Raw genomic sequence first — 121,896 nt, 5'->3', positions numbered from 1 at the left:
ATTCCATACTGTTGCACTGTTTACGCTATCTTAGAGCAACATTGAGTCGTCGCGACGGTTCCTTATCTATTCTTCTCTGGTTTTCGTAGTCGTATGTGTTTATGGCGGTCACATTTTCCTCTGTGTATAGGTTCTCCTTGTGAAGCAACTCGTCTAATGGTGCAGCGAGGGGGCGGCGGAATGCGGAGGGAGCCAGTACAATGAGGGCAAGCGAACAGCTGGGTACGGCGGAGCAGCACGATTAGCAGACCGGACTACAAGCGGCAGCTACACTACTGGCCATTAAAATTGCTACACCACGAAGATGACGTGCTACAGACGCAAAATTTAACCGACAGGAAAAACGTGCTGTGATATGCAAATGATTACCTTTTCAGAGCATTCACACAAGGTTGGCGCCGGTGGCGACACCTACAACGTGCTGACATGAGGAAAGTTTCTAACCGATTTCTCATACACAAACAGCAGTTGACCGGCGTTGCCTGGTGAAACGTTGTTGTGATGCCTCGTGTAAGGAGGAGAAATGCGAACCACCACGTTTCCGACTTTGATAAAGGTCGAATTGTAGCCTATCGCGACTGCGGTTTATCGTATCGCGACATTGCTGCTCGCGTTGGTCGAGATCCAATGACTGTTAGCAGAATATGGAATCGGTGGGTTCAGGAGGGCATTACGGAACGCCGTGCTGGATCCCAACGGCCTCACTAACAGTAGAGATGACAGGCATCTTATCCGCATGGCTGTAACGGATCGTGCAGCCACGTCTCGATCCCTGAGTCAACAGATGGGGACGTTTGCAAGACAACAACCATCTGCACGAACAGTTCGACGACGTTTGCAGCAGCATGGACTATCAGCTCGGAGACCATGGCTGCGGTTACCCTTGACGCTGCATCACAGGCAGGAGCGCTTGCGATGGTGTACTCAACGACGAACCTGGGTGCACGAATGGCAAAACATTTTTTCCGATTAATCCAGGTTCTGTTTACAGCATCATGATGGTCGCATCCGTGTTTGGCGACATCGAGGTGAACGCACATTGGAAGTGTGTATTCGTCATCGCCATACTGGCGTATCACCCGGCGTGATGGTATGGGGTGCCATTGGTTACACGTCTCGGTCACCTCTTGTTCGCGTTGACGGCACTTTGAACAGTGGACATTACATTTCAGATGTGTTACGAGCCGTGGCTCTACCCTTCATCCGATCCCTTCGAAACCCTACATTTTTGCAGGATAATGCACGACCGCATGTTGCAGGCCCTGTACGGGCCTTTCTGAATACAGGAAATGTTCGACTGCTGCCCCGGCCAGCACATTCTCCAGATCTCTCACCAATTGAAAACGTCTGGTCAATGGTGGCCGAGCAACTAGCTCGTCACAAGACGCCAGTCACTACTCTTGATGAACTGTAGTATAGTGTTGAAGCTGAGTGGGCAGCTGTACCTGTACACGCCATCTAAGCTCCGTTTGACTCAGTGCTCAGTGGTATCAAGGCCCTTATTACGGCCAGAGGTGGTTGTTCTGGGTACCGATTTTTCAGGATCTATGCACCCAAATTGCATGAAAATGTAGTCACATCTCAATTCTAGTATAATATATTTGTCCAATGAATACACGTTTATCATCTGCATTTCTTCTTGGTGTAGCAATTTTAATGGTCAGTAGTGTATATTTCTCGGATGCTTGTTTTAGTCACGGCCTTAGCGTTTCTCGCCTGCTGCAATTTGTGAGGAGACGGCGTCCTGTTGTTGTATGAATTTCATTCGTCTTGATGTCCGTTGGCTTGTGATTCAGACGACTGGATATTTAATGTTATTTAATATTCGGCTTACCTTTGTCTTTTCCTCCTTCCATGCACAGTGGTCGTACTACGACAACTTCTGACTTTGCCTGGTGTTGGTGGCTTGATGAAGAGCTGAATTTAATGTGGTTATGACTGAGACCCCCTCTTTTTACGAGATTTAAAGATAACTTGCAACTCTTGGTATGTTGTTTTAGAGGCTTCATTCATAATTGTTAAACCGCTTCTTTGTCCCTGACTTATTTAGTGCCTTTGGTCAACAGTACTAACTTGCCTCAGCTCGCGACCGACTTCTCTACGCTTCACGGGCGCAGAGCCCTGTTGATGTTACACGCCGCCTTGTTGTCCGTTAACTTGTCTCGCGGCGCGGGGGACTGGCCTAACCGCAGTAATTCAGGCCATCTGTTGGAACGAGCAACTTAAGTCCTTATTCTAATCTGTACCTTTCCCTCACTACATCTTGCTTATTAGATTTAAGTAACTGTACTGTACCAACTTTCTCTCAACCATTAGGGATTCATAGTTTATTTGAAAATGGCTCTGAGCACTATGGGACTCAACTGCTGTGGTCATAAGTCCCCTAGAACTTAGAACTACTTAAACCTAACTAACCTAAAGACATCACTCACATCCATGTCCGAGGCAGGATTCGAACCTGCGACCGTAACGGTTGTGCGGTTCCAGACTGTAGCGCCTTTAAACGCTCGGCCACTTCGGCCGGCTAGTTTATTTGAAGATGTTTCTTTAAATGGCTTCAGCTTGACCTGCCATTGTACTGCTTTCATCTTGTATCCTCTAGAGGCACTTAGTGTTTTTTTTTTTAAGTTGAAAAAAAAAACCGAGCGGGGTGGCGCAGTGGTTAGCACACTGGACTCGCATTCGGGAGGACGACGGTTCAATCCCGCGTCCAGCCATCCTGATTTAGGTTTTCCGTGATTTCCCTAAATCGCTCCAGGCAAATGCCGGGATGGTTCCTCTGAAAGGGCACGGCCGACTTCCTTCCCTGTCCTTCCCTAATCCGATGAGACCGATGCCCTCGCTGTTTGGTCTCTTTCCCCAAAACCAACCAACCAACCAAGTTGAAAAAAAGGGAAGGAAATATTCTGTTTTAGCAGTATATTTGCGTCTTTTCTTGGTATAAGGAACTGTTAATGTTACAATGATATTATAACTTGTGGACTTTTATGAAGTTCTGATTGTACTATAAATTGTGACAGATTCTGCCTTCAGCAACACTGCTAGATCAAATGCAGACTGAATGTGGGAATACATCTACATCTACATCTACATTGATACTCCGCAAGCCACCCAACGGTGTGTGGCGGAGGGCACTTTACGTGCCACTGTCATTACCTCCCTTTCCTGTTCCAGTCGCGTATGGTTCGCGGGAAGAACGACTGTCTGAAAGCCTCCGTGCGCGCTCTAATCTCTCTAATTTTACATTCGTGATCTCCTCGGGAAGTATAAGTAGGGGGAAGCAATATATTCGATACCTCATCCAGAAACGCACCCTCTCGAAACCTGGCGAGCAAGCTACACCGCGATGCAGAGCGCCTCTCTTGCAGAGTCTGCCACTTGAGTTTATTAAACATCTCCGTAACGCTATCACGGTTACCAAATAACCCAGTGACGAAACGCGCCGCTCGTCTTTGGATCTTCTCTATCTCCTCCGTCAACCCGACCTGGTACGGATCCCACACTGATGAGCAATACTCAAGTATAGGTCGAACGAGTGTTTTGTAAGCCACCTCCTTTGTTGATGGACTACATTTTCTAAGCACTCTCCCAATGAATCTCAACCTGGTACCCGCCTTACCAACAATTAGTTTTATATGATCATTCCACTTCAAATCGTTCCGTACGCATACTCCCAGATATTTTACAGAAGTAACTGCTACCAGTGTTTGTTCCGCTATCATATAATCATACAATAAAGGATCCTTCTTTCTATGTATTCGCAATACATTACATTTGTCTATGTTAAGGGTCAGTTGCCACTCCCTGCACCAAGTGCCTATCCGCTGCAGATCTTCCTGTATTTCGCTACAATTTTCTAATGCAGCAACTTCTCTGTATACTACAGCATCATCCGCGAAAAGCCGCATGGAACTTCCGACACTATCTACTAAGTCATTTATATATATTGTGAAAAGCAATGGTCCCATAACACTCCCCTGTGGCACGCCAGAGGTTACTTTAACGTCTGTAGACGTCTCTCCATTGATAACAACATGCTGTGTTCTGTTTGCTAAAAACTCTTCAATCCAGCCACACAGCTGGTCTGATATTCCGTAGGCTCTTACTTTGTTTATCAGGCGACAGTGCGGAACTGTATCGAACGCCTTCCGGAAGTCAAGAAAAATAGCATCTACCTGGGAGCCTGTATCTAATATTTTCTGGGTCTCATGAACAAATAAGGCGAGTTGGGTCTCACACGATCGCTGTTTCCGGAATCCATGTTGATTCCTACATAGTAGATTCTGGGTTTCCAGAAATGACATGATACGCGAGCAAAAAACATGTTCTAAAATTCTACAAGAGATCGACGTAAGAGATATAGGTCTATAGTTTTGCGCATCTGCTCGACGACCCTTCTTGAAGACTGGGACTATCTGTGCTCTTTTCCAATCATTTGGAACCCTCCGTTCCTCTAGAGACTTGCGGTACACGGCTGTTAGAAGGGGGGCAAGTTCTTTCGCGTACTCTGCGTAGAATCGAATTGGTATCCCGTCAGGTCCAGTGGACTTTCCTCTATTGAGTGATTCCAGTTGCTTTTCTATTCCTTGGACACTTATTTCGATGTCAGCCATTTTTTCGTTTGTGCGAGGATTTAGAGAAAGAACTGCAGTGCGGTCTTCCTCTGTGAAACAGCTTTGGAAATAGGCCCTGAGGCCTCATTTTTACCACTTTCGTAATGTTTCTTTATCGTGGTTATAGCTCTGTTATACATTTTGACATATTTGCCCTTAGGCTGTTGTTTCTTATGAGAGAGTATGATTATTACTGTGTTAATATTATTTCTTATTTGCATAAATGCAATCAAACGTCTAATAACATTACTACTCTGGGTTGCCCCCACACGTTTCCTTATCCCTTCCATCCTGTGTAAAGTGGTTATCAAAGGTTAGTGTTGCTATCTCTATGGATGTAAAATGAAGTTTAGAGTTCAACATCCTGTTGAAAATAAGGTTATTATACTTTCTCCATTTCCCACCTTAAGACGCACAAACCAAAAACGACTCTGCATTTACATTGCTGTACTAGTTTTGAACCCAGAGTACCTAATAAACGAATTCAGTGTCTTAGACTCCTTTACTTTGAATGATCTAGGTAACTGACTTCTTTCTTACATGAGTTGCTAACTTCAGTCTTAAAATGCGTACTTATTGAATACATATTAATGTGAAGCACTGTTGAGCGGAATCATTAAAAACATGAAGTAGTTTCTGTAGAACAAATATCCTTCAGCATTTAAATTGTTGGTGTTATTTACACTCGCTTAGTAATACACTGAATTTGTACTTACATCACTGGAACTTCATTGTCCATTGTCATAGATCAAAAGCTATAAATTAATGTCTGATTAGAACCTTTAATCTGATTTGTTAATTCTTCTAGTAGTTTTTATGAATGACAGAGCTCATAGAACATATAGATATACTTTTATTTAGTCACATAGTCGTATCATTATAATTTTGAATTCATCACTTTCTAACAATACATTGAATTATTGATAGGATAAATTCTATAGCAGTTCTTAGTGAAGAAAGCTTAACCATTATACTCTATTATTGAAAATGACTAGATCTAGTAGCTTTTCCATCCGCCGACAGCAATACTTAGGGATCTGTCAACATGGGGTTGCAATTGGTATAAAATATGGACCTTTAAACCATTATTCAGCATTTTTTTCCAATAGAGCAATTAGCAATACAGTGATGTATGAAGTAAGACATGTTGCTGTAATTATCGTTTGGCTATAGGCACGAGTCTGATTATCCTAGTTGCAACTGTTTGCTGCGTGTGCCACAAATACCTCGTTTATTAGGAGCGCGGGAAAAACTTTGTTGTCTGACACAACCAATATTTATAATCTCGGCACATGATTTTTTGTTTTAAATTTTGTTTCGAGAGATTGGCCATCCTAGTTACGATTATTCGCCGTAGTTTTACTCTCGCAGCTGTCGTGATCCAGACAACAATCATAAACGACGACGAAGAATGGGTAGCGCTTCTGCAGCTGAGTGCGGGGAATGGCGGCACTCCATTCAAATCTCTGTGTAGTGTCTTCGTCGCTGTTGCCACCCTTCCTTGGGAAGTTGCATGACGAGGGTGCATATTCCTTAACGGCTAACAGGAAGTGAAATGCTTTAAGTATATTGATGAGATTTTCCTCTTTAATCAATAGACGACAAATAGAGATTTGAGTAACGTATTTGCATTAGTAGTAAATGTTTTTATTAAAGGAAAGGAGGTTCTCCGAACATATATACATATAGGCATTTAACAACATCAGTTATTCGAGACGGATTTAGTGATTTAAATAAGAAGAAAAAAAGGATGTAATATTTACATGGATGCATACATACGTTTGGCAAAACTAAGTCCTTGCGTACATCATTTTTTCGTTGTTCTGCTTTGAACGCATATTAAAATACGGATGAGTACCTCCCATACCGGACGCACATTTGAAAATATTGTTGCCATTAGCACTGATGTGTAATAATTAAAAGGAAATACTTGGGGCGTCAATCAGATAAAGGACATAACAGCACATTCCACTCATCCGTTGTTTCCAATGGCACCCAAAGGTTTGGCATGCTAGAGACTAACACTGTAAGTGTTGCCTACACTACAAACAGTTTACATATCTAACACAAACTAAAATGACAAACACTTTGATTGCGCTGAACCATAGCGAGCAGTTGACGTGTTTGCAGGAGAATTTGAAGATCGTTCTTATTTAATGCCTCGGTTTGGTGGCATCTGTTGTTGATAATACACGTAATTCTTGCGGATATTCAGTTATTCTTGAGCACATATTGGAAGAGGAATAACACAGCAGATATAGCTGACAGCTGCTAGTAAAAACTCAGAGGTGTTCAACGGATCCGTTTACTAACAACTACCGAATCGACAGAATTCCGCGATAAAGTAACAGTGTCCTGAAATTGCCCTTATGAAAGGCGGTAAGATATATAGGAACCACAAGTCGCACTAAATTTCAAGAGGTATTAACTATGGAACAATCGTGGAGGTAATGTAATTTCAATACATACCCATTGCAGAAAACTGTAACATCTTACTACGTTTGTCTACTTATAATTGCAAGCAACTGTACAAAATAAACGCCTTTGTTCCAAAATGTGCCACCTGTGGCTAATATTTCTTTTAATGACTTTGCTAGGAACTTGTTAGCCGAGAAATGATAGTTTGCGAAAATCGAAATCAGCACGATTTCTCAAGAGTACTCTAGTAACCATTTCTTGCTAAAACAATGTGCAACATTTTGCTTCGAGCATTATTTGAACAGTTTCCAAATATACCAGTAACATATTTTTTTCCGGGCGGGAAGGAGCGCCGGTCCCCGGCACGAATCCGCCCGGCGGACTTGTGTCGAGGTCCGGTGAGCCGGCCAGTCTGTGGATGGTTTTTAGACGGTTTTCCATCTGCCTCGGCAAATGCAGGCTGGTTCCCCTTATTCCGCCTCAACTACACTACGTCGGCGATTGCTGCGCAAACAAGTTCTCTACGTACGCCTACACCACCATTACTATGCCACGCAAACATAGGGGCTATACTCGTCTGGTGTGAGACGTTCCCTGGGGGGGTTCCACCGGGGGCCGAACGGCACGATAACCCTGGGTTCGGTGCGGGGCGGCGGAGGGGTGAAGTGGACTGCGGTAGTCGTCGTGGGGTTGCGGACCACTGCGGCTGCGGCGGGGACGGAGCCCCTCAGTCGTTTCTATGTCCGCGGTTAACATAACATAACATAACATCTTTCTACTAAAGCTACTAACAGGTTTGTCTCAAGAACGTACTCTGCAGTGGCTTCCGAGACATTTAAGTAGATTTAGATGAGAGATACGTAACGAAGGTGCATGAAGAGATACATTAAAAGCAATGAAAACTAAAAAATTAACAAAGAGAATAGATGACTGTTACTGACGTGTATAGGTAAAGTTTTGGATGAAGATGAACTAGTCAGGAATGCGTTGAGGCGCCATGCATCTTCTTTTATTTGTTGTTTTCGTTCTCCGCCAGAGCTTCTCACGATGACTTTTTGTAAGAAGACTTGATTTCGAAGGAAATGCACAGTAACTATTTGAAGCATGTGAATCACAGTATTTCCATTCACAGTCATCGGGAATGTTACGTCACAAAAGCAAAAGAAGAAAAACGAAGGTTACAACATATTTATGATCCGGCTAGGTTGCATGTATCTCTAATGTTATGACTGGTTCCGGTTCCACCGAACCATCTTTAGATCTCTAGAGGTAATAAAAATTAAAAAAAAAAACATAGCGTGACATGAGATACACAGTATTTCTATTAGACCATATGTAAAACCTGATGCATTAAAATGTACCTCGTGTAATAGCTGCTTTGGCCGAGTTGGGTCTTTTTATGATTAGTTATTTTATTTTTCTTAACAATGAGCATCTGAACCTATTTCGATGAAACTTAAACAGCCATAACGTTAGGGATATAATAGCTCTACAGGGTGAAGGTTGTAGGGGACATAAAAACAAATATTTTTCCCTAATGTCATTTTTTCCTATGAGGAGTATTTAAACTGGTAGAGGAAGATTTTTCTGGTCGCAAATTAATCAAACCAACAAACACTTCTCCATTTTTTTATGACCAAGAGACAACACATTAACACAACCCAATTTCAGTTACATTAGATTTTCAAAAATGCCATCATTGACTCGTAAACAAAGGTTACACCGTTCGATCATGTTCTGTCTTACACGCTGAGAAACCCCAGGAGTATCCTGAATCGTTCCTGCTGCTGCTACTATCCGGGCAACCAGATCCTCTTCTGATGCAACAGGAGTTGCGTAAACAGGGTTGCGCATCTAGCCCCACACAAAAAAAAAGTCTAGAGGGGACACATCTGGGGATCGAGCAGACCATGGTACAGGACCACCTCTACCAATCCACGTTTCTGGGAACCGTCGGTCCAGGAATCGACGCACAAGACGACCGAAATTTGCCGGTACCCCGTCATGTTGCAACCACATGCGTTATCTTGTAGGGAGCGGGACGTCTTCCAGCAATTCTGGCAATGCTCTGGCGAGAAAATTGTAATAGTGCCTGCCATTTAATTGTCTAGGTAGCAGATACGGTCCAATTGAACAGTCCCCAACAACACCGACCCACACATTAACGAAAAACCGTACTGATTGAAGGATCCCGCTGCACATGCTGCAAGACAGCTTCCTCAAATTGCAGCGTTCTTACCGTGCGACTGCGTCCCTGTCCAGGTAATCTGCTAAATGACCCGGTCTCACGCAGACGTCGGTACACAGGAGCATAGGTCGTATGATGCGGGATACGGCGATTAGGATATTGTTGTTGATAAACTCGCTGTGGAGCTCGCCCGCTGTGGTGCGCTACGTAGTACGCACCAACAATATCAGTGTCCTCACTGCAGGTGTATCGCTCCATTAGTAAACAGAGACAATGCACTACTACACTGATGGACAGCAGTTGCCTACAACTGAAGAGCGTAATACGCCCTCTAACAACTGAAGATCGTAATACGGCGTCTAACAACTGACGAGTGTAATACGGCCTCCACCGGTTTAAATAAACCTCATAGGAAAAAATGACACTAGGGAAATATATTTGTTTTGATGTCCCCTAAACCCTCCCAGAGTTTGTCGGTTTAAATACTTTTCACCCTGTAGACGAACAATAACATGTGTTTTAAAATCATTGATTGTGGACTTGTCCCAAAAAAGTCAATATGCCAGTTTTGCGATAAAAAGGAGTGGGACGTAAGACAAAAGCGAATGAAGTACGAAATCGGCGATTGGTCAGAGTTTGTCGTAGAGAAGAGTTCAAAATTAAACTTATTATTGGCTGATATCGTGAACTGTCTCTCACATTCGATACAGGGACAGGTACGCATCACGAAGGAGTTCATGACTTCCCCGCAAGTTCCTTCTGTATCTGTGCAAGTGGCTTGTTTCTGGTCTCTATGACGAAGAAGAAGATCCAGGTGGCAGCCACAAAACAGATGCCCGCGTACACCCAGAAGGTGATGGCAGTGCCGAAAGCGTCCACCAGGTTGGTGAACGTCTTGGAGACGATGAAGCAGAGGATCCAGTTGGCGCCGCCGCAGATGGAGCTGGCGATGCCCTTGATCTCGCCGGGGAAGAGCTCGCCGATCATGGCCCAGGGCAGCGGGCCGGTGCCCAGCGAGTAGGTGAGCAGGTAGGCGCACATGGCGAGCAGCGGCAGCCAGCCGACGCCGGCCACGGCCGAGGCGTTGTGCTGCTTGAGGTGGAAGTAGACGCCCAGCACCACCATGCACGCGCCCATGCCCGACAGCGACAGCACCAGCCACACCCGGCGGCCCGCGCGCTCCACCAGCAGGGTCGACAGCAACGTCGACGCCACCTGAAACGTCAAACAAAATTCTGACACACCGCTCCCTGGTAGCCCATTAACCAACAAGAGCGATACATGCTCTACTGGACATTAAAACTGCAACATCATTGAGCCGTGGTAAAAATTGTTGTTTTGAAGAGCGCGCCGCAGCGCATTGTGTGAAGCAGTCGCCCTCAGTTTCTGGCGGTGGCGCCGCTGTGGCAATCGCAGCTTTGGTGTCTCCCTCTGGAGGGAAAAGGGAAAGGTTGCTTTTTCACGTGAATTTAAGGGGCGCTATGAGCTCGCCAGTCTCCCCCATCTGCTCCTACTCCTCGAACATATCCGCATCCTCTGCACCTCCTGCCGCCTTGATCCCCCTCACCCCCTGGTTGCTCCTGTCCTCTCCCATCCCCGCCCCCTGCCACGTCTTCACTGTTGAGTCCCCCCTACCCTCCATCTCTACACCCTTCATCTACTTTCCCAAGGTGGCACCCCCTCCCAGATGATGCCCTCTCTCCCTCCATTTATCCCTCCTATCAACTCTGATCCTCACTCCCCCTCCTTTCCTCTGTCCTTTCCCCGGGCTCCCTCTCCCCCCCCCCCTTTCCGTCCTCTTTTTTCCCCACCTCCTCTCTCTCTGCCCCTTCTCTCCCCTGAGTCCTTTTGCATTTCCCTCCTCTGCCTCTTCTCATTCCCTCTTGCGTCTGCCCTGCCCCTCTCCCCCTTTATGAGTCCTCTCCTTCCTTGGTCCCCCCCATTTTCGTTTTTCCCTTCCTCCCTCCTTGTTCTTCCCTCTCCTCCAGGTCCCCCCCCCCCCCATCTGCCTTTGGCTCGGGAGTGTCGTCTTTGTGCCGCCATTTTTGTGTAGTGTTTTACAGTGAGTGTTCTGTGTTGTGTTTTTTTTGGGAAGTGTTGCGAACAGCCATCATACTGTCGCTGGGTGTGCTTTTTATCTCTTGCGAACAGAAACCCACCATGTTTTTTAATTGTGTGTGTACTATGTTACTTGTCTGATTCCTGTGTCTTTTATTAACATTGCCAACCCCTTTTGCTTTCTGTTTTAACTTTCCGCATTTTTGCGCCATTTTACACTTTAAGTCACCGTTTTATCGCCTGTCTTTCTTGTTTCTTTTCTTCTTCCATTTAAAAAAAAAGTCTGTAGGCTGTAGAGCAGCGTACTAAGCTGCTGCCAGCCCGTCCCCTTCGGGGGAATTGAAAATCAATAAAGAAAAAAAAAACTCGCCAGTCGGTCAGTCTGGGTCAGTCTCTCGTCCCCAGCTTGCTAGTCTGTCTCTCGTCCGCATTTGTTAGGCAGTTAGTGTCTGCCGTTTGGAGTGCTAGTATGTCTGTCGTTCGGATCAAACTTTAAAGCCGGCAGAATGAGAGTCTTTCCACTCCGCCAGTAAGAGAACTCAGCGAGTGGTCGCCCGGTCGGGGCTTGGTTCCTGCATCTGAGTCTGCGCGTTAGGCCACCAGTCTGCTCGGGCAATGGTCATTGGCGGTTGGATCGATCGGTTGGTCGGTCGCGCACTGAGACACGACTTGTCCGTCTGGAGCGTCGGCGCATGTGAGGTCGCCACGTCAGTCCAGTGGGCCGCGGCGTATAGCGAGGGGTAGTGACTTCGCGGTCGACACGAAAGCAACAGGAGTCAACCCACGACATCAGTCTGGCCGGAGCGAGCTGCGACGCCGTGAGACGGGAGATCGGCGCGCCTTCCTGCGTCCATTGAAGCGGTTGGCAGCGGACGGTTCGGGAGAACGATTTTGGGGTGCTGCGCCAGGTCTTCTCGAGAAATCGCAGTTTATTAGAAGCTAACTGATTGGTGATATGTTGTTTGATTTACTCTTGTTGAATTCTACTTGTTTTTTTTTGGTGAGGTCACCAGCCGTACGTTAGTAGCTGCCTCTGTCATGTTTGTCGGATTTGGTGTGTTAACGAATTTATTGCTTAGAGTGTAACGGCCTAATACCTGAAATATGTTTTGATCTTTGGAACCTTTGATATTATTGCCTATTATCTTGAGAGGCGGTATCTCTGTATTGTAGAGCATCTTAACTATTGTTTCGCCAACCTTGTAGAATTTTATACAAGATTGCATTTCATGGGATTTTATTTAAATGATCATTTTAGTATATAACGTTGCCACCCTTTTACCGTAAGACTTTTCTTAGAAGTTAAAATCAAGTTGCACCTTCGATGGCAAGGTTAATTTGGTTATTGTTAGTGGGGGGGGGGGGGGGGGCATAGTTTGTGTGCTTGTGTGAATTGTTAAAACTCTTAGTTTAGAGTTATCTGGTTTGTTGCAGATTTGCACCAGTGTAGTCTTTCAGAGGCTGTTGTGAACGGTCGTAACTACGGCCGTGTCAAAAGGGAGCAGCGAGGTTCTCTGCCCGAAAGCTCATACAGTCAAAACTTGTTTCTTTCTGCCTCTGAATGAATTGTAACTTTGATATTTAGAGGGTGCTTTCTGATAATAATTTTAAATCAGTTTCTTTTAAAAAAATTCTTTTAGGCTCTATTAAAGTGAATAAAATTCCCATTTGTTAAAAAGAATTTGATTATGATTTCATCAGTTACTCCCTGGCAACTACTTCCATGCTTACATAGTGTGATTAAATGTGTTAATGTTCTTGATGAATCGTTAGTAAATAAAATAAATTCTTAATAATATTCTTTCAAAATAAATCGCGGTTCAATCATTTAGGCGCATGTAGAAAATGTCTGACATCTCCAAGACTTTCATCAGAAATACAATGTCTAATTACTGGCAGCCAAAAGGAACGCGTTAAATTATAGACTGAATGCTAGACTCAAGTCAAGCAGACAGAGTATTTGTGTGAGCCATCTTACAATGAATCTTCTTAATATTTGGGATCTGTTAGAGACTGGGGCTCATAATTTTATGAGAATCTCGAGCTAGCATATCAACATCCGCAGGACACAGCATTTAGTCTAGGCACAGGTGATGGCGACAACATATACCTCCTGGATCAGTGTTCTGCCTAACACAACCACAGCCAAAATTGATAATGTGCCCGGTGTCCAGAAAATCGATCATAGTGGTGCATGTACGCCTGTACATCTATATCTGCATCCACATCTTCATGGATACTCTGCAAACCACATTTAAGTGTCTGGCAGAGGGTTTATCGAACCACCTTCATAATTCTCCATTATACCTGTCTACTATAGCGCGCAGTAAGAATTAACACCTATATCTTTCCGTACGAGCTCTGATTTCCCTTATTTTATCTTGGTGATCGTTCCTCCCTACGTAAGTCGGTGTCAACAAAATATTTTCGCTTCGGAAGAGAAAGTTGGTGATTGGAATTTCGTGAGAAGATTCCATCGCAGCTAAAAACGCCTTTCTTTTAATGATGTCCATCCCAAATCCTGTATCATTTCTGTGACACTCTCTCCCATATTTCGCGATAATACAAAACGTGCTGCCTTTCTTTGAACTTTTTCGATGTACTCAGTCGGTTCTATCTGGTAAGAATCCCACACCGCGCAACAGTATTCTAAGAGTGGACGGACAAGCGTAGTGTAGGCAATCTCCTTAGTAGGTCTGTTACATTTTCTAAGTGTCCTGCCAATAAAACGCAGTATTTGGTTATCCTTCCCCACAACATTTTCTGTGTGTTCCTTCCAATTTAAATCGTTCGTAACTGTAATACCTGGGTATTTAGTTGAATTTACGGCTTTTAGAGTAGACTGATTTATCGTGTAACCGATATTTAACGCGTTCTTTTTAGCACTCATGTGGATGACTTCACACTTTTCGTTATTTAAGGTCAACTGCCACTTTTCGCACCATTCCGATAGTTCTTCTAAATCGTTTTGCAGTTTGTTTTGAACATCTGATGACTTTATTATAAACGACAGCGTCATCTGAAACAACCGAAGACGGCTGCTCATATTGTCTCCCAAATCGTTTATATAGATAAGGAACAGCAAAGGGCCTATAACACTACCTTGGGGAACGCCAGAAATCACTACTGTTTTACTAGATGACTTTCCGTCAATTACAACGAACTGTGACCTCTCTGACAGGAAATGACAGACTCCGTCCACAGACCCTGCCAGCCCCATCGGCACCGACCGACCGCCGCATCATCTTCTCCAAATGGCGCATCAGATGCTGTATAGAGAAGCCCAGGATCAGCATACTGCTCTCCCGGCCATTGCTCGTTTCCCTTACCTGGAGCCACTACTATTCAGTCAGGCAGCTCCTTAGCTGGGAACACGGGACTGAGTGCACCACATTCCAGTCGTCCCACCAAGGAAAAATCCCTGGCAGTATCGGAAATCGAACCCATGTCCTCTTCATGACAACCAGTCGTAGTGATCACTCAGCTACTGAGGCACACATGTGTATGCAACTGGCCATTATAATTGCAATTCCGTCAGGGCTGCATGCAACAGATGTGAAACTACGATAAAGCATAACACATGCTTGGACACGCAAGTGATCAGTTTTTTCCATGCAACCGTACAAAGCAGGTAGAAGGTACACTGTCTACGTTTTGTATTTTAGGCAGTGGGTTTCTCATTCAGAAAACACATTTCAGTGTTGTTTGTTTGTGCCAAGATCGTGTTGTGCCTTGTGCAAGAAAGAGGAACGTCTAGCAACATGTGTCAGAATTTCACAGCGGCAGAATCGTAGCCTATCGAGAGGCAACTTACAGTTCAGTAATACTGCTGCTCGCTATGGTCGTGAGCCGACGACTGTCATGGGACTATGGAATCAATGGTTACAGAAGGTCCCATGTGTAACGCCGAGCACGATCTTAATGGCCGCAAGAGTCTAGCTCTCGAGAGGACAGACATATTATGCGTTTAGCCACGCATAATCGTACATCCATATCATTTACGAGCAAGGAACAGGACAATGCGACGTTTGGAGCACTTTGCACTGTCAGTACGGTAACCACTGATGCTGTTTCTCAGCAGAGAAAGTGCGCTGATAGTGATGCGCCGGCGACAATAGGCGAAATAGAAGCGGCGCCACATCGTCTTCTCTGATGGGTTACAGTTTCTCATACAGAATTACGAGAGACGTATCAGTCTGTGCAGGCTCTGATGAGAACCAACGCTACCATAGTGCATGCACCACCCGTGCCTGGTGCGATGGCTTGAGTGTCATTATGTACAAAATACAGTTAGCACTGATTAGCTTAGTTGGTAAACTGGACAGCAACCATTATATTTCTGAGATGTTAAGACCGACTACTGTTCTCTATATTCGAGGTCTGTAGGACGTTTTCAACAGGACAAAGCAAGAGCACCAAACGCCCGTACTGTGCCGAACTTCTTGGACACGAAGTGTGTTCAGCTGTCGTCCTGGGCAACACATTCTTCAGATCTCTGATCCACTGGAAACATACGATCATGGCTCGCCGAGGAACTTATACGCCAATATTCGTATGCCGCTATGACAGACATACATGAACCATGGCACAGAGCTCAAGCAGCACAGAATGACTTACCCACATCTGTCATCCAAACCCTGTTCCAATAGATACCTATCCGGGTTAGAGTCACTGTTGCTGCAACAGGTAGAAACTCTGTATATTAGATTTTGCATCGAGTATACCATGAAATCGCCCGAACATTTAATCACGTATTTCTCCTACTATACTGGATGTGCACATAGAGTAAAATTTCGTTATTTTCAAACTTTCCTGGTGTTGAAATCTCAACTGCCAGCATTGTAGACCTATTTCTGTGGATACACAAGGCGTTTCAAAAAGATTCATTCTATCTCAGAAGGGTATATGAAGAGTGATGGAAACTAGGGGTGAATTTTAAGTTACGCACTGGAACTAAACTTTTATATTGCCTCCTGTCATAAACTGCCAGCTCGTGTGATTGCCGGTAGTAGTCTCACTGGTGCAGCTAATTGCTATGCAAGGCGCGTCGAGTCAAGATGGCGACAACATGGCAACAAAAGGAGTTTGTGTTCTCCCTTTCAACGATTACGATTCAGTTATACGTTTACGGTGTAATTGCGTTCAAGAGTACACCACTACTCCTTCTACAGCTCAAAGCATTCTACGATGGTATCAGCAGTTTTAAGACACTGGTTGATTATATAAGGAGCTCAAAGCATTCTACGATGGTACTAGCACTTTTAAGACACTGGTTGATTATATAAAGATTAGTCGACAGCATCATTTACTTCACGGTTACTGCTCCTTTACTCGGCATGACAATAATGCTTCTACAGCATCAATTGGTATAGCTCTGTCATTTGATCTACAAATTTCTGAACTTTGACCAACTAGTGATACATGTCAGTTTATGTCAATGCTCCTTGATTTAATCATAGGAGTTCAACCTTTCAGTCCTGTACAAATTCCCTTACTTAATTGAACTATTCTTCTTGTATTAACAGTAACTGTAACATGAGCACATCATAAACTTTGGAATCTAATCATACACAAGCATTGCAAGGTCTGTTTTTCATAATCTAGAGAAAGTGTAATTCGTCAACGTGATTCAAATAAAACACAGAGCAAGAACAGTAAGTAGCCATGATCAGATCCTGTGGAACAGGAACTAAATCTGCAATGTAATGTACCATTTATTCCATAAAAGCGTAATTTGTCTAATAAAATTTTATATTTCTATAATCGAATATTCCTGATAAGTGTCAGTATATCCCAATTGATAATATGTTGCAAATTTGTTGACATTGTCAGCCAGGATATACGCGATCTGTTGTAAATTTTTTATTTCTGTTAGGGATTGAAAAACCATAAAGTCAAGATGGCAACGGTTTCGGCTAACAATCAAGGCATCTTCAGATCATGAAACATTCTTGATTAGTGTTGGTACAAAATGATATAAACACCGATTATGTTAGTTACTAAACTGTAACGGCATAATGCATTTCTTTTATGACCATCGTTAATTTACAATAGCCAGGAACGATGAAAAAATATTTTAAATTTTCAGTTATACGTGTTGTCATTTTGAGAGAGGTTTTGACGATGTGTGAAGCTATAATCGCACCAACGCTAGATTGTTAGCCGAAACTAGTAAATAGTCCAAACAAAGTACATTTCATGTGCGATCTTGACTTCATGTTTTTTTAGTCCCTAATATAAATTAAAAAAATAATACTTTGTCATTTGAACATTTGATTATTTGCTCATTGAAACTACAAATAGCTGCCTCAGTAGAGCGACCCTTTTGAGCCTCTGACAACGGCTGAGACCGAAAGAGACATGCTTCAAATGTCGTATTTTACTTATATATGAGGTGGGACTCACACGAAGTGGATCAAGAACCTCTGTACTGGCAGATGGAAATCCTCGACAGCTGGAAGCCAAGCATCTGTTTCTCTTTAATATCAGTGTGTGGGCTGCATATGTGCGTCGAACAGTTTACCATGTAGAGTAATATGTGCTGATTGTCAACGTTTTCTGTGCGGCGTATTATCCGCACTCTTGGAGACTATATTGCAGGAAGACAACGGATACAGTTTTTGCACCATGACTAATCCCCCAAATCCCTAAGTAAACTGTAATGTGGTGAGAAAGTGATAACAAAAAAAGTGTCTTAGCTCGGAAAAGTGAATCCACTGAATATATAATTTCTTGAATTGCAAATAATGAATTATTATTATTCTCGTGTCAGAAACATAGATAAAACACAGTTTATACTATTGTTGACAGATCAACACGGTTTATATAATCTTTGGCTAAAATTGGGCCACTTCCAGTGGATTTTCCGTTGCTTAGTGAAGGTCATTTTCTGTGCAGCGGCTGGACACAGTCAACATTGAAGCACATATTCAACAGTCTGTTTTTCCCCACAGGCACAGTGGGTTTTGTTTTCTTCAATGTATCCTCATTTTGTCATGTTAACCCGTGATCTGCCCACTCCCGATCTCAGCCCATCCAAGGACTTCCAGACTGGCCATTTCTGATCATGACTAGGGAATCAAGATTCTGAAAATCTTTTACAACCAGGAGGATGGGATGTCTCAGCCCTACGTTGTGGCAGCCTGGCTTCTTCTTCAGTGGTTGTTAGTTTCTCTGATGTACTGAGGAAACTTTTCCCTGGCCTCATTCGTTGTGGGTAGGGTTGCTTGCTGTTATTTCTCTTCCGAGGTGGTGCATTTCCTGCAAGGTGGTAGAGCCATTCGACTGGAGCTGACTTCAAGCAGCCTGTTACACACTACTGGCCATTAAAATTGCTACACCAAGAAGATGACGTGCTACGGACGTGAAATTTAACCGAAAGGAAGAAGATGCTGTGATATGCAAATGATTAGCTTTTCGGAGGATTCACACAAGGTTGAGGCCGGTGGCGACACCTACAACGTGCTGACATCAGGAAAGACTCCAACCGATTTCTCATACACAAACAGCAGTTGACCGGCGTTGCCTGGTGAAACGTTGTTGTGATGCCTCGTGTAAGGAGGAGAAATGCGTACCATCACGTTTCCGACTTTGATAAAGGTCGGATTGTCGACTATCGCGATTGCGGTTTATCGTATCGCGACATTGCTGCTCGGGTTGGTCGACATCAAATGACTGTTAGCAGAATATGGAATCGGTGGGTTCAGGAGGGTAATACGGAACGCCGTGCTGAATCCCAACGGCCTCGTATCACTAGCAGTCGAGATGACAGGGATCTTATCCGTATGGGTGAAGCGGATCGTGCAGACAGGTCTCGATCGCTGGGTCAACAGATGGGGACGTTTGCAAGACAACAACCATCTGCACGAACAGTTCGACGACGTTTGCAGCAGCATGGACGATCAGCTCGGAGACCATGGCTGCGGTTACCCTTGACGCTGCATCACAGACAGGAGCGCCTGCGACGGTGCACTCAACGACGGACCTGGGTGCACGAATAGAAAAATGTCATTTTTTCGGATGAATCCAGGTTCTGTTTACAGCATCATGATGGTCGCATCCGTGTTTGGTGACATCGCGATGAACGCACATTGGAAGCGTGTATTCGTCATCGCCATACAGGCATATCACCCAGCGTGATGGTATGGGGTGCCATTGGTTACACGTCTCGGTCACCTCTTGTTTGCAATGACGGCACTTTGAACAGCAATCGTAAAATGCGTTTTAGACAGGTACGTGCCGAGTAAAACTGTGAGGGACGGGAAAAACCCACCGTGGTACAACAACAAAGTTAGGAAACTACTGCGAAAGCAAAGAGAGCTCCACTCCAAGTTTAAACGAAGCCAAAACCTCTCAGACAAACAGAAGCTAAACGATGTCAAAGTTAGCGTAAGGAGGGCTATGCGTGAAGCGTTCATTGAATTCGAAAGTAAAATTCTATGTACCGACTTGACAGAAAATCCTAGGAAGTTCTGGTCTTACGTTAAATCAGTAAGTGGCTCGAAACAGCATATCCACACACTACGGGATGATGATGGCATTGAAACAGAGGATGACACGCGTAAAGCTGAAATACTAAACACCTTTTTCCAAAGCTGTTTCACAGAGGAAGACCGCACTGCAGTTCCTTCTCTAAATCCTCGCACAAACGAAAAAATGGCTGACATCGAAATAAGTGTCCAAGGAATAGAAAAGCAACTGGAATCACTCAATAGAGGAAAGTCCACTGGACCTGACGGGATACCAATTCGATTCTACACAGAGTACGCGAAAGAACTTGCCCCCCTTCTAACAGCCGTGTACCGCAAGTCTCTAGAGGAACGGAGGGTTCCAAATGATTGGAAAAGAGCACAGATAGTCCCAGTCTTCAAGAAGGGTCGTCGAGCAGATGCGCAAAACTATAGACCTATATCTCTTACGTCGATCTCTTGTAGAATTTTAGAACATGTTTTTTGCTCGCGTATCATGTCATTTCTGGAAACCCAGAATCTACTATGTAGGAATCAACATGGATTCCGGAAACAGCGATCGTGTGAGACCCAACTCGCCTTATTTGTTCATGAGACCCAGAAAATATTAGATACAGGCTCCCAGGTAGATGCTATTTTTCTTGACTTCCGGAAGGCGTTCGATACAGTTCCGCACTGTCGCCTGATAAACAAAGTAAGAGCCTACGGAATATCAGACCAGCTGTGTGGCTGGATTGAAGAGTTTTTAGCAAACAGAACACAGCATGTTGTTATCAATGGAGAGACGTCTACAGACGTTAAAGTAACCTCTGGCGTGCCACAGGGGAGTGTTATGGGACCATTGCTTTTCACAATATATATAAATGACTTAGTAGATAGTGTCGGAAGTTCCATGCGGCTTTTCGCGGATGATGCTGTAGTATACAGAGAAGTTGCTGCATTAGAAAATTGTAGCGAAATACAGGAAGATCTGCAGCGGATAGGCACTTGGTGCAGGGAGTGGCAACTGACCCTTAACATAGACAAATGTAATGTATTGCGAATACATAGAAAGAAGGATCCTTTATTGTATGATTATATGATAGCGGAACAAACACTGGTAGCAGTTACTTCTGTAAAATATCTGGGAGTATGCGTACGGAACGATTTGAAGTGGAATGATCATATAAAATTAATTGTTGGTAAGGCGGGTACCAGGTTGAGATTCATTGGGAGAGTGCTTAGAAAATGTAGTCCATCAACAAAGGAGGTGGCTTACAAAACACTCGTTCGACCTATACTTGAGTATTGCTCATCAGTGTGGGATCCGTACCAGGTCGGGTTGACGGAGGAGATAGAAAAGATCCAAAGAAGAGCGGCGCGTTTCGTCACCGGGTTATTTGGTAACCGTGATAGCGTTACGGAGATGTTTAATAAACTCGAGTGGCAGACTCTGCAAGAGAGGCGCTCTGCATCGCGGTGTAGCTTGCTCGCCAGGTTTCGAGAGGGTGCGTTTCTGGATGAGGTATCGAATATATTGCTTCCCCCTATTTATACCTCCCGAGGAGATCACGAATGTAAAATTAGAGAGATTAGAGCGCGCACGGAGGCTTTCAGACAGTCGTTCTTCCCGCGAACCATACGTGACTGGAACAGGAACGGGAGGTAATGACAGTGCCACGTAAAGTGCCCTCCGCCACACACCGTTGGGTGGCTTGCGGAGTATCAATGTAGATGTAGATGTAGATGTAGTGGATGTTACATTTCAGATGTGTTACGACCTGTGGCTCTACCCTTCATTGGATCCCTGCGAAACCCTACATTTCAGCAGGATAATGCACGACCGAATGTTGCAGGTCCTGTACAGGCCTTTCTGGATAGAGAAAATGTTCGACTGCTGCCCTGGCCAGCGCATTCTCCAGATCTCTCACCAATTGAAAACGTCTGGTCAATGGTGGCCGAGCAACTGACTGATCACAATACGCCAGTCACTACTCTTGATGAACTGTGGTATCGTGTTCAAGCTGCATGGGCAGATGTACCTGTACACGCCATCCAAGCTCTGTTTGACTCAATGCCCAGGCGTATCAAGGTCGTTATCACGGCCAGAGGTGGCTGTTTTTGGTACTGATTTCTCAGGATCTATGCAGCCAAATTGCGTGAAAATGTAATCACATGTCAGTTCTAGTATAATATATTTGTCCAATGAATACCCGTTTATCATCTGCATTTCTTCTTGGTGTAGCAATTTTAATGGCCAGTAGTGTAATTCTGCACGTGTCGTTTAGGGCATTATCAACCTGTTTGGCACGTTCTGACTTATACCAAACAGGAAGGCATACTCTGCAGCGGAGTAGCACATTGCCATTCCTGAAATGTATTGAAAGGTTGCTATCCAATGGTCCACCTACTTACCTGAGCGTGTCTGACGCCAAGCGGCCAGCCCGGATTAGATTCGCGGGCGGGTCGGAAATTTTCTCCGCTCAGGGGCCGGCTGTTGTGTTACCCTCATCATCATATCATCATCATTGGCACTCAAGCCGACCGATGTGGGGTCTAATAAAAAGCAACTCGGCGGCCGAGTTTCACCAGGTGGTGACTTCCGGCCATCAGTGCCACACGACCATTTCATTTCACTACGCTGTGGGTCAAAACCTCACTAGTCGTTTGAAGAGATTATCAAGCGTCGCTTAATTAGACTGATTACAACATACAAAGAGACATGTAAGCAGCCATTCCAGTCGCGATTGGAACTAAAAGAAACCCTAAAGGGTGGAGCCATTCTAAGTACGTTCTGTCACGCACAGGAAAGTAATTTGCAGAGTCTTTATGTGTTGTATGTAGATTCAGGTCCAGATGGTTCGCAAGTGAAGTGAAGGACGAGGCGCGGGAGCGCTCACCTGGACGACGCCGACAACAATGGCGCAGTCGCTGGGGTCCATGGAGGTGCCGGCGGCCACAAAGATGGGCACGGAGAAGAAGATGATGATGTTGACGCCGGACAGCTGCTGCCCCAGCTGCAGGCCCACGCCGATTGCCAGGCCTCGCACCGCCGCGCGAGACGTGAACATGTCCCGCAGAGAGCCAGTGCGCTCCTTAGTCTCCGTCACAGACTGTAGCAAAAAAACAAAAGTAAAACAGAAAAGTCAGAGTGGTTCATATTAACACTGTGTGGCGCTTTTTCCACCTTCTGAGAACCCATAGTCCCTTAGGCCGGTGTTACTCTACCAAATTTCTTTGTCCAATGTCTTTGTCAAATATCTTTGTCAAAGAAATATGATGGTGAAACAGGGAACTTTGTCAAATGTCGTCAAATATTTGACCAAATCTAGGGCCTCGCTGTACATTTGATCAAAGAAGTCGCTTGTCTTCTGTTCACTGCAATGTGACATGTTACCACATGGAGCGCTAGCATCGCTACAGCTTTCTGTCATGCATAGTGTTTTTATAAACATTGCTGGTAAATACAATTGGTGTGTACCGACAACTACAGAATTAATAGAGATGTATAAAGCTGATGAGGCGCTTTACAACGTGAAGCACCCTGAATACAAAAATAGATTAAGAAGATTGGAGACCTAACCTAAGCTAACCTAACCTAACTCTCTCCTGTAGCAAGGAATCGGTGTGTTACAGTGAGCCTGTCTTCTGCAGATGTAGCAGTTCTTAAGTGAATATTGTGCTTTGTGATATGAGGATACACTTCACTGAGCACATACAGAAATATATGCTCTTCCATTCTTAAGTAATTGATGTACGACTTGACGTCTTCCACTATAAGCTCATGTAACAAGTTTTGTTGAATGCTCTTATTGTGTCGTCGTAAAACCCACGACTTCACCCAGGTACGCCCCCTTTCTTTTTCCCTGCTTCTCTTCTGCACGTGCACACAGTGCAGTTGTGGTACATGCAACTGCTGCGGTTAATAGCACGTTGTTGCTGTCAGCCATCTTGAACTTTGACGAAAAATACACTCCTGGAAGTTGAAATAAGAACACCGTGAATTCATTGTCCCAGGAAGGGGAAACCTTATTGACACATTCCTGGGGTCAGATACATCACATGATCACACTGACAGAACCACAGGCACATAGACACAGGCAACATACCATGCACAATGTCGGCACTAGTACAGTGTATATCCACCTTTCGCAGCAATGCAAGCTGCTATTCTCCCATGGAGACGATCGTAGAGATGCTGGATGTAGTCCTGTGGAACGGCTTGCCATGCCATTTCCACCTGGCGCCTCAGTTGGACCAGCGTTCGTGCTGGACGTGCAGACCGCGTGAGACGACGCTTCATCCAGTCCCAAACATGCTCAATGGGGGACAGATCCGGAGATCTTGCTGGCCAGGGTAGTTGACTTACACCTTCTAGAGCACGCTGGGTGGCACGGGATACATGCGGACGTGCATTGTCCTGTTGGAACAGCAAGTTCCCTTGCCGGTCTAGGAATGGTAGAACGATGGGTTCGATGACGGTTTGGATGTACCGTGCACTATTCAGTGTCCCCTCGACGATCACCAGTGGTGTACGGCCAGTGTAGGAGATCGCTCCCCACACCATGATGCCGGGTGTTGGCCCTGTGTGCCTCGGTCGTATGCAGTCCTGATTGTGGCGCTCACCTGCACGGCGCCAAACACGCATACGACCATCATTGGCACCAAGGCAGAAGCGACTCTCATCGCTGAAGACGACACGTCTCCATTCGTCCCTCCATTCACGCCTGTCGCGACACCACTGGAGGCGGGCTGCACGATGTTGGGGCGTGAGCGGAAGACGGCCTAACGGTGTGCGGGACCGTAGCCCAGCTTCATGGAGACGGTTGCGAATGGTCCTCGCCGATACCCCAGGAGCAACAGTGTCCCTAATTTGCTGGGAAGTGGCGGTGCGGTCCCCTACGGCACTGCGTAGGATCCTACGGTCTTGGCGTGCATCCGTGCGTCGCTGCGGTCCGGTCCCAGGTCGACGGGCACGTGCACCTTCCGCCGACCACTGGCGACAACATCGATGTACTGTGGAGACCTCACGCCCCACGTGTTGAGCAATTCGGCGGTACGTCCACCCGGCCTCCCGCATGCCCACTATACGCCCTCGCTCAAAGTCCGTCAACTGCACATACGGTTCACGTCCACGCTGTCGCGGCATGCTACCAGTGTTAAAGACTGCGATGGAGCTCCGTATGCCACGGCAAACTGGCTGACACTGACGGCGGCGGTGCACAAATGCTGCGCAGCTAGCGCCATTCGACGGCCAACACCGCGGTTCCTGGTGTGTCCGCTGTGCCGTGCGTGTGATCATTGCTTGTACAGCCCTCTCGCAGTGTCCGGAGCAAGTATGGTGGGTCTGACACACCGGTGTCAATGTGTTCTTTTTTCCATTTCCAGGAGTGTATAATGACAGCGTTACCTCAAAGATCTTTGTCAAATATTATTGACCGAATATTTGATTACATCTTTGATCAAATCTTTGACAAAGAAATTTGATAGTGTAATACCGGCCTTACTGCCAATAGTCTGATAAATAACAATGCTCAAATGTACAGTTCCACCTCTAAAGCAGTTCCCAACGATATTTCAGTTTCGCCTCAAACACTCCATCACGAACTGCAGCCACTATTCCCTGCAAATCTTTTTTTATGTTAGTTCCATGAAATTCTCTACCATTACACATACAGGATGGAGCTAAACTTCTGAAATTCATCACACTCATCCTCTAAGGGTTTTTGTATAAAGAACTCGTTGTCCACGGTGCCTTGGTACAGATTAATAACGTAATTAGAGTGTTTTCGATTGCTACCCCATTTACCTTCTTTTTGTGAAACTGATTTCACAACACGATACCTAGATCAGTGGTAATCAACCTGGTCCCTACCACCCGCTAGTGGACGTTCCAGACTTGATAGTGGGCGGTGAGCAGTTGGGAGTCAAAGATATTTTCATTACATTCTCATGAAATTTGACGTAAACAGTTTGGTAAGCTATTATTATATGTTTCAACTTGTTGGAACTCTGATTTATGAATTTTATAACGTCAAGTTACTTTCCTACATTGTAAATTACCACTACTGTAGAAATGGTGGTCGGTTGGAAAATTTTGTTACCATCATAGGTACAAAAGCACGAGGTAGAAAAAGTTGACTACCCATGACCTAGAGTAAAGCAACAATAATGGTTCAAATGGCTCAGAGCACTATAGGACTTAATTGCTGAAGTCATCAGTCCCCTATAACTTAGAACTACTTAAACCTAACTAACCTAAGGACATCACACACATCCATGTCCGAGGCAGTATTCGAACCTGCGACCGTAGCGGTCGCGCGGTTCCAGGCTGTAGCGCCTAGAACCGCTCGGCCACTCCGGCCGGCTAAAGCAACAAACTTCAGGTGAAGTACGTACACAATTTGTTCTGTCAGTGCACAGTACAGTGCCTAACTAACGCGTACCTCTTCCCCTGCAAGTACTGTTGTGAATGTTGAGCGTCGTAATCACTGTTAACGTACAACCAACATCTCATTCCGCCTTTCTCCCGTATCGGCACAGGGTAGGTTCAAATGGTCCAAATGGCTCTGAGCACTATGGGACTCAACGTCTGAGGTCATTAGTCCCCTAGAACTTAGAACTAGTTAAACCTAACTAACCTAAGGACATCACAAACATCCATACCCGAGGCAGGATTCGAACCTGCGACCGTAGCGGTCTTGCGGTTCCAGACTGCAGCGCCTTTAAAACCGCACGGCCACTTCGGCCGGCGCTCAGGGTCGGCATGATTGTTTACGGATTTGGCGTGGTTAACTTAACGGGTGGTAAGATGCCCTTCCTGTCTCCACCCCCCTGCACCGTGGACGCAATATTTGTACTCCAGCAATTTACGTGTAGTGTCATTCGTGTGGAAGTAAGCGAAAGTTTTCCTAAATGTTTGCGAATCATATAACTGTGTCTGAGCTTGAGTACAGAATGATATTCACCTAGTGGGATGTGGAAAACCACCTAAATACAACATTCAAAGTGGCTGGCACAACGACCCTCGTCGTCAGGGCGGATTCGATCCGGTACAGGTGCATCTCCCCGTTCCCGTATGTGAATCGTAAACTGTGCATTACTATTGTCAAAAGCAAAATCCGTGAATGAGTGGAATAAGTTTCCTACCAAATAAGACACATAGCTCATACCAACAACATTCGCACTGTAGTGTAGATATTTTCAGTCCAGTTCAAATATCCTGGCAAAGGGGGGTAAGAAATCGAACGAAGTGCAAATGTTCTGTAACGAGCCACCACAGACCACGGTTCCCTTGTAGCAAAACATTCATACAATGTCCCTGAGCAACCTTCATTATTTATGAACTTTGATTGTATTCAATTACCTCTATAAAATTTATCTGGTTGTTGTTGTTGTTGTTGTTGTGGTCTTCAGTCCTGAGACTGGTTTGATGCAGCTCTCCGTTCTACTCTATCCTGTGCAAGCTTCTTCATCTCCCAGTATCTACTGCAACCTACATCCTTCTGAATCTGCTTACTGTATTCATCTCATGGTCTCCATCTAAGATTTTTACCCTCCACGCTGCCATCCAATATTAAATTGGTGATCCCATGATGCCTCAGAACATATCCTACCAACCGATCCCTTCTTCTAGTCAAATTTTGCCACAAACTACTCTTCTCCCCAATCCTCTTCAATAGCTCCCCATTAGTTATGTGATCTACCCGTCTAATCTTCAGCATTCTTCTGTAGCACCACATTTCGAAAGCTTCTATTCTCTTCTTGTCCAAACTATTTATCGTCCATGTTTCACATCCATACATGGCTACACTCCAAACAAATACTTTCAGAAACGACTTCCTGACACTTAAATCTATACTCGATATTAACAAATTTATCTTCTTCGGAAACGCTTTCCTTGCCATTGCCAGTCTACATTTTATATCCTCTCTACTTCGACCATCATCAGTTATTTTGCTCCCCAAATAGCAACCCTTCTTTACTACTTTAAGTGTCTCATTTCCTAATCTAATTCCCTCATCATCACCCGAGTTAACTCGACTATATTCCATTAGCCTCTTTTTTGCTTTTGTTGATGTTCATCTTATATCCTCCTTTCAAGACATTGCTCTTCCAACTTCTTTGCTGTCTCTGACAGAATTACAATGTCATCGGCGAACCTTAAAGTTTTTATTTCTTCTCCATGGATTTTAATTCCTACTCCGAATATTTCTTTTGTTTCCCTTACTGCTTGCTCAATATACAGATTGAATAACATCGGGGAGAGGCTACAACACTGTCACACTCCCTTCCCAACCACTGCTTCCCTTTCATGTCATTCGACTCTTATAACTGCCATCATATTTCTTTACAAATTGTAAATAGCCTTTCGCTCCCTGTATTTTACCCCTGCCACCTTCAGAATCTGAAAGAGAGTATTCCAGTCAACATTGTCAAAAGCTTTCTCAAAGTCTACAAATGCTAGTAACGTAGGTTTGCCTTTCCTTAATCTATCTTCTAAGATAAGACTTAGGGTCAGTATTGCCTCACGTGTTCCAATATTTCTACGGAATCCAAACTGATCTTCCCCGAGGTCGGCATCTACTAGTTTTTCCATAAGTCTGTAAAGAATTCGCGTTAGTGTGATGCAGCCGTGACTTATTTAACTGATAGTTCGGTAATTTTCACATCTGTCAACACCTGCTTTCTTTGGAATTGGAATTATTATATTATTCTTGAAGTCTGAAGGTATTTCGCCTGTCTCATACATCTTGCTCACCAGATGATAGAGTTTTGTAAGGGCTGGCTCTCCCAAGGCTGTCAGTAGTTCTTATAAAATGTTGTCTATTCCCGGGGCCTTGTTTCGACTTAGGTCTTTCAGTGCTCTGTCAAACTCATCACGCAGTATCATATCTCCCATTTCATCTTCATCTACATCCTCTTCCATTTCCATAATATTGTCCTCAAGTACTACGCCCTTGTATAGACCTTCTATATACTCCTTCCACCTTTCTGCTTTCGCTTCTTTGCTTAGAACTGGGTTTCCATCAAAGCTCTTGATATTCATGCAAGTGGGTCTCCTTTCTCCAAAGGTCTCTTTAATTTTCCTGTAGGCAGTATCTATCTTTCCCCTAGTGAGATAAGCCTCTACATCCTTACATTTGTCCTCTAGCCATCCCTGCTTAGCCATTTTGCACTTCCTGTCGATCTCATTTTTGAGAAGTTTGTATTCCTTTTTGCCAGCTTCATTTACTGCGTTTTTATATTTTCTCCTTTCATCAATTAAATTCAATATTTCTTCTGTTACCCAAGGGTTTCTACTAGCCCTCGTCTTTTTACCTATTTGATCCTCTGCTGCCTTCACTATTTCATCCCTCAAAGCTACCCATTCTTCTTCTACTGTATTTCTTTCCCCCATTCCTGTCAATTGTTCCCTTATGCTCTTCCTGAAACTCTGTGCAACCTCTGCTTTAGTCAGTTTATCCAGGTCCCATCTCCTTAAATTCCCACCTTTTTGCAGTTTCTTCAGTTTTAATCTGCATTTCATAACCAATAGATTGTGGTCAAAGTCCACATCTGCCCCTGGAAATGTCTTACAATTTAAAACCTGGTTCCTAAATCTATGTCTTACCATTATATAATCTATCTGAAACCTCTTAGTGTCTCCAGGCTTCTTCCATGTATACAACATTCTTTTATGATTTTTGAACCAAGTGTTAGCTATGATTAAGTTGTGCTCTGTGCAAAATTCTACCAGGCGGCTTCCTCTTTCATTTCCTACTCCCAATCCATATTCACCTACTACGTTTCCTCCTCTCCCTTTTCCTACTACCGAATTCCAGTCACCCAAAACTATTTAATCTTCGTCAACCTTCACTATCCGAATCATTTCTTTAACCTTATAACGTCATCCTACATTTCATCAATTTCTGCGTCATCTGCAGAGCTAGTTGGCATATAAACTTGTACTACTGTAGTAGGCGTGGGCTTCGTGTCTATCTTGGCCACAATAATGCGTTCACTATGCAGTTTGTAGTAGCTTACCCGCACTCCTATTTTTTTATTCATTATTCAACCTACTCCTGCATTACCCCTATTTGACTTTGTATTTATAGCCCTGTATTCGCCTAACCAAAAGTCTTGTTGCTCCTACCACCGAACGTCACTAATCCTACTATATCTAACTTTAACCTATCCATTTCCCTTTTTAAATTTTCTAACCTACCTGCCTGATTTAGGGATCTGACATTCCACCTTCTGATCCGTAGAACACCAGTTTTCTTCCTCCCTGATAACGACGTCCTCCTGAGTAGTCCCCGCCAGGTGATCCGAATGGCGGACTATTTTACCTCCGGAATATTTTACCCAAGAGTACGCCATCATCATTTAAACATACAGTAAAGCTGCAAGCCCTCGGGAAAAATTACGGCTGTAGTTTCCCCTTTATTTCAACCGTTCGCAGTATCAGCACAGCAAGGCCATTTTGGGTAGTGTTACCTGGTAAGGGACCCATATCAAATGTTCAAATGCGCCGGCCGCGGTGGCCGTGCGGTTCTAGGCGCTTCAGTCCGGAACCACGTGACTGCTTCGGTCGCAGGTTCGAATCCTGCCTCGGGCATGGATGTGTGTGATTTCCTTAGGTTAGTTAGGTTTAAGTAGTTCTAAGTTCTAGGGGACTGATGACCTAAGATGTTAAGTCCCATAGTGCTCAGAGCCATTTTTTTTGTTCAAATGCATGCTGAATTCCTAAGGGTCCAAACTGCTGAGGTCATCGGTCCCAAGACTTACACATTACTTGAACTAACTTATGCTAACAACAACACACACACCCATGTCCGAGGGAGGACTCGAACCTCCGGCGGAATGGGCCGCGCAAATCCGTGACATGACGCATCAAACCGCGCGGCCACGCCCTGCGGCGGGCCCATATAGAGGGGTAATAGTCATGGGGCAAACGAGTATTTTCCGAGCTACCTCCTTCGTAGTGGAGTAGCCATCCTGGTGTAGTCCTGTTTCATTCTGTACTGAGTAGTCGCACTGTTGGAAAACTGTAGCGAAATGTAGGAAGACCTGCAAATGATTGACGTTTGGTGCAGGAACCGGCAGTTCAGCCTAAACGTAAAGGAAAGCAAAAAATAGCGCATAAATGGATGGAAATAACTGTGTTTATTACACAAGTATCGATCACATTTCCGTGAGCGTGTGTTGGTATTTAAAGTGGAGCGATCAGATAAAACAAATCTTAGGAAAGGAAGATGCCAGAGGCCGGCCGAAGTGGCCGTGCGGTTCTAGGCGCTGCAGTCTGGAACCGCGAGATCGCTACGGTCGCAGGTTCGAATCCTCCCTCGGGCATGGATGTGTGTGATGTCCTTAAGTTAGTTAGGTTTAACTAGTTCTAAGTTCTAGGGGACTAATGACCTCAGAAGTTAAGTCCCATAGTGCTCAGATCCATTTGAACCATTTTTTTTAAGATGCCAGACACTGAGTCACTAGAACAGTCATCAGGAAAAATTTCTCAAATTTTATTTTTGTTGGTGTCCACATCTTCAATGGGTTTTGAGAATGAAAACGTGCACCAGCATTTTATGAGAATTTGATATGAAGCATGAAGTTAAAATACACTATGTGATCAGAAATATTCGGACACCTGGCTGGAAATGACATACAAGCTCGTGGCGCCCTACATCTGTAATGCTGGAATTCATGTTGGCCCACTCTTAGCCTTGATGACAGTTTCCACTCTCGCAGGCACACATTCTCTCAGGTGCTGGAAGGTTTCTTGGGGAATAGCAGCCCATTCTTCACGGAGCGCTGCACTGAGGAGTAGTATTGATGTTGGTCGGTGAGGCCTGGCACGAACTCGGCGTTTCAAATCATCCCAAAGGTGTTCTACAGGATTCAGGTCAGGACTCTGTGCAGGCCAGTCCATTACAGAGATGTTATTTTCGTGTAACCACTCCGTAACAGGCCGTGCATTATAAACAGGCGCTCGATCGTGTTGAAAGATGCAGTCGCCATCCCCTCATTGCTCTTCAACAGATGGAAACAAGAATGTGTTTAAAACATCAATCAAGGCCCGTCCTGTGATAGCGCCACGCAAAACAACAACGGGTGTAAGCCCCCTCCATGAAAAACACAACCACGCGAAAACACCAGCGCCTCCGAATTTTACTGTTGGCACTATACACGCTGGCAGATGACATTCACTAGGGATTCGTCATACGCACACCCTGCCATCGGATCGCCACATTGTGTACCGTAATTCGTCACTCTACACAACGTTTCTCCACTGTTCAATCGTCCAATTTTTCTGCTCCTTACACCAAGCGAGGCATCGTTTGACATTCACCGGCGTGATGTGCGGCTTACGAGGAGCTGCTCGACTATGAAATCCAAGTTTTCTCACCTATAGCCTAACTGTCACAGTACTTGCAGTGGATCCTGATGCAGTTTGGAATTCCTGTGTAATGGTCTGGATAGATGTTCTCCTATTACACATTACGACCCTCTTCAACTGTAGCCAGTCTGTGCCAGTCAATAGACGAGGTAGGCGTCTACACTTTTGTGCTGTACGCGTCCTTCACGTTTCAACTTCACTATCGCATCGGAAACAGTGTACCAATGCATGTTTAGGTGTGTGGAAATCTCGCTCACACACAAGTGGCACCCAATCACCTGACCACGTTCGAAGTCAGTGAGTTCCGTGGAGCGCCCCATTCTGCTCTCACACGATGTCTAATGACTAGTGAGGTCGCTGATATGGAGTACCTGGCAGTAGATGGCAGCACAATTCACCTAATATGAAAAATGTATGTTTTTGGGTGTTTCTGGGTACTTTTGATCACATGGTGTATGTACTTGAAAATGACCCGCAGTTGAAACTAGCCAACTGAACAGATAATAAAGAGAAAACAGCCTACTTGGACCATGTTTTCATTCTTTGAATCCTCAGGAGGTCTAGTCCTCCAACGAAAGAGGTAGCATACGAAACGCTCACTTGTCGCGTACTTGAGTATTACAATTTGGTATGGAGCCCTCATCAAATAATGATGTTGGAGCTAATAGCGAATATTCAAAGAAGAGCAGCGGATTTTATTTACCACATGGAATTACGTTTTATTGGAGACATATTGAATCTCAGTTTTATCTTCTACAGCTATAGAAGCTGGAATAATGGATTAAAATTTGTGCTAAGGTTAGAACTTGAACCCAATTCTGATTCTTATTAGCCAATTGTATCATACACTACATAATACTGCCATTTTAGCCGGCCGCTGTGGCTGAGTGGTTCTAGACGCTTCAGTCAGGAACCGCGCTGCTGCTGCGGTCACAGGTTCGAATCCTGCCTCGGGCATGGATGTGTGTGGTGTCCTTAGGATAGTTAGGTTTAAGTAGTGCTAAGTCTAGGGAACTGATGACATCAGATGTTAAGTCCCATAGTGCTTAGAGCCATTTGAACCATTTTAGAGCCATTTCAGCTAACATTACTGCAACATGGACTACTCTAGTCCAAGACCTGCCTAACACAAACTTAAATTCACACCCTAACCCATCCTGATTTTCCCCTTTTTGAACAGTCAGCGTCACTGAGGTTCTCCGATATCGAAATAGCACTCCAGATTTGTACATAATGAGGAAATCCTACCTGTAACTCAAGTGTATGTGATTTATTCAAAAATGGTTCAAATGGCTCTGAGCACTATGCGACTTAATTTCTGAGGTCATCAGTCGCCTAGAACTTAGAACTAATTAAACCTAAGGACATCACACACATCCACGCCCGAGGCAGGATTCGGCTCCAGACTGTAGCGCCTAGAACCGCACGGCCACTTCGGCCGGCTGTGATTTATCGATCTGATAGAATTAATTTTCGTGGAGACATATAAAGTCTCAAATTTATCTTCGATAAGGACAGAAGCTGAAGTAGTTAATTCAAATTTGTGCAGAGAGCGGGACTTGATCCTTGGCTTCCTGCATACTATGCAGCTGTGTTATCCACTATATGACCCTGGCAGTGTGTTTCAGAGAGCTGCATAGTCTGCCCTTGGTTTGTGCTACGGAGGGCACTGGATTAGGGTAGTCTATGCATGTATGCTGCGCCACAAAGCAACGTGCCGTAGTGGATAACACATGTGCCTAGTAAGCAGGAGACTTGGGTTCAATCCCAGCCTTGGTACAAATTTCAATTAACTACTTCTGGCTCTATCCTTATGGAGTATTTCGTTTAGTTCGTTTAGAAAACAGCACAGTGACGTTCATCCATCTACAGTGACAGAAGCTACAAGAGAGTACAGAATATCACGGAGATTTTCACGTACGTACCTAGAAGACATACGTTACGTAAATCTCGCGAAAATTTGACGAAGGTAACATCAGAGAAGAGCAAGCTCTCACGGAGGCTCGCTAATAGCCGTTCTGCCCGTGCATCACTCACGACTGAAATAGGGAAGGTGTGAAGTGACAAGGTACCCGAAGCACCGTCTGCCACAAACTGTAAGATGACTTTCTCGTTACAGGTGTAAATTTAGATAGTACCGCAAACCTCGTCAACAGTTCGTGGTCTTCCTGTTAACTTTGCTGTCTCTTGGCTCCGGCGCTCCGTGCTCGAATTCCAGCGATGTTGTGGATTTTGTCGGCTGAGCACTGCTTCTATGTATCGTTCTCATTTTCTCATCGTCATCATCATCATCGACGTGCAAGTCGTCCATGCGACATCAAGTACAAAGACCTGCAACAGGCGGGCGAACGCACCGGAGATGGTCTCCTGACCAATAATGCCATACGCACACTGCATACCTCAGTCAATAAAATGCTTCTGGGTTTGAGGCCGCATATTCAGCTGTAATACGGATTCTACAGTTGATAATGCGGCCTCATACCCAGAATAATTTTATTGCCTGTGACAGCGGCCGCAGAAGCCTACGTTTACATGCTGGTTACCTCATTGGCCCGACGGTATTTCAGGTTTTATAGTGTCAGTATAATATGTCTCTAAAGTTTTTTCTAAAACACATGTTCCATTTAGAAAATTGCTCTCTGTTTCCAAGGTCTGGTACAGTTAGAGGCAGACCTATAGGAGGGGGGTCTGGCGAAAGGGAGGGTAGGTGGGGGTTGCATTCACGGTTCGTTGTTGCTCTACATATATCTTGCTGTAACCCAAGTTTTAAACAGATACATCAACGATTTTGATGCAATAGTAGTAAAATGTATAAAATCTTTATATGTTAATAATAATTTGTTTATTTCGATGCTTAGTACATCGTTTGAATACAACTATCAGGAAACTGTAGCTGAGAGGAATACATTTGAAAAGCAATCGTCTAAAAATTTTAAAAGTACCTGTGTCATGTAATTGATGTAGGAACTATGATTGCAACAGTGTTGCACAATTTTCATAATTTCATAATATATGCGGTATAAGATCGATGTATGCACTCATCATTATCAGTATTTAAGTTAGCACAGAGCTGGTGGGCACAGGTTTTGAGGCTATTGCTATACAAATGGCGCAGTGCAGTTTCTTTCAGTCGTTTACACTTACTTTAGAGGATGTCCGTCTTTCTCTCATTTTTTATTAGTAGTGGAAGGTTTTACCATTTCATTTGTCCTTACTCTGTTTCCTGTGGTTTGCTAGATGTATTGGTGGACTTATGAAACATGTTGGATTTCTTATTGCTGGTAGGTAGGATCAGGCCGCCTTTACCTGGCCAGAATGTTTGTACAGGCCACAAGCACATCCTCGTGGGTAATCCGTCATGCAAGCAACTGAAATTTGTCTTGTGTTAAAAAAACTTTGTTATTATCTAAAATTTCTTGGCATTTTCTGGGGTTTTAGTCTTCTTTCCGCTAGATTTTCTGAAAAAATTTGACCGTCCGGTGTGGCCGAGCGGTTCTAAGCGCTTCACCCTGGAACCGCGCGACCGCTACGGTCGCAGGTTCGGATCCTGCCTCGGGCATGGATCTGTATGATGTCCTTAGGTTAGTTAGGTTTAAGTAGTTCTAAGTTCTAGGGGACTGATAACCTCAGACGTTAAGTCCCATAGTGCTTGGACCCATTTGAACCATTTGAAAAAATTTGAAATTAAAACGTATCAAAACATAAGCCCTTTTAGTAAAATGCTCTTTGACGGGAGCTGAGGTCACGACTCCTGTCAGTCCCATTTGGAACCACGCCTGGCTACATTAGGCTTGAAACCTCCCCTTAGAAAAATTTATGAAGTACTGTGCTGGTAAACCCCTTACGTTATTTGATTTTCAAACAGCTGAGAAAAACTGAACGTACTCAGACTGTTCTCTCTTTACTTATTTTGATCATCACTAAACTGACACACGATATTTTTTTAGCACAACGCAAGGGGGCTATGTAAGTAGGCCGTTTAGGTTTTTATGTTGGTAACGTCACGTAGCGCTCTGTATGAAAATCACTGGCTGTGCTGGGTGCAGTCTGCGGCTGGTTGGCATTGTTGGAATATTCGCTATTGTAGTGTTTGGGAGTTGGATGTGAACAGCGCGTAGCGTTTTGCAGTTGGAGGTGAGCCGTCAGCAGTGGTGGATGTGGGGAGAGAGAGGGCAGAGTTTTGAGAGAGAACGATCTGGACGTGTGTCCGTCAGAAAAAGGAAATTTGTAAGACTGGAAGTCATGAACTGATATATATATTATGACTTTTGAACACTATTAAGGTAAATACATTGTTTGTTCTCTTTCAAAATCTTTCATTTGGTAACTATGCCTATCAGTAGTTAGTGCCTTCAGTAGTTAGAATCCTGTATTGAGCTGGCAGTATTGGCGCTCGCTGTATTGCAGTAGTTCGAGAAACGAAGATTTTTGTGAGGTAAGTGATTCATGAAAGGTATAGGTTATTGTTAGTCAGGGCCATTCTTTTTTAGGGACAATTGAAAGTCATATTGCGTTGCCGTAAAAAAATATTGTGTGTCAGTTTAGTGATGATTTGAATAAGTAAAGAGAGAAATGTCTGAGTACTTTCAGTTTTGCTCAGCTGTTTGAAAATCAAATAAGGTAAGGGGTTTCCAGCACAGTAATTCATAAATTTTTCTAAGGGCAGGTTTCAGGCTGTACAGGGGATCAACAAAAATACTGAGGCACCAAACACACATTGCTACGCCTAAAACGGTGTTGAAAACCATTGGCGTTCAAAATAGATCCCACTTGTCTCGAAAAGGATAAACACAGGTTCTGTACGGTTCTTAAGTGAATCTTATGTAATTATTACTGCAAAATAGTGACGATTTTGGGTGCAGACAGTGGAGTTGGAGAGCAATCAGGCAGCATTCTTACCAAAGTAGACCACAATGGCTGCGTCATATTGGGATCTGGTGACTGTATTCGCCAGAGATGTGACACAATTCATCCTCATTCGCACAAAACACGTCCAGGATAATGCGAGCTGTTTAATTAGACACCCTGTCGTCTTGAAGCACATGACCACCGTCTAAGAAAGCACATTGTGCCATGAGATGGACCAGATCACCCAAAATGATCGCATAATCCTTGGCAATAACAGGACATTGCAAAGTAACCATGGGGCCCGTGGAGCACTGCAATACGACTGCCCAAATCATGACCGAACCCCCGCCTTGTTTCAGTCTTAGGACTTAAAATAGGCCAGAAGCTGAAAACATCGTGAAACAAGATTCGTCCGACCAAATGACATTTTCCCATTGCTCAGTAGTCCGGGTTTTATGGCTTCGGCATCAGTGATGAGTGGTTTCGGTATTCCAGCTCGACTTGAAATTCCCTGCTTATGGAGCTCCATGCTGGTTGTTTTGGTGCTCACAGAGTTCGTGAGTGTGACATTCAGTAATGTAATTACTTTTCCAGTTGTCTTTGTCCTATTTTGCCTGAAAATCTTCAATGACGTCTATCACGATCACTCAGCACATCCTTTCATCTGCTTTCTGACTTAGTGAATGATAATTTTCCGCTTTCCCTGTGTTGTTGTTGTGGTCTTCAGTCCAGAGACTGGTTTGATGCAGCTCTCCATGCTATTCTATCCTGTGCAAGCTTCTTCATCTCCCAGTACTTACTGCAACCTACATCCTTCTGAATCTGCTTAGTGTATTGATCTCTTGGTCTCCCTCTACGATTTTTACCCTCCACGCTGCCGTCCAATGCTAAATTTGTGATTCCTTGATGCCTCAAAACATGTCCTACCAACCGATCCCTTCTTCTACTCAAGTTGTGCCACAAACTTCTCTTCTCCCCAATCCTATTCAATACCTCCTCATTAGTTACGTGATCTACCCATCTAATCTTCAGCATTCTTCTGTAGTACCACATTTCGAAAGCTTCTATTCTCTTCTTGTCCAAACTATTTATCGTCCACGTTTCACTTCCATACATGGCTACATTCCATACAAATACTTTCAGAAACGACTTCCTGACACTTAAATCTATACTCGATGTTAACAAATTTCTCTTCTTCAGAAACACTTTCCTTGCCATTGCCAGTCTATATTTTACATCCTCTCTACTTCGACCATCCTCAGTTATTTTGCTCCCCAAATAGGAAAACTTATTTACTACTTTAAGCGTTTCATTTCCTAATATAATACCCTCAGCATCACCCGATTTAATTCGACTGCATTCCATTATCCTCGTTTTGCTTTTGTTGATGTTCATCTTATATCCTCCTTTCAAGACCATGTCCGTTCAGCTGCTCTTCCAGGTCCTTTTGTGTGTCTGAGAGAATTACAATGTCATCTGCGAACCTCAAAGTTTTTATTTCTTCTCTGTGGATTTTAATTCCTACTCCAAGTTTTTCTTTTATTTCCTTTACTGCTTGTTCAATATACAGATTCAATAACATCAGGGATAGGCTACATACCTGTCTCACTCCCTTCCCAAACACTGTTTCCCTTTCATGCCCCTCGACCCTTATAACTGCCATCTGGTTTCTGTACAAATTGTAAATAGCCTTTCTCTCTCTGTATTTTACCCCTGCCACTTTCAGAATTCCTCTCCCCCCCCCCCCCCCTCCCGCATAGACCTTGCCGTTGGTGCGGAGGCTTGCCTGCCTCAACGATACAGATAGCCGTACTGTAGGTGCAACCACAACGGAGGGGTATCTGTTGAGAGGCCAGACAAACGTGTGGTTCCTTAAGATGGGCATCAGCCTTTTCAGTAGTTACAAGGGCAACAGTCTGGATGATTGACGGATCTGGCCTTGTAACACTAACCAAAACGGCTTTGCTGTGCTGGTACTGCGAACGGCTGAAAGCAAGGGGAAACTACAGCCGTAATTTTTCCCGAGGGCATGCAGCTTTACTGTATTGTTAAATGATGATGTCGCTTTACCTGCATGTGGTATAAATCTTCGATATGATGCCTCTTGAAACGCCAAACACTTTAGCTACTTTGGTTAGGAAGCACCTACAGTACGAGCACCAACAATTCGCCCACGTTCGAATTCACTTAGCTTCGACATAAGGCAATCGCAACTGAACAAATTACTGCTCTGACTACGACTGACCCCGAGCAACATGTTGAGGTCATTGTACAGCTGCTATTCATGATCAAATACGACACCGCAACCTGCAGGCTTGGCTAGCATCCACATTTATGTTCTCGTGATATTCCCTTAGTTTTGGTTCAAATGGCTCTGAGCACTATGGGACTCAACTTCTGAGGTCATTAGTCCCCTAGAACTTAGAACTAGTTAAACCTAACTAACCTAAGGACATCACAAACATCCATGCCCGAGGCAGGATTCGAACCCGTAGTTTTGTCCAACCCCTGTATAATGTACACCACACTTCGTACGATGGTTTTATTTGGTCAAATGTAGATTGAGGTACGCCTCAGTGAGGAAAACTTACTGAACGGCCGTCCTACCTGCTCCATCTCGGCCAGGTCGTCGGTGATGTCAGCCTCATCGCCACCACGGAACCAGTGCAGAGCTTGGATGGCCTCCTCCCGCCTGTCCTTGGACAGCAGGAAGATGGGCGACTCCGGCACGAAGAAGAACAGCACGAAGAAGAGGATGGGCGGGATGGCGCACACCACAGACAGCCACACCAGCGGGGCCCACTTGCCCACCACGTAGACGTACAGGATACCTGCGGACAACAACAGGTAGCTGTTTGTATCGACAAACTGTCCGATCGCTACGCCTCGGACGCGTCTCGTGATCGGCATGTAACACTTACAAATAAGCTCAAATGAGACATAGCAGCCAAGGAGTAAGTGTATGCCAACCTGTCGTGTGGAATCATCTCAGTAAATTGGGTTGCTTATTTATTTCCAGTTTCAGCTACCAGTCACTTTTTATTTTATGTTTAATCTAACATAATACAACGCGTTTCGAACATGCTCTGTTCATCTCCAGGCGTTTATACATACATACAGAGAAATGTTATTTAAAAATAAACAATCTTAAACTAGATTAATATAGAAGTCTTTGTCCATTATTTGTTATTGTAGCGGGTGGTGTGACGTTTGGGAGGAGGGGGAGAGGAAGGGGGCAGTGTATGGCTGCCACACCAGCCACACCATCCGCTACAATAACAAATAATGGACAAAGAGTTCTATATTAATCTAGTTTAAGGCTGTTTATTTTTAAGTAAAATTTCTCTGTGAGTATGTATAAACGCCTGAAGATGAACAGAAAATGTTCGAAACGCGTTGCATTATGTTAGATTAAACATGAAATAAAAAAGTGACTGGTAGCAGAAACTAGAAATAAATAATTATCCCACACAGTCACAGTTCACAAACATAGCCATTATGTCCGAGAATAAAAATGGATTGACTTGGCAGAAAGGAGCTTTTGCATTTAGATATGCTCATGACCGCACCGAGGGTGAAAGTTAAAATTGTGTAAAACAGTCTCCACCGCAGTAGATGTTTATTTAGATGGCAACCAGTTTCGGTCCGTAGATAATCTTCGAGCCGTAAGCACCGCGATCGCTACTGGTGGCGGATGGAGCAAGATCCATTAAGAAGACGGACGCCAAGGTGAGAGAAGGTGATCAATTTGTTGGTGTATCAACGCGGATTACCCAACGTGTCCATAAGACCTAGTGTACCACTCGCAGCCATGGAAGGCATTGGTATTCAAAACTTAAGGACAGAAGTAACATTCGCATTATGTGTCACTGCCAGAAAACTCTGCTGGATGAAATTTGCACAACACATTGAAAGAACTGTAGTGTCGCAGAATAGTAAAGAGTTGGAAACATGGAATATTGTCAAAGTTTCGTTGCCTATGCCGAGAGTCAGAGGCAGTAGGCTAGCCAAAAGATAGGAGGATTGCACATACATCGGAATGTGTCGTCACGCAGAGGCAATGGCCTGGTTACACACAACAGGCGAGAGAGAATTGCTTAGCACGCGGGTTTGTGTTAGACGGAGACTTTCGTAGAGTGCAAGACAGAGGTATAGCGTCAGCTGTACTGCATTTCAGGACTTCGCGTAAGTCTGCCGTAACAACACGTAACTCTGTCGCAAGAACACCTAAGGGGCGAGTACGACACATGAATCAGCAGTATAAGTGGAACGAATGCGTTCATTACAAACGAGCGTGACGTCAGGGCGTCGCTCGTGCTTCCTTTAAATACGCCAGCTTTGATAGCAACAAGGCACTCGCAGTTAGACTTGCAGTTATATGTGTACTGGGTCGCTGCGTAGCGCTCAGCTCGGTGACCGACATGTTATTCTTTATTAAGGAGATATTGCAGTAAGGGTGGCCCATCCAGCAGTAGACGTGAGGGGACAGTACCAGCTCTGGTCCTCTCTGCTGCCGCTGTCAATCATCAACCCAGGATTAGCAGACATCGCAGCAGACTCGCTCGCCGCCAATGCTGACCACATCAGTGAGCCGTCGTCGAGATCGTGCGGGGCCTAGGCCCTGTACATCCACTGTCACAACCGGGTGAGCCGACGACACTGGGGGACTGCAGCCCGCTCCGCCCATCCACCGCGGACAAGCCACCAGGAGGAGCAGGGAAGAAGACGGGGTGGGATAGAGTACACTCCACACTACGAGAACACCTCTTGTGAGGACAGCGCTGGGACTCCAACCCAGAGCCTCCCATGCAGAGCAGTTTGTTGTCCGCAGCCGAGCCGGCCGGCCAGCCGGGCGCCACCAGCCACCAACGGCCGAAGTACGAAGTAAGGACATTCCTTCGCTACGTCACAGCACGTGGCGCTGCGCTAGCAAGACTGTGCGGCCCGGAGCTGGTGTCATCGCTACGAGTCAGCGAGGACTCGGGGAAGGTCATTGATATCACCAAGTCACATTGTACTCGGGAGGAATAAAGGTGTTATGAACTAATAATGTTTCTTTTGCGTTTCTAACGCGTCCACAGTCATTTCCTAGTATCCTGACAACTGGAGAGGTCACCGCTCGGCCATCCAGTCCACCGTAGGCGACCGGGATCACCGGGGGCGCCTACAGAACTGGTACAGTATAGCATATACTCAATGGGCTGAACAGAAATTACACTTTTACTCATAGACAATAATTATACTGAAATCACCTCGATTCATGATGATTCCGTGGACATTAAAAAATAAAGCGCGACATCCCTTTCAATAGGGACTGTTATCACCATGGTATGCAGAGCATGTTCTGAAACGTGCTCGCATGCTGACCACAGGAGTTGGTGAGGAGTTCTTGTTGGATGGCGTCCATTGCTCCACCATGATGGTTGTTGGTGCATGTGGAGATCCTGCAATACGTCTGCACAATGCATCGAAAACGTACTCTGTGGGATTTAAGTCAGGGGAACGGGCAAGCAAGTCCATTCGTCAAATACCTTTTCGATCCAAGAGCTCTACACTGGCGCTTTGCGATGCGGTCACACATTGTCATCCACAAAAGTGAACTCAGGGCCGAATGCATACAGCAGAAGACATACGTAGGGGAGGAGCGCAGTGTCACAATAACACTGACTGGTGAGTGTACCGTGATCAATAATTTGAGGATCAGTATGCTCCTGCAACATTCTGCCACCAATGCCGTAACACCTGGACCAGCAAAATGATGATGTTCGACAGTGTTGGACGCATACCGGCATAGCGAGAGGTGGGTACACGTAAAGCTACTAAAAACACTGTCGAACATGATCCTTTTGGTGCGGTGCAAGTGCAGTGCAAGTGGGAGAGCTCTTGGAACGAGAGGCTCTTTGGCGAAAGGACTGGCCTGCCCCTTCTTCCAACTTAAATGCCATCGAGCATTGTGTGATGCGTAGGGGAGATGTAATGTATTATAGCACGTCCAGATGCACCAACGACCATCTCTGAAAACCAACATCTTAAATATCTATGCACAGCGCTTACTTGCAGCAGTTTTACCTTGAAAATGGCAGGGTGAGTTCCTTTCGAAATATCGGTGGTTGTCGACGGCCAGGCTGCATTCCCGCAAGTTTATGGAACATTGTATACGCCAGGAGAAACTCAGGTCTCATATCCATCGATTTTGTTTGTCAGTGTACTTATGATTGTCTAAGAGCATCAGATATTAAATAAAAGGAATATTTTAATGACCCCTGCAACTATTTGTTCAAGTGTCACGTTTCATATCATAGCCATGGAGTCGACACAATATAAGGAACAAACAAGCGATTAGCTGGAGGTGGCAGATAGACAAAATGGTTACCTCCAGTGAGCAGCAGCTGGTAGCAGACTCCGAGAGCGCCGCGGATGTCTTTCTCGGCGATCTCCCCGATGTAGACGGGCGCGGCGGTGGAGAAGGCGCCGCCGCAGAAGCCGGTGACGAAGCGGCCGGCGAGCAGTGCTGCGGGGTGCCGGCAGAAGGCGAGCAGCAGCCAGCCGGCGACGAAGGGCGGCGCCGTGGCCAGCAGCGCGCGCCGCCGGCCCACGCGGTCCAGCAGCACGGCCGCCGCCAACATGGCCGCCAGGGCGCCCAGCGGCGTCACGCCCGCCAGCCACGACACCGTCTCGTCGGACAGGCCCAGCTGCCGCCGCAGCGGCTCCGACGCAGGCGACGTCCAACCCAGCACAGCGCCCAGCGAAAAGCCGCCCAGCGTCGCTGCACGGACCACAACCAAACGTCAGCACTGGTGACTTGTGTATTGTGAACTTGACCGTTAGCAAGGGCTGTCCAAGATAGGAAACCAGAGACACAGTGCAGAGAACAGGAAAAAGTGGCAGCATTTAGTTACCAGAAATGACCAGTAATTGAAGAGGCCTTCGATCTTGCAGATGCACCAGGTAGCTGTCCAGATGTACTAGTTTCATTAATACACTATCTAGCCGCTATTACAAGGTCTCCCAGTGGGTGGAGATCACCAACAAGCATATCATTTCATATACAGCAAACCTGATATTTGGTCCTGAGGACTCAGTGGTTGTGAGATGAGAAATGAGTAAAACTGTTGGAACGGCGGTCCCCACTCAAGAGAGCCCTCAGGGTGGTGCCAAGTAACGTAGAACACTGTTGTTGTTAGCCGTAATGGGAAAGCTTTCAGCCAGACACTCTTGCTAATAAAAATGGAGTTTGTTAGAGTAAAATACATTAGTACCTCTGCCTATAGAGGTGGAGAAGGGAAAGGACCCGAACATTATGGCCAGAGGCCAGAATTTTTGTACTCAGTCAGACTATTGGGATGCCAACTACCGCTTTAGTTTGGAACCGCGCGACCGCTGCGGTCGCAGGTTCGAATCCTGCTTCGGGCATGGTTGTGTGTGATGTCCTTAGGTTAGTTAGGTTTAAGTAGTTCTAAGTTCTAGGGGACTGATGACCTCAGATGTTAAGTCCCATAGTGCTCAGAGCCATTTGAACCATGCCAACTACCTGTCACTCAGATGCAGTCTTGGGGAAGCTCCGACAAGTCTGTTTCCTCACTTGGAGTGCTATTCTCAATGTTTGTACTTTAAAATGATCCTAGTGATTGCTACTTCTCTTAGTTTTCACCCCAGGGGCCAAGAAAGTGACTTCTGTTGGACAACCAGTAGCCCGTAGTGTAGTAGTTAGTCTGAAGGAAATACACCCTTGGGTTCCCTGAGTCTCCAGCGAGAATCACATGGTGTCCCAATACCCGCTTCTTTCGTGGGTGCCCTGTGATAGTACTTGGCCGTGATCCAGGCAAACAACCTGCCATCACCTGAAGCTTGTCTTTCTGCATTTGCTCCTTGTGCTGCATTAACACACCAAGTGGCAAAGATGTTGTGAGAAGATCGATAGAGGACAAAGACAGACTCGCAAGATACTTGCCACCAACACCCTCTCGGCCACCAGTATTTAGATCGCTGCCATGGACTGGAGGACCGTCAGTTCCAGTCAGTCATCCAGTGAGTTACTGAGCCATCAACTGCAGCCCAATGGGAGCCGCACTAGTAGTTAGCTCCGCCTCTACCTCAGAGACAGGCAGCACAGAGTAGTGTACACAGCAGAGTTGTACTTCACCAGCAGTGAGGCTAAAGTGGACTATTACAGAAGAGCTTGTACCTCACATCTGGACTATCTTAAGTAGCTTCCTGCTTATTTTAATAAAGAACCCTATTAATACGTACATGCATGCAGTTGTGTTACAGAAAGAGAATACCAGCCACCAAACAAGATCCTCTCCTTGCTTCCCATGGTACAGGCCTACAGTGACAATGGGTACACACAAAACTCCTGATCGCTCGGTAGCTGTAGACTGACCTCTAACCCCCATTCTCTCTCAGTCCTATGCTGGGACATGACAGCTTGCCCACCTGCATATACACATAACACTGTAGCTTCCAGAAGACACGTTCTGATTTCGATGTGACTTCCACACATACAGACCATCAGCGGGCTTACAAATGATTAGACTTGCAATTCTTTGTGGCAGGCAGAACAGCCACCAGAGTCCATTAATGACATCCATGATCAGTGTTGTTGCCGGGCATCGTACGGTATATTACGGGGTTAGACATCATCACATCTTGAGTGATCACTGTGAAGGACACAGAGATGTCGCGCACTCTCGTGAGACAAAGCTACCACCGTCTCACAGTTTGATACAGCCCTCACTATCGGTCTCCATTTGGCCAATTGGTAGAATCGTCCAATGTCCAGATTTGTGGGGCGCTGAGATGTGACAGTAGCCTACCGCAAGAGTGATGCCAGATGTACTCGTCAAGTTCCCAATCGGAACTTCTACTACCACAAAGCAGGATTGCGTTATTGCGTACCAAGCACATCGTAACCCCTTCACATCTGTGCATGTTATCTGAGAACGGATAACGAAATCCCTGCAACATTCTATCTCATCCCCTGTCACTGGTTGCAGAGTAGCAGCAGCTGGGCTAGGGAATTACCGTGCCAGACACAGATTGTCCTTCACACCACACACAAACAGTTGTGTTTGCAGTGTTGCTGTGAGTGGGAAGCACGGACTAACGCTGAATGGCGTTATATTGTGTCTAGGAATCAACCGCGGTTCTGCTCTATCGTGGATGGGCATCAACTGGAGATATGGTGGCGACCTGGGATGAAGTACTACTTCTCGAATGGGTTGGAGAAGCATAGTCTAGAGAAAATATATGTAATAATATTTATCTTTCAGGAAGATATTGTATAAAATAATATTCTTAGAAGAAACACTTTTTCAGGAAAAATCTACCTGTAATTGCAGCCTGAAGTGTCTTTTAAGGGAGTGTGGAGAATTATGGATTAATTTTACTTTTTTTTAAAAAAAATTATTGTATACAACATTATTTTGTAAGTGATTTTTAGCAAAACAAAATTTTAAAAAACAATAGCCCAGAATAGTTTTAGAACCGGCAAGTAAGCATTATGTATTTTAGTCATTAAGTTTTCTTTTGGAAAATTAGTATATTTTCAAAAATTGTCACGATGTTGTATAATTATTAAAAACTCGTTGCAAATTTTTTGTAATCGTAGGGTTCAAATGGCTCTGAGCACTATGCGACTTAACTTCTGAGGTCATCAGTCGTCTAGAACTTAGAACTAATTAAACCTAACTAACCTAAGGACATCACACACACCCATGCCCGAGGCAGGATTCGAACTTGCGACCGTAGCGGTCGCTCGGTTCCAGACTGTAGCGCCCAGAACCGCACGGCCACTCCGGCCGGCTGTAATCGTAGGGCTTACTAGGCGCGCCTACAGCATTTAATACCAGGGAGCTGCTCCCTCCAGAGATGAGTCATGGCTGTCACATGGCAGAAGTGTGCTGTGATTCAGCAGCAGTTTCAGTTAGTTACGGCTGTGGCCGAGAGGTGTCAGCATCTTATGGACTTAAATCATACGTAGTTAAGACATTGTATTTTGGAAACGAAATTGTATCTTCTGTGAATATTATGTCCTGTGATAATTATTGTTGATTTAATAAATTTGATTATTACTGTGAGTGACAGTGTGAATTGGAAGTAATACAATAAATAAATAAGTGGATAATTTCTGGGACCTACTGGATGAAAAACTATCTAAAATTCCTAAACACCATGTGAAACTCCTTATGGGTGACTGCAAGGGTCAACTCGGCCGAGAACGAAAACAAAAGAAAATTGTAGGAAATTACCCTGCCCATAAGAAAACCAACCAAAACGACAAAAGATTTTTATCCATCTGTGAAAATCGCAACCTGCAAGTAATGTCGACCCACTTTCGCCATCAACCCAGAAAGCAGACCACTTGGCGGTCTCCCGTCCAAAACATTGGAGAGTTCCAAATAGACCACATCTCGAGAAGGAACAGCCCTGAACTTATAAATGTCAAAGAAAAACATAAATGTGGCTTCGGATCATTAGATGTCCACAATTAAATTCAAAACTATACCCACAAACACCAGAAAGACCACCAAAAAAATTATACGCGTTGACAATGACAAGCTTCGACAAAGGGTCATGGAGTTCCAAGAAAAGGCAAGACCAAGTGACTGTGACTTCAATACCATCTAAGAGCGCCTTGTACAGGTTGACAAAGAAATTGCAGATATCAAATGAAGCAAAAAGGGTGCCTGCTGGAATGACACATGTGAGTCAGTCTTCAAGGAAGGTTCAGTGCACGGAAACAAAACTACTCAAATAAATTAGAAACTAGCTGGGAAACCTACAAAATCCAACGTGCCCAAACAGCCAGGGCAATCTGAACTGAGAACGTAAGTACGAAGAACCACTCATTGAAAAGATAGAACAAAATTTTAGGAAGAATGAAACCAGAGAGTACTACAGAGCCTTTAAACACAGACTGAATGGTTACAAACCGCCGTCACTATGTTTTCAGCGAAAGGATGGTACACTGGCGACTTAAAATGGAAAAAAATTGTCAGATTCTAGCAGACTAATTTCGAGACCTAATGAACTGTAATAAACCCCCAAACCCCACTGAGACCAAATAACCACTGCTCAGGTGCCCAGAGTCCAGACAACCTGACAAAGATGAAATCAAGCGCCACATTGCCCATCTCAAAAACAACAAAGCCCCTGTGGAAGACTCAGTACTAGCAGAACTGTGGAAATATGCTCCAAAGGAATCACTTGAAATCTTACAAAAACAAATAACAAAAATTTGGAATGAGGAAAAACTGCCCAAAGATTGGAAAACGGCGCTGATGCATCCTTTGCAGAAGAAAGGCAGCATGAAAGACATTAACAGCTACCAAGAAAGATACCTGCTACCGGTAACCTATAAAATTCTCTCACTTGCCATTCTGGAGCGTTTAGAAGGCCAAGTCGCGCATCAAATAGTTGAATACGAAGGGAGCTTCATAAAAAGTCGCTCAACAGCCGAACAGGTCTACAACCTCAAGATTATACTCTAAGGTCCAAGCACTACGTGTCAGTCTTTGTGGATTTCTAGAAGGCGTACGACTCCATATGCTGAACATCCTAAATGAGTTCGGTGTTGACCTTAAATTACAGGCAATAATTAGAGCTACCCTAACAGGTACAAAATCCAAAGTAAAATTCTTCGGGTATCTATCGGATTCCTTTGATTTCAAAACAGGGGTCAGGCAAGGTGATGGCCTGTCACCAATGCTTCTCAACTGCGTGCTTTGAAAGATCATCAGAACCTGGCGCGAATAATTAATGGAAACCAACAATAGCCCGTTGCGAATTGGAACCATATCGAGGGGGATTGAGGTAAAATGCTTGGCTTTTGCGGATGACAGGGCCATTCTGTCAAACGACGTAGACACAGCTAGAGTTCAAATCGAACTGTTAAAAGAAATCGCTGAACAAATTGGCCTGCAAATATCATTTGAGAAAACAGAAGTCATGACTAATATTAAAGACGCCCCACCAAAACTCCGTACGAAATATCGGGTCATCACCCAGGTAGACAAATTCAAGTACCTGGGTGAGATCATCACGAAAAATGGACTGGACAAGGAAGCGCTTGGGAACAGGTACGCAAACTAGAAACAGCTTATCAAACATCCCGCATGATCTGCAACAAGAAATGCCTTTCCCAGAACACTAAGGTACGTCACTACGAAACAGTTTCGATCCAGTAGTTTTTTATGCAGTCGAAACCTTATCCCTAAACGCTGATAAAAGGTTCCTCCAAGAACTGGAGGAAAAAGACAGCAATATCATTAGAAGAATCCTTGGATCCAAGTACAAGAATGCCATCCATCAAAACAGATACAAAAGGGAAGTCTACAGGAAAATAGAAAGAATTACAGACACAATCTGTAAAAGACGAGCACGATTTTATGGTCATCTCAAACGAATGGATGGAAATAGGTTAATCAAAAATATATTTCTCTTTTTTTATTCAGAACCAAAAACCACGATGCCATGATTTAAAAACAGCAAAGAAGACCTCCAGATGCTACATGTCAAACTCGAAGATGCTTTTGAGAAGAGTTCTTTTCAGAAAGAAGATAGTGACAAACGTAATAACCCGAGATGAGAGACCGAAAAGAAGACACGCTGCCCATTGGGGAGAAGAGCGCAAGCAGGCCCACTCACAACCAATGAGGGATATCTGGTTGCAGAAAAAAGCCAGGCTCTGTACTAAGTGCCACAAGACTTAACGGGGTCCTAGATGGTCCCTACGAATAAATAAATAATATCGTGTCTATTAACTGAGTATACCTTAGCGTGAGAACTTTGTCTATACAAAGAGAGTGATTCATAGTCTCAGGGGAAATTTGTAAAGTGTAACTAGCCAATTTATGGTATTGAAAAAAAAACAAGAAATATGCGCTATTTAATTCTGATATCGGGTTAGTTATGTTGTTCCTCAGTCAATCAGATGTCAGTACGTTCGAGCATATTCTTTGATTTAATGTATTGGTTTGTGAAGTCTAAGTTCGGAGCTCAGTCTTTATCATAATGAGAAGTTTGTATTAGGAGCGCTGAATACATGCGTTAATGTTGGGGGATTGTGAGTTAGACTTGACATTGGAGTGCTGCAAATGAACGTGAACGACTGCTAAACGCGAATGTGACATATTCTGGCTATAAGTGTAAACTGCCACTTTTGAATAACTAAAATCCACGTGGTGTATTATGCAAGTCGAGAGCAGGAAGTAACCATTCAAATAGGTCGATTTGGATAGTATTATGGCCAGCATACTGTCACAGACAAGCTGTTGTGTAATGTTTTTTGTACGTGGTTTGGTTGGATACCATAATGTGGCTATTGCGAGTGACTGTGGTCGCGTGTGAGTGTTGAAATTGTAATTTAAGATTAGCACGGGCTGTAACGAAATGTTGCAGTTTTCACTCAAAGACTATCTAACGTTTAATAGGTCAGATAACCTGATACCAGAAAACATTTGACGCAACCTCTAGAAGTGTGTACTGGGGCAAGTTTTCGCTACAGCTTTCTCTACCCGGTGAACATTACGCATTTTCTATAACGTCTGTCGTGTCGATTGGACTGCAGACGAAGAAATTCGCCGCAATGTGAGAGGACATTATTTCTGAAGGATGAACACATAAGAGCGCCGTTGCAAATTCGTTCAAAGATCTTCATCGCATGGTTCAGTAATGTGATCGGGTGGTAATTTTAACACTCAGTCGGGCTTACTCTCTTTTTGAAGACTGGTAAAGTGATGCTTCGCTGAACCTGCTGCGTATCACTGTTGAGAACAGCATAACTCTGGTGGAAGATCAACAACGACAATAGCTTTTCTTCTCTTCCTCCCCTTCAGAACAGTCTCGACTTAGGCTATGTTAATTTTTTTGACTGGTCCTTCAACAGCTGGTATGGTGAGTATTGGCAGTTAGGGAAATACCTCCGTCAAAATTGTCTCGAAGTAGCTCTACAAGTGTTCCCTTGCTTACTTCCGATCGATCAGCAGCTCACCCATTTCGTCGTTGATGCAGTAAAGCCATTGGATATCTTCCGCTTTCCAAATATTTGATTTGACTCGTCGATAAATATCATCTCCTCCAATGCGTGCATCACGTTTCGTGTAGATATCTGAATACTTGTCTGTTTTCGTAATTGGACTGACCTTCTTTTCCTCTTGATATCGTTATTCCAAATATACGTGTTGTTCTTGATTCTTCGTCGTCCTGGTTTCATTGCTTCGAGAGTAGGTGGGTTCATGAGTAGAATGGTTCAAATGGCTCTATGCACTATGAGACTTAACATCTGAGGTCATCAGTCCCCTTGACTTAGAACTACTTAAACCTGACTAACCTAAGGATATCACACACATCCATGCCCGAGGCAAGATTCGAACCTACGACCGTAGCAGCAGCGCGGTTCCGGACTGAAGCGCCTAGAACCGCTCGTCCACAGCGGCTGGCTTTCATGAGTAGAGATCTTTAGTTTATTGGAACTGTCTTCTAGATGGGGGCACTGTGGTTTCTGACATAACGTCAGCCTTCTCAAAAACTGAATCGTGTGCAGTACCTACATACCTGCACCTATCTTTGTACCTATATTTCGCAAGCTCCCTTACCGCAATACAATGTTGATTTTCTTGTTATATTCGAGAACGGTGAATCGGAAGAAGAGTTGCCGGTAATCTTCCTCCATACAAGCTTGACATTATTTATTTATTTTATGATATACTGTAGTCCACGTCAGATTTTTTCCTCAAGCTGAGTCTTTTGTAAGCCACTATATTAGGATTCCTGCAATGAGTAGATGATGATGATGTTTGGATTGTGGATGGCTCAACTGCGCGGTTATCAGCGCCCGTATAAATTCCCAACCTTTTTTCAGTTCAATCTTGCTACGTGCATGAATGATGATGAAATCATGAAGACAACACAAACACCCAGTCATCTCGAGGCAGGTGAAAATCCGTTACCCCGCCGGGAATCGAACCCGGGACACCGTGCTCGGGAAGCGAGAACGCGACCTCGAGACCACGAGCTGCGGACTGCAATGAGTAGTTTTAAGTTTCCGTTTCAGTTTGGATCGTCCCGGCGGGATATTCCTAGATGCTGTACGACTGCTTCTGTCTCCAATGCATTATCGACATTTTTATTTGCCACTACACTATGTGGATATAACGACATTATAACACTTTCTTAACGTGCTCTCAAAGTTCTTTGAACTTATGACTTTCTCGTCCCTTGGAGAGCAACGTGATGAATTGTATCTTCAAGGAACTACTGAATTCAGTTATAAAGCTGATCCGACATCAACTACATTCATATTTTGTGCACTACCCGACTATCAGAAGCTGTATCACATGTCTCTTGGAAGGTACGGAACACGGTTTCATTCTTGCATCGCTCTCTGGCCCTCATGAGTGCGGAGGAGGAGCTGGGTCCCAGAAAATCCTTGTTTGTGGAATTCATGGTGAATAGCAGTTTTTCGTTCTACTCCTAGAGGTGTGGTCTGGCACACTCTTTAAGTCACTAAGTTTCACAACATATCAGGTGGGCACGTCGTTTTGATGTTTGTAAATTATCAATGTGCACGTCAGAGAGAGAGAGAGAGCAAGATACGAGGGCAGTTCAATAAGTAATGCAACACATTTTTTTTCTCGGCCAATTTTGGTTGAAAAAACCGGAAATTTCTTGTGGAATATTTTCAAACATTCCCGCTTCGTCTCGTATGGTTTCATTGACTTCCGACAGGTGGCAGCGCTGTACGGAGCTGTTAAAATGGCGTCTGTAACGGATGTGCGTTGCAAACAACGGGCAGTGATCGAGTTTCTTTTGGCGGAAAACCAGGGCATCTCAGATATTCATAGGCGCTTGCAGAATGTCTACGGTGATCTGGCAGTGGACAAAAGCACGGTGAGTCGTTGGGCAAAGCGTGTGTCATCATCGCTGCAAGGTCAAGCAAGACTGTCTGATCTCCCGCGTGCGGGCCGGCCGTGCACAGCAGTGACTTCTGCAATGGCGGAGCGTGCGAACACACTCGTTCGAGATGATCGACGGATCACCATCAAACAACTCAGTGCTCAACTTGACATCTCTGTTGGTAGTGCTGTCACAATTGTTCACCAGTTGGGATATTCAAAGGTTTGTTCCCGCTGGGTCCCTCGTTGTCTAACCGAACACCATAAAGAGCAAAGGAGAACCATCTGTGCGGAATTGCTTGCTCGTCATGTGGCTGAGGGTGACAATTTCTTGTCAAAGATTGTTACAGGCGATGAAACATGGGTTCATCACTTCGAACCTGAAACAAAACGGCAATCAATGGGGTGGCGCCACACCCACTCACCTACCAAGAAAAAGTTTAAAGCCATACCCTCAGCCGGTAAAGTCATGGTTACAGTCTACTGGGACGCTGAAGTGGTTATTCTGTTCGATGTCCTTCCCCATGATCAAACGATCAACTCTGAAGTATATTGTGCTACTCTTCAGAAATTGAAGAAACGACTTCAGCGTGTTCGTAGGCACAAAAATCTGAACGAACTTCTCCTTCTTCATGACAACGCAAGACCTCACACAAGTCTTCGCACCCGAGAGGAGCTCACAAAACTTCAGTGGGCTGTTCTTCCTCATGCACCCTACAGCCCCGATCTCGCACCGTCGGATTTCCATATGTTTGTCCCAATGAAGGACGCAATCCGTGGGAGGCACTACGCGGATGATGAAGAAGTTATTGATGCAGTACGACGTTGGCTCAGACATCGACCAGTGGAATGGTACCGTGCAGGCATACAGGCCCTCATTTCAAGGTGGCGTAAGGCCGTAGCATTGAATGGAGATTACGTTGAAAAATAGTATTGTGCAGCTAAAAGATTGGGGAATAACCTGGTGTATTTCAATGCTGAATAAAACAACCCCTGTTTCAGAAAAAAAATGTGTTGCATTACTTATTGAATTGCCCTCGTATGTTACTGTTAAACAATCTTTGGTCTTGTTGTTGTACAGTCTTTGCCTCTGCGCAGTCTCATACATTCTTCGTTGAAGTGTGGTAGATGATGGACGTATTCGGTAGTGCGATACTGACTTGTGATTGTATCTGTTAGATGAGGAAAGATTTATTGTAAAAGACAGAAAGGGTCAGCATGATGAACATACTGGAAAGCGGAGAGAATATGAATTATGGATAATATTACTATTCTTGAAGAGAAGAAATTGGAAGTAAGACTTCAGCACTGCGCTGCAACTTTGTTAGAATGCTCTTTGACGGCTAGTTAATTTGCTCAGTGCTATGAGAAAGACCATTCCACTTCCGGGAGTCATGCATTAACATATCAACTGATTAGGCCTTCTGATTTCCACAGAAATTCTTTGCTAACATTGAATACTTTACAAATAACTGTTCACTTTGTTGGGTATTGTATTGTTCAGACCAATGTTATGTGTGACGATCACGCGAAATTTTACTCACTCTGTTTTGAATACATAGTTCATTCTAAAATCGTTCTCGTGGGTTGTCATTTCATATGAGTAGTTACTCTCCTCATTCCAGTGTTTAAAGAAGATTTATCATTACGGATTATCACTTCGAGCATCGGATATGCAACCGTTTGAATATAGTTGAATATTATTTGAAAATTTTATTTAAAAAATAGAAAACTAAGTTAGCCAATGAACTTTAAAAAATTTATTCTGCATCACAGATAGTTACAATATGTAAAAAAACTGAATTAAAATATCTCGGAGAATGGAAAAGACCATGGGCATGAATAATAGTTAAACCAAACCGGAGAATGCCTACAATCTCTGTAAGAATATATACGTATTTAAATCCCTTTCCGTCAATCTAAAGCTGTGACACCACAACACTGTAGAGAGACTTTCAATAATGTATGATCCCCCCCCTGAACCATGGACCTTGCCGTTGGTGGGGAGGCTTGCGTGCCTCAACGATACAGATAGCCGTACCGTAGGTGCAACCACAATGGAGGGGTATCTGTTGAGAGGCCAGACAAACGTGTGGTTCCTGAAGAGGGGCAGCAGCATTTTCAGTAGTTGCAGGAGCAACAGTCTGGATGATTGACTGATCTGGCTTTGTAACATTAACCAAAATGGCTTTGCTGTTCTGGTACTGCGAACGGCTGAAAGCAAGGGGAAACTACAGCCGTAAATTTTCCCGAGGGCATGCAGATTTACTCTATGATTAAATGATGATGGCGTACTCTTGGGTAAAATATTCCGGAGGTAAAATACTCTCCCATTCGAATCTCCGGGCGGGGACTACTCAAGAGGACGTTGTTATCAGGAGAAAGAAAACTGGCGTTCTACGGATCGGAGCCTGGAATGTCAGATCCCTTAATCGGGCAGGTAGGTTAGAAAATTTAAATAGGGCAATGGATAGGTTAAAGTTAGATATAGTGGGAATTAGTGAAGTTCGGTGGCAGGAGAAACAAGACTTCTGGTCAGGTGAATACAGGGTTATAAATACAAAATCAAATAGGGGTAATGCAGGAGTAGGTTTAATAATGAATAAAAAAATTGGAGTACGGGTAAGCTACTACAAACAGCATAGTGAACGCATTATTGTGGCCAAGATAGACACGAAGCCCACGCCTACTACAGTAGTACAAGTTTATATGCCAACTAGCTCTGCAGATGACGCAGAAATTGATGAAATGTATGACGAGATAAAAGAAATTATTCAGGTGGTGAAGGGAGACGAAAATTTAATAGTCATGGGTGATTGGAATTCAAGAGTAGGAAAAGGGAGAGAAGGAAACATAGTAGGTGAATATGGATTGGGGCTAAGAAATGAAAGAGGAAGCCGCCTGGTAGAATTTTGCGCAGAGCATAACTTAATCATAGCTGACACTTGGTTTAAGAATCATGAAAGAAGGTTGTATACATGGAAGAACCCTGGAGATACTAAAAGGTATCAGATAGATTACATAATGGTAAGACAGAGATTTAGGAACCAGATTTTAAATTGTAAGACATTTCCAGGAGCAGATGTGGATTATGACCACAATCTATTGGTTATGAACTGTAGATTAAAACTGAAGAAACTGCAAAAAGGTGGGAATTTAAGGAGATAGGGCCTGGATAAACTGAAAGAACCAGAGGTTGTACAGTGTTTCAGGGAGAGCATAAGGGAACAATTGACAGGAATGGGGGAAAGAAATGCAGTAGATGAAGAATGGGTAGCTTTGAGGGATGAAATAGTGAAGGCAGCAGAGGATCGAATAGGTAAAAAGACGAGAGCTAGTAGAAACGCTTGGGTAACAGAAGAAATATTGAATTTAATTGATGAAAGGAGAAAATATAAAAACGCAGTAAATGAAGCTGGCAAAAAGGAATACAAACTTCTCAAAAATGAGATCGACAGGAAGTGCAAAATGGCTAAGCAGGGATGGCTAGAGGACAAATGTAAGGATGTAGAGGCTTATCTCACTAGGGGAAAGATAGATACTGCCTACAGGAAAATTAAAGAGACCTTTGAAGAAAGGAGAACCACTTGCATGAATATCAAGAGCTTTGATGGAAACCCAGTTCTAAGCAAAGAAGCGAAAGCAGAAAGGTGGAAGGAGTATATAGAAGGTCTATACAAGCGCGATGTACTTGAGGACAATATTATGGAAATGGAAGAGGATGTAGATGAAGATGAAATGGGAGATATGATATTGCGTGAAGAGTTTGACAGAGCACTGAAAGACCTGAGTCGAAACAAGGCCCCCGGAGTAGACAACATTCCATTAGAACTACTGACAGCCTTGGGAGAGCCAGTCCTGACAAAACTCTACCATCTGGTGAGCAAGATGTATGAGACAGGCGATATATCCTCAGACTTCAAGAAGAATATAATAATCCCAATCCCAAAGAAAGCAGGCGTTGACAGATGTGAAAATTACCGAACTATCAGTTTAATAAGTCACAGCTGCAAAATACTAACCTTCTACCTTCATGTAGTCAGGATGACTGCAGAAACTCGCTAAGGATTTTTTGCACTGCCCCTAGAAGGAGAACGGCTAACGCCAAGTAGACAAGATTTGTTAGGTTAGATTTTGATTTATTTACTTACCGGATTCCCTACGACTTCGTCACGGAACGACTATGTTCATGGTCTTTTTTTACAGTGTGCTGATCATAAAATTTATAAAGGAACAATCAAAAATTAATAAAACAGGAGAAAATAGAGTATATGAGTAGATAACACATTAGAGAGAGAAGTTCTCAAATACTGTGAGTAATTTCTGTACAGAATAGGAGGTATGTGCCACAAAGAAACCTTTTAACACGGAATTCAACAATACTTAAGATTTATCACAGCAAACAAAACCTGCTGAACGGCACATACCATTCTGTACAATTAAGAAAATGTCATCCATATGTATATCGCTTTTCCGACCAGTGTTCGTTGAAATACTGTTGCAGTTTCCTGTGAATTAATCAGTACTGTCAACAAGAAAACCCATGATGAAATATAAGTACAGGAACGGCTAAGTTTCATTTCCGAAGTAGCTGAACAGCCGCCCACACGAAGTTCGCGATCTTACACCGAAGATCGGTCTGACGACCCGTTTCCGGACAAAAACTACAGTTGGCGAGTGAACAAAGTTGCCCCAAAATAGAGCGCTATCAGATACTAGCTGTACCCTGCCACACTTTGCTGCGGTTCGCTCTGCTTGAATGGAAAGAAAGGAAAAGAGAAAGCGTACGCTTCTAATATGTTTGGGAATAGGATATACAGGGTGGCCCATTGATGGTGGAAGTAGGCTGTACAAATGTTATCTGTATTGTTATGTTCTTTAATGATGTATTTTGTACCTTTGTAATTGTATTTTCATGTTGTAAATTTATAATTGTACAGACACCAGTTCTTCAAATTAAGTTACATTTCACTGCACACGTTTCTGTTGGTCATAGTATATGGACAATATGTGAGAATTAGGGACTGTTAGTGTTTGCACGTGTGTTAATAATTCTGCAAGGGACTGGATAACAACATTGCTGGTTCTAAGGACAATTCCAAAAACGTTGTGAGTGCACAAGTGGTGGTTTATGGACTTGCTATATTATCCGCAAGACTCTTCAATGGTGATTGTGCACCTGCACAGTCACAACAGATGGCTGCTGGCTATCTCTACAAGGACTACAGTGGGTCTACATCTTTGATGATCCATCAATACCATTATCTCTACAAGGACTACAGTGGGCCTACACCTTTGCTGACTCACCAGTACCATTATTTCTACAAGGCCTGCAGTGGGTCTGCACCTCTGGTGGCCCACCAATACCGTAATCTCTACCAGGACTACAGTGGGTCTGCTCTGTGATGACCTACCTACCAATCTTCTTCAAACTGTCGAATGACTCTGCTGTGGGTTTGCTCTGTTGTGGCCCATTACCTGTCAGCATGTCAAGAGTCAGCACTGTCTTTCAGTTGGAAGGACAACGCTACTTCTTCAAGACTGCATGGAAATCCACTACTTCTGTGTGCAATTTCTTTTACTAATGAGACTTTGTGAAAAAAAATGTAATTACTATTATGATGAATGATTAGGACTATCTTTATGGACTGTGAGAAAATTTTAGCTTTTGACCAACATTGTATCAATAAGTGTGTGCATTTGATTTCTTTGTTATTGTAATTATGAAAAATTTTATCAAATCATTATTGGCCACTGCCCAAAAAAAATTTGTAAAATTTTTTGTGGGGAGCATGGGGGCTATGGAAGTAGGCTGTTTATGTTTTCTCTATGTAAGTAGGCTGTTTATGTTTTCTCTATGTAAGTAGGCTGTTTATGTTTTCTTATTGGCAACGTTACGTAGCGTTCAATATGAAAATCACTGGCTGTGCTGTGTGCAGTCTGTGGCTGCTTTGCATTGTTGTAATACTCGCCATTGTAGTGTTAGGCAGCTGGGCTGTTAACAGCGCGTAGCGTTGCGCAGTTGGAGGTGAGCCGCCAGCAGTGGTGGATGTGGGGAGAGAGATGGCGGAGTTTTGAAATTTGTCATGAACTGCTATATTTATATATGATGATATCAAGGTAAATACATTGTTTGTTCTCTATTAATATCTTTCATTTGCTAACTATCCCTATCAGTAGTTAGTGCCTTCCATAGTTTGAATCTTTTATTTAGCTGGCAGTAGTGGCGCTCGCTGTATTGCAGTAGCTTGAGCAGAGAAGATTTTTGTGAGGTAAGTGATTTGTGAAAGGTATAGTTTAATGTTAGTCAGGGCCATTCTTTTGTAGGGAATTTTGAAAGTCAGATTGCGTTGCGCTAACAAAAATATTGTGTATCAGGTTAAGGACAGTCGTGTATAATTGTTCAAAGGGGACGTTTCAATGGTAACCGGGCTAAACATCTCCCGAAATAAGCATCAAACGAAAAAACTACAAAGAACGAAACTTGTGTAGCTTGAAGAGTGAAACCAGATGTCGCTATGGTTGGCCGGCTAGATGGCGCTGCCATAGGTCAAATGAATATCAACTGCGCTTTTTTAAATAGGAACCATCAATTTTTATTACATATTCGTCTAGTACGTAAAGAAACATGAATATTTTAGTTGGACCACTTTTTTCGCTTTGTGACAGATGGCGCCTCAATAGTCACAAACGTATAAGTTCGTGGTATCACGTAACATTCCGCCAGTGCGGACGGTATTTGCTTCGGTGTTAAAATGGACCGTTTACCAATTGCGGAAATAGTCGATATCGTGTTGATGTATGGCTATTTTCATCAAAATGCCCAACGGGCGTGTGCTATGTATGCTGCTCGGTATCCTGGACGACATTATCCAAGTGTCCCAACCGTTCGCCGGATATTTACGTTATTTAAGGAAACAGGAAGTGTTCAGCCACATGTGAAACGTCAACCACATGTAACGAATGATGATGCCCAGGTAGGTGTTTTAGCTGCTGTCGCGGCTAATCCGCACATCAGTAGCAGACAAATTGCGCGAGAATCGGGAATCTGAAAAACGTCGGTGTTGAGAATGCTACATCAACATCTATTGCATCCGTACCATATTTCTATGCAACAGGAATAGCATGGCGACGACTTTGAATGTCGTGTACAGTTCTGCCACTGGGCACAAGAGAAGTTACGGGACGATGATAGATTTTTTGCACGTGTTCAACTTGGCGACGAAGCGTCATTCACCAACAGCGGTGACGTAAACCGGCATAATATGCACTATTGGGCAACGGAAAATCCACGATGGCTGCGACAAGTGGAACATCAGCGACCTTGGCAGGTTAATGTATGCTGCGTCATTATGGGAGGAAGGATAATTGGCCCCCGTTTTATCGATGGCAATCTAAATGGTGCAATGAGTGCTGATTTCCTATGTAATGTTCTACCGATGTTACTAAAAGATGTTTCACTGCATGACAATGGCGATGTACTTCCAACATGATGGATGTCCGGCACATAGCTCTAGTGTGGTTGAAGCGGTATTGAATAGCATATTTCATGACAGGTGGATTGGTCGTCGAAGCACGTTCACGGGATCTGACGTCCCTGGATTTCTTTCTTTGGGGAAAGTTGAAGGATATTTGCTATCGTGATCCACCGACAACGCCTGACAACATACGTCAGCGCATTGTCAATGCATGTGCGAACATTACGGAAGGTGAACTACTCGCTGTTGAGAGGAATGTCGTTACACGTATTGCCAAATGCATTGAGGTCGACGGACATCATTTTGAGCATTTATTGCATTAATGTGGTATTTACTGGTAATCACGCTGTAACGGCATGCGTTCTCAGAAATGATAACTTCACAAAGGTACATGTATCACATTGGAACAATCTAAATAAAATGTTCCAACGTACCTACGTTCTGCATTTTAATTTAAAACACCTACCTGTTACCAAATGTTCGTCTAAAATTTTAGCCATATGTTTAAGGCTATTACAGTGCTATCTATCTCTACGTACCACACGAATATGTAATAAAAATGGGGGTTCCTATTTTAAAAAACGCATTTTTATATCCGTTTGACCTATGGCAGCGCCATCTAGCGGGCCAACCATAGCGCCATCTGGTTTCCCCCTTCAAGCTAGACAAGTTTCTGTCTTTGAAGTTTTTTTGTTTGACGCTTATTTCGTGATATATTTGGCCCGGTCACGATCAATGGACCACCCTGTACATACCCCCTCTCTCCCTGGACTCTGTCCATCTCCCCCTTCCACTGTTTCTTCAATCTCCTCCTCCTTACACCTCTCTCTATCCATAACCTTTTCCCCCTGTGTCTATCCATCTTCTCCTCCCCTCTCTATCTCCTCTTACCCCCGCTCTCTCCCTTCTGTCATTCCATCATCTCTATCCCCTTTCTCTGTCCATCTTCTTCCCGCCCTCTCTCTCCATTTCATTCTGCCCTCTCCCTCTCTGTCCATCTGTTTCTTCCCGTTTACTATGCCCATTTCCTTCCACCCCACAGTCCATCTTCCCTTCTCTCTTCTCTCTGACCTTGACCCTTGTTTATTGTTATTGCGAATTCAGAGTCTGTAGCTGTATTCTTATCATACACTAATAAGCCATAAATACAACTTTCCCGTTTGCTAACGATGTTTCACTATTGTGTATTACATATTTATATACAGTGTGAGTCACTATTGCCACCTAGAATAACACCGAAAGTATGATAGGAACTGAAAAGTTTGTGGGACAAATGTTCCATGGGGCAACGGGGGCCATAATATGACGTTGGGTTTTTGTTGTTAGGTGGGGTCGAGTAATAGATATGAAGGTCAGCTTCCTTTTTTTAAATGGGATGCTATAGTTTGGTCCTTATTTTCCGATAGCGTCTATTGAGACGAATCCAATGATGTGTAACAGTAAGGTATTTGAAGGTCAACGAAGGTCGCAAAGGTGGAATGAACGTCCATTTACAGAAGGTGTTCGAAGTGATGACCATTGGTATCAGTGCAGTGCTGCAATCTTCTTATCATGAGTTGAGTGGTATTCCTTATCACTTCGGCACTTATCGAAGCACATGCTCTGACAATTCTTTCTCGTACATCGTGCAAATAGGAAATATTCGCCGAATACGGCGTATCCATCTAATGTGCCACTGACATGTAAACACCATTCGACGGTTTCGCAATGCAACACTAATAGGAACGGAGAGACTAGTGTCATCGAATCAAGTGAATGTGAATAACGTATTCTTCGAAGAACAAGTCGATATGCTTCTCATTTACGGAGAATGCCAACGAAATTCAGTAAGAGCTAGAGACTTATATACTCAAAGATATCCTCAATGTACTCATCCTACACGTCGCACATTTAAATATGTGTATGAGGATAACTGGATCTTTAACGCATCGGAAACATATCTGGCAAAGGAAAGATAACGAGGAAATGGAAATTGGTACGCTTGCCACTGTGGTTTGAGATCCTTGTGTTAATTCACGTCAAATCGCAAGGGAATATGGTATGAGCCAGAGTAGTGTTGTTCGTGTTCTGCATCGCTACAAATATCGTCCTTACCATATCAGTCTCCACCAAGAATTAACTGGTACGGATTCTACGCCTCGCACTGAATTCTGCCGATGGACTCAACTTCAGATTCAGAGGGATGACACATTTATTAATTTGATTTTATTTGCTGACGGGGCTACATTCACGAATCATAGAAATGATAATTTGCGTAACATGCACTATTGGGTAACTGAAAATTCATGTTGCCTGTGGCAAGTTGCACACCAAAACCCGTGGTCGGTGAATGTATGGTACGGCATTCTGGAGGACAGAATTATAGGCCCCTACTTTCCTCGAAGGAAATCTTAATGGTAGTAAGTACACCACATTCCTGCAAGAAACATTAGGTCCGTTATTGGTCGAAATACCTTTAAGAACAAGGAACAGAATGTGGTATCAACACGATGGGTGTCCAGCACATTTTTCGCTGGTGGCTAGAAATGAATTGTAGAGACAATTCCCAAATCGTTGGATCGTGGCTGGCTCGTTCGCCAGACTTGACGCCTATGGACTTTTTCTTGTGGGGATTCTTAAAGACATTGTTTATAAAGACATTCCAACTACAGCTGAAGATATAAGAGAGAGAATTGTGCTTCGATAAGTGTCGATATGACAAGGAATACCACCTTATCCATGACAAGAAGATTGCAGCACTGCATTGATACCAGTGGTCATCACTTCGAACACCTTCTCTAAATGTACGTTCTTGCCACCTTTGTGACCTTCGTTGACCTTCAAAGACCTTACTTATACACATCATTGGATTCGTCTCGATAGCCGTTATCAGAAAATAAGTAACAAACTATAGCACCTCATTAAAAAAATAAAAAAGCAAAGTTGACCTTCATATCTCTGAAGCGACCCCACCTAGCTACAAAAAACCAACGGCATATTATGGCCCCCGTTGTCCCAGGCAACTTTTGTCCCACAAACCTTTCATCTCCTATCATACTTTCGGAGTTATTCTTGGTAGCAATAGTTAGTGACTCACTCTGTATATTTATGTATTAAGAAGTGTGGAGTCTATATGTGTACAAACTTTTTTACAGTAACATGTAAAAATCTGAAGTAAATCGGGAAAGTACAATTTTATATTTTTGGTAACAATATTATCCCTTTAGCATGGTGAGATGCATCAAACCAGTCTTTCCCCCTGAAGACCACAACAACAACGATACATTTACATATTATATGTATCAAAAATATACGTATCTTAAAGAATTAGAAACCTAAGAACACGTCAGTATTAGAATTCAACGTTATGTCAAAACTTTCGGAGGGACACGATTTTGAGCAAACAAACAGTCACTTTTTATCTGTATAGATAATACAAAGAAAGTAAGCAACGTTAATAAGCCTTCGTGTTTTAATGTCGGAGACAGTGGAGGTCACTCTGATAGTGAAGACAGAAGCGTTCAGTTTTTCCACAAGATGGTGAAAGAGACGCTTCCGTCTATCCTAAACCCAAAGAATTTAGAATGGTCGACATCAGTAACTGTTTGACCACTCTGTAACAACAAAATTTCTCTTTTACAAGAGTTCTGCGTCAGAAACGCTGCTTTTTGTTACAGTTAAACACGAATCTGTTCTCTGAAAGCCACATGTCGATGTTACTGACTACCATATTAGCGACATCATTTGAACTAAAAATGTAGAAAGGACATACATATAACAAAATTGAAAGTTTTCAGTGATACAAAGAAAGTCGTAGATAGTTTGAAACACGAAGTTTCCATATGAGCCTCTTCTGCACCTTTGAAGTCACATTTTGTCCCATTGCTGAAAGGAAAACTTCTCCGACATGTGTCATTTGAGTCAATTACTGTTCATTGTATGTATTATACACGTGCCCTTTCTGCAAAGCATGACATTTACAATTACAGAAATTTTAAAAATTTTAATAAAATAAACAGTCAACTGTCAGAAAAAACTTTTTACATTATTATTTAAAATGACACAATCAGGACGTGAGGAAAATTAGTAATCTTAGAAAAACGTATGAACAGAATAATTACAGGCAGTTTTTCTTCTCATTCATTGTCGTATTCTTCGATTTATGTTGTGTGCCATTTGAAAAATGTCTCATAAAACTCACTGTATCCTGCAGGAATATGTTGTGCAAGTTTTTGCATATCCTACTCTTTTTTATCATTATTGGGATACCAGCAGAGATGTATCCTTTCTCATGAGGTAGACTCGGAAGGATATTATGGGAATTAAGAGTAAATGTATGGCTGGCTAGACTATCAATATGCTTAAAAGCAACGGTCTTAATTTTCATGGCTGATTTATATTCAGTACGCTTAAGCTTGGGTAGTAATTTTGTTTCCCTTAGGACTACCTCTTCCTGTTGTGTCATCTTATAGAGACACCTTTTTATAGTTCCTGGCCCACCATTTCTTGACAGTTAGAGTATCATCTGAATTCTCCACAACTAACTCTTCCTAGCATTTCGACATTACGAGCGGAGAGTCTGCAATGCAATTAAACTATAAGATGCAGAAAGGACATTTTTACTTTGCAGAAAAGGAACAAGTCTGCTAGATATGTCATTCTAAATCTTACATGATAATCAGCAGCCAGAAAAATCATGTTCCAGTGTGCATATCTGTGATCTTTCTGCACAGTGAACAGAGTTACACTCCAGTTATCGGTTAATACAAAAAAACGAAAATTTCAAATTTTGTCAGATATTCCTATTCTGCATCTTGTAGCTCATTTATATTATGTTCCACGTCTTTCAAATTAATACTTGTGTCACCTGCAAAAATAACAATTTTAATGCCACCTGTCATGTTTAGTGGCAGATCGTTGAAGTTGTTGTTTTCTGTTACGGTCTTCAGTCCAAAGAATGGCTTCATGCAGTTTTCCATGCTATTCTATCCCGTTCAACCCTTTCGTATCTGAATAACTACTGCAACCTACATCCCTCTGAATGTGCTCACTGCATTCCCTTTACGATTTTCCCCCATATGCTTCCCTCCAATACTAAACTGGTGATCTCTTGATTCTTCAGAATGTGTCGTACCGACCGATCCGTTCCATTGATCAGGCCGTACCACAAATTTCACTTCTACCCAGTTCAGTTCAGTACCTCTTCATTAGTTACGTGATCTACCCATCTAATTTTCAGCATTCTTCTGTAGCATCAAATTTCAAAAGTTTCTATTCTCTTCTTGTTTAAACTGCTTATTGTCCATGTTTCACTTCCATATATGGCTATGCTCCATACGAATGCTTTCAGAAAGGACTTCCTGACACTTAAATATAAACTCGATGATAAAAAATTTCTCTTCTTCAGAAACGCTTATCTTTTCATTGCCAGTTTACACTTTCCTCCCCACTTCGACAATCATCAGTTATTTTGCTCCCCAAATAGCAAAACTCCTTTACTACTTTAAGGGTCTCTTTTCCTAACCTGATTCCCTCACCATCACCTGATTTAATTCGACTACATTCCATTACCCGCGTTTTTCTTATGTTGATGTTCATCTTATATTCTCCTTTTAAGATACTGTCCATTCCGTTCAGCTGCTCTTCCAAGTCGTTTACTGTTTCTGGCAGAATTACGATGTCACTGGTAAACCACAAAGATTTTATTTCTACTCTCTGGACTTTAATTCCTACTTCAAATTTTTCTATTGTTTCCTTTACTGCTTACATCATATACAGATTGAATAAAACTGGGGATGCGCTATAGCCCTGCCTCACTCCCTTCTCAACCACTTCTTCCATTTCGTGCTCCTCGACTCTTATAACTGCCACATGGTTTCTCTATAAACTGTAAATAGCCTTTGGCTCCCTGTGTTTTACCCCTGCCACCTTTAGAATTTGAAAGAGAGTATTCCAGTCAACATTATGAAAAGTTTTCCCTAAGTCTACACATTCTATAAATGTAGGTTTGCCTTTCCTTATCCTAACCTCTCTGAGAAGTCGTAGGGTCAGTATTGCCTCTCGTGTTCCTCCGCTTCTCTGGAATCCAAAACGATCTTCCTCGAGGTCGGCTTCTACAATTTTTCCATTCTTCTGCAAAGGATTCATCTAGTATTTTGCATCCGTGACTTATTAAACTGATAGTTTGGTAATTTTCACAGCTGTCCGTACCTACTTTCTTTGGAATTGGGATTATTGATATATGTAAAAAAAAGCAATAGTCGCAGAACCGAACCCTGTGGCAGTGCGCACTTTATATGAGCCAAGTCAGATTTAAAACTCTTCCCTGTGTGTAGATACCGGAAAACAGCATTCCGCTCCTGCTTTCCAGGTATGAAGTGTACCACTGTCGACCTTCTTCCCTAATCCTGTAATGCCCCAAATAATGCAAAACTATTCTACTGTTCCACACAATCGTATCCTTTTGTTACATTAAAGGCTCTACCCGCTGTCCTCAACCTATCGTTTAGACCTACTAGTGCATCACATATAAAAGAATTACATCTACATCTACATGGTTACTCTGCAATTCACACTTAAGTGCTTGGCAGAGGTTTCATTGAACCATTTTCATACTACATCTCTAACATTCCACTCTTGAATGGCATGTGGGAAAAAGGAACACCTAAATCTTTCCATTCGAGCTCTGATTTCTATTATTTTATTATGATGATCATTTCTCCCTACGTAGGTGGGTGTCAACAAAATATTTTCGCATTCGGAAGAGAAAGTTGGTGATTGAAATTTCGTAAACAGATCTCGCCACAAAGAAAACCGCCAACCTTTCAGTGACTGCCATCCCAACTCGCGTTTCATATCAGTGACACTCTCACCCCTACTGCACGATAACACGAAACGAGCTGCCCTTCTTTGCACTTTTTCGATGTCCTCAGTCAATCCTACCTGGTAAGGATCCCATACCACGCAACAATATTCCAGCAGAGGACGGACAAGTGTAATGTAGGCTGTCTCTTTCACCACAGCCTCATTAATGACAGAGATCAGTACAGAATGCTTATCAGATCGTTAGATTATCTCCAGTTACTAACAGCAGTAAAAATGTGTCCGGATACTGGAGTGACATCAAATCTTAAATGGAAAAACACCCATAGCGCCGGGATGACAAAGCACTGGGCTGAGGGGAAATCTTGCTAGACCTAACGACTAAATGGCCTAGTGAAGGCCTAGAAAGAAAATAAAACGTCGTGGAAGTCAAGTATAATCAAGGTCGCTGTGGAAATACTAATTGACCCGATTACAAAAACGTCATCTCTCATGGTCTATATTATATACATCTTTTTTTTTTGCTAAATGTAGTTCAAAAATACACTGTCCAGTGACCACTTGTCAAAAGTCTGCTTAACCACCTTTTGCAGCGCGATCGCTATGAGGTGTGCAGGAAGAGAGTTCCCCGAATGAGATTTTCACTCTGCAGCGGAGTGTGCGCTGATATGAAACTTCCTGGCAGATTAAAACTGTGTGCCCGACCGAGACTCGAACCGAGTTCGAGTCTCGGTCGGGCACACAGTTTTAATCTGCCAGGAAGTTTCAGGAAGAGAGTTAGTGAGGTTCAGAAAGGTACCGACATGAATGTGGAGGCGTACCAACTCTAGTACAGTGGTCATCTGCACTAAGTATCTTGGCTGAAGATTTGTGGCGTGGACGGCCCAATCGAGGTGATCCCAGAGATTATCGATTGGATTTAAATCTGGGGACTTCAGTGGCCAGGGGCGTACGGTAAGTGTCGGCTGCTGTGGTCGAGCGGTTCTAGGCGCTTCAGTCTGGATCCGCGTGACCGCTACGGTCGCAGGTTCGAATTCTGCCTCGGGCATGGATGTGTGTGATGTCCTTAGGTTAGCTAGGTTTGAGTAGTTCTAAGTCTAGGGGACAGATGACCTCAGATATTAAGTCCCATAGTGCTCAGAGTCATTTCTGAGTACGGTAAACTCAGCCTGGTGCTCTTCGAACCACGCACGTACCCTGCGAGCTGGGAGACGCGTCGCATTGTCCTGCTGACAGATGCTATCGAGCCTGGGAATAACAAACTGCATGTCGGAGTGGACATGGTCCCCGAGGATAGATTCGATTTGTGTTGATCCATTGTGCCTTCTAGAATGACGAGATCACCCAGGGAATGCCAAGATAACATTCTCCACACAAGCTCCTTCCGTGTTTGCTTTCAGACGTTTCACGCTGTACCCCAGAACGTTCGTCTGTCTGATGGAGCGCAAAATGTGATTCATCTGAAAACGCCGCGTATCACCGCTCAATGGGCGTCCAGTTCGTATATTGGCATGTGGATTCCAGCAGGGTGCAGAAACCAAGCGCTGAACCCCTGTTGTGCAAACACTGTTATTGGCCCCATAGTTCGTCTGGTGGTCAATTACTCAACAGCTGCATGAGTATTCGCCTGCACATGTCTTCCAGCAGTCGTTCGGCAATGTTAACTACGGACGGTGGTACGCCACAGCTGCTTCGGTGCAAGTTCTGAATAGCGCCGTTTTGCCATGCACTGCACACTTTAACCTCGGCGGAACGTGAATAGTTTACAAACTTAGCCGTTTAGCAAATATTTACACCCTTGGAGCGAAGGCCAATGATCGTGCCCTTTTGGACGTCAGATAAATCGCTCCGTTTCCGCGTTACGACAATGATTGTACAATTTTCCGCATTCCCCCAACACGAATCATATATCCTCCACTGCCGGTAATGTCACCAGCCGTCTGTGAATGGTTAATTGCGCGTTGACGTCGAGCATAGGCGGCGGTCACATTAATATGGCTGCACCGTGTATAATAAAAGTTTGAACTTCTAGAAAGGAATTAAGTAAGAGATTGGTAAACAGATTACGCCGTAGAAGAACATAAGGATAGCAAAACGATACCGACAAACGTTAAGGGATTGCACAGGTTGTCTTAATGAACAACTTGAGGAAACGTCAACCAACGACATTACAGACAATCGATATGATAGAAGTCAATGCCTGCCCCGGGTCACGTCTTCAACAGCTAACGCGAATGAGTACACTGGTGGAGGAAGTTGTCTCAGTGGACTTGACAGCATGCAAGTCATCAGATGGCGCCTAGCTTATTCACCCTTATCGCAACACCGCTGGTGATCCCTTGGCCAACAAACTCGCGTCTGCTGTCGAAGGCGTACTGCAGTAGTAGTCGTTGGCCCCTGTATATTCAGCTCCCTGTGCCATCATTAGATTACATTTCTGGGCGTGAACTGCTGTTCTCAGTTTGTTCCTCAAGATGCCCTCTACAACCACTCAAATTTTGTTGGTGCCGTTTTATACTATTCAACATAATCGTCATTTTCCTGGCTGACTCATGTTTTTACAGGTCTTCAGAACTGGCTTCACCATTTCGTACCGAATTTCAATTATTCTTATTTAAAAACATCGCCAGAGCCAAAGATATATTTCTTGCTTCTACAGAACAAATAGTAAACTAGACACATACCTGAGAGAGCCGCGAACAGTTGAGGCAACCTTCTGCGTAAAGTAGACGGCTTTCCCATTTCGCCCATGGCTACTGTCGCTTAAACTCTGAAACATGCATTTATCCAAGTATTAACATCACAATAACTGTAAGACCAAGAGCAGTGGAAAGACTGCTGTTATAGTTATTTGAGTGCGAAGTGTTAGTTTTGTTACGTGTCATCAATGTAGTTGTGACACCTGTTGAGGAGCTTTCACTACGCTTCCTAGACGCCGTCACTGCAGTCGCCTACAGCACCAGCATCGATTACATTGCAGTGACAATCAGCTACATCTTGTCGTGTGGATAGATAGAGAGGACACTGCAAAATCGACATCTGCACTTCTCCCGAAATTCTCAATAGCTCACTGAAACTCTTTCTAAGACGTGTCATACCCTTTGAAAAGCTTGTTTTCAACCTGTCGGATATCTTATTTAGTGTTCTCCACTCCAAAGCGGTGACGGCGGGAAGGGGATCCGGCTCTACCACTAACATTGCCGGATCCGTTATTTAACATTACGAAATAGTTTCGCATTCTGCGACTATACATTGACGTCAGCTGTTTACGACACATGAAAATTTTTGCTGTACCGTGACTCGAACCCGGATTTCTTACTTATCGCTAGCGGACGCCTTAACACTGTTCTCGTCATTTGGTCTGGAAGGACGTCACATGACAACCCTTCAAGTTCATCGCTCAGTGCTTCCATATGCCATGTAGTCCCAACCCTTATGGTCGCACTGTTCGTGATGCCTGCACAGGGAGACAAATATTATATTGTTATTTTAGCCCACTGAGACTTGTATACATCATTGACAGTTACAATTTCTCTGTTTACATACGGTCTGCTTCTTCATAATACGATGTCCTCCAGACATGCATAGGTGTCTGAAGGACATTATGTTGTGAAGATACAGACATTGTGTAAACACAGACATTGTAACCATCAATGATGGGCAAGTAGTTACCATGCCGACACCGTGAAGACACGGGATAAAGACCAGGAAAAAGAAGGTGAATGATTTATACGTTACAACAGTTCATCACGAAAAAACTCCAATTAAAATATCGTTCCAGGTACCAACGAGTCAGTACTTTTTCCAGTTGTACTCGTTTTTTTTTGTAACGAGTTTTTTTTTTTACTTTAATTGCAAGACAGCAATATTTACTCGTATTTACCCCTCTCTTACTAATGTACCCAAGGTGCATCCCAACAGCTATATCACTGTAGCATTACACAGAGAGTAAAAGTTGGGAATAATGGAAGATTTTAGATGGAAATTCGTTTTATTTGTTTAAAATGTAAATTTTTGCAATTGTAAAACTATAAAACGTGCAAACATATTGTCAGCGATCAGGTTATTTGTCTGTAAAAGACCATTTCATAAGACAATTATCTCTGCATTATTGTCAAACGCCCAACTTAGCTTCATGAACACACAGTTATGTAATTCCCAGACTCCTGTATTTATCAACTTTATATGGATAACGTACTTGCAAGCAGCTCTTAATACAGCTTATCTTCCTTAGAACATTCTCACACAGAGATTTCTAAAATTTATTTTTAAGTTTTTATTAGTAGACACGTATTTCGTCGACAAACATGATACAACATAAAGTTCGATCCCAGTCCTAACTGAGTTTTCTGTTGTGTATATTTTGCTACGTTAGATGTAATCTAATCTGATTTAGTCACATAATGTGACAAAACAATTTAAAAAATATAATACACAAAGTGAATGCTATATACATTATTTTTCATAACGCCTGCCTGAAAAACTTGTAACTGTATAGAGAAAAGAATGAAAGCTTCTGTAGAAAAGAACACATTTGTGTCGTAAAATTGTTGTGTTCTGAGTAAGATCTTTTTGTAAACAGACATATTTTGTGTTTAAGCCCATTAAAAATAATAGAGCTCTATCTCTTGAAAGTAATCGGGGAGTTCTAAAGGCGACTTGAACCTGAAATCATTGAACCTACGATTTCCAAATATGGAATGTAAAAACGCGGTATCCGTACGACAATATCATAACTTTTGCTTTGAGCACGTTGCTGATATCCCATGATGTCAGCACGCCACATAAATGAAAACCTTCATAAACTAAGTTCTGTTATCGTATTTTCATAATCTCTGAGAGAGATATCTGATGGACATAGCAAAACTGTCTCTCATTAGTCCTAAATACCGGTTCTCTAAATTTACCCACCAGATTTTGGAAACGGTTTCCTTTGTAGACGCATTGCAATTTTCCAGAAAACTTACAAAAATTTTAATTATTTCATTCGTCTTCGTTTTTAAAACGAGGTTGTCGTCTACAAATGTTTGTCACTTCCCTTGTAATCGTATACTTTATAACGAGTCAGAGGAAGATGTTTTATTTTAGTTATCATCACAGCAGATTTTGCGTCTTGACACATTGGCACAACTGCTGAATTTACGTTGATATGGGCTGAATATTAATTGTTAACTATTGTACTATTACTGCGTTTGTTCAAAAGCGTCATAGAATCCCAGTACAGAAGCGATGAATTCCATTTATATTTCGAGTGGCAAGGGTCATATCTACCTCCAGGGAAGACTGCAGTAATAGTTCGCCCTGCAAATATTTTTCAGTAGTAGCAGCCGGCAACGAGAAGAAGAATTGGCAACAATCTGAAATAATTATTTAACTGTTCAAAGTAATGGTATCGCTGTACGTTTGTTTGTGTAAGAGGTCTCAAAATAGTCTAACATGAGTCTTGGAGGAGTCGTACTGGACACTCAAGTTCACACTGGGTCATTCTCAGCGTGGGTGACGGTCGATTACTTACAATACGTTGTAGTACGGATAGTTGCAGTGGTAGTGTAGTCTGAGTACTTAAAGTTCATTGTAATTACTGACTTGAGATAGTTGATTGGTTTAACTCTGCGAACTTCCACCAGTGAAATAATGCTTGGTGGTTCTCATTGTGACTCATTGAATGGCTAGGTAGGGGAATCTCGCAACGTACTGGTAAAGAGTGGACTTCATTAGTTTGTTGCATGACAGAAAATTTCATAGTGAGAACTGAATTGAGAAAAAGAACTCGTTGTTAATATTTGATTGGATTTAAGGTCAAATACTGACGTGGTTTATTACGTATTTTCTAGCTAGTGTTTCCGTTTAGCAAACTCAGGTGGAATTGAATATTGCTGTATTTTTGTACCTGTCATCAGGGCACTGTGAGCGAATCGAGTGTTAGCTGTGTTATTTGGACTATTTGCGAGCACTAAAAGGCTAGTATAGTGCGTCATTCGTCTAAAAAATGGATTTATGGTTTCACTGAGCTATAGTGATTCCATTTACAACGTATCTGATTAACCAGGCACTACGGAATTTCACAAGGAATCTACATATTGGCCGTACAGTGCTGAATATGGACTTGCGAAAAGAAGTGAAAGAGGAAGCCTCCTGGTAGGATTGTGCCCAGAGCAAAATTTAATCACCGCTAACATTTGGTTTAAGAATTACGAAAGAAGGTAGTGTACGTGGGAGAGACGTGGAGACACTGTAAGGTTTCAGGTGGATTATGTAATGACAAGTCAAAGATTTTGGGGCCAGATTTTAAGCTGTCAAACAGTTAGGGTAACAACCCGAATGAATCACAATTCAATTATTATTCTTCACTGAGCAACTGGACTGCACATTGCAATAATTTGTGCAGGCACGTCACAGTATTATCATTACTTAAGGCTTTGAAGTGTCGAGAGTCCATTAAATTAGGTAAAGATAGTGAGTCGCAATTCGCCAACACCTGGAGAGGTATAATTTTTGTTGAAAATGTCTAACTTCAGAGCCGAAGTGTTGCTGGCACGTAGGCCCTTGTGTGTGTGTGTGTGTGTGTGTGTGTGTGTATCTGTGAAATCTAAATTGCTATGCTGAGGACAGAGAATTGCTGACACTCGCTCACTGCCGTTGATTTTTGATATATTAGAAAAAGCCCAAATAAAGCTCTGGTACATCAATTAAAAAGAAGAGTTCCCCAATTTTATCTGAAAATTAATAGAAAAAATTCCCTGAAAGTAACTTGAATTACAAAAGGGAAATCGTAATGAAATTAATTTAAAGAGACGAAACTCTGATAATTTCATAAAAGAAATTTGAAAACAATGATATTATTGGGTTGCTACTAGTTACCAGAACGAAAGAGACAAAGTTAAGATATGCAATGACTTAGCATTGCTTCTGACTTAGTGGTATTATTTGCGAACAACTTCATAAAAAATGAAGATAACTAAGGAAAGAAACATTATCCTTACTGATGATTAATGTCTAAGGAAGTACTTCATAGTAAAATATTTGAGAAAGTAAGATAAAAATAAATATTTAATTTACGCCGAAACAAAACAGAGATGAAAATGAAATGAAATGATCGCGTCGCTTGATGACCGGAAGGCCCCACCAAGTTCGGCCGCCGAGTTACGAGTCTTATTTCAGGTGAAACTTGTGCGTCGGTGATGATGAGAAGAACACAACACCTAGTTCACGGGCGGAGGAAATCTCCAACCCGGCTGGGAATCGAATCTTGGCCCGCTGCATGGTAGGTAAACACGTTACCATTCAGTTAAACAGGTGGACAAACCAGAGATTACCGGTGTCAATAAAAACTGCACCGCTGCCTTAACGTTCAGTTACCTCTTTGGTTTAAAACAGTCGGCGTTAATTAGCAATTTAAGGAGAATCTGTGCCATTATCTATTGTAATGCATTATATGTAAAGGAAGCTGTGCCATTATGTATTGCAATGTACTTTAAGTACAGAAAATTCCTTTAGCGCTTGGACTGCTCAGGATTAATTAACTTTGAGTGATAGCTTGTTACTAGATTTTATATTTAATTAGAGACGCATCTAATTACGTCACGGAAGACAAACATATAATTATTGTTGAGCTATGCATCAAGACACACCTTATTTCATTTCGATTGAAGCAAAAAAAATCAATAATAATAATAAAAATTTTAATCGGTTGTCATTGTAAATAAATCACATAAGGCTACAATTTGGTAAAACGGCATAGAAACTATTGATGAATAAGATCATTGAGTACCAGTAGTTGATAATGCGCAGCCAGTATATAGTATTGTACTATATCTGTACGGATTGTTTACCAATATACGTTGCTTTGTAGAACACGAAAGGAAAGGTCTGACAGTATTACATGATTCAGTAAAAGATTTAACTGTAGCGAATATTATCTACTCGCTATTCAAAAGTTCATCTACGTACTTGAAAATCTCTAACGGCAACTGATACAAATGATCAACGGGCAGTTCAGACGCGGGATTACGCGTATCTGCTTGTACGAAATTTAAATTAAGTAAAAAAAGTAAACTTGTGGTGGAATTATGGAATGACATAATATTTATGATCAAGGCATATATGAAACTTTTGTTTCTTCATATACGTTAGCACGTCGTAAGCGTTGTTTTCTGGTTAAGGTTGTGAAATATCGTTCGTTGCCAAGATATTTTTCTTGTAAAAGATTACTGAGTGCTGCCACGACAATAAAATTAGCCACATTTCAATAAGTGGCGATCATGAGCTACCAATGCATTGGTAAGTGATTGTTTGAGATGTAATTATGTAGGTATTCTTCCGTCACACTGTCACTCCCCAATTCTTTTTGTTTGTTACCTGTGTTAACTTCCGTTTACATTCATTAAAGGAGGTCTACTGTTTATCATACTAAGTCGTTCTAGATTCCCTTGGCATCGCCGAAGTACGATACGTTCTTGTAGACGGCAACGTCATCTGCAAACTAACTGATAGAGCAGCTAATCTTATCTCATAAACAGTTTATCCATATCGATACATGCAATAACCTTGTCGAAACAGTCTTTTAAACTACAGGCTTTTCTCAACAAAACACGTTAGGCATGAAATCGGCAGTTGTGGTTCAGTTCCACTATATTTCAGCAGACACGGATGCTTGGAAGCTCCAACACGTTGTTAAGCTCAGAGCTCAGAGTTATGAACCAGGCGCTTACATCAGCTCTCATACCTCCACATAAAACCACTGTGCGGCTTGGTCTGCCTCCAACAAACACGACAAGTGAATTCCGTTGGATATGGATAAACGAATTGCTTATAATTGTCCTTAGAGTGAAATCACCAACAACTGACAACCTACTATTGTGAACTCCTTTCATATCAGAGCACACTAAGTTTGACAGCATAAATATTTTTGTAAAGTCGAAGTAGCGTCACGCGACTGGTACACACACAGACACACACACAACACTCACGAAAATACACAAACATAAAGGCAAGAATTTGGCAAGTGTGACTGAAAGAAATAATCGTTACTGACAAATAAAAATGACATAACGTAGCAGACAGGTATTCCTATTTTACATTAGGAACATTACTGGTGAGCAAGAAGGCAGAGGTGCCTACCTTGTGGTTGGTGTGTGCGCGGCAGCCTGGCTGAGTGCCGCTGGCTGGTGTAACTGCAGCCAGAGAGACACTGCGCGTGCCCTCTTAGCCGCCTGCTAAGTGCGCTAAGCGTCACGTCACCCTCCTACAGCACCTGATGCCCCAGCCAGTCTTCGCAGCAAATCCTCTTACACTACGGCATCATTTCCCAACATTTTGTAGCCTACTATCTCCTTTAAAAAAATATAAAAAAAACATAGCAACATATCCAATCTAGCTCTTGAAGTCAATAGTTTTTTGGGTCACAGCCCAACTTTTTGAACAGTGATTCGATGGGCACTATCTTAAGTGCATTACGTATGAAAGATGACAAGTTTCCAAAATTACACTCCTGGAAATTGAAATAAGAACACCGTGAATTCATTGTCCCAGGAAGGGGAAACTTTATTGACACATTCCTGGAGTCAGATACATCACATGATCACACTGACAGAACCACAGGCACATAGACACAGGCAACAGAGCATGCACAATGTCGGCACTAGTACAGTGTATATCCACCTTTCGCAGCAATGTAGGCTGCTATTCTCCCATGGAGACGATCGTAGAGATGCTGGATGTAGTCCTGTGGAACGGCTTGCCATGCCATTTCCACCTGGCGCCTCAGTTGGATCAGCGTTCGTGCTGGACGTGCAGACCGCGTGAGACGACGCTTCATCCAGTCCCAAACATGCTCAATGGGGGACAGATCCGGAGATCTTGCTGGCCAGGGTAGTTGACTTACACCTTCTAGAGCACGTTGGGCGGCACGGGATACATGCGGACGTGCATTGTCCTGTTGGAACAGCAAGTTCCCTTGCCGGTCTAGGAATGGTAGAACGATGGGTTCGATGACGGTTTGGATGTACCGTGCACTATTCAGTGTCCCCTCGACGATCACCAGTGGTGTACGGCCAGTGTAGGAGATCGCTCCCCACACCATGATGCCGGGTGTTGGCCCTGTGTGCCTCGGTCGTATGCAGTCCTGATTGTGGCGCTCACCTGCACGGCGCCAAACACGCATACGACCATCATTGGCACCAAGGCAGAAGCGACTCTCATCGCTGAAGACGACACGTCTCCAATCGTCCCTCCATTCACGCCTGTCGCGACACCACTGGAGGCGGGCTGCACGATGTTGGGGCGTGAGCGGAAGACGGCCTAACGGTGTGCGGGACCGTAGCCCAGCTTCATGGAGACGGTTGCGAATGGTCCTCGCCGATACCCCAGGAGCAACAGTGTCCCTAATTTGCTGGGAAGTGTCGGTGCGGTCCCCTACGGCACTGCGTAGGATCCTACGGTCTTGGCGTGCATCCGTGCGTCGCTGCGGTCCGGTCCCAGGTCGACGGGCACGTGCACCTTCCGCCGACCACTGGCGACAACATTGATGTACTGTGGAGACCTCACGCCCCACGTGTTGAGCAATTCGGCGGTACGTCCACCTGGCCTCCCGCATGCCCACTATACGCCCTCGCTCAAAGTCCGTCAACTGCACATACGGTTCACGTCCACGCTGTCGCGGCATGCTACCAGTGTTAAAGACTGCGATGGAGCTCCGTATGCCACGGCAAACTGGCTGACACTGACGGCGGCGGTGCACAAATGCTGCGCAGCTAGCGCCATTCGACGGCCAACACCGCGGTTCCTGGTGTGTCCGCTGTGCCGTGCGTGTGATCATTGCTTGTACAGCCCTCTCGCAGTGTCCGGAGCAAGTATGGTGGGTCTGACACACCGGTGTCAATGTGTTCTTTTTTCCATTTCCAGGAGTGTACTTCATTAAAATACAGGGTGATCACAAAGTCAGTATAAATTTGAAAACTTAATAAACCAAAGAATAATGTAGATAGAGAGGTAAAAATTGACACACATGCTTGGAATGACATGGGGTTTTATTATAACAAAAAAAAGTTCACAAAAAGTCCGACAGATGGCGCTGGACAGCAAAACTGCTACCGTGACGGGTGAGAGGTACGCCTGGCTGATAAACACCTGCTGGAACGTACGACGTTTATGCAGAATGGCGCTCCACCCCATATTGCTAGACGCGTGCAAGATCTCTTGCGCGCGTCGTTTGGTGATGATCGTGTGTTCAGCCGCACACTTTCGTCATGCTTGGCCTCCCAGGTCCCCAGACCTCAGTCCGTGCGATTGTTGGCTTTGGGGTTACCTGAAGTCGCAAGTGTGTCGTGATCGACCGACATCTCTAGGGATGCTGAAAGACAACATCCGACGTCAAAGCCTCACCATAACTCCGGACATGCTTTACAGTGCTGTTCATATTATTCCTCGACTACAGCTATTGTTGAGGAATGATGGTAGACATATTGAGTGTTTCCTGTAAAGAACAGCCGGCCGGGGTGACCGTAGGTTCTAGGCGCTACAGTCTGGAACCGCGCGAGCGCTACGATCGCAGGTTCAAATCCTGCCTCGGGCATGGATGTGTGTGAAGTCCTTAGGTTAGTTAGGTTTAATTAGTTCTAAGTCCTAGGTGACTGATGACCTTAGTAGTTAAGTCCCATAGTACTCAGAGCCATTTGAACCATTTTCTTTTTCTTTTTTTTTGGTAAAGAACTTCATCTTTGCTTTGTCTTACTTTGTCATGCTAATTATTGATCAGATGAAGCGCCATCTGTAGGACATTTTTTGAACGTTTGTATTTTTTTTTTGTTCTAATAAAACCCCATGTCATTCCAAGCATGTGTGTCAATTTGTACCTCTCTATCTACATTATTCCGTGATTTATTCAGGTTTCAAATTACACTGACTTTTTGATCACCCGGTATATAAACAATATTGGTATACTGCTCATGGTATGAGGAAAGCTGTAGGCCTTTACGAAGGGCAGCCAATAAGTAAATTTCCATGTTTTATAAAAAACATTACCCGACAAACCTTGCCTGTCCCTGGTATTCATTTTATCAATTTTGTATTAAAAACGAAAACAAAAATTAACTGTGTTTGTAATGAGCTCAGTCACAGTTTTTATGTCCTGGAGTACATCACAACTTGAACTGACGCCCCCACCGATGAGTAGCCTACATTTTCCCCATTTTGGTATAGTACAGATGTTCAGTACATTAAGAGGTCATCAGGTTTTTCATGAAAGATATGAGAGGTCATCACTAGGTGGCCCGTACACTACTTCTACAGCTAGCTTAAGACTCTCAGTTACTAGACCCGATATTTCAAAATGCAGTTCAACAGAAACCTTAATTTGGCGCAAGACGTCTGTTTACGTATATTGCTAACCCCTCCACGCAAGTAATGTTCTCTACTACAGCAACTAAATAATGTGTAGTCATTCAGTACTTTGCACCAAACCTCTTCTTTTTTGTTGCCCAATGTTCACATAAGCATAAAATGTCCAATATGGCCGGCTGGTGTGGCCGAGCGGTTCTAGGCGCTTCACTCTGGAACCGCGCGACCTCTACGGTCGCAGGTTCGAATCCTGCCTCGGGCATGGATGTGTGATGTCTTAAGGGTAGTTAGGTTTAAGTAGTTCTACGTTCTAGGGGACTGATGACCTCAGATGTTAAGTCCCATAGTGCTCAGAGCCATTTGAACCATTTTTTTTTGTCCAAGATGTTTTCATTAGAAAATTGATTAACTATTAGGTTTTCATCCTCATGCCCTGAATGCTGAGGAAGCCTATTTTAAACTCTACCTTTAGCGTTACTTTTTTGCGTGTTTACTTAGTTGACGTGTTGTGTGAAAAGGACTGAAACAGGCTGCAAATGCTCTTTCACCGAGTTAACGGGATTCTGTAGTTTCTTGGTGACATCAGCTTTGAAAGGAATACTCATGCTCTCTACTCACCTGTCCTGTCTCGTAGCGACTGTTAGTTGTTTCCAATGACTAAAGACTCTCTCCGTGATCGAAAATTCTCTAGCCGTGCCGCTATTGCATCAGTGACTTACTAGTAGTCAAACCAGACTCCTAAGGAAGAGTTCCCAGCTGGCATGGGATCATGACATCGACGTTGAGCAAAATGTGTACGGCTGCAGGGATATTACAATGAGCAGAGACAATTTTCACAGTTTTCGTGTGATTAGTTTGCAAGGGTAGAAATCGGAGATTTTATAGCCTAATGCATCCCGTTCCTGTGGTGTGGTCAAGAGAATTCGAAACTTCATTGAAGCCGATGGAGTTCATCAATCTCAACTCTGAACCCAATCATCAGCCTTCCGCAACACATTCTGCGTGTACTTGTTTTGGTTACATTCTAACATCCGAATCTTTGCAACCAACACAAATTTGACACGTGTTATATGAAAAGTTTCATTCGAATTAATCCTTGCTACCACTTCGCAGAATATTTACTATTTCTTCTGAAAATAAAACTACATTTGCCTAGACTGCAGTCCAGTCAACGCGAATAAATAAGAGGAAAACGTAAATGTCAACATAGATTTTGTCTTCGCAAATGACGTCTGATGCGTTTTATATTACATTAGCACTGACATAACTACATGGTATCCTGAGGGCACAACAGAAAACCTTAAATTTTCTTCATCCTACAAGATGACGGCCTCAAATTCTACGAGAGGCGTTAAATAAATAATACAACTTTCTTTCGGGCAAATCGGTTGAAAAAATGCGGGATTTTTTGTGGAACATAGTATAATATTCCAGCTTCAGCCCCTATATTTTCATGAATTTCCGATAGGTGTCGGAGCTATGCGTAGCCTTTAAAATGGCGTCTGTAACGAAGGTGTGTTCCAAGCAGAGAGCCTTCAATTTGGCGAAAAAGTATAGCTTCACAGATATTCACTGCAGACTGTCTACGAAGACCTAGCAGCGAACAAAAGCACGCTGAATCGTTGGGCGACGCGTCAACCATCTTCGTAACAAGGTCGCGCAAACCTGTCTTACTTCTCGTGTGCCGGCCAGCCGAACACAGCGGTGATGAAGTCAGGGAATTGGAGAAACGACTCCAGCGTGTTCCATGAGAACGCAATGCCTCGCACAAGTTTGGGCACCCGAGAGAAGCTCACAAAATTTCACTGGACTATTCTTCCTCATGAAACCTACAGCCCGGATCTCGCCCCTTCCAAGTGCTTGGCCCAATGAAGCATGCACCCCGCGGGAAGCTTTCAGTGGATGATGGGGAGGTTATTGACGCAGTAAGACGTTGGCTCCAACATCACCCAGTAGAGTGGTACCATGCAGATAAGGTAGCGTAAGGCTGTCGCATTGAACGGAGATTATGTTGGAAAATAGGGTTCTGTAGCCAAAAGAGTGAAGAATAATATGGTGTGTTGGAATCCTGAATAAAACAACCCACTTTTAGAAAAAACTGTGTTGCATTACTTATTCAACTCCCCACGTAAATCTGTTTTCCTTTCTTACACATTTTTCGAATATGATAGCTAAAGTAATAGACCCACACCTCCTTTTAACTTTCCTTGAAAGGCATTTTAAACATTTTAAAAAATCATATTCTATTACTTTTAAAGTTAGTTAAACTTTTCAGTTGAATATTATTATTAGATTACAGAGAGGGGCAGCGGTTATGTATTTAATTGCTCTAAAGTTATCTTGAACCAAAAAAGCCCCCACCCCCTGCCCCCACTCCATATCTCGTGAATGCCCATTTTTGGACGTTAACTCCGCTGGGAACCGCTGCTGTAGATACATAATAACGCTATTCTAATAATTTTCCGTCACATTCCATACACACCAACGTTCGCAAAATAGTGAATCACCAAGAATGAGAAACGTCCCTTAAATGATCTTCATGCCACATATCACGTACTTGACAATACACAAATACTTAGCATTACAGAAACATACAACCTTGAGCCTTCAGTTATTCGGTGAGTTGCCACCAGAGGATCTAAAAGTCTTTACATAGAATCGACATCAAAAACATCCATGCTCGGGACAGGATTCGAACCTGCAACAGTAGCAAATGGTTCAAATGGCTCTGAGCACTATGGGACTTAACATCCGAGAGCATCAGTCCCCTAGAACTTAGAACTACTTAAACCTAACTAACCTAAGAACATCACACACATCCATGCCCGAGGCAGGATTCGAACCTGCGATCGTAGCGCTCGCGCGGTTCCAGACTGAAGTGCCTAGAACCGCTCAGCCACACCAGTCGGCTGGTCCAATCCCATCACAATGTTTCACATATGTTACGTAGTTTAGTTGATTCCTTCTACAGTAAGATTTTGATAAGACTTCTGATTACAGACTCTGCGACTGAACGTTTTCACAGGTAAGCGAGCGCGTATAGAACATGATGAGACACGTGATCGCGCAACGGAGAAAAGTGGGGCGAAGAAGGGTGGTTTGTTGGCGTAAGTAAATCTACGGAGAGAGGTGCTCCTTGGTCAGGTGCCACAGCGAGATGATATCGTAATAAATAATAATTATGGTAGGCAATGACCACCCCCGAGAACAAAGGATAAATTACGTATTTGCTGCATTACTAGTGTTTTTAACTACAATGAAATTGGTATTTTATGAAATATGTGTCACAATTATGTCACTCCAAAAAGAGCCAAGGTTATTGTGAAGGCTTACAAAAATGTAGCACTATACTTTACTGCACAGCAAAGTAAGTTCATTCTAAAGTCGGGTAGAGACAACATTGTGCACCAGTTGTGGTAATTCTGTTTCAGCAACGTACATTCAGAATGCAATGAGCTCTTAGATCTATATAAATCTAAAGAAGAGTGTCCATTTTTTGTTTGTAATTCACACAAATCTACAGCTCCATTCCGATCTTGATGAAATTTTACACACTTCACCTTCAAGACAGGAGGAAGATCACTGTCTACACAATTCATAATCTGACTGGAAACATATATTTGCGTAATATATAAAGCGGAAATTTTCTTACCAAAAATCTCTAAACCTTCTTGGCCGATTTATTTCAAATTTGGGCCGACGTAGACTATATATTTTTAATACACACTGTATGTAAATATATATATATATATATATATATATATATATATATATATATATATATATATACACACAGTGTGAAGAAAAATTCTCGCATTCGGACGTCGCAGCGCGATTTCTTATATAGTGGCAATACAAAAAATGTATCCCTAAAATTATCGTCTTGTCCGTATTTCGAGCAGTAAATGGACCTTAAAGACAGGCAGTCTTCAACACTGTAATCACGTGTACGGTAGCTATTCCTGTCTGCAGGTAGAGCAGTGCTGTGCAGCTGGTGTAGTGATAGCGTTTTGGGTTAGCATGCAGGAAGTCGAGGATCCGATTGTGGGTCGAGGCTTGTTTGTTCTGATTTGCTAAAAGTAGACTGCGTGATCCGGTATCTGGCGTCTCAATCGTCATTCAGCGATTGCAGTGGGTCTTCTACCAAACATTTGCAGTTACGTACTGTGAACACAGAAACGGAAGTACAATCGTTTTCATTGGACATCTTTGAAATACACATTTTGCACGTCGTGAGTGCGAAATTTTTCGTACCACTGCATCTACTCGATTCCAAATTTATTTGTGTGTACCATTCCCCAATAGTCCCATCGAAATTATTTGCAAAGCATATTGCTAGCCCTACTGATGACATAAGGGTCTAACGAAATTTAATGGACCTAAACTTTGCAAGAATAATAGTTGGTATTAATCTATGAGACCATTGGAGGATGGTACACAGAAAACAACTTTGGAATATAGTATATGCAATGCTGAGAAACAATTCGCGTTCACGACATGTAAAAGGTTTCTTAGAAGCTGACCAATGAAAACGATTGTACTTCCATTTCTGCGTCCTCAGTACGTAGCTGCAAATGTTTCGTAGAAGACCCACTGTAATCGTTCTATGACGATTAGGCCACGAGATACAGTACCACGCAGACTACTTTTAGCAAATAACAACAACTAAGCCTCGACCTCCTGCATTCTAACCATTCTGGCCCCTGTACCAACAGCACAGCATGGGCATGCCTGCTGACAAAGGTAGTTATCGTACACGTGATTACAGTGTTGCCATATAGTCAATCCTTAACGTCCATTTACTGCCCGAAATATGCACAGGACAAATTTTGCGACAGACATTTTTGTGTTGCCAGTTTGAGAGGAATCGCGCTAGGAGCCCTAGTGTGCGAATTTTTCTTCACCCTGTGTAAAGAAGAGTGTCCGTTTGTTTGTAATTCATACAAAACTATAGTTCTGTTCCGACAAGCGATTGCATTTTCCCATGCGGCTTGTATTCGCTATGGGTACTAACAAGGCACATAGCCAATCACTTTTTCTAACAGATATTAAACATCCCAGGGAACGCCGAGTACTGCAGCTAATATAGTCATAATGTGTGATGTAATATTAAATTTGTCACTGAAGTGAAACAGTTGTATTACGAACAGTATGGTCACGAAGAGGAGATGTTGTAGTGTTGGAGTTCAGGGTATCACTATAGCCTCCAATAAATGACATTTGTCATCGCCTTATTACTTGAAAAAGACTGCACCAGAACCCACACAGCCAGCAATAGCCACTTACGCAGACACTCTTATTCCAGCCAATGATCGCTTCTTCCGCCTGCAAGGGACAATGAGAATCAGTATGTTACAACGTTCTGATATACATGCCGAGGTCGTAAGCAGAAGATGAGGAGACACAGAAAGTATATGAGGATATCGAAAGGGGAATTAAGTACGTAAAGAGAGATGGAAATCTTATAGTCATGGGGGATTGGAACGCGGTTGCAAGGGAGTCAGTAGGAGAGTTACGGGACAATATGGGCTTGGTAGTAGAAACGAGAACAGAGAAAGACTAATTGAGGTCGGCAATAAATATCAGTTACTAACAGCAAATACTGTGTTCAAAAATCACAGTAGGAGGTATACTTGGAAACGGCCGGTGGATACGGGAGGATTTCAGTTAGATTACATGATGGTCAGGCAGAGAATACAAAATCAGATACTGAATTTTTAGACGTACCCAGGAGCAGATATAGATTCATATCACAAATTAGTAGTCTTAAGTTTAAGACTAGACAGGAAAAATCAACGCGCGAAGAAGTGAGATACGGAGGTACTAAGACAAGCGTTTGAAGTCCTCTGAGGCTGTAGACTCTGTGAAGATGAATAGTTTAGCGAGCAGTGCAGTTGAAGAGGAATGGAAATATCTAAAGACGGCAGTCACAGAACTTGGAAAGAAGGTAACTGCAAAGAAACCATGGATAACAGATGAAATATTTCAGCTGATCGACGAATGATGATGATGATGAGGTCCCATACTCCGAGGAGCGTAGGGAACGACCCGGGACACACGCACCGCCGACTACGCAAAGTCGTAGCGGAGGTGGTTTGCCATTGCCTTCCTCCGACCGTAATTAGAATGAATGATTATGATGAAGACAACACAACAACACCCAGTCATCTCGAGGCAGGGAAAATCCCTGACCCTGCCGGTAATCGAACCCGGGACCCCATGCGCAGGAAGCGAGAACGCTATCTCAAGACCACGAGCTGCGGACTGATCGACGAAAGAAGGAAGTAAAAAACTGTTCGAGGAAATTCGGGAATACAGAAATACAAGTCACTTAGGAACGAAATAAATAGGCAGTGCAGGGAAGCGAAGGCAAAATAGCTGTATGAAAATGTGAAGACATCGAAAAAGAAATAAATGTTGGACGAACGGTTCAGCATACAGAAAAGTCAAAACGACCTTCGCTGAAATTAAAAGTAAGGGTAAACGGAAATTCCGTGTGGCTAGGGCCTCCCGTAGGGTAGACCGTTCGTCTGGTGCAAGTCTTTCGAGTTGACGTCACTTCGGCGACTTGCGTGTCGATAGGGATGAAATGTTTGATGATAAGGACAACACAACACCCAGAAAATCTCCGACCCAGCTCGGAAAAGTAAGGGTGGTATAAGAGTTCAGCGGGAATTCCACTGTTAAATTCAGAAGAAATATCGGATAAGTGGAAAGAGAACACTGAACGCCTCTACAAGGTGGAAGACTTCTCTGATGATAGAAGAAGAAACAGGAGTTGAGTTAGGGGCTCCAGTATTAGAATCAGAATTTAAAAGACCTTTTGAAAGATCAAGATCAAATGGGGCTGAAGGAATAGATAACACTCCATCAGAAATTCTAAAATCGTTCTGCGAAGTGGCAACAAAACCACTACTCAGACTGGTGTGCCTTATGTATAAGACTGGTGATATACCATCATACTTTCCGAAAACATCATCCACACAACTACGAAGACAGAAAAAGCCAACAAGTGCGAGAATTATCGCACAATCAGCTTAGCAGCTCACGCATGCAAGTTGCTGACAAGAATAATGAACAGAAGAATGGAAACGAAAATTGAAAATCTGTTAGATGACGATCAGTTTGACTTTAGGAAAGGTAAAGGCACGAGAAAGGTAGTTGCGAAGTTGCGGATGATAATTTAAGCAAGAGTGAAGAAAATCAAGACAAGTTCATTATATTCGTCGACCTGGAAGAAGGGTTCGAAAATGTAAAATGATGCAAGATGTTCGAAATTCTGAGAAAAATAGGGGTAAGCTAAAGGGAAAGGTGGATAATATACAATATGTAGAAGAAACAGGAGCAGACAATAAGACTGGGAAACCTAGAACGAAACGCTCGGATTGAAAAGGGTGTAAACGAGCGCTGTAGTTTTTCGCCCCTATTGTTCAGTCTGTACATAGAAGGAACAATGAGGGATGTAAAAGAAAGGTTGAAGAATAGGATTAAAATTCAGGGAGAAAGGATATCAATGATAAGATAAGCCGATGACATTGATATCCCCAATGAAAGTGAAGAACAATTGCAGGATGTGTTGAATGAAATGAACAGTACAATGAGTACAATATGTGGATTGAGAGTAAATTGAAGGAAGACCAAAGTAATAAGTAGCAGAAATGAGAGCGGCGAGAAACTTAACATCAGAATTGGTGATCACGAAGTTGACGAAGTTACGATATTCTGCTACCTAGGCAGCAAAATAACCTACAGAAGGACGGAGCAAGGAGGACATAAGAAGCAGACTAGCACTGGCGAAAGGAATACTCCTGCCCAAGGAAGTCAGCTAGTATCAAATAAAGGTCTTAAATGAGAAATACACTGGAGAGCCAAAGAGACTGGTACACCTGCCTAATATCGTGCAGGGCCCCCGCGAACACGCAGAAGTGTCGCAACACGACGTGGCATAAACTCGACTAGTGTCTGAAGTAGTGCTGGAGCGAATTGACAGCATAAATCCTGAAGAGTACGAATACGGAAGAATACGAGGTGGTGGAGATCTCTTCTGAACAGTACGTTGCAAGGCATCCCAGAAATCCTCAATAAATTCCAGGTCTGGGGAGTATGGTGACCAGTCGAAGTGTTTAAATTCAGAAGATTGCTCCTGGAGCCACTATGTAGCAATTTTGGACGTGAGGCGTGTCGCATTGTCCTGCTGGAATGCACAATGGACATAACAGGATGCAGCGATCAGACAGGATGCTTACGTACGTGTCACTTGTCCGAGTCGTCCATAGACGCATCAAGGGTCCCATATCGCTCCAACTACACACGCCTCACACCATTACAAATCTCTACCAGCTTGTCAGTCCCCTGCTGACGTGCAGTGTACATGGATTCATGATGTCGTCTCCAAACCCGTACGCGTCCACCCATCGATACAATTTTTCAACGAGACTCGTCAGACCGGGCAACATGTTTTCAGTCGTCAACAGTCCAAATGTCAGTGTTGATGGGCCCAGGCGGGACGTAAGGCTTTGTGTCATGCGGTCATCAATGGTACACGAGTGGGCCTTCAGCTACGGAAGCCTATATCGATGATGTTTCGTTGAATGGTTCGCACGCTGACACTTGTTGGTGGACCATCTTTGAAATCTGGAGCAGTCTGCGAAAGGGTTGCACTTCTGTCACGCTGAACGATTGCTGTGTCGACGTTGGCCCTGTTCTTGCAGGATCTTTTTCTGGTCGCAGCGATGACAGAGATTTGATATTTTATCGGATTGCTGATGTTCACGGTACACTCATGAAATGGTCGCACGGGAAAATCCCCATTTCATTGCTGCCTCAGAGATACTGTGTCCCATCGCCCGTGCGCCGACTAAAACACCACGTACGAACTAAAGTAAATCTTGATAACCTGCCATTCTAGCAGCAGTAACTGACCTAACAACTGAGCCAAACACTTGTCTTATACGGGCTTTGCCGACCACAGCGCCATATCCTGCCTGTTTATACATCTCTATATTTGAATACAGTTCCTTTGTTACTTCACTGTAAATTTCTGACAGTGTACGTTTGGAGTACAGCATTTTACGGTAATGAAACACGGACTGTGGAAAAACCAGAACAGAGAAAAATCGAAGCTTTTGAGATGTGGCGCTACAGAAGAATGTTGAAAATTAGGCGGATTGATAAGGTAAGGAATGAGAACGTTCTCAGCAGTATATGCGAGGAAGGGAACATATGGAAAACATTGACAAGAAGAAGAGAGAGGATGATAGGGCATCTGTTAAGGCATCAGGGGATACTTCCCATGGCAATAGAGAAGCATTAGAGGGTAAGAACTGGAGAGGAAGACAGAGATTGGAATACTTCCAGCAAGTAATTGAGGACGCAGGGTGCAGCTGCTACTTTGAGATGAAAAGGTTGGCGCAGGAGAGGAATTCGTGGCGGTCAGCACCGAACCAGTCAGAAGATTGATGACTCAAAAAAAATAAATTACAATGAACAGACTAAACCTAATTCAGAACAAGTAAATGCTCCACCAATACAGCAGCTCCCTGTATCACGTGTCTGCCAGAGTAATTATACGCTGCCGCTAAAGTGGTGGGACAGATTCATGACCAACCACGGAGGTAGCTAGCAAGTAACTCTGGGTCCGTGTTGCCATCAGGTCGAAGCCGTGTAAGTCTCACGTCGGATAGAGCAGTGCTGCCTACCATCGCATACTGCGTTGGTCCGATATACTGTTCAAGAATGGAGGCTATCGAATTGCACTTATTACGGTAGCGTCTAACACGTGTTTGACTTCAATAAAATTCTTCAGGGTATCAGACCGCATCGTCATAATTTAAAATGCGCCAACGTAAGGCCCTGATGAAGGCTAGCTGCAACGCTGGCCGAAACGTTGGCGCATTTTAAATTATGACGATGCGGTCTGATACCCTGAAGAATTTTATTGAAGAAGACAACGGCCGCGGAAGCCTACGCTTACACGTGTTTGACTGTTACTGTACACAATATGTCCCACAGGAAAAGTGACAGATGTGAAATAAAATACAAGAAGTTGCTTTTTTTTAGTTTTCATGACTTTTTTTAAATACAGGCTCATTGTGAGACAACGCATAACTGGAAGCGTTGCAAAAAGTGTTCGAAACACCCTTTCAAATACCCTGCAGTAGCATGGTCGTAGCCTGCTGGATATCGTGTCGAAACGCATTCCTTTCTTAGCCATTTTCAGTCTTGGAAATAACCGATCCGCACATATACAAATCAGGTGAATAAGGACAGTGTTCAAGGACCACCATACATTTAGGAGCCAAGAAATCGTGGCTATGCGGTGTGGCCGCGCGGTTCGAGGCGCCATGCAACGGATTGCACGGCCTCTCCCACCGGAGGTTCGAGTCCCCCCCTCGGGCATGGGTGTGTGTTGTTCCTTGCGTAAGTTAGTTTAAGTTGTGTGTAAGTCTAGGGACCGATGACCTCAGCAGTTTGATCCCTTAACAATTCACACACATTTGAACAGTTTTGAAGAAATCGTGTACGATCTTGCTTTTGTGCGCCGGCGCATTGTCATGCAGCAAACACCGTGTCTCTTGATTCCTTTATTCAGGTCGGACCCGACCAGTCCTCGCCCATAAACGATTTGAAACACTCAAGTAGTAATCTGCATCACCATCTGACCTTCTGTAGTAAATACTTTATTGACAATTTCTTTTGAATTAAAGAAAGCAGTGAGCAATCTCTCGACACGGCTTTTTTGCATGAGCACTTTTCTCGGTCTCCAAGACTCTGGACTTTTCAATTCTGTGCTTTGGCGCTTTATAAGTGGCTCACACTGAAAACACCATATTTCGTCACCTGCCACTGCATAAGAAGTGAAAGCTGGGCCTCTAATGTTCTCCTTCCATGACGGTACCTTGCATGCCACTATAAACATTTTTACAATTCATTGCTTGACTACCGCAATAGTTTCTATAATTTCAAAAGTGTCTATGGCACTTTTAACGATTTTAAAACTTAAACTTAATGATCGCACGTTGCTTCGTTGCTCCTTTTATGACCGATGTTCAAAACATAGTGTTACAGTTTACGTTACTAAGCTCAGATAAATTTAAAACGGAAGGAAGCTGAAATACCACGCCAGTTAATTCATGAATCCGCCCACAGTCGGCATTAGTAGTTACGTAAACATAAAATCAGACACCTTTCCTTTGAGACGGACTGTGTAGAACCCGTGTACTTTTTCCATATCATTTCGATAAAGGAACCGTTCAAATAACCTAAGGAACAAGTAACTAACTAACTAAACGCTGTTTGTCTACAAACACAACAGCCGGCCGCGGTGGTCTAGCGGTTCTAGGCGCGCAGTCCGGAACCGCGTGACTGCTACGGTCGCAGGTTCGAATCCTGCCTCGGGCATGGATGTGTGTGATGTCCTTAGGTTAGTTAGGTTTAAGTAGTTCTAAGTTCTAGGGGACTGATGACCACAGTAGTTAAGTCCCATAGTGCTCAGAGCCATTTGAACCATTTGAACAAACACAACATTTCGCATTCTCGCAATCCTAAATGCACGCTGTTGCGCAATGCCTTACTTACCGTTAGTCCAGTCAGCAGATGGTGTCGAACAGTCGACGCGGACAGGTCTACACAGAACGGAGTGCTCCAGGACGAATCTTACGACGGTATCGATAATATGAGAGTCATTCGGAGCAGTATTCTATTTGTGTAGTTCAGTATACACTCATCGTCTTATGCAGACCCCTTCTGTTCAACAGTTTTGCACACGCAAACCCTGTTTGAGTCCAAACGTCACAGCATGGTTAACACATTTCTGGATGCCGATCACTCTGTCCTCTTGAAACTCACTCAAATCCAGAACATTACGAACTCGCTTCAACTAGTCATACAGACACTGCATTCACACTCATATTTCTTTGAAGCACCTCCATTGAACTAGCTTGATGTCTCTAGTCACACAATGAATGGTACAGCTTCACCTTCGCTCTGTCATTTCTGCAATCTGATACACACTTATCACTTTCTTTACATTTATTCGGATTATTCTCCCTTCGTGTTGCTCATATCAGATGTGAATACAGCATCTACATCATACTTCTATGTCTGCATGTATGCTAAACCAGCATCTGCGCTGTGCGTTGACGAGCAATGTAAGCTACTCATTTGGTATTCAGTTTACTCTTGAGCGAGAGCAAAAGACCTTCTGTATGCCTTAGTATGTGTCTTAAACTCCCTTATCTTACAGTGCAGATCGCGTGGCGGTATGTGCGAGATGACAAAATTAATTACCTTGAATACCGTTTTTCTGAAACCATCCAAAGGGGTTTCCTTCCTTTCGGAGATTCTCCTTCAAATTCCCTGAGCATATCATTTACATTTCGTATGGCACGTGTTACGATCATAGAGCCGCGCCCCTGAATTTCTTTTACGTGTTGCACAGTATAAAAACTCCAATAAGATCTCTTAAGCGGTTTCATTAACAGAAACAACTTGTTTTTCCAGAATTCTTGCATCAAATCTAAATCTTCCGATCTGTTTCCCTACTAGCAAAGAACCAAAACGTATACGGGAAATTGCCTGTGCTTCGGACGACGTTTGTTTGATAATATCTTTGATGTTCCGCCAGTGTTTCACTGGCATTGTCAAAACTTCACCCTCCATGGCTGGTGGTGAACTCGCGACCGCAGGTTGTACGTACTTGCGACAGATTAACAGACAGAATCGGTCGTACATTGCACAAATATGGCATATTTATAGACCGGCAATGAATATCAAAGAGAAAAAGGACCCACTTTCAACGGGAGTATACCTTAGGCCATGTACATGGGAAAAAGTCTATGTCGGAATGACTGGACGATCAATCAAGGCCAGGATCGAACATAAGCGGCATTGCAGAGTGGAGGAGGTGGAGAAATTGGCCGTGGTGGAGCACGCGCTGTGTGAGAGCGATCACATAGTACAGTTTACCAACACGAAAGTTTTTGCTGTAGAGAAGAGCTGTTACCCCGCTTGTTCAGGGAAGCTATAGAAATACACAAAAATGACAATAGTTTGAACAAGAAAGACGGAAGCCTTAAGGTGAACGGACCCTGGATTCCAGTGCTGCAGAGAGCGACAGTTGCATGTAGCAAGGTGAAGTCCGCAGCAGAAATGATCACGGAAAAGTTTTTGTCTCGCCAGGTACATGCAATCTGCGACCGCGAGTTCGACTCCGGTCCACCACCAGCAATAGAGGGTGAAGCTTTGACAATGACAGCCATTCGTGCTGGCGAAACGTCAGAAAAATTATCAAACGTAGATCGAAAAACCCGAGACAGAAGCCAACAGGCAATTTGTCAACAACTTATCTGGGAGGCCTTTATAATTTTGTGAAAGACGTATACGCTGAAAAGACATGATGTCGTTTGATAAAAGTTATAATGGTAACGAAACTAGACGTTCGCTGCGCGACCGCTACGGTCGCAGGTTCGAATCCTGCCTCGGGCATGGATGTGTGTGATGTCCTTAGGTTAGTTAGGTTTAAGTAGTTCTAAGTTCTAGGGGACTGATGACCACAGCAGTTAAGTCCCATAATGCTCAGAGCCATTTGAACCATTTGAATAGACGTTCGCGTTCATTCTAGAAAATGTTTCAAGACGGAAGCTAAATATCACGCGTAAGTCTACTCAAAAAGTTTCGAGAAACAGCATTGAGGAATCTGGGAATATAGTAGAATTTCCTCCGAATCGTTCCTGTGGGGGCTGTTAACTCATGATTAGACTGATTACAGATGGCCCAGAGGCATTTAAGTAAGTTTTGTTCCCTTGCTGCATACGTAAATTAAGTGGGAAGAAGCCCTAATAAGCAGTAGAATAGAAAGTAGCCTCTGCCATGCACTTCACAGTGTTTTCCAGAGCACAGATGCCGAAACTGCTGCTTAGACCCGAACACAAAGAAAATCGAAGTGGACGGCGGGGACGTTTGCGAGGCGCAGATGACAGCGTCTCTGTGAACCCTTTCAGTCGACTCGAAGAAGTTCGGTCCCATGATCAGAGACCACTGTCCTCTGCACTGGATATAAGCCGGCAGACTGAGCCAGCTCGCCTACCGTAGTCTCGCGTCGATGTGCTGACAACACGTGCTACGCTAACAGCCGAGTATACATGTTCCCGGTGTTCTTCTTTACACTTTAACTGGCCAGATAATTTTCACGTCGTCGACGACTGCACGCTTGGACTTGTTACATACACTACTGAGCTTTCGCTGTGGCAGTTGTAACAACCCCGTATTTTAAGGTCGTTCAGCTGGCCGCCATGTACCTGTTCTTAAAATCGTTTATTGTTTCTAAGAGTATGTTTTACTTAACTTCAGACAAAACGCACCAACATAGAAGCTCTCCAACATTCTGCTGGAAAACTGTTCTTTGATCCATGCTGTGGGTTACTTTACATTATTTTCCTGGCATTTACCCTCCTGCCTCCACATCCTCGCTATCCCACACTCACTCACACTATCACATCGAAGTGTTCAAGAAGGGTACTCAAGGAAAGTTATAGTTCTCGTAGTGTAAAACTCCGTTCTAGCTCGGGAACATAGTCACCTATACGGACACTGCAGTAGTTACAAGAAACTGCACAAATACTACACGTGTAAGACTGAAGCCGTCTCCGAGAAGTTCACATAATTTTCAAAGTTCCGTTCCTCAATCGATAAAAACTAAATCTTTTATGGGATCACTTTGTTGACCGTCTGTTTGTCTCCCAGATTATTAAAAACCCAAGGGGTAGACGTATCAAGTTGAAATATATGTCGCATATTAAAGTCTAAGGTCTCTTGGCGGTGTAAAAAATTTAAGCTTCTAAGTCAATCCAGTCAAAAGATACGATCGTTCATATCACATATTTTGGTACTCTGAAACTCACTCACCAAAATCTGAAGGGTTTTTCTGTTGACCTGCAATCATGAAATTTCTTAAGAAGCTGAAAATTGTTAGTCTGTAACTATATCACACGGAAAGATTGTTTTTGTCTGACAGTATGTTTGTCCGTCTGTTAACACCGTTTTGTCAGGAACGGGAGTACGCATCAAGTTAAAATACGTGTCACGGACTAACATATATAGTTCCTTGACGATGTAAAAAATTTAACCTTCTAAGTCAATGCTATCAAAAGATGCGGCCATTTACGTCACATATTTTGATACTTGCGAACTCGCTCATGAAAACATACGGCGTACTTCCTGTTGACCTAGAATCACAAACTTTGGCAAGAATCAATCCTTCACCATAAAAATTAAGAAAAAACCGGAAATTCGTTAATTTATAATAATAGCAAACGAAAAAAAATTATTTTCGTCATCCGGCTGCATGTCTTTTTGTGAAAACCCCTTCTTTTTAAAATGGGTAGAGGTATATCTTGACTGTATTGATATCCATCACAGGCCAAAATCGTCGAGACTGTCGAATCCCAGGTGGATAAACAATGGAGTGTTGGGTAGCCCTGGTACTTGTAACTTTGCTAAGAGTTGTCATGTGCGATATTGGAGGGTGAGTTTTTGTTGATACATTAGCTCAATGTTTCGGGCCACTTAAACTTGAACGGCCACATACAACTAGTTGTCGGGGAGGAAGATACCAAAGTCTGATTCATTGGAAGAATCCTAAGGGAAATCCTGGCCAGATGTAATTAGATGTTCGGTATTGTCTGTCCAAAGTCAGATTCCAGTTTATGTTAACGCTCAGTGTCAACATTCTGAACACTTCGTACGACAGTCACAATAATAAACAAACGAACCCCATCTGTATTGCGTTTTTGCTTATCAGCTAGCGTGTAATATTGTAGGGCTGGTGTTTGTTGGATCGCTTCTTCTATCGACTACGGTTTTTGGCGCTCTTAGGAGTACATATACGGAGCGAGGTGACCCAGTGGTTACCAGACTGGACTCGGATTTGGGAAGACGAATGTACAAAACCGCTTCCGGCCATCAAAATTTACATTTTCCGTGATTTTCCTGGCTCAGGTGTAGTATCGACTATCCCACTTGCAGCCCCATTGCCAACATCTATGAGGAGAAGTTGGTATCTGTGGGTTGTGTCCTTAGAAGGTCTTTGCTTGCCGATATATATACAGGGTTCGCTGGCCCGAGATAGAGGCATGACGGTTGGGGATTGGTGGTGGCGTCGCGACAAGAGATGGTCACGAGGTCCGAGCGGCCAAAGCCACGAGCTGCCCAAGGAGGGCCTGCACAGAGCGAAGATATCCGAGTACTTCACCGGGGTCAGCATCGACTACAAGCAGAGGCCGACATTCCATCGGTTGGTTGGCAACATTAGTGTCGGACGACCGCTCGTGACCTGGCTGCCCTATCCTACCTGGCTTTCATCGACACCACTCAGTAACCACTGCGACGCATCGTGGATCCGTGGAACTGTTAGCTGATAAAGAGGAGAAACATTGTCTTCGTTTCCGTGTTTAAAAGACCGGTCATTATTAATGTATTTTAGCTGCGTCTTGTGGTTCCGTCGAGAGAGTTCTCTTGTAATAAGTATTCACAAGTGATGTTTCAAGACGTTCCTAGAGAGCGGTGTTAATAACTGACACCCAGTTCAACCTTGACAATATTAACAGCCAACTGTCACCAGGGATTCAGTCAGTTGTCAGAAGGGACGGGCTGGGGTCCAGTCGCACCTCGGTTACCGACTGAAATAAGAGGTTTGTTGCTTTGATGTAAGCCTTATCATTATCATATTGTTGCTAGTCTGTTAAACCTTGAAGCACAGGTGCGCATATTAACCACAAACCTTTAACGATTTCAGATTAAAAGTTAAGTTATTTGTTTTGAGTAATTGAATCACTCTGGTCATCAGTGGTGCTTATATAGTTTTCATGTGTTGGAGAAGGGCATCTAATAAAACAGACTATCTCCAGCGCGGTTGTAAATACCGCTATTTCACCCAATAACGGGTGGGCTGCAGGTCCGGCCGTCTTGCGATCATTATCATATTGTTTGCAGTTTTGCAATACATCACATCAGATTTCTTTTGCAAAGGTTAAAAGCTTATTCAACTTAAGGTTTAAGATCAAAAAAATTTTGCAAATTTCTTCGTTTTGTTAATGAAAATATTATGGTTAAATGCTTCGATTATCTGTTCAAATGGTTCAAATGGCTCTGAGCACTATGGGACTCAACTGCTGTGGTCATCAGTACCCTAGAACTTAGAACTACTTAAACCTAGCTAACCTAAGGACATCACACACATCCATGCCCGAGGCAGGATTCGAACCTGCGACCGTAGCAGTCGCACGGTTCCGGACTGCGCGCCTAGAACCGCGAGACCACCGCGGCCGGCCGATTATCTCTAAAACACTTTTATATATATTGTTAAATAAACAGGTTATGTGAAAAAAAAGTTATATTGATACGGCCTTCAGGCCTACCAGAGGCCTACCAGAGCGTGGTTTTCGATCCGTTAGCGGGTTCTCACTATTTTCATTTCCCGCAACCCGTTTCAGTTTTAATTTTGTACTTTATTCTTTTGGGACATTGTCTAATCATTCTCTTTAGACCAAAGCCGCACCATGGATCCACGTCAGTGTCACGGTATTTCGTGTCTAAAACGGGATCAGCTCGAGTATGAACTGAGCCTTAGGCAACAAAATGTTAACGGTACGGTGGGTAAGCTGGCAGTCAGGCTACGGCCAGCGTTGTCAACACCACTCTCTGTTTCTATCAGCGTAGTTGGCTGCCGCATTAAGGATCCCCCCATCATGTAGTACTTCTCGCACTCTACCCATTAGCACGCGGTAGCTTATCTAATCTGTAACCGAAACCTTGAACCAGGGTAAGACGATCAGCCAACTGAGGCAATCGGTCGTGCAGGGTAAGTTATCAGACTGTATGCGCAAAGAGCTAGAGTGTAGATATTATTATCGTATGCTGGACTCCCACGAATCGTTGGTTGAATATGTAGAGTGGAATGAACACCCTTAGCTGCTTACAGGCTGTACACATGGAAGAGGCCTGGAGATACTCGAAGGTTTCAGATAGATTATATAATGGTAAGACAGAGATTTAGGAACCAGGTTTTAAATTGTAAGACATTGCCAGAGGCAGATGTGGACTCTGACAACAATCTATTGCTTATGAACTGTAGATTAAAACTATAGATTAAAACTGCAAACAGGTGGGAATTTAAGGAGATGGGATCTGGATAAACTAACAGAACCAGAGGTTGTAGAGAGTTTCAGGGAGAACATTAGGGAACAATTGGCAGGAATGGGGGAAATAAATACACTAGAAGAAGAATGGGTAGCTTTGAGGGATGAAATACTGAAGGCAGCAGAGGATCAGGTAGGTAAAAAGACGAGGGCTAGTAGAGATCCTTGGGTAACAGAAGATATGTTGAATTTAATTGACGAAAGGAGAAAATATAAAAATGCAATAAATGAAGCAGGCAAAAAGAATACAAACGTCTCAAAAATGGAATCGACAGGAAGTGCAAAATGGCTGAGCAGGGATGGCTAGAGGACAAATGTAAGGATGTCGAGGCATATCTCACTAGAGGTAAGATAGATATTGCCTGCAGGAAAATTAAAGAGACCTTTGGAGAAAGAAGAACCACTTGTATGAATATCAAGAGCTCAGATGGAAACCCAGTTCTAAGCAAAGAAGAAAAATCAGAAAGGTGGAAGGAGAATGTAGAGGGTCTGTACAAGGGTGATGTACTTGAGGACAATGTTATGGAAATGGAACAGGATGTAGTTAAAATGTGATATACGATACTGTGTGAAGAGTTTGACAGAGCACTGAAAGACCTAAGCCGAAACAAGGCCCCGGGAGTACACAACATTCCATTAGAACTACTGATAGCCTTGGGAGAGCCAGCCCTGACAAAACTCTACCATCTGGTGAGCAAGATGTATGAGATAGGCAAAATACCCTCAGACTTCAGGAAGAATATAATACTTCCAATCCCAAAAGAAAGCAGGTGTTGACAGATGTGAAAAGTACCGAACTATTCCTTTAATAAGCCACGGCTGCAAAATACTAACACGAATTGTTTACAGACGAATGGAAAAACTTTTAGAAGCCGACCTCGGGGAAGATCAATTTGGATTCCTTAGAAATGTTGGAACACGTGAGGTAATATGGACCCTATGACTTATCTTAGAAGATAGATTAAGGAAAGGCAAACCTAAGTTTCTAGCATTTGTAGACTTAGAGAAAGCTTTTGACAATGTTGACTGGAATACTCTCTTTCAGATTCTGAAGGTGGCAGGGGTAAAGTACAGGGAGCGAAAGGCTATTTACAATTTGTACAGAAACCGGATGGCAGTTATAAGATTCGAGGGGCATAAAAGGGAAGCAGTGGTTGGGAAGGGAGTGAGACAGGTTTGTAGCCTATCCCTGATATTATTCAAATTGTATATTGAGCAAGCAGTAAAGGAAACAGAAGAAAAATTCGGAGTAGGAATTAAAATCCATGGAGAAGAAATAAATACTTTGAGGTTCGCCGGTGACATTGTAATTCTGTCAGAGACAGCAAAGGACCTGGAAGAGCAGTTGAACGGAATAGACAGTGTGTAGAAAGGAGGATAAAGATGAACATCAACAAAAGCAAAACGAGGATAATGGAATGTAGTCGAATTAAATTGGGTGATACTGAGGGTATTAGATTAGGAAATGAGACGCTTAAAGTAGTTTTGCTTTTTTGGGAGCAAAATAACTGATGATGGTCGAAGTAGAGAGGATATAAAATGTAGACTGGCAATGGCAAGGAAAGCGTTTCTGAAGAAGAGAAATTTGTTAACATCGAGTATAGATTTAAGCGTCAGGAAGTCGTTTCTGAAAGTATTTGTATGGAGTGTGGCCATGTATGAAAGTGAAACGTGGACGATAAATAGTTTTGAGAAGAAGAGAATAGAGGCTTTCTAAATGTGGTGCTACAGAAGAATGCTGAAGATCAGATGGGTAGATCACATAACTAATGAGGAGGTATTGAATAGAACTAGGGAGAAGAGAAATTTGTGGCACACCTTGACTAGAAGAAGGGATCGGTTGGCAGGACATGTTCTGAGGCGTCAAGGGGTCACCAATTTAGTATTGGAGGGCAGCGTGGAGGGTAAAAATCGTAGAGGGAGACCAAGAGTGAATACACTAAGCAGATTCAGAAGGATGTAGGTTGCAGTAGGTACTGGGAGATGAAGAAGCTTGCGCAGGATAGAGGAGCATGGAGAGCTGCATCAAACCAGTCTCTGGACTGAAGACCACAACAACAACAATATATACAGGGTGTCCCAGCTATCTTGTCCACCCAAAATATCTCTGGAACAATAACAGCTATTGGAAAACGACTTTCACCGGTATCAATGTAGCGCTGGAGCCCATGAATGTACATATTTGGAAACATTCTAAAACGAAAGCATATGTGTTTTTTAACACAACCTTATGTTTTTTTAAATGGACTTCCTATATTTTTTCTTCAGAAATCCATAGCATGACAAAGCACATACACAATGGCGTTGATTGCATCGCAATATTCCCTTTACATCCCGAGATATTAAGGCGCGAAGTTGGCGCTTGAAACACACGACATACGCTGCTAGCGCACGTCCTGAGGCTCAGGCGTGAACCCCATGCTGGCCGTAATCGCGATGTGATTGACATGAGTAATCGCACTTCCATACTTATCAAGAGGTCCGAACGAATATTACGGTCTGCTGCCATCAACTCTCATAAGCACACAATGGTTTCCCTCTTGCACGTTTTACGTATCTACCTACACAATATGAACCAGTACCGATCGGTGTACATCCGCCAGGTTGTCTTATTTATCCTGCACACCCAAAATAAGGTTTATCTAATGCGTTATATGACCCATTGTGCCTGTCGCGCAGGGCCTGCCTCTACCTAGTCAAGTGTCCAACGTAGGTCCCACTATTGCCACAGTTACCACTTCACCTTGTTTATGATTTGCGACCCATGAAAGCTCCTGTACTCCACCACCCTCCGAGCATCCCATTTGTTGTTGCTTTGGCGTGCAGTACACCGCTTGCCAGTGTAATCGTGCATCAGCGTAATATAGTGACGGCACGGAGGTAATACACATTGTGAATAAACGTTGTGTTGTGGAACTTATACTGTACAGTGTAATGTACACACATGAAGATATGGTAGAAATACTGCTGATCTATGGAGAATGTACGTTGACGGGAAATACGTTATGAGATTGCTTGTTTGTTGATAGTACTGTTAGCGAACATTATGATTATTAAGTTAATATGTTTGTTTTCTACCCTACTCTACATACCTGTGCTGTACCCTGTTGTAGGTGGACGAAATGCTGTTCAGGCAGAACGACTGTACAGAAGACGATTCCCTAACAAGCCATCGCCTTCGCGCCGGATGTTTGGTCGTCTCACATCTCGTCTACGTGAAACGGGAAGCTTAAATCCAAGACCTCGACATCGTCCTAGAACACGCACAGATGAACGTGCTGAAGTTGCTGTGCTCGCTACCATAGCTGTGAATCCTCAAATCAGCACACGTCAAATTGAACGTGAAGTTGGTGTGTCGAAATCAAGTGCACAGCGTATTCTTAAACGTCATAAATTTCATCCTTACCATGTTCATTTACACCAGGATCTTCATGGAAATGACTTTCGCAATAGGATAACGTTTTGTCGGTGGGCTCAGCAAAAACTTCTGACTAATCCAAATTTTTTTGCAGATGTTCTCTTTACCGACGAGTCATCATTCTCAAACAAAGGAATTGTCAATATGAGGAATATGCATTATTGGTCCGCAGACAATCCAAAATGGCTCCGTGAGGTAGAGCATCAACGTCCGTGGAAAGTTAATGTTTGGTGTGGGATTGTTGGAGATACCATTATCGGACCTTTCTTTATAAATGGCACCCAAAATGGCAGACAATACTCCAGATTTATATGACACAATCTTCCTGTTCTCTTGGACACTGTACCTCTGAACCGGAGAATGGTCATGTGGTATCAGCATGACGGATGCGCTGCACATAACGCCTTACGAGCACGACGACTTCTGAACCGTAAGTTCCCTGGTAGGTGGATTGGACGAGGTGGCCCAGTTAGGTGGCCTGCCCGATCTCCGGAACTTACACCGCTAGATTATTTTCTTTGGGGAGCAGTGAAGGATGCTGTTTACCAACACGAACCAACAACACAAGAGGACATGAAGCAACGCATTATTGATGCTTGTACAGCCATCAAAGAGGAAACAGTAGCACGAAGTAGGGCATCCTTCATACGCAGAGTGACCCTATGCATGCAAGCCAATGGGCATCACTTTGAGCATGAGATGTGAACGCTATGTTTAGTATGTAGTGCTGGTATCACAGTGGAAGTTTCTACAAAGGGCCATTTATCTCAGTGGTGTTAAGAAACATTTGTTTGCAACAATTTTTCTCATTTAACGCATTAGATAAACATAACATTGATAATTATGTGATAATAAAACTAATTGGTCAAACATGTTTACATTCATCTTCTATACCCTACCTGAACTTCCCAAATCAAAACATTTTTACCTAAACAACGTAAAACTTTTAGTCCACTTGCTCGTTTCACTAAAACCATCAACATGAATTTTACTATTACGAGTGAATGATTAACTGTCACTTGCGCTAGATCTACAGTAAAGTTTTAACGTTGAACGGCATTACCTTTTTAGTAACGGATTAACGATAAGCGAAGTTAACTTTGTGACTAACGTTGCGGTACACAGATATGTTACAGAACCGCACCACCCCTAGCCTATGGGATAAATGCCTGCTGGAACGTACGACGTTAATGCAGAATGGCAGTAGACCGTATTATTCGTTTCGGACCTCTTGATAAGTATGGAAGTGTGATTACGCATGTCAATCACATCGCGATTACGGCCAGCATGGGGTTCACGCCTGAGCCTCAGGACGTGCGCTAGCAGCGCAGGTCGGGTGTTTCAAGCGTCAACTTCGCGTCTTAATATCTCGGTATGTAATGGGAATATTGCCATGCAATCAACGCCATTGTGTATGTGCTCTGTCATGCTATGGATTGCTGAAGAAAGAATATAGGAAGACCATTAAAAAAAAACATAAGTTTGTGTTAAAAAACACATATGCTTTCGTTTTAGAATGTTTCCAAATATGTACATTCATGGGCCCCAGCCCTACATTGATACCGGTGAAAGTCGTTTTCCAATAGCTGTTATTGTTCCAGAGATATTTTGGGTGGACAAGATAGCTGGGACACCCTGTATATATATATATACGGGGTTCGCTGGCCCGAGAGAGAGGCACGAAGTTTGGGGATTGACGGTAGCATCGCGACAAGAGCTGGTCACGAGATCCAAGCGGCCGAAGCCATCAGCTGCGCAAGGAGGGCCTGCGCAGAGCGAAGATACCGGAGTACTTCACTGGGGTCAGCGTCGACTACAAGCAGCAGGTCGACTTCCCGCCGGTTGGTTGGCAACATTCGTGTCGGACGACCGCTCTTGGCCTGGCTGCCCTCTTCTGCCTGGCTTTCATCGGCACCACTCAGTAACCCCCACGACGCTTATAAAGGGGAGTAATATTCTGTCTTGAGAGCGGTCTTAATAACCGAAAATTTAATGAATTTCGCATATTGTTGTTTGCAATCAATCATTTAATAATGTATGTGTAATTTCTTTATTAAATTAAGTAATAGTGTGTGTGCAATTTTACTCTGTAGATCCTATACGCTAAATAAATAAATAAACTGAAAATCAGTTTAACCTTGAAAATATTAACAGCCAACTGTCACCAGGGCATTAGTCAATTGTCAGAAGGGACGGGGTGGGGTCCAGTCGCACCTTGGTTGCCGACTGAAATTAAGAGGTTGGTGGCTTTGAAGTAAGCCTTATCATTGTCATATTCTGTTCTAATCTGTTTAACTTTTAAGCACAGGTGCGCATCTTAGCCCGAACCTTTCGATATCCAGCTTTCAAATTAAAAGTTAAGTTTTTTTTTTTTTTTTTTGAGTAACTGAATCACTATTGTTATCAGTGGCGCTTATATAGTTTTCTTGTGTTGCAGAAGGGCAGTTAATAAGACAGACTGTGTCCAGAGCGGTAGTAAACACCGCTGTTTCACCTGATAACGGGCGAGCTGCAGGCCCGGCCGTCTTGGAATCATTGTCATGTTTGCTGTCTTGCAATACAGCACCTCAGATTTCTTTTGCAAAGATTAAAAGCTTATTCATCTTAAGGCTTAAGATAAAAAAAATTGCAACTTTCTTCATTTAGTTAAAGGAAATTTTATGGTTAAATGATTCGATTATCTGTAAAACACAGTATATATTGTCAAATAAACAGGTTGTGTGAAAAGAAAGTTATATTGGTGGGGCCTCCCTTCCACGTTTTCCTTAATTCCAGTGGGTACCACTATCAGAATCACCGTAGCTATTCCGAAATATATGGATTCAGTGTCAATACTTTTTAGTGATTTGACCTACTAAGGACCACAAGAAATAACTTGTGCTCTTTCGTCATTCCCTTCCAGTAATTTTTCACGCTTAACTTATGTTTTCCTCTTCTTTCATCTGTCCGTATAGCACCTGTCTATTCTTTGTTTTCTCGTTGGATCCCTTGAAACCTTTTCCTTTTACTCTGAAACTTTCTACTTCTTTCTCCATATTTCCATTTCCTTCAGGTCTGCTTTAACTTCTTTTATCCACATCATTGATGTTTTGCGTTTTCTGTCAAAGAAGTTCAAAATTCTTTTGTTATCTTGTTTTCGTCTAGCCTTGTTAGGTGTCCATAGAGTGCAACTCTTCTCTTCCTCTTTGTGTCTGATATTCACTCTATTTTTTTCATAAACTTCTATATTACTTCTTAAGTGGCTCTGGAAAGCCCCATCTTTCGAACGTAAAAAAGAGCGTTTATAAATTACATGTTTTCTCAGAAAGTATTTGAGCTGGGAAGTTGAAGTTTTTACAGGTTATTTATTGGCGTATTGGCTATAATTTAACACAGGGATTTTTAAAAATTTAATTCAGTTATTACACATCAATTTTTTCTATTGTAATGAAAATTTACTGTTTTTGTGCCGTTTTTCGTTTATAAATTCAACAAGTTTGGGAAAAGGCTTTGTTAGGTTACGCAGAAGGGACTGTGTAACATTTTCAGAAAATTGTAAGGAAATTAGTTTGGTAGATCATGAGAAAACATGTAATTTGTATGAAAAAATAAAGTTTTGGAATCCAGTGACTAAGTTTGAATTCCTTTTTTAGTGCGTTCTAGGTCTACAGGATGGATTATCTTCATCTTTTGTAAATTTCTCCTCCAGCTTCCTGTTTGTCCTCTTCCTGTTTACTCTGAGTTGTATTTCTAGGCTATTTACACACATGTCAGCAGGCCGAAGACGTTTCTTGTCTAAAGCAAGCCTCGTTCATTTCGTATTCTTCATTCCCATATTTCGAAATACTTTGCACGTTACAACGTTGCCTCATGGAAAGTAGCAACAGTATCATACAAACCAAAGTGATGTGTTTCTATTCCAACAAACACAGTCTTGGAGATTCTTGACCATATAACACTATTTACACTTTCATTGAAGTTTTGAGTTTTTCCATGAACACTTTTTCAACAGTTCACGTGATGCTAAGTCTCTGAAAGAAGGTTTTATCACCTCCATTACCGTATCAGGCAGACTGTGTTTATGAGTGTACACTTCACCAGTTAGCAATCCCTTGCTGTACTTACACCAATTCTTTCATCCTTTGGGACACAACTAACGATGGGGACTTCCATCGGTTGAAAAAGTATGAAAAAAAGACCCTCAACAGCCTTCTTCACTTCGTCGACACTGTGTGTCTTTTGCCTAATAGCCATTCCATAATAGTACTGTATTTTGACAATCACGCTGTCAGTTAAACCTTCTCTTTCCGTCCAACGCTTTACCAGCACTGAGCTTTTGTTTTTTGTACGAAGCTTTCAGTCGCTGAAATCTTGGTCCTATTCGTTTCTGTACGTGTGCAATACACTAAAATTTCTGCACTACAACATCATCACCATACTGTTTCAGTTCTCGAATATGTTTGAAACTTTTAGAATCACCGTCACCAAGGTAATTCACATATCGCACTTTGATACGCTACAGACCTTTGAAATATACTAGCAACACCAGCCACTTCCATTACTCCGCTACTGCCACTATAGTTAGCTGTACAATTATTTTCATGTGTACCTTCATTTTTTTTGGGAGTATACAATGCTTAGGTATTACTTCTACATCTAAAACGTTCCTTGTATTCATACTGGTTGCAGATACTACACCATGAGGTGTGCGTCCCCGTTTATGCCAGGCACCATCGAATGCTGCAGTCAGACCCTGTTACCACTGTTTTCTATTACTCCATCTTCCACAACTTTCTTCGTAGATTCTATACATACACCATCTACTTTAGACCCCATAAATCTATTATAGTTCGTAAACTTGGTTGGGATTTGGAAAATTGATCATGCCACAGAAAACTCCACCTGTAGTAGTACCCTTACCAATTGTACACACGGCGTATAAAACCTAATGTTGTGTTCAGATTTTGCTGCCATTTTCTTCGTTTGGAGTTACTGTAACACTGTTCCAAAAGATGGTCATGTATGAACACTTACCACTCTTCAGTTCCATTTCACTGTCAAGTCCTACGTGATTTTTTGTAGAGAGTTCCAGACCAACAACACTACACTGAATACGTCTTACAATTTGCAAAAATTCCGTTGAGAACTGGCACGTCAAATATTTCATTCACATCCGATTCGCCAATACTTTTCACTAACTGAATCGAGCTTCCTCTGCGAAGTACTTTCTTTCTCACTTTCATTGCAATGGCCGGGTGTACTAGTAAGGTTAGATCCACACACTTGGTTATCGTCTTCATTGTTTACAGTAAGAACACCTACCTTTGGCTTTCCAACATTCCTCTTTTCTTAAAAGCCTTCTAGGATTTCTAGTCACTTTACGTTTACCCATGATTATCCTTCAATAAAACAGACTTCAATGAAAAAACTCACTACGAATATTTTCAGTATTACAAAAGAGTAAATGGACATGAAACACACGACAATCGAGCAAGTGATATGTATCTAACTACCACAGGTTAGCCAAACACCTACTCGTATTTGGTAAAACTTATGTTCTCTCTCATCATTAAAATGTACATGATGAGCATATAGACTCATGATTACAACATTTGAAAGTTGTTTAACAGCGCGCAGTGGGTCACGCCCATGCAGAACATAATTCAAAAATATTCTGAACTCAATAAATTACATACTAATTGAAAGGGGAGAGTCTGTAGGTTTTTAAAATTCAAAAAAGTAAGAACTGAACATTTCATGATTTTGAACCTTTCCGGAGCCCCTTAATTTCCATTTACCATGCCCATATTTTGGTCCCAATACTTCCCTGATTTCTTTTTTCTTTTTTTTTCTATTTCATGTGATTGTTTGGCTGTGTTTAACGAAAGGCATTTTGATCCAAAATGGCACTCTGGTTTAATGACAGTACTGTAGTGCCGAAGTTTTGAATTTTTGTGTAAATTTATTGTTGTACAGGTTTTATATTCGTTGAAAAGCCACCTCCATTTTCCTTGCCCTTGTTAGGGTAGCTTCTTTGTCTAAAGCATTTGGTTGCACTATTTCACATAGATATTTAAATTTTGTAACCTTTTCTATTCAGTTGTAAAGAGTTTCCACATATTTCGGTGCCTCCTTCAAGACTGTCATGTATTCTTTTTTCAATAGATATATCTAGGCTTGCTTTTGAAGCTGTAGGAGATTTAGCTGCGTTGTTGTATCTACTACAGATTCAGCAAAGATGAGATCATCTGCAGAAGCCTTACAACCAAAACTCAGATTATCCCCTTTTCTCCCAAATGTGACTCTTCTAGTACCTTCTTCTTCTATTTCTTTTTCCTTCCATTTCCTGATTACCTTTTCTAGCACACAATTGAACAAAAGTGGACTGTCTATCTCCCTGCCTTACGCCAGTTTTGATGTCAATATACTTGGAGGTTTTGCCAAAAGTTTGATTTTGTATCTTGTATTTGTTAGTGTATCTTCGATAATTGCCCCTGATTTGTTGCCAGCTCGAAACTCTTTCACTTACCTGAGATAACAGTATTCTGAAAATGTCGCAAAACGTGGCTGCGAGACAACGCTGTATCCCAGTTTCCTCAAATGACTATCCTTAATTCGGTATTTCTAGTGACGTCTTTAAGCAGTTGCCATACGATTGCAACTCTGTACGGTCTCACAAATTTAAATGGCCGTTGTTTCTGCACTGGCAGTTTTGCCCACCCTTCCCCTACATTCATTCCTAAATACACTGGTATCCAAAATTAAAGCAACAAACCTTTATTTCCCTGTGTTGCGTCTAAGTCGCGATATAGTCATACAAACTGTCCGTACGATCGTGTTGTGTACGGAATATGGCATTCCGGTCAACAGACAACCACGCCAGCAATGATATCAGGCCACCCTTCAAACGGGGTAGTACATGTCGGGTAGTCCCACATCCACAGTCGCTGTGTACGCAGTCAAAGACGGTACAGAATGCCACAGAGGAAGAATGGAAGCAGGACAGTCGCAAACTGATGTGGCCTGATGGTTTAATGTGAATCGTTCTGTCGTTTCTCGGATGTGGCGGCAGTCTGTAGAGATCGAAACTGTATACCAAAGACCAGGGCAGGGCCGACCACGTGTGACATCAGAGAGAGAGAGAGGACAGGTATTTGGCTGCAAAGGCGCGACGGTACCGCCTTAGCTGCATGGCAACTGCCATCTGACCTCGGAGAATCCACTGGACTTGTTGTATCGAGGCAAATTCGGAATAACAGAGGCACTGCAATATGTATTTATTCTCCGACATCGGGCGAGCGGCTTTCAAGTAAAATGTTTCCTCTGTGCGCGAATAAACACAGTGGATGTAAGAGTACAGATTGTAGACACATGTTTGGCGACATACGGAAGTTTGGGTCTGGTTGTGAGTCGTGCTCGCACTGCCAAATTGTAAGGTGACCTGTGCGGCTGGCCGCGGCGGAGGTTCGAGTCCTCCCTCGGGCATGGGTGTGTGTGTTTGTCCTTCGGATAATTTAGGTTAAGTAGTGTGTGAGCTTAGGGACTGATGACTTTAGCAGTTAAGTCCCATAAGATTTTACACACATTTGAACATTTTTTTGTAAGGTGACCGCTAGCGATAAACCGGAAATCCAGGTTCAAATGACTCTCAGCACTATGGGACTTTACATATGAGGTCATCAGTCCCCTAGACTGAGAACTACTTAAACCTAACTAACCTAAGGACATCACGCACATCCATGCTCGAGGCAGGATTCGAGCCTGCGACCGTAGCAGCAGCGCAGTTCCGGACTGAAGCGCCTAGAACCGCTCGGCCACAGCAGCCGGCTGGAAATCCAGATTCGGCACAAATTTTCATTGTTGTCATTCCATTACGCAGCTGATAGTAGTCCCTATTCGCAACTGGGAATACATTTCATGTATTAAAAATACACTCCTGGAAATGGAAAAAAGAACACATTGACACCGGTGTGTCAGACCCACCATACTTGCTCCGGACACTGCGAGAGGGCTGTACAAGCAATGATCACACGCACGGCACAGCGGACACACCAGGAACCGCGGTGTTGGCCGTCGAATGGCGCTAGCTGCGCAGCATTTGTGCACCGCCGCCGTCAGTGTCAGCCAGTTTGCCGTGGCATACGGAGTTCCATAGCAGTCTTTAACACTGGTAGCATGCCGCGACAGCGTGGACGTGAACCGTATGTGCAGTTGACGGACTTTGAGCGAGGGCGTATAGTGGGCATGCGGGAGGCCGGGTGGACGTACCGCCGAATTGCTCAACACGTGGGGCGTGAGGTCTCCACAGTACATCGATGTTGTCGCCAGTGGTCGGCGGAAGGTGCACGTGCCCGTCGACCTGGGACCGGACCGCAGCGACGCACGGATGCACGCCAAGACCGTAGGATCCTACGCAGTGCCGTAGGGGACCGCACCGCCACTTCCCAGCAAATTAGGGACACTGTTGCTCCTGGGGTATCGGCGAGGACCATTCGCAACCGTCTCCATGAAGCTGGGCTACGGTCCCGCACACCGTTAGGCCGTCTTCCGCTCACGCCCCAACATCGTGCAGCCCGCCTCCAGTGGTGTCGCGACAGGCGTGAATGGAGGGACGAATGGAGACGTGTCGTCTTCAGCGATGAGAGTCGCTTCTGCCTTGGTGCCAATGATGGTCGTATGCGTGTTTGGCGCCGTGCAGGTGAGCGCCACAATCAGGACTGCATACGACCGAGGCACACAGGGTCAACACCCGGCATCATGGTGTGGGGAGCGATCTCCTACACTGGCCGTACACCACTGGTGATCGTCGAGGGGACACTGAATAGTGCACGGTACATCCAAACCGTCATCGAACCCATCGTTCTACCATTCCTAGACCGGCAAGGGAACTTGCTGTTCCAACAGGACAATGCACGTCCGCATGTATCCCGTGCCACCCAACGTGCTCTACCCTGGCCAGCAAGATCTCCGGATCTGTCCCCCATTGAGCATGTTTGGGACTGGATGTAGCGTCGTCTCACGCGGTCTGCACGTCCAGCACGAACGCTGGTCCAACTGAGGCGCCAGGTGGAAATGGCATGGCAAGCCGTTCCACAGGACTACATCCAGCATCTCTACGATCGTCTCCATGGGAGAATAGCAGCCTGCATTGCTGCGAAAGGTGGATATACACTGTACTAGTGCCGACATTGTGCATGCTCTGTTGCCTGTGTCTATGTGCCTGTGGTTCTGTCAGTGTGATCATGTGATGTATCTGACCCCAGGAATGTGTCAATAAAGTTTCCCCTTCCTGGGACAATGAATTCACGGTGTTCTTATTTCAATTTCCAGGAGTGTAGCTGCAGTCCTATGGTACCGACTAAGGTTTCCGGGAGTTTTCTGTTTGCTATTGGGCAAGTGCCGTATACGTCAATTGGGAATCCATCAACGCGACTCTCAGTTCACTGGGATGTGGCTCAATAGAGCAGAGTTCTACAATAGGCAAAATCATAGACAGACTTTCCTACTTTCGGTTACGGAGTAAAACGCATACGCTGAACCGCAACTGAGAAAGGAGCTACAGCTGATTACTGTTGCTGTTGTATCTCTTTCTGTTCCCAATTTCAGTGATAAAGCCGAAAAAGGGGGGGTTGTGTTTTCCCTGTACGTGATTTATTATTACACTTTGTATTTAATAAGGAAATGTCTTTCGACCTTGAGCAAAAAAAATTTCCTTCTTTTAGTACCTATACACTTTTTGGAGAAGTTTCTCCATCTTCAGTGGATTAATTTATTCTCTTAGTATTACATATTGGAGTTCACAAGCTTGTTTTATTTATAGTCTTCCGGCACGTTATTTTTTGTAGAGCTCACGTTTTTGTGCTTTTACAGAGTGTTTGGGAGGAGCTTCCTAACAAACATTGTTTGACACAGACAGTAATATACAGAAGCGACAAAGAAACTCGTATGGGCACCAGGATTCAAATACAGAGATATATAAACAGGCAGAATACGGCGCTGCGGTCGGCATCGCGTACATAAGAAAATGTTCAAATGTGAGTGATTTTCTAAGGGACTAAACTGCTTAGGTCATCAGTCCCTAGACTTACACACTACTTAGTCTAACTTATGCTAATAACGAACACCCATGCCAGAGGGAGAACTCGAACCTCCGGCGGGAGAGGCCACGCAGTCCGTGTCATGACGCCTCAAACCGCAAGGCCACTCCACGCGGCGACAATATAACGCAACAAGTCTCTGGCGCAGTTGTTAGCCCGCATACTGCTGCTGCAATGGCAGGTTTACAAATGGTGTTATAATAGACGCACGTGCGATGGGACACAGAATCTCCGAGGTAGCGATAAAGTTGGGGTTTTCCCGTACGACCAATTCACGATTGGCCCGTGAATATCAGGAATCCGGTAAAACATCAAACCTCCTACATCGCTGCGGCCGGAAAAATCTCCTGCAAGAACGAGACCAACGACGACTGAAATGAATCGTTTTGCTTGACAGAAGTACAGCCCTACCACAAACTGCTGCATTTTTCAATGCTGAGCCATCAACAAGTGTCAGCGTGCGAACCGTTCAACGAAACATCATCGATACGGGCTTTCGGAGCCCAAAATCCATACGTGTAGCTTTGATGAGTGCACGACACAAAGCTTTACGCGTAGCCTGAGTCCGTCAACACAGACATTGGACTGTTGATGACTGGAAACATGTTGCTTCGTCGGACGAGTCTCGTTTCAAATTCTATCGAGCAGATGGACGTGTACAGGTATGCAGATAACCTCATGAATCCATGGACCCTGCATATCAGCATGGGACTGTTCAAGCTGGTGGAGGCTCTGTAATGGTGTGGGCGTGTGCAATTGCAGTGATGTGGGACTCCTGATACGTCTAGATACGACCTTGACAAGTGACACGTACGTAAGCATCCTGTCTGATCACATGCATGCATTCATGTCCATTATGCATTCCGACGGACTTGGGCAATTCCAGCAGGACAATGGGACACTTCCCGTCCAGAATTGCTGTATAGTGGCTCCAGGAACACTCTTCTGAGTTTAAACACTTTCGCTGGAAACCAAACTCTCCAGAGATGAACATTATTTAGCATATCCGGGATGCCTCGAAACGTGGTGTTTAGAAGAGGTCTCCATCCCTTCTTACTCTTACGGATTTATGGACAGCCCTGCAGGATTGATGGTGTCAATTCTTTCCAACACTACTTCAGACATCAATCGAGTCGATGACAAGTCGTGTTGCGGCACTTGTGGGTACTCGCGGGGGCCCTACACGATATTATGCAGTTTCTTTGGGTCTTCAGTGTACAAACAACAAACTCAATTTCTACCAGGAATGTATACTAAGGAATTTTTGATAGCTTGGTAGCTTATGTAGGAATTAAACAATAACCTATACAATCTGTTATCTTGGCAATATCTGTATCCTATATAATGTCTCGACTGAGCACGTAATCCCAGTGTGACGTAGCCCCAAAATTTGTTTGATGTAGTTGTGCTTTAATAAGTTTTGAGCTTAGCTGCATCGGTATAAATTTGTAAACAGGAGGAAGAGGGGGAAGTTACACGACTCTTATTACAGAAACATTCTCATAAACTATGTAAAATAACAGTGCAAAGACCCGTTTGATCGGAATCATTAATTGGTAGCGATAAATGTGATATATAACAGTACTGGTGATTGTAAGTAGTTAACTAACGTAATTTACTCTTTTATTCGAATTTGGACGCATTACGTAAAGGAGAGGGTGTTGAAAGCAGACTAGAATGAGGTGGCAGCACCGTAGAGTCACATAGGCCGTTACCTTAGATATGGTTCTCGGATGCAGCTCTGGAGCACGCAGGTCAGACCATCAGTATTTTGCAGTGCCACTACTGCGCGCCTGAATCACTACAGGCAAACGCAGCTAAGATCTCCAGTGTTGCAATGCTCTCAGTCACGGCTATTTTCACAACTGGCACTTATTGCTTGATATGTTTTGTTTAACGTAATAAACCGAATTAATTGTGATTCTTGATTCATTTAACAGTCAATTAATTTCTAATTCATTGTTTCGGAGGGTGTTTCACAAACGTATGTCACACACAGGACCCAACTTCCACACCTCCAAATTTCAATCACACAAACATAAGCTAGCGCAGCACAGTTCATTGCTCAACAGCACAACCAAGTGATGGAGACGCTGAAATTTAAGAAAGAGACTATTCACTTGGAATATGAGCCCTTAACATTTACCCTCACTGTGCGCCATGCAGCCACTGACATAGAAGAACCGCAGAAGGTACAGCATGTTTGCCTTTCTCATCACACTCCCGACACGGGCCACAATGTGCCCTTCCTCATGGTGAGTTCTGTGTCACCATTATCACAACCAAAGGGTCAATGCTTTGTGGTCGTCCTACAGTAGGACCCTTCTCTACCCGCACCAATGATGCAGTTGGTTGCTTCCACCTTCAACTGTCTCGTGTGCCCGCATCTCGTGGCCGTGCGGTAGCGTTCTCGATTCCCACGCCCGGGTTCCCGGGTTCGATTCCCGGCGGCGTCAGGGATTTTCTTTGCCTCGTGATGGCTGGGTGTTGTGTGCTGTCCTTAGGTTAGTTAGGTTTAAGTAGTTCTAAGTTCTAGGGGATTGATGACCATAGATGTTAAGTCCCATAGTGCTCAGAGCCAGAGCCAACTGTCTCGTGTGATGGCATGCTCTGGACGAACTTCAGCAGAGTTTCTCTGATAACTGGGGACAGAGAGCGTTGTTACGAAGATCGATGATGCAGACTGTTTGTTGATAACTAGGAATTCGGATATGAAGATTTGGGTAGCGTCACCCCAGGAAGAAATGAGGTCTAACGCAACTGCTTCAGCGTTCATCTTTAACACATAACTTGCCTTTATTAAAGTCAAATGACTTTTTAAAAAATTCAGCAGTAAAGTTTACTGAGAAGACTTTAGAAAAATGGCGTTCAAACAGGTGTCACTAATTGTGAGCCGCCAGCCATTATTGAACCCACTGTCACAAAATGAAAAACAAAAAATAACAGTCACTGAATACTTACCTACAGTTCATCTTTAACACATAACTTGCCTTTATTAAAGTCAAATGACTTTTTAAAAAATTCAGCAGTAAAGTTTACTGAGAAGACTTTAGAAAAATGGCGTTCAAACAGGTGTCACTAATTGTGAGCCGCCAGCCATTATTGAACCAACTGTCACAAAATGAAAAACAAAAAATAACAGTCACTGAATACTTACCTACAGTTAACCAAAATTCCCCGATCAGAATTGAAGAAAATGATTTTCAACACGTTGTTATGAATTACGAACCCACTATCATTCGGTAGACAGCAAAATACAGAATTTTAGAAACAATTAATGGTAACTGATTAAACAGGTACAGTTAGCCAAAAATCACTGACCACAGTTTAAACAAACGACTTATAAACAGCTGCCAGGATTACGTAGCTAAAACAGAGTAGGGGTTTGATAAGAAATGTTATACAAATAAATAATAATAATAATAATGATTGTAAAATATCCAATACTCCACATAACACCTTCACTTTATGTTTTTTGCTTCTTTTTTTCCTTTCTAGAAATACCGGATGATCAAAAAGTCAGTATAAATTTGAAAACTGAATAAATCACGGAATGATGTAGATAGAGAGGTACAAATTGACACACATGCTTGGAATGACATGGGGTTTTATTAGACCCAAAAAAATACAAAAGTTCAAAAAATGTCCCACAGATGGCGCTTCATCTTATCAGAATAGCAATAATTAGCATAACAAAGTAAGACAAAGCAAAGATGATGTTCTTTACAGGAAATGCTCAATATGTCCACCATCATTCCTCAACAATAACTGTAGTCGAGGAATAATGTTGTGAACAGCACTGTAGAGCATGTCCGGAGTTACAGTGAGGCATTGGCGTCGGATGTTGTCTTTCAGCATCCCTAGAGACGTCGGTCGATGGCGATACACTTGCTACTTCAGGTTACCCCAATGCCAATAATCGCACGGACTGAGGTCTGGGGACCTGGCAGGCCAAGCATGACGAAAGTGGCGGCTGAGCACCCGATCATCACCAAACGACGCGCATCTGTCGGACATTTTGTGAGCTTTGTTTTTTGTTTTTTTTGTTCTAATAAAACCCCATGTCATTCCAAGCATGTGCGTCAATTTTTACCTCTCTATCTACGTTATTCCGTGGTTTATTAAGTTTTCAAATTTATACTGACTTTTTGATCATCCGGTACTTACCCCCAAGCTATGCATAGTACAATACTAACACCTCTTCCTCTTTCTGAGCTCAACATCTCACTCGTTATGGAGGGATGCTGACACAGTTTTTCAGGATAGCAAATGGGAAGTTGCGGTACAGAAAATGGCCCAGAGATCACCAGTGTGTGTGTGTGTGTGTGTGTGTGTGTGTGTGCGTGTGTAGTGAATGAAGTGTTATGAAACTATGTATAGTGCGTGCAGTGACTGATATTGAGATATGAGTGAACTATGTGGCATTACATTATTTAATAAGTTATTTGTAAAAAAGGTATTGTATACCAGGAGTAAATATAATGATTGTCTCTAACTAGAAGTCTGTAAATATATGTGTATACGAATTAGCTCATTACAAATTGATCTAAATTTGTAAATACTTTGACATGTCCCATATCCTTGTAAAAAGAAATCTGCGGATGAATAAAGCTACTACTACTACTACTACTACTATTACTATTACTGCCATTAATTATGAACCCACTGTGATTCAGTACACAAAGAAAGTACAGCACTTTAAAAACAATTAGCAATCATAGAATAAGCTGCTGCAGTTCTTCAAAATTCACTGCTCATATTTTAACTAAATGATTTTCAAGGAGCTGCTATTACTCATGAACCCACTGTCATTCAACAGACAGCAAAATAAAGAACTCAGTACTTTAGAAAGAGAATAAGGAGCTACAGTTAGCCAAACTTCACTGATCAGATTTTAAGCAAAGATTATTAAACAACTACCGTTAAATATGAACCCACTGTTGTCCAGTCGACAGAAAAATACAGAGTTTAAAAAAATTAACCAACTTAACAGCCAGCTACACTTAGCCAAAATTCATTGACTAGTTTTTAACCAAATGACTTTTAAACAGCTGCCATTAATTAGGGGTAGTGGTTGCATGAACGCCACCGGAGGGGATTGCGGGGGGTAGGTGGGGTGCGAGAGGTGAGGATATACACGGAAATTACTAAACTCGGACAGATCCGCCGCCGTCCTTCCGCTCCTTAAATCTGCAAAAAATCGGATCGTCTCCACTAGCGTCGAAGCGACCAGATAACCTAAAAGTGTTTTCCAAAATATCATGCCCACTCACGGAAACAAATTCGCAGAGCAGGCGATAACACACAGTCCAAACCAGGCTCGGCGCCTTCACAGGAGCCGATTCGTTCACTCGTGTACCATCCCCAACTCGAAACCTCTCACGCCCACAGCCGACTCGCTCTGCACACCACACTCATTGCCCAAAATCTTCCTGCTTCGCGGCTTTTGTCCTTACCACTAGCGCCACCGGCGAACCTTCAAAGTTATCAAGTCAAAGATCGTCAACGAGGGCCAACCCCTTACGGCTCATTTGTCAGTGTCCATTCGTTCAGTCACTGAATCATTCGCTCATTCGTTTATTCGTTACTTCGTTCATTCACTATGTCCCTTACAAAAACAAATAAAACTTAGAGAGACACCAGATGAATAGCTTATATGGTCTCAGATTGTATGATGTATATATGCACACTCCGGGATCGAACCCGTGTCTTCTGCTCACAAGGCATATGCGCTAACCACTACACCACCCTGGCACAGTAGCTTTGCACAAGGACTACCTCTGCATGCGTCCCTCCTCAACCCAAATTCCGTTCACGCATGAGCCCAGTTGGCATTCCCTCTACTCTCGAACAGCTTTGCAGAGGCTGGAACAGCACCTCAGCATCAGACAAATACACTTGGAGAGCTTCTCCAATGCTTTTCGAATTTAGGGGGATTACCAAGTGGGCTGAGGCGTAATGGGAATTTTAGGTGCTGAGGTAGTCCTTACAGTTGCGCAATGCCACTGTGCTTGGGTGCCTTGGTGGTCAGCACATGTGCCTAGTGAACAGGAGACCCAGGTTGGAACCCTGACCTTGGTACAAATTTTCATTCCTCGCTTGAGTCTGCACACATACGTCACAGTTTCTGAAACTTGGAATATCTCTGGAATTACATAGTTTCGTTTGATTAAAGCACTTGCGCCTGGATTTCAGGCGGTTCCCCCATTTCGTTCGATGGTGAGGTGCTATTGCAATACAGCTGGAGAGCCTCTGCAGTCTTGTTCGAGTTTAGAGGGAATACCAAGTGGGCTGAGGTGTGAATGTGAATTTGTACTGAGGAGGGCAGCATGCTTAGGTAGTTCTTGTGCAAACGTACTGTGCCAGGATGGCGTAGGGGTTAGTGCATCTGCCTAGTGAACAGGAGACTTGGGTTTAAATTTGGCACAAATTTCCTTTCGTCACTTCAGTCTGCATACATACATTTTACGATTGTGGAACGGGTCAAGGAATACCTTAAAAACGAGAGTCTACTCGCTGAAACTTAATGTGTGCACTCTGCTAACAATAAATGTTTTGCAGTTACTTCATATTGGTAAACGTGGCAGCAGGTGGGGAAATCTCATTGTTTACTTATCGATTGTCAAGCACTGCAATTACTTGAATTTCTAATTTTCTCAATTCGTTTGCCGCGCCTTTTTCCGTTTATCAACGTTTTCTAAATAATCTCAATGACTAAAAACACTCTTGTCACTACCACACGAAATTCCAAAAAATCGCACTATTGTTATTTATTTGAGGGGCGAGATAAGATACTGAACGACTTCTTGCTTAGAGAGAGCATGACAGAATGCTTTCTATGTTTGAGAGTGTGGTTTTGGCGTCGGGGGTCACAACAAAAAGTGTGAGAAATTTCCTGAAACCTCATCTACCAGATCCGACACTGTAGGGACAAAATTACACTATGCACGTTTACAATATGACATTGTCTGCGGAAGCGAATAATACGTGTTAACTCTTATTCATATCAACTATTAAGAGCCATAAGGGTTGGGTTGGTTGGGGGAAGAAACCAAACAGCGAGGTCATCGGTCTCATCGGGTTAGGGAAGGAAGTCGGCCGTGCCCTTTCAAATGAACCATCTCAGCATTTGCATGGAGCGATTCAGGGAAATCACGGAAAACCTAAATCAGGATAGCCGAACGCGGGAGAGCCACAAGAAACAGTTTCCTTATGTTGCAGAGTATTACTGAAGATCTGTAGTTACTGCTTCTAATCGTCTAGTGCGACAGAAAAAGGTGGTGAAGACATTAATAATGTTTTTATTACCTGTTCTCCTACAAATTTATTGGTCCCGATATTTCGAGAATGCAAAATGCGTGCCTGTTTTACTCATCAGTCGCAAGTAAAAAAATTAACTGTTTCAGTTCTCAGTTTCGTCAGTACCTCAAATATTTTCCGAGAGGCTGTGCATTATATTAAGCATTTCCCTTACTGACAATCTGTTCTTCCTCGTCGCTTATAAGATTTAGGTCTCCTATCTGTCCCGATTTTTCAGAGACAGCTCTTATTTTATGAAAATATTCTGGATTCCAAATCTTTTGTCTCGAATTATTGTGTTACGTAAATTATCTTTAGCCGAAGAGGCTGAAAAGTCAGCCAACCGGTTGCAAACTAAGGATTACCAGCCCTTGACCCAGGGTTCGATATTTTTAAAAACATGTTCTTCAGAAGTAGTGGGCCTTACTACATCACATGATGGTATATTATATTAGATGAAGCCGAGCGGCTCTTGTCATATATAAAATTGACAAAGCAAGAATATCCCAAGTCATGACTTTAGATAGCAGCCACCAGGCCCACTCCATCTGAAGAAGATATTTTTACCAATACCGAAACCAAGGTCAAGGGCTGACAAACCTTTGTTTGCAGCTGGTTGGCTGATTTTTCAGCCTCTTCGGATTTACACAGTTGCTGTTTCGCAGCTGTGTTTAAGACTATCTTTTGTTATTCTTCTACTTATATTAGTTGCTAATCCGAGCAGATACATGCTTTCAGAACACGTGACCGACTTTCTTACGATGTGAATTTGCGCGATCTTAACATTTCACTTCTCTTCTCAAAAAGTTAACTTCCACTTCGTACAACACAATTTTTTTTCCTCAATAAAATACTCCCTTCACGCTGCTGTAAAGAGCGTATTTACAATTTAAAGTTGTGAGTTTTTAGTATTTTAACATTAACTACGTTAGTTATGTGGAAACGAAAGCACAAAGCTAACATTAAAATATCGCAAGAGATAAAATTCTGTAAGAACAAGATAATGATTTTAACAGTACTATTTGGTATCAAACAAACTGTTTCGCGGAACTTAAATCTACATGCCGTATTATGATAAAAAACCAGAGTTTTACATCTCTTTATAACATCACTGATGTAATTAAAGCACTATTCAAATAAAAGATGTAATGCCCTCAAATAACAATAAAAACTAATATCACGAACGCAATTCTTGTCATGTGGCAAAGAACAATAAAGAACTTCAAATGCACACTTTTTATACGAGTGACGATATATTCATCAATCCACAAGCCTACAAACTCGATACCTTAGTTTTCCGGTTCTACCATCCCATAAAGATACCTTAGCAATAGGCTTGGAGTTGGTGAATTATCTGCAAAGTGCACAGAATTTAACGTCCCACTCCTTTAGAGGTCTTGGTAAAGCTGAGTGTTGAGAGAAAGAAACTAGCAATTTTAGCTTCGTGTCAGCGGCAGGTTAATTTTTTTGTCAAAATAATAGTGTGTCCGTATGAATAAAAATCTTTTACAGTCTAGATTATGACCTGTTTGTGCTTACGTTTTCACGAAATTTTTTGATTGTCATGATTTTATTTGAAAATTATATATGATTCATTCCACAATAGATATTTATTTCTTATTTCGTCTTAATCTCTTCCAACTTTCACTAAGCTCTGTTTATTTCCTTGATTCAATATATTTTAATGTGATTTGTAATATCATTTACTCATTTCTTTACTCATAGACGGGATTTCTTACCTCTTCAGTTTTCTTCACTTTTTGTATGCAACGAATACCTATTATTTAAAATTATATAATTCCTTATTACGTGAGTCATTTTGGACCTAAAAATTTATTCTGTGTAATTTGACTATGCCCTCCTGGTTTGTTATTTAAAACCGATGACTTGCTTCGTTGAAATAAAGTCTACAAAGACCTTTCCTTATAAAAGAAAAATTTTGTCCAATTGTAATTATGTATGCATCACGCATTTGTCAAGAAATTACTGTTATTTCGTAATCCAAAACATATCAATAACAGATAAATATACCTAAATTAGTGCACTATTTTGCAATGCAAACATAGATTACTGTCTTCTGTATTCATAGAATTCTACATAACTATTCAATTTTAGGAGAACCTGTACAAGTCAGCTGACATATTTTATTTGTTACATGTATGTCTTTAGTGGCTTCATCAAAGGATAATTCGCTTCAGCTTCACACACTGGTATCAGACATGAGATGTTCAGCATTCAGCTGTTATGAGGAGAGCGATTAGTGGCTTATTGCGAAGGAGCTCTCTTAATGGAAGCTAAGTGCAGTGACGTAACAGGCAACCACCAGGGTCAATTCTCACGTTGCCTTAAGAACACAACTGTTGCCTGCCAAGGTGAGAAAGCACTGCTGTCCTCTACAAACACAGAGGGGAAGGCCTTTTCAGTGCGACAGTAAGCTATCAACATGTCTGGATAAATTAACACACACCGCAAGACATGAGCGGCCGAAGAGAAGAATGATAACGAATCCGTACCTAAGCAAATCGACATTTCAGTCTACAACCACACATAAGTTGTATCTTTTTACATCTCCACCGCCGTTATCATTAGCGTATTAGTCGCCATCATTAACGTCATTATTGCCATAGCCATTGTAACACAGACCTACTGTTGTGGAGCCGGAAAGCTTGGTAGGGAAGTTCTGGATGAGTTTGTCTGCGTTACAGACAGTCCTAAATTTCAGACAGACACAGACTTTCGATTTATGTTTTAAAGAATGAATCAAAGCAGAGCGACAATACAGTACATCTTTTTGTTGTTCTAATTTGCCCTCCCCCTTTTTTAAAGCCTGCGAGTAAACAAGCGCAAATTATGGAACGCAAGCGGAAAGTTCCCCTTCTGGAAAAATTAGTATTTCTCATAGGAGTACTTCAGGTCCTGTTATTTGTATATGAGTATCAATAGTTGGTATTAATACACTACTGGTCATTAAAATTGCTACACCAAAAAGAAATGCAGATGATAAACGGGTATTCATTTGACAAGTATGTTATACTAGAACTGACATGTGATTACATTTTCACGCAATTAGGGTGAATAGATCCTGAGAAATCAGTACCCAGAATAACCACCTCTGTCCGTAATATCGGCCTTGATACGCCTGGGCATTGAGTCAAACAGAGCTTGGATGGCGTGTACGGGTACAGCTGCCCATGCACATTCAACACGATACCACAGTTCATCAAGAGTAGTGACTGGCGCATTGTGACGAGCCAGTTGCTCGGCCACCATTGATCAGACGTTTTCAATTGGTGAGAGATCTGGAGAATGTGCTGCCCAGGGCAGCAGTCGAACATTTTCTGTATCCAGAAAGGCCCGTACAGGACCTGCAGCATGCGGCCGTGCATTATCCTGCTTAAATGTAGGGTTTCGCAGGGATCGAATGAAGGGTAGAGCCGCGGGTCGTTA

The 121,896-nt window shown here is 43.2% G+C and overlaps 1 protein-coding gene across 1 annotated transcript; it reads right to left on the bottom strand.

Moving 5' to 3' along the window:
* Positions 1 to 9,954: 9,954 nt before the first annotated feature.
* On the bottom strand, positions 9,955 to 69,868 carry LOC124606061 (facilitated trehalose transporter Tret1-like). Its single transcript, XM_047138023.1, has 5 exons — positions 69,811 to 69,868; positions 43,325 to 43,717; positions 39,559 to 39,782; positions 22,625 to 22,837; positions 9,955 to 10,434 (listed from the first exon to the last, which is right to left on the bottom strand). Exons 1-5 carry the CDS (start codon positions 69,866 to 69,868, stop codon positions 9,955 to 9,957), a joined length of 1,368 nt encoding a protein of 455 aa, XP_046993979.1.
* Positions 69,869 to 121,896: the final 52,028 nt, after the last annotated feature.

Source organism: Schistocerca americana, chromosome 3 (assembly GCF_021461395.2).
Source record: "Schistocerca americana isolate TAMUIC-IGC-003095 chromosome 3, iqSchAmer2.1, whole genome shotgun sequence".
NCBI lineage: Eukaryota > Metazoa > Arthropoda > Insecta > Orthoptera > Acrididae > Schistocerca > Schistocerca americana.
The sequence above is the reverse complement of the archived record's forward strand: the minus strand, read 5'-3'. Positions and strand labels throughout refer to the sequence as shown.

Coding starts and splice junctions, on each gene's coding strand:
- LOC124606061 (XM_047138023.1), bottom strand. CDS start 69,868: ATGGGAAAGCCGTCTACTTTACGCAGAAGGTTGCCTCAACTGTTCGCG. Junction 39,783..43,324: donor CCAGCTGCTGCTCACTGGAG/GTAACCATTTTG, acceptor TGTTGTCCGCAG/GTATCCTGTACGTCTACGTG. Junction 10,435..22,624: donor TTGTTGTCGGCGTCGTCCAG/GTGAGCGCTCCC, acceptor TTGACGTTTCAG/GTGGCGTCGACGTTGCTGTC.